Raw genomic sequence first — 127970 nt, forward strand, 5'->3', positions numbered from 1 at the left:
CACCGTCAACCTGCGGAACGGGTGAGTGCGGGGCTTCACCCGAGGTGATCTGCCAGGACGGCTCCATCGCGGGCAGGAGCTGAGCCCGACGCCCCGGGGCTCACACGGGGCTGGACCGCGGCGCAGGGCTGCACGTTGTGCTGCAGGCAGGCTTCGCCCTCCCTCGCCCCCGAGCTGGTTTCCAGCCTGGACACCACCGAGGAGGTGAATTCAGCGAAAACCTCAGGGCAGCACGCAGAGGGCATGGCAGCTCCATCACCCAGCACGCAGAGGGCATGGCAGCTCCATCACCCAGCACGCAGAGGGCATGGCAGCTCCATCACCCAGCCATGAGGAAACCACGGGATTTTCTCATAGAAAAGCCTTTTTTTTCTGTGAGAAACCCATAAGGGGATGGGATGTTGTTGTGTGCATGGGGAAATGGTTCAAATAATGGGCAGGACCAGCCGTGGGTCAGCTCTTTACAAGCTCATGGGGGGGGCAAAATTTCAGTCTCAGGTCTGGGCACGGCTTTACGCTGTAGCGACCAGATTTTGAGAACCAGATAACGAAGCTCTGAGCATCTGTAATTCCTGCTAAAGCCTGGGGGAGCTGTGGGCTTGCAGCATCCTGACAGCAGAGACAGGAGAAGACACCGGGCGCTCCTCCTCGGTGCTGACGGCGCTGCCGAGCTGGGGGTTGTCTCGGTGCTGAGCCCCGGGCGTTGGCACCTTCCCGGGTAATTTTTGTCTGGCTTTTTCCCCTTCCAGCTTCCTCACCAATCTGGTGAGCAAGACGCTGAACTCTTCTCTTCGGTCTCTCGTCCCCGCGGTGGTGAGTGCCTCGCAGTCCTTCGCGGGGTGACGCCGCGCCTCAGCAGACCCCAGTGCTCTTGCCGTCGCGGTGTAGCAGATTTGCACACACACACGTGTGCACACACATTTGTGCACGCACAGACACACGCCCACCTCCCGTCAGGGAATTCTGCAAACTTCCTCGATCTCTCGTACAGTCAGGATTTATTTGTTAGAAGTAATTCAAATTCCATCATGCAACGTTACGGGATAATGCGTAACCAATCGCCTTCTGGAGCGCCTGCCGGCACCGAGGCGTGCGGTAAGCAGAAGTGACAGCCTCACTTAGAGAAAAGGTTCTTGTTAGAAAACCTTTCATTCTGTTAAATAGAATCTGTGCTATTTTGAGAAGAGGGCTGGGCAATCTATATTGCTCTTTTTCCGTGGAGGAAGCTACGCTCTAGGAGCTGATTGTTCCATCTTGGTTTAAAGTCTGTGAAACTCAAACGGTCTTAGGGAAATGCGTCGCTACGCCACGACATCCTCACCAAGGCTGTGCCACTTGTTACCGTTGCAGCTCTGCCCGTTAGTGAACATTTGGGTCAGCATCACCAATATTAAGCTACAATTCCTGAACCGTGAGTTGTTCACTTTTCTTTTCTATATTAATTTTGGAGTGACACCTGAGCTCGGCGTGCCCGGCCATCTCCCGGGCAGTGGGTGTCCTCAGGAGAGCCGGAGTCGCGGGAGCAGGAGCTGTTCTGCTCCGCCGGCAACGCTGCAGCGGGTGCCACAGCCCCGGCTCCCTCCCCGCTGCCGGACGCCCCGACAGCATCACGACCCTGCTGTCCTCGCAGCTTTTCGCTGCCCAGCCCTGTTGGCTCCCAGTCCCGCACAGACGCCATCGCTGCTTCATTGCAAGCAACGCTGTCCCCGTTTACCCAAAACATTGCCCATCCAGTGAGATGGGCACCGGGCAGCTCCAGGAGAGCAGCTCCCCCAGGACCCGCAGAACCCCAGTGGGCTGGAGACCCGCAGGAAAGACGAGGGGTTTTCCTCCTGCGGTGCCGGGGACGTGGCCGGGCAGGGACTCTGCCCGATGCTCCGCTTGCCGGCGCGGCAGCAGGCAGAGCCCTCCGACCGGCTCCTGGCCAGGCAGCGGGCTCTGCCCGGCCCTGACGGCCTCTCCCTCTCCGCAGGTGTCCTCTCCTTCGGGCTCCTGGGGAAAATCCACTCTGCCCTCTCCCATTTGCCGGTGACGTCCGAGCAGTCCGTGGAGCTGGATCTGCAGGTACGGCCGAGTCCCTCCCCGGTCCCCCCCGCGCTGCCTGCCCTGCCGCCCGCCGCAGCGGCCGCAGTCGCACCCGCGAACACCTCCTCGTCTGTTGCAGAATTCCCCGTTCCCAAGCGCCTTCATCGACTGGCTCCTTCAGAGTAAGTCTGGCCCCGCCGCCGTGACGGGAATCCCCACTGGTGTCCGTGAGCCAGGAAGGGCAGCAGCCGCGGCAACGGGAACGCACAGCGGGAACGCAGCCCTGGCATGGGGCAGTGGCCAAGAGCGGGGAGCGGGTCCCCATGGCCAGGGGGTACAGCTGAGACCGTGGGGTGCTGATGCAGCTCAGGGTGGTCCCACAAAGCACTTCCACCCCACAGGGCACAGGGGTGCTGCGGGGCGATGGAGGTCCCTCCCTCGGGCAGGCTTGCCCCTGAGCGGTGGCTCTGGGCGTACAGTTGTGAGACAAAGCCTGTGCGCTCCTACTTACGCCCTGCACAGCCCCGGAAAAGTCACTTCACCTCTCATAAAAGGATTTAATAATATTTACTTAGTAGAAGTGAATAATGGTCCTCAGGATGCTGTGAGGATTAATTAATATTTGCAGAGGTGATTGGAATAGCGTTCAGCTTCATATGCATGCAAAGTTAATATAGAGAGGAGGGAAGGAAGAGTTGGAAGCCGTCCCAGCTTCCCCAGAGGCATATTCCTCAGGGCACTAAATCATCCCTGCCCGTAAAGCCGGGGGCACTGAGGCCACCAGCACATCGGGCTCCAGGGAGCCCAGCCCTGCCGGTGGGGCTGCCGGGGCTCGGGGGGCCGGGGCTGGCCGCGCTGACCCGCGTCCCTCTCCCCCAGCCGCAGGCGTCGATCCTGGGAGCGTTCCGTAGCCGTGGGGCCAGCGGCGCCGGGGGGTAAGGACCATTCGGTGGCCGGGGACCTGGCTCACGGCTCTGCCGCCGGACGTGCCGGTGCCGGTGCCGGTGCCGGTGCCGGTGCTGGTGCTGGTGCCGGGGCTGGGCGAGACGAGCCCACCGGGGCTGACCCTGCTGCCTGTCAGCAGGAGGTGATGGGGGACCACGGGGCTGCCGCTCCGAGCTCCCGCGCTGCCCGAAACCTCAGCTGCGGCATCCCCCCAGGTGCCCCCATGGGCGATTCCCACCGCTGCGCCCCGAGGAGGAGGAGGGAAAGGAGGAAGATGACACGATGCCTGTAGCATAGACGTGAAAATGGAGAAACACTACCAAGAAAATACACTATTTCTTCTGCATTACATTTCAGCCTCACCAGACTTTGGTGTCTCTGTCCAGTCCAGGGTTAGGTGTGTCGATGGTTAGCCCTGCCAGTGGTTAGCCATGCCAGTGGTTAGCCATGCCATAGGTTAACCATGCCATTGGTTAGCCATGCCAGTGGTTAGCCCTGCCGATGGTTAACCATGCCAGTGGTTAGCCCTGCCAGTGGTTAGCCCTGCCAGTGGTTAGCCATGCCATAGGTTAGCCCTGCCAGTGGTTAGCCCTGCCAGTGGTTAGCCATGCCAGTGGTTAGCCATGCCAGTGGTTAGCCCTGCCAATGGTTAGCCCTGCCAGTGGTTAACCATGCCATTGGTTAGCCCTGCCAATGGTTAGCCCTGCCGATGGTTAGCCATGCCAACGGCACTGCTGGCTGCACAGCCAGTGGCAGGAGCCCCGGGTCACGCCCACGTGCCCTCCCGGCTGTCCTGGCAACGCCACTCGTTACGGCCACCACTGACCAAGGCACTGCCATGACCCCCCAGCCCTCCCCCACGCACACCCGGGTTTCGCCTGGACCGGGGCCGTGCTTCGGGTCAGGCAATTGCTCAGCCCAGGGGAGACTTTCCTGGTGCTGGACCCAGAGCTGGGTGTCCGTTTGTCCCCCGTGCAGCCGCCCCATGGGGATTTGGAGAGTTTGCACCAACCGCACCAAATTCCCGTGAAGAGAAGAGAGAAAAGGGACAAATGCTGATGAAATGTAAGCGCTGTGTCTTTGCTCTCCTTCTGCTTCTCCATTAGTTGGCCACTTCAAAAGGAAATTTTTCTGTTTCCAGTCATTTCATACTGTTAAAAAGAAGACAAAAAAACCCCTACAATCTAATCCAGACTTGTGCTTGGCTGGTTTGTTCCCAAACAGTTGTGCTTTGAACTGATCAGAGTGAATGCTATCCTGCCTTGTAATCTCCGCGTGGATTTGGATGCGTTGGGTCGTGGGGGAGGCAGGCTCACATCCCTTCTGCTGCTCCTCGCAATAAAAAGGATTTTCCTTCATCTGCATTCAGCACGTGATTTGGTTTCTTTCCAAACTGCCGAAGGATTTTTGCATTTGCAAGGGTTTTGTTATTTATCTCTCCTATCAGCCACAGGAGTAACTCACATGCAAAGAATATTTAATAGCTAAGTCTGCTGGAAAGGTGGGGAACCACGGCCCCCTGCAGCCCCCGAGCCGAGCCGGAGCCCTGCCAGCCCTGCCGGACCCGAGCCTCTCTCGCAGTTGAGAGTTGCTGCAGAAATGTGGTCAGTGTGAGAAATAAATACTCCTTTCGTTTGTATTTATGCAGATTTATTCTGCCCTTGTGCCTGAGCTGCTGGTTCTTTTATCCTCTGTTCCTGCTCCCTGCTTGTTGCCAGCGAGCTGGGAGCTGTTTGACACGAACAAACACATCCCGGGTGCCCCGCCGGGCGGGGGCCGGGACCCCCGGGACCCCGGGGCTGAGCGGGTAGCGACGGCCGGCGAGCTCTCGGGCACAGGAGAGCTCGCTCCTGGCTGTGGCAGCTTGATGGCTGCTCCCGCATCGACACACGTCCTGGGGTCGGCTGTGCCGCATTCCCTGTGCACAACGGCTGCACGGCGAGAGCTGCTGGCGCCGGGGCCAGACCCCAGATCCCCGGGCCCTGCAGCCTCCCGAGCTGCCGTCACGGCACCGTGTGCCGCCAGCCACTTCCCAGCGCCCGCGTCGGCTCTGCCGGGCATCGCTGATGGGATGCAGCAACACCTTCCTCTGCCTCTGCCATCACAGGTCCTGCTGCTCCTGCCCAGGTTCCCAGAGCCCCGTCCCCTGGCAGACCCAGGCCCGCGAGCCGCAGGTCTGCAGGCAGCGTCTTCCCCAGGGCCCCCGCTCCCAGGGCCGGGGCTCCTGCCCACCTCGCGGTGCCGCGGCCAGGGGACGGCACCTGCTTCTCGCCCGACATCGACCCTCGGCTTTGCAGTTTGCCTTTCCAGCCGGTGAGCAGCGGTCTGCAGCGTGGGGTCCTGCGCCAGCCCCGGCTCCCGGCATCGCCTGTTCCTGACGGAGCGCGTCCAGAAGAGACGCAGAGCGGCTGGCGGTGCTGGGACGTGGAAAATGCTGGATGCGGGCCCGGCAGCCAGAAAGAGCAGCACGTGCAGCCCGGAGCCGTGGTGCCAGCTCAGGGTGAGCATTTCCAGTGCAGACCCCAGCCCACACCACTGCTCCTCGGCTGTGGCTCGTCCCCCATCCCCCCACCCCCCCCGACCCTCTGCCAGCTCCCTGTCCCCAGAGCACCGATCTGATCCCATCTGAGCCAGGGCTGCCCCCAGCCAGCACAACCCCAGCCCCTGTCGCCGGCACTGGTGCTGTTCCGAAACTTCACACCTGAACCAGTTTTGACAGAAAGTGGGGGTTTTTTGTACTAAATTGGCTTTGTGCAGAAACCACAGCTCTGCCAAGCAGCAGCGGCTCTGCGGGGGAAAGGGTCAGCCGGAGGAGCGAAGAGCTCCTGTGCAGCTCAGCCAAAAATCAAGTATTTCAGCTCACGTTCCCCATAGAATTATTTGTGACCAAAAGCTTTCTGGTTTCTTTCTGCTTCATGAAAGAACAGAATTTTCACTGGGGAGAGACCACTTTCCTGTAGCCTAACCTGCAGGTCCTGCACGCCGCGGCTGAGCGTTCGGGAGCCTGACTGTTCCTCCAAGCACCTCGGAGTTTCCGTCGCCCTTCTCAGGAGTCGATGGGGCGACCGAGGTGCCCCCGATGCCCCCAGACTCCAACCCCACCTCTCCTGCAGGTGTGAAGGTGTCCCTGGTAATCCTACAACCACGGTGCCGCACAGTGAATCCTTCCAGGTGGCATGGGGCCATCGGGGAGGTTCCCCCCTCGCTCCCGCAGAGCACGGGGCCGGCGGCCATCGGTTTGATGCACCACTACCAATGTAAATGGTGCCCGAAGGGACATCCCTGCTGCTGGCACGGCCTGGCCCCGGCGTGCGAGAGTGGGTGACTCCGGGACAGCTCAGACCCCCGCAAGCCCCATTTGCACGGGCACCAACGCGGTTTGTGCAGGATCTCCCCAGCCGGTGCCCAGGGGCGTCACGGGGGGGTGGGGGGCTCCCAGAGGCTCCTCTCGCCCCGCTGGTTGCCCTGCGGTGGCCGGGACACGTGGCCGGTCCTTTGTGGTGGCGGCTGGCAGGACGGGACACTGCATGGACCCCCGGCAGAGCCCCTCGGCCAGAGCCTGGCCCGGGTCGGCGGTGCCCAGCCGAGCACTGCTCCGCGCAGTGCCAGCTCCTCCCGAGCTGGGTTTGCCCCGCGGGGTTTGCTCTGCCCTCACGGCATCCTGCTCCCATCCGGCTGCTGCTGGCCTGGCAGGAAAACTCGAGCTCCAGGGCTCTGGGCAGGGTTTACTTTGGCCCACGCCAATGCCAACCCAAAGCCCCGAAGGCAGACAGCAGCCTGGGCTTTTCCTGCGGCTCTGTTTTTCGTAAGCTGCCTCGTACGGGAGCACCAGCACACGGCAGCCGGCGGCGGGTGGGACAGCAGCACCCGCACGCCTGAGCCTCCCCGGGCTCTGCCACCCAGAGGGGCAGGGGACAGCCCGGCAGCCCGGCGAGGGGCAGCGGCTGGGGAGGACGAGCCCGCGGATGCCAGCTGTGCTGCCGGAGGGTGGCCCGTCCCCCGAGCCCCCCGGCCCCCTCCTGCTGCCCAGGGGACCCCCGGTCCCTGCCGGTGGGCACCGTCGCTCCCGGCAGCGCCGTGCTGTCTGCCGAGCACGGGATGGGGAAAGTTTTCCCACCGACAGCAAAAGGGCTTTTCAAAATGGAGTTTTGATAAGAAATCAAGGGGGGAATCCTTTTTTAAAACGTCAGAACGTTTCCCTTTTGTAAAGAGAAACTGTTTTTTAAAATGCCTACTCTTTTGTTCTGACAGCTTCAAAGAAAACCTCCCACCGTTCTTTTTAAACTTCCTATAGTTAAATAAGAGAAAGATGACACTAAAAAAAAAAAAAGAAGGAAGAAACAGGTTAAAAGGTGAGTCTAAACAACCCAACGAGAACGGAGCCTCTTGCTCAGGCTCAAACCCCTGTATCGGCTCGACCGAAAGCGAATCCTGTTTTTGTTGCTGTGTTCAGCCATTACCCTTGGCATCTTCACGGATGCAGAAAGGGGAGGAGGACAATTCTGTCTGGCTTTTCATTTGCACAGCAGTGTGCTGAATATTAATGAGCCCAAACCCAGCGCTGTGGCACTGCTGCAAATCACCCGTTCTGCAGTGGCTCGTAGTTTGCTGGGGAATTTTTGCATGCGAGCCAACAGCAGGGGCCGGGCAAGCTAATTCTCCTCTGTGACCCGACTTTGCAGACAGCAGCCACGCCATGAGCAGGAGCATCCCCGAAGCACCCTGACAGCTCTGCTGGACACGCCACTGCACATCAGGCTGTTGTCATACCAGGGTTTCCTTTATCAAGAGTCAGGCACCTTTCTCCTCCTTGTTAATGTGAGAAGTGCACGTAGGGAAGCGAGGTTCACTCTTGCACAAATCCTCTTGCCTTGCCTTTTTGCCTTGCCTTTGCCTTGCCTTTCACACCGAGGAGGGTTGAGACTGCTGTGTCTGGCCCAAGCCATCCCTACAACAAACCACCACCTAACACCCCGGCCATAGTGTTTCACCCCTGAGGAACATCTCCCTGCACCCAGAAGCCAGTGGAGCCCAGCACAGGGTGACAGCACCTCTTTTCCAAATAGAACAAGAGTAGGATCCAGCTTTCAAAGGTCTCCCGGGGCCCCTCAGGGACACACCAAACCTTGTTCCCAGAGTTTGGGACCCTGGAGGCGAGGACTGAGCTTCATTACAAAAGGTGTCTTATCAGCACCCTTCCTTAGTTGCTGAAATTAAGGCTTTTAAACACTGTGCTCTGAATAATAAAAACCCAGCAGGCTGCTCTGTTGGTAACAAATCCCACCAGGCCTGCGTACTGCCTCCCGGCCCCGTGTTTCTCTGCAGCACAGTGTTCACGTCCACCAGCGCCTTGGTTTGGAGCTGCCGCTGTCTCGCCGCAGCAGCCCCAGCAAAGCCCCCCTTGCACCCCGACGTGTGCCGAAACACCGCAACACTCCAGCTTCCATTGCCGGAGGCACAGGTATGAATCAGCACGGGGGATTTAAAATCCTGAGCGGTTCAGGACTCTCATCCCTGCTCAGAGTGGGAAAAGAAACGTGCAAGAACGAGCAGGAGGCAGAGGTTCAGCCTTCCCAAGAGGCAGATTCAGGAGCAAATCATCTGACAAATGATACAGAAACCGCATCCCACCTCTGGCCCCTGACAAAACGCCACTCCTGCTTTCAGGCAGTGCCAGATGACTACCTCAGCCTCCAAGGTCACTGTAAGCGCTTCTTAATGGATGCTTCGCTGCCTCAAAACCTCAGCCTTCATTCCTGACGCCTATAAAAACTAAGGAGGCGAGGCAAACGGTAAGTGCTACGGCTCCTCGGGGAGTCTGTGCAGCCAGCATTATCACCTTCTCATCAAAATGTAAAACCCAGCTCTCCTCCTCATTAGTCTCCTGCTCTTAAAATAATGATTGTAAAACGACCGCAGCTGGCCCGAGAGCTGGATGGAGCGGGGAGGGCACAGGGCGCGCTGTGTCTCGCGTGGAGTAGGTGCTCGTGGGGAGAAGGCCAACAGCAGCGGTGAAAGGGGGGGTCAGCCCTTTTCGGGGGGTGCTGGCTTGGGCCAGTTTCAGGACACATGGGAAAAAGAGCTGCAAGAGCTGCTGCCGGGCAGCTCCAGCTGCACCCCTGATCCGGTTGTTTTAATTAACAAGCACACGTTGGCCTCGGTGCCTGTCACTTTTGAGGAATGACACACATCCTGCTCCTTCCTTCAGCATTTCAAACCTAACAGCTTCTCACTGCCTCCTCCTTAAAACCCCACCGCTCCCAGGCTTTCGCTCGCCAGGCAGCAGAGCCCCAAGACCTGCTCTGTGAACTTGGGCCCAAGGTGCTTCCCCCCCGAGAGCGGAACGGAGCCCTCGGAACCCTCACTGAGCGCTGCTGATCACACACATTCACTTCCATGAGAAGGGAATCGGCTCTGAGACAATCAGCAAAATGTACTTTTCTCAACCTAAGGCCTAATGAATATTCAGCAAACCATGCTGTTTTCAAAGAGATACAATTATATCCCAGAAAGAGCTGAGCTGGAGAGCAGACTTTCTAACAAATCCCTTTCATGCTTATTTAAAAATTCTGCAAATTCATGTAGTGACTGCTCTATTAAGAATTCATCAGCTGTTCCTTCAAAGTTTGTCACTGGATAGAGCCTTTTACAATGATTTCTTTTAATAACATGATTATCTGTACTAAAAGGGATGATTCTTTCTCACCCCTCCGAACAGAGCTCACTTGCAAGTGCAGGTTACAGGCGTTGGTCCGAATTTCGCAGACGAGGCTGGAACGTGGCACAGCGTGGCCAGGGTCAGCTGCAGGCCGGAGGAAGCGTGAGAGGCACTTGGAGCAGTTCCTGGCCATTTAGATCGGTACGACCGTTTCTCTCCTCCAGCGAGCAAGGCGAAGGACATCCACCGACGTCTGGATCCCGAAGCTGCACCTGAAGTTTTAACAGGCCAGAGACAACCGCTGGCTGGCAGCCGGTCCCTGCCAGGCACCCTCTGACCTAGACCCACGTACCCCAGCGCAGGGGTAAGGCTGCATCCCCTCAGCCTCACATCCACCAGATGAAGCATCACTCATGCACATTAACATCGCTTTATATTCCAGTTTGGTGCCACGCTCCATCCCAGAGGCACAGTGCGGGCTCTTACTCACCCTTCCCAAGCATTCTGAAAGCAGGGAAGTTACCAATATTTGGAAAGAACTCGTCAGAGTCTTCTCCAGTTCTTCGAGCTCTCCATCCCCTTTGGCAGCATTCCCACCACTCTCCAGCACTCACTGCAGCTGTATTTCTTACGCACTACCAGTTTTTGCAGCTCCTAAATTCAGCTGAGCTAGCAGGAAGGACCTGCTCTGCAGCCTTACATTTCTCGGGCTGGGCTGCACTGGAGGACGTGCTCAGAGAGAGGGGACAGACCTGCCGCGCCGCGAGGGTGGGCCAAGCCTGAGCGCAAGGGAAAATACAAGATCACACAGCGCTTGGGGTTGGCAAGTCCATACACAGCTTCCATCCCTCTTGCCTACAGACTTGCACAGATCTACAGGTGGTAGGTTGTTTCCAAAACAGAAATGTGTATATTTTTTATTATTTTTTTTTAATATATATATTTTAACATACATGTATCTCCCTGTTTCTGCCCCTTCTCCACCTGACCAAGCTTCCTTGTTTCTTCCTGGAGAAAAGGCACTGCTTTTGTGCACTGGCAGCAGGGACAACTCAACGACAAGCTGCAGAGCGGGAGAGGGTCGTACGGCAGAGCAGAGCTCCCTTCAAGGTCTGAGAGCTGGCAGAGGTTACCTGAAAGAAACAGCACAACAGTCCTCAGGAACAGCAAGGCTGAGCAGGATCCTTTCTAATTTTAGACTCTCCTGGCAGCAGCTGCTCTGGAGAACAGCACTGTGCAAGAAAAAGAGCCCCAGGAAACAAGTACTGTAGACAGGTCACCTTCACCAACACATAGTCCCCTGGCTGGGCTCTGACCAGAGCCTTGCAGCCCGCAGCATCCTCGGTCTCGGCATCAGGGAAGATCACCTTGATGTTGCCGTCATTCCTCCCACACAACTCCAAGGCAGAGCGCTTGCTGGGCTGAAAGGAGGGCAGGGAACATTACCTGCATGGCAACAGCTCCGATTCACTGCTGGGCTTTATTGCCTCAGGAATTCATTGAGCACTACCGCCAGTATTACAGTCCACACTCCACACTTCAGCACGCCACGTGACAAAGCCCTGTGGCCAGAACCGCCGTGCTGACACCCACACACCAAAGCCAACGTTTCAACGCCTGCACTAATTCAGTGCTTGGGCTAGAGACATGTCTCTAGCCCGTCCCACCCCCCTGAGCTCAGCTCAGTGCTCTGGAGAAAACACGCTGTCTGCCTAAGGTCTTGGAGCCCTAGGACTGTGTGGGGAAAGCAGGCAGGGAAGGCAGAGGCCATGATTGCTGTGTACAGCCCAAGAGCCTCTTGGCCAGCAAGAGGGGAGCAGGACAGCTCTGCTCCAGGCACACTCACCCCCTCCACCAGCACCAGCTGAGACTGGCCCACCATCGCCTCGTTTGCCCTCGCAGCCTCCTCTCGAAAGACAGTAATGAGCTCCTCCAGCCGCCTCTGTTTTACGTCTGCAGGCACATCATCTCGCAGTCGGTGATACGCCCGGGTTTTCTGTAAACAGACAAAGCAAGTGTGGCTCCTCAGCAACCAGGCAGTCCAAGATCAGAAACTGGTCTGACCCCAGCCACCTTGGCTGCTCTTCAGGCAACAGTTTCCACACATTTCAGTCTGTATTCACACTCTCCAGGAAGTCTCCAGGTGCTAAGAACCAGCAACATCCTCGATTTCCTCACATTCTTCCTGCATCACCTTTTTGTAGGAGGTTTGATGTAGGGCACTGAGTATCGGTGCCTGTGTGAAACAGCAGCTCTGCATCTCCTGTGTGAGACGTGCCTATTGCCTGTCTGCCCGCAGGGACAGCCAATGGAGTCTACTCCTTCTGGTCCCATGTGCTAAAAGGTGATCCATATTCCTCTGCTTCCTTGTTTCCTAACCTCCTGTCCTCTTCCCTGTCAGCATCTTACACCATGGGGAGCATTGCAAAGGAGACTTGTCAACTATCCACTCTTCTCATGGAAACACCTTCTGAAAATTCACCAGTTCTCTCCAGATCCGACTGACAGAGTCGCCATAGCTGGGCTGGAGCCCAGCTACATCAGCACAATTTCTTATCGACAGAGAAAAATGTAGCTGCAGCCAGGTCTCTGCAGATATGGCTGCTTCACTGCAATCACTCTGCAGCACCTGCAGAACCAGGTCACCCCAGCACTGATCAACCCTGACGCTCACAGAAAGGAGCTGGGAGCCCTTCAGACGTCAAGGCGGCTCCGGCAGGAACACACACCCGTGAAGGACTGCACACCAGCAAAAAAACCTACCAATATAACGAGTCTTTATTCTTTTCAATAGGTTTTTTTTTGTGTATGTCTTATTATGAGAAGCAGCACTCAGGAGTTAGGCGAGATGCACCGAGATAACAGTCCTCTCCTCAGGTCCCGCACTCACCTGTCTCATGCTGTAGGCAAACAGGAAGCCTACGTTGTAGCGGACCTCCCGCAGCAAGGACACGGTCTGCTGGTGATCTTCTTCTGTCTCTCCACAGAACCCAGCAATGAAGTCACTGCTTAAGCTCACTCCTGCAAGACAGACACAGCTTTACACTTCCCTCGCAGAGGAGAGGAACGCTTCACTCCGGAAAGGACAGGAAGATGCAGCTGTGCTGAGCTCAGACCAAGGCACAGGGAGCCCCTACCTGGAATGGACTCGCGCACGTGGTGTACAAGCTCCAGATATGCCTCTCGTGTGTATCTGCAATTAACAACACACGGATTCGCTAATCAGAAAACCATGACGTCAGTGAGGAGAAAGCAGCACCCTAAAGCAGAGAGCAGGGCACAGGGCTGCCCACGGTGATCGCTCACCCTCGTCGCATGGCCTCCAGCACTCGTGTGCTTCCACTCTGGGCTGGGAGGTGAAGCTGTTTGCAGATGTTGTGTCGCTCCTGGATAAGCTGCAGGACCTGTGATGGGCAATCAGGAGACAACGTCACAGACAGCTCAGCTCCACCAGGATGCCAAGGGGGAGAGTCTTCCCCGGGTAAAAGCCAGCAAATTGCAAACCTGCTGGCTTTAGTGCAAACAGTCCCCCTCCCAGGAGCTGCTGTTCCCATTCTGTGACTCTGCGTCCCCTTTGGGAAGGAAGCACAGCCTGCATCCAGCAGTTCAGAGCTGCCTGCCTGCCCTCAACCAGAGGTCCAGGTGTTTATTTTACACTTGCCTCATCGGGAAAATCCTTGGGGTGTGGCGAGGTGAAACGGATCCTCATTTCTGGATCAATTCTAGAAACCTGGTCTAGCAGATGTGCAAAGCGCAAGCCTCCTGGTTTAGCTTTGTAGACTGTGCTAAAGCCACGACTGAGGACTGGGGCAGCAGCCGACTGAAACTGCACCTCGGACATATCTCGAAAGCTGTTGACGTTCTGACCCAAAAGGGTCACTTCTTTCACTCCCTACAAAGGTAAACACAGAGGAAAAAATATAACCTGGCCAGGATGGCGAAGCTGCACGGGCAGCCACGGTTCTACTCCAAGGAGGAGTCTCCAGGGGAAGCCCTCCCTCCCCTGTCTGCCTCGGAGTATTACACGGGGAATCAAAAAGCCGCTGGTGGAACCCTAAGGTAACCTCATCTCCATAGATAAAGGGCATCAGTCAAACATATCACTGACAACACCTTCCCCGAGGACCACCCTTCCGCCCACGGCCTGGGGCAGGTGGGAAGCAGGCTCTGCCTCACCTGATCCGAGAGCATCCTCACTTCCTGCAGGATGGACGCGATGGGGCGGCTCCTTTCACGGCCACGGGTGAAGGGCACGATGCAGTAGCTACACATGTTGTCACAGCCCCGCATGACAGATCTGCCGAGAGGCAAAGCGTACAGGTCATACCACAATCGCTCCAGCAGAATCATCTGTGTTGCACCCTGCCCTGCTGTGACCTGGCCCAGCACTGCTGCCGTCAGCCAACGCCCCCAGCCTGCAGCACACACAGCACCAGCTCTGAACACAGCCCTGCAGCTTCCCCTTACACTCCAGTCCGGTCCGAGCTGGCTTCTGCTCGCCCCTAGCTAACACCCCCTCATTTTCCATACACATTTCCAAGAAACCTGGAAAGCAACTAATGAGGCACAGGCTTGCACTGCAATCTGGCAGTGGTGACAGGCCCTTCTGCGTCCCCTTCAGAGGGTGACGCTGCCTCTCCATACTCTATGGCCACATGGAACAGAGTCTGATTTCATGTTTGGGAACCTTATTATCAAAACTAGACAAATGGAACCAACCTAAAAGAAGTTACAATGCATGGAGGATTAGAAGAATCAAACAGGAGAACCTGGGGCAGGACATGTCAGGAGAGAGACACAGACATTGCAAAGGCACAGACATCAGTGGGACAGAAATCATTCGGTGCAGCATCAGGCTTAGACAAAGGTCTCAAAGGAGAGTAAGAGAAGCCTGCAGACAGCCAGAGCGCGGGGCAGTCTCTCCAGGGCTCAGTCCAACAGCGAAGCAGCAGCAAACGCACAGTCTGGCAGACTGACGCCTCGGGGCTGCCGGGAGCGAGCGCAGCCAGGCCTGCATCTCTTGGGCAGCGCTGTCACTGACACGCCTGCACTTCCCGCACGGCAGTATCTCCAAACCAGCACTACAGAAACATGTACAGGAAAAAACCAGTACTTACACAAACGCCGTCGTGCCACCTGCGCTAGTCTGGACAGGCAGAATATCCGCATAAGTCTCATCTAGCGACAGCAGGACGTTAGCAGCTTGCTGGCCAGACCCTGCCACGGCCAGCAGCCGGGGAAGGTCACGATACGCGTCGGGGCCTGCCACAACATCGACTAGCTTCTCCCTGTGCAGAATCTCCTCCTTGAGCCTCTCCGCCATGCAGCCTGCCGCCAAAGGAGATGGGTCCTTGTGAGGAAGTGCCCACCCTCCGTCACAGCTGGCACCCCTTCGCCAGCAGCTTTCACCCTGCAGAAGAGGCTTGGCGTCGCCAGCAGGGAAGAGCAGACGCAGCAGGATGGGACGTGGTGCACGCAAAGTGTGTGCTGCCCGCTGCTGCCCACCGCCAGGTACCTAGAATCCCGACGCGGAGAGGTAAGCGACCCTGCTGCCGCCGGGCTTTCAGCGCCTTGAGGTGCCGCAGGCGGTTCCAGATAGCCTGCTCTGCCTTCTCCCTGGGAAGCCAGGAGAACAGTGGTTACTCCGACTGCTGCACTTCAACAGTCCCCCAGCGTGAAGCGGTCCAAGTGCTCTGAGAGGAGAATTCAGCTGAGGACAGGGACTCGTCATCTACCCGATGGATCTGATGGCACACGCAATGCCGTCCGTGGTGTGCAGCTTACGTCTTGACTCCATCTCATCTACCATCATTTCACTCACTTGGGAGCGTCTACACTGCAGAAACAACTCAGGGACTAAGCTCTTGCGGAGAAAAAGCCTGCCTTAGCCAGCCACTATGAGCTGCCTTGCAAGCGACAACGAGCATTTGGTATCATCTGCATTCAGAAAACACTCGCAAAGTTCCCCGTATATTTATATCCCAAATTGCCCCTAAATGTATTTCCCACATTTCTGAAGTACAGTCCCTGCGCCACAGAGACAGTCACTTCAAGAGAAGACAGAAGAATATTAAAAAAAAAAATATATCACTGAAGCACAAATCTTTGCAGGTCTTTAAATGCCCGTGTACACAGAGCTTACACTACCAAAGAACTTCCCACCATACAGAAAAGCAACTCATTGCACAATTAATGTTACACACCGCAGCACCAGCCAGCTCCACCCGCAGCTACACAGGCAGTTCCACATCTGCATGCCCTTTTTCTCACACAGCACACTTATTGCCTTGGTTTTCAAACAGTAAGTCCCCAAAAACTGTCCCGACTCAGCAGTGACAGAAGTTTCCTTACCTCACGGAACAGGTGACAAGGAGAATCACATCTGCCTAAATTGAAAACAACAAAACAGGAAGAAGAATTTGTAAAAGGCAAATTTTTGCCTTAATAATAATTACTCCCGCCCCACACCGGTGACCTGAAGAGGCAGACTAGAAAACTCACTTCATTCTGTGGAAAAGATCTGCCCAACTACATGGTGGGTTTTAACAAAGGTGCAAGAAACTAATGGGAGACAAGCAGAGTCTTCCACTGAACGGCAGAAGTAAACTCAGACAAAGATGAGGCAAAAGCATCCCGCTGTGCCCAATCGCTCTCCAACTGAGAGGAAACTCAGCAGTTTAAAGAAAATAAAAAACCAGCCCACAGCTTTCTAGCACGCTTGGTAAACAGTTTCCTTTACTCCACAAAACTTGGGCTGCAAACATCCCAGCGCCCTGCAGGACTGCACGCCAGACGCAAGCCGGGGCTTGCGGGCCCGGCCCGGCGCGAGGCCCTCGCACCGAGGCACCTCACCTCCTCCAGCCGCTCCGTCCGCGCGTAGCCGCTCTGCTGCAGGATGGCCCAGGCGATCTCCGTGTCGCTGACATTCATCTGGCAGCCGTACGTCTCCAGGTACACTGCAACGAAGGCGGCGTGACGCAGAGCCTGCCTCCGCGCCCTCGTCCACAGCCGCTTTCCACGACCTTTTCCACAGCACGGAGCCTTCAGCCCCACCAATGGAGAGAGTCGGCCAAGCAGCGCGAGAGCTGCCGTCGCTTGCAGCCCGTGCAGAACGGGCAAGCGGAAAATACTGACCGAAACCGGGGTGCCTCAGAGCACGTCACTGCGACTCCACCGGTCCGGGCTGCGGCGTGCACAGACGCAGAAGCCGTGTTGTTTCTCAGATATAACACCTAGCGCAGTGGAAGCCCTGCTCCGCGGGCGTCACAGCCCGAGAGCTCTGCCGTGGCCCCGGCAGACGGCCCGACGGCCGGTACCGACGGCCCCGGCAGACGGCCCAACGGCCGGTACCGACAGTGCCAGCAGACGGCCCAACGGCCGGTACCGACGGCCGCGGCAGACGGCCCAACGGCCGGTACCGACAGTGCCGGCAGACGGCCCAATGGCCGGTACCGACGGCCGCGGCAGACGGCACCAACCGGCCTTCACGGTGCGGGGACACGCCGCGGGCACGGGGCCGATGGCCGCCACTTCTCCCAGCACCACCCCAACCCCCTGGACCCCCACAGCCCCCACTGACCGCCTGCCCCACGCACACCGCAGCCACCCTGCGTGCCGGCTGCGGGGACGGCAAGGCCGCACCGGCCCTCGCACCGGCCCTCGCATGGCCGCGGGGCCTGCCCAGCCCCGACCCCGGGCCCAGCCCCGGCCACGGCCCCGGGCCGGCACCACCGACCTTTCCCGGTCCCGGGGACAGAGCCCGGCGGCGGCTCGGGCCGCGGCTCCCGGGCGGCGGCCGCTCTCAGGAAGTGCCGCAGGTCCGGCCCGGCGGGCAGCGCGGCCCCGCGCCGCTCCGGCCGCCCGCCCGGCCCGCAGCGCGCTCGGCGGGAGGCGCCGGCAGCCGCCCGGAGGGGCCCCCCCGCCGCCCGCAGCGCTCGCCCACAGGGCAGCATGGCCGCGTCCCGCCGGGAGGCCGCGCCGGGCCCCGGGGCCGCGCTGCCACGGCGACTGCCGGCGGGGCGCGTGGCGGGACGGACGGTGCGGCCCCGGCCGTGCGTCCCCGAAACCGGCCCCGCCGCCTCCCCGGCCCTCGGCGCTGCGTTCCGCGCCGCCGCCGTTCCGCCCCGCGGCCGGGCGGAGCTGGGCCTCCCGCGGGAAGGCGCGGTGACGGGCGGAACGTGGCGGCCCGCGGTGCTCTGCCTCCGCCGCGGGCCTGAAGATGGCCGAGACGGCCGCTCCCCTGCGCCCGCCCTCCCCGGGGGCTCCCGGCGGCCCCAGCAGGCCCCGGCGCGAAGTACCCAGGGCAAGGCCCAGGGCAGGGCCCGCAGGCTCAGACGGCGACAGCGCGGCCACGGCCGCCTTTATTGCCGGCAGCGGCCCGGGCACAGGGGAAGCGGGAGGGGAGGGGGCCGGGGAGCGGGTGAGGCCCCGGGGGTGCTTCTGCCCCGGCCGCGGCGGGCGGTGGGGGGCTGCTGCAGCAGAGCCGGGGGTCTTCAGCGCCGTTGGCAAGGCCAGGAGGAGGGGGGGGGTGTGAAGGGGCCGATCTGGGTGCTGGGGGTCCCTCAGGTCGCCTCATCTCCATCCACGGGGCTGGTAGTGAACGTCTGCCCCCAGCAGCAGGAAGTTCTGGGGAGAAGCGAGAGGGCGTGGGGCGGTGAGGGGGCCTGGCAGCCGCTCGGCCTGCGGGCTGCCACGCTCCCGGCACCCCCTGCACCCCGGGGAGGGAGAGCGGACGGGCGCGTCTGGTCCCGCCAGCCCCCGTGCTGAATTTTGGCCCTGGAAGGGCTCTGGAGACACCTCACAACCACACCTCGCAGGAAAGATTTCGCATCCCCGTCACAGCCCCGCTCTGGGGCTTCCCCAGGGCCTCACAGAATCACAGAATGTTCGGGGCTGGCAGGGCCCTCTGGGGTCCCCCAGCCCAACCCCCTGCCCAAGCAGGGTCACCCAGAGCAGGGGGCACAGCACCGTGTCCAGGCGGGGCTGGAATATCTCCAGAGAAGGAGACTCCACAGCCTCCCTGGGCAGCCTGGGCCAGGGCTCCGGCACCCTCAGAGGGAAGAAGTTCTTCCTCGGGTTCAGCTGGAGCTTCCTCTGCTCCAGTTTGTGCCCATTGCCCCTTGTCCTGTCGCTGGGCACCACTGGAAAGAGTCTGGCCCCGTCCTCCTGACACCCACCCTGCAGATATTTAGAGGCATTTCTAAGGTCCCCTCTCAGCCTTCTCTTCTTCAGGCTGAACAAGCCCAGCTCCCTCAGCCTCTCCTCATAGGGGAGATGCTCCAGTCCCCTCCTCATCCTCGTAGCCCTGCGCTGGACTCTCTCCAGTAGCTCCTCATCTTTCTTGAACTGGGGAGCCCAGCACTGGACACAGCACTGCAGATGGGGCCTCCCCAGGGCAGAGCAGAGGGGGAGGAGACCCTCCCTTGCCCTGCTGCCCACACTCCTCCTCATGCACCCCAGGATGCCTTTGGCCTTCTTGGCACCCAGGGCACGCTGCTGGCTCCCACAGTGCGGGCTTTCTCAGCTGCCCAGGACCTGGCAGGGCTCCTTGCCCCGAGCCTGTCCCAGCGCAGGCAGCCGCGTCCTGCTCGGCGCTCGCCGGCAGCATCCCGCCCGGCACTGCCGCCCGCCAAGGCAGGGGCTCGGGGCTGACGCAGCTGCAGAGCTCTCTGCGCTATAAAAAGCAGCGTGGGAAATCCAGGCCCCGGGTTTAAGGACTGGAGAGCGGTGCAGAGCCCAGACCCCCACCATGCAGACGGGAACGCGGGGCTCTGGTCTGCAGCTGTGCTGCTGGGATCTGGCAGAGCGTAGCCGCTGCCCGGCACGGGCTGGCGAGCTGGCTCTGCGCGCCGTGCCAGCAGCGGGCAGCCGGCCCCTCCGGCCGGGGGCTTGGCAGCAGCAGGACAGGCTCTGGGTGCTCCCCTCACTCACCTGGTGGAACTGCACGAGGATTTTGGAGAGCTGTATTCTGTCCGGCAGCGGCAGAGGGAAACCCTGATCTAACCTGGCTGGAAGACACAACACACGTGGCCGCGTTGGGGTGGGAAATGGGAGCAAGAGGGAGCACGGGCCCTGCAGAGCAGGCAGCCACCTCCTCCCCCAGCCCTTTCTTGGCCCGCGCTGATCCCGGGGTCGGCAGACGCCAGCCCTGCTCTGGCCCCCTTTGCTGGGAAGTCGTGAGAAGCAGCAAGCGGGAGAGAGGGTCTGGAAAGCATTAGGATGTGCGTCCTGCTCATTTTTTCCATTGTGCTCGCTGCCGGATGCAAGTCGCAGCGCCGAGAGGCTCCCGCACGCTGCTCCCCCAGCCTGCCTCCCCCGGGCCCTTTTTCTGCCATCTCCTGCGCTCGCTGCGGGCTTTACCCACGGATCAGGCTTGGCAACGGGGATTTAATTAACGAGCTGGGCCTGCTCGGATGGAGGGACCTGGCCAGCGATTACTCCAGCAGCCCCATTCCCCCCATCAGGTTCTCACCATTAAGACGCGGGAGCAGGATACTGGAAGCAAAGATGTTCATTATGGACTGCAGCGTTCGCACCTGGGAAGCAGAGACAGGGAAGGAAAAGAGCTTTAGCCTGGGGGAGAGCGGGTGACCAGGCACTGCAGGATAATTAGGAGAAGAAAAAGAGACAAGGAGTGGGATGGGCACACACTCCACCGGAGAACAGCAGCTTTGTCTGGCCACACTGGTGTGGCAGGAAGCGCAGGGGTGAGAGAGGCTCTGCATCCTCCCCCAGTCTCCCAGGCTGAGGCAGGAGGCACCTATGGGGTCAGCATGGGGTCCTGGGTGCACCTCCTGGTCCCGTGTTGGGGGGCGGGGGGCAACGCTGGGGGCTCTGGTCATGGCCAAGGATAGCTTACCTGGAAAGTGCCGACATCCGATTGCTTCAGAGAGAGCTTCATCCTGCGCAGACAGAAGCGGTGCTGCGAAGGCTGTCCCAATGGAGGGAGCGGTTCCCACCCCGGTGCCACGCGTCAATGGCCGTGCAGATCCTGCTCTCTCCAGCCCCAGCACATCCCCTCCGCACCGGGTCCCTGTCCCCAGCACCTCCCCACCTCACCTCTGTCCCCAGCCACCCCCCTGTGCTGCTCCCCTCCGTACCTGCCCACCTTCAGGCTCCCAACTACGTGGCCGGATTTCACGTCGATGACAGCGGACACGTTGCCCGTCTGGGGAGAGAGTGCAGAGCTCTGGCAGTGCCCACCCCAGACCAGACACCCGGGGGAAGGGCTCAGGCCAGCTGAAACGCAGCGGGACCGCTGCCTGTCCAGGGGCTTGTCTGCACGCAGCATTAAACCTGGCATTTGTCAGCTCGGGTGTTTTTCTGCTGGGGACACCCCGGCTGCACCGGCTCAGCACCCGGCACCTCTCCTGGCAGGAGCTCGGCAGCACCGGCTCAGCATCGCTGAGCGCGGCAGGAGGATGGTGCACAGCTCAGACTCCCATCTTTGCCCCGCTGGGCTGCAGGGGAGAGCTCGTCGACTGCACCATGCTGGTTAGAGCTGCGGCTGCACCCCGAGCTGCCCAGCCAGGACCACAGTCACCGCAGCAGGCTGTGCCCGGACTCACCAGGCCGAGGAGGAAGAGAGGAGCCAGGCTGGAGTTGGGAAGGATGGCGTAAGCCTGGACATCCACGACGGGCCGGAGTAAGAGCCCCCCTGGTCCGATGTTCAGGAACGGGGCGGAGGGGGCAGACAGCCTGAGCTTCATCAGCATGTCCGGGTACATCTTCTCGAGCTGCAGAGGAGCGGGGAGAGGGTAGGGACAGCGGCACAAACCCCCGCTCCCGGGGGGAAAAAGCCTTGCACAGAGTAAACCCCGGGCTGTGCACAGCAGGAGCTGGACCCCTCACCTGGGGAACGAAGGCTGAGAAGGTGGAGGTGTTCAAGTGGAAGTCAACGCCCTTCGGGATCTGCACGGGGAGGACAGTCACGCCAGGGCGATGCAGCGCGCAGAGCCCGTGATGAGATCAGCCCTCCCAGCCCCCGCGCTGCCGTGCCCGACAGCCCCCACCCCATCCCGCAGCCCCCAGCTCCCGCTGCGGGCAGCTCGCTGGGGAGGTCCGAGAGCACAGGCTGCCGCCGGAGCTCCTCTGCAAACTGGACCCGCTCCCCAGAGGCACAGGGACAGCCCCGTCCCACCTCCACTGCTCACCATGGCGTCTGTGATCTCGAAGACCAGCGCCCCGGCTGCGTGGTAGGCAAAGCTGGCGGTGTTGAAGAAGTAGCTGGAGGCCCCGAAGTAAACCATGCGGTCGTGATCTGGGGGCAAGGCCAGCGGCAGCGGAGGGAAGGGGGCGGCGGAGCGGTGGGCCAGGGAGAAGAATTCGCCCTGGGAGGAGGGAAGGAGGTGAAGCAGGAGAGCAGAGGGTGCTGGAAGTCACCTGCTGACCAGAGCTGCCAAACAGCATTTGCAGGAGGTGCCTGGCCCTGGCTCCCCACCCGCGTCCCGCGACAGCATCACCCGACTCCAGCTTTCCCAGGGCAGCCTCTCACCTTCAGGTCCACATCCAGGGACTGGGCAGTAGCGGCTGGGGGTGCCACCAAGGAGTAATCGATCCCAGCCATGGCATCTATCCTGGCTGTGACTGTAAAACATGGGACAGAAGGATGAGCGAGAAGGAGGTGGCACGGGAAAGCCGGGAGCAGATTCCTTCCGCTGGCTTCCAGGCAGTGCCACGCCTGGGCTTCCCGGTGCAACAGCCCAGTGCCAGCTTCACGCATGCTTGCTCCTGCGAAGAAGCAAAACCCACATTTCCCTCCTGACTGTTTCTCAGCCGTGCAGACTAACTCCTGGACCCGAGGAACGGTCCGGGTCCCCTGGCTGAGGCAGCCCGTGCCCCCGCCAGCACCGGGGCCGGACAGGGTGCACCGTGACAAGTGTCTGCTGCTGCAGTGTTCCCAGCTCCCAGCATGGGTGCAGAAATACAGCGAAATGGGGAGTGGGCCCAAGGTACAACACTGTCCTGGCTGGGCAATGCGAGGAAAAACTGCCCCTAGGAGCCCGTGCAGCCCCCGCCCGGTACCTGGCAGGGTCCGGAGGTAAGGCTGGAGGTCGCTGCGCACAGAATTAGCCACGGTCTCACAGACCTGCGGGCGAGAAAGGCAGCAAAGCTGAGCACGGGCAGCTCTGCCGGGGGTGGTGTGTTCACATCCCCTGGGCCAAAGCCTCACCGTCCGCTCCGCTTTGCTGCCTGGTGCCAGTTTTACTCCTTGCAAAAGCCTGCTTAAATAAAAGAGCACGCAGTGACGTTTGTCTCTACTCATCGGACAGCACCTGAATTAAGTGTCCAGGATACAAGCCAGGCTTATACCTGCAAATATCTGCTTGCAGCCAGCTCCCCACACACAGCTCAGCTCATCGAGGCCCTTGGAAGGAATCCCCCGTGTGCCCCCAGACTATCCCCACAGCCCGTGCTGGAATGGATTGTGCTGAGCAGCCAAGTCTGAGCTGAAGGGGAGCGACAGAAAGAGTAAACCCAGCCCTGCAGGGGCAGGAGCACCAAATGCTCCCACAAAGCAGAGCCATCCCCAGTTCCTGCAGCTCTGTGCTGCCAGGAAAGAAGAGCAAAGCCCTCCGCCACTGTCATCCTTGGGTGAAGCCTCGACATAAGTTAGGATTTAATTGCAGGCTAAACACTGACCCAGGAAATTTACTGCAGGGCACAGCGCTGCAGATGGCCGAGATAATCTGCACAAGCTCTTCCGATGCTTTCCCCATAATGGCACAGGGACTGCCAGGCAGGATCAGGCCATCATCTGGCTGGCTGGGCATCCAGCCTGCAGCAGCCGACACCGAGATGCAGAGCTCCGGAGGAGCAGCGACCACGCTGACAGCAACGCAGCTGCTGGCTGTGCAGCTCCGGGGAGGAAGAGGAGGGACAGAGCCTTGGGCATGGCCTTATCGACGGGGAAGGGGGGGCTGACTGCTCTTCTGTCTGTCTGAAAACACCCCGCCGCTGCCTGGGAGGATGGAGCTGCAGACGGCCACGCAGCCCTGATCCCAGTGACCGGGATCTCCCGGTGGCCAGGTCCCCCTGGCACTGGGGGCACGAGGACTGCCCTCACATGTGCAGCGAGAGCAGGAGGCAGATGTGGGCTGCCGGGGCTGGCTTGAGACGGGGCTGTGCCCCGGGATCCCGGTGCACTCCAGCCCCTGCCCTCTCCCGCCTGTCGCCCCTCGCACCAGCTCACACGTGGAGAAAGACACTGAGAAACATGCACGGGACAAAGGGGGCTCGGAGGAGAGCACAGGGCGGCAGAGCTCCCCGCGGAGTCCCAGAGCTGCTCTCCTTCCAGGAGGCAAAACAGCAGAAAAGGCCTTTGAGCCCCGGCTTCACCCCGCTGCCAGCCCATCTGCTGCCCTGGCTCCTGGGGGCCTTGGGAACGCCACTGCACGGCATCGGGAACGGCGCCCGGGCAGGGTGGGACCTGCTGCGGGAGCGGGATTCGCCCATTCTCCAACTGCCCCCTTCCCGAGCAAGGTTCACATCCAGGGAGGCTGTAACTCGTGCCAGTTAGCCTTGTAGTAATTACTGCTAACAGCTTGTTTCCATGTCTTGTTGCAGGTCCCCTGCATTTGGCTTTTGTACCAGGCAGCCGGTGCCAGGGCCTTCCTGACGCACCCCGTTAAAACAAGGCGGCAAGCGTCTGAAATCCAGAAATGAGAATTTCTCCCCCCGTGCTCCCCAAAGCGTGCAGGAGTGCGGCCATTTTAAGGCCAGCCCCGGTCAGGTTTCCTCTGTTACAGTGAGCCTGGCCGAGGCAGAAGATCTAATTAACTGACCACATGGAAAGAAAAGTCTTTGTTAATTAGGAACCAGTTATGCTGGGTTTTGGCAAAGGCTGCAAGTTTCAAATTCATCCTGAGCCACAGGACGCTACGGAGACTGCAGTTAGCAACGTCCGTTCCTCCGGTTTGCACCAGACCGGCAGCGCCCGGTCGCTCTGGCTCTGGGTAACTCCTGCGCGTGCTCCGATCCTGCTGGCACATCAGCTACAAGCGAGGGCTGAAGACCACCAGAAACACCCGGAGCTCTGCCCTCCCTCGCTCACGTACCTTGCTCTCCAAGACCTTCCGGAAGGTGGACTCAATAGCGCTGTGGAAGAGGTTGTAAAGCCATCTGCAGAGGAGAACAGAGAGGAGCCCTGCTTCAGCTCAGAGGCTGCAGCAGGAGCACTCGCTCAGGAGAGGGAGACGCTAGAGATGCGGACACGGGGAACGTCGCTCCCACACCAGCCCGGTGCCCAGCTTTGCCTCAGGGTTTGCGTTTGCGAGCAGACCTGGTTGTCAACCACATGGACACAAGTCTAGTGACTGCCTTCATCTCCCTTAAATCGCAGCCACAGCAGGACAAATTCAGACCAGGCTTTCGTTCGTTCAGTTGCACACCTGGATGAGAAGGGTACCACAAGAGTCCGGAGACACCGGACCAGCGGTGTGCCAGCCCGGCAGCCTGCGGGCAGAACGGGCAGCCTCCAAGCGACTGCAGATGCGCCAGCATCTTCTTCCTTGCACCAGGGCCTGGCAGCCGCGTTCCCACGGCAGACGGGGTGACGTGCAGTGTTTCTGGGCCTGCCCGCGGAAGTTACGTACCCAAACTTGCCCGAAAAGCGTACTCGGACTTGGGAGATGCGGGTGCTGCAGTCGGAGGTGTCAATGGTGGGCTTCCCGGAGGCGTCGCTGCCCAGCTTCAGGCTGATTTTGATGTAGACATTCTCCACCTTCAGGTCAAACGAACCGTGGTCCCGGCTGCAGGGAGAGGAGGTCGAGAAAGGGACATTTCCAAGTGCCCGTTCCTGGGGAAGGGACCCCAAGTCAGCGCTGGGATGGATCTATCCGGCTCAGGCTCTCCCTTGCAGTGAACGCCCAGAGGAGGCCGAGGAGGCTTTTAAACGCAGGGAACCAAATTTGACAGGAACGTAAGCTAGGGCAGGTAACCTTTGAATAGAGAGGACTGAGAGCAAGTAGCAGAGGTGGCAGAGAGACAGGAGAGGTGATGCGCAGCTCCTCCATCGTCCACCTTGTTCTTGCCTCCCACCCTGTTTTGTCCATCTCAGTGGCTTCACTGCTGCAGCCCAGCTGCGGGAGAGACACGCCAGCACATCTGGAGAGAGCAAAGCAACAGCTGCCCAGACACGAGGGAGAGGGAAAGGAGAAAAAACCTGTCCAGGCCCAGGGAGGGAGGTGCAGAGCGAAGCAGCTGAGCAGGGAAGCAGGGAGCCAGGCACGCACACGAAGTGTAGCTTCACCCGCCAGTTCCCGTCCACCTCGGCGAAGGCGTTGGAGATGGAGACCTGCAGCCCAACGCTGGGGACCAGGGAGATCCGTGAGTACGGCAAGTGGAAACCTCGAAGGTGCAAGCTAAAAATAAATAAACAAAAAATAAGAGAAAAGGCACTTCAGAGGGGGTGCCTTGCCCCAGGGCACACGGCTGGGGAGGGAGGGAGCCGGGCCACCGCGCTGGCAGCATCCCCAGCTCCCGTCCTGCCGCGGCGAAGTGATGCCTGGCAGCGACGCGCAGAGCGAAGCGGTGCCTTTGGAAGCGTGGTCCCTGCAGCCACCCAGACAGCAGCCTGAAACCCCGCACAGCCGGAGCTCAGAGGTGCAACGGGGCAGCGAGGAGCTGGGATCTCCGCAGGGGCTGGGCTCCTGCTCCGAGTCGGGGATGGGTGCCCTGCTCCTGGGGACAAGGCCACCTCCACCGCCTGGGCTTTGGTTGCGCAAACCCCCCCCCGCACTCAGAGTGCCGTCCCCCCGCTTCCCTTTTCCCCCTTCAGGGGCGAAGCAGGAGCGTCTCTGCGGGCACTGAGGGCAGGGCCAACACCTCGGGGAGCCGTGGAGGGGTCAGGATGGTCCCTGCTGCCCCAGGGGCTCCCCCTTCTCCCCCACCCCTCCTGCCCTCGTGTGGGCTGGGGGGCAGCGAGCTGCTCCGGGGCGCTGGCGGGGCTCACCTGGAGAGCTCATAGTGCACCTTCCCCACGTGCCGGATGCGAAAGTCCCCCGAGATGTCCTGCAGCTTCAGCTGGGCCAGCTCCTTCTCCAGGACCGCGATCCCCTGCTGATGGGCTGCAGGGGCAGAGGGAGAGCATCACCGCCCTGGGCTTCCGCTGCTTCACAGCGAAAGGGTGAAAGGAAACGTCCCGGTGAGGCCCTGGGTGCTCTCTACCTCCCAGGCTCTCTCTGAAGCTGATCTCGGAGTACAGAGCCCTGTGAGTACCCGCCTGGCTCCCCGAAGCCTGCCCACTTGCAAGCCCCAGGGGCAGGTGGTGGCCAGGCGGCACAGGGAAGGGGGACAGGTCCCCGTCCTCGCTCTCTGGGCCGGGCGCTGTGTGAGGCGTGCGGGAGGTCCTGGGCACTGTGCCGCTCCGTGCACCGCACCGGCAGGCAAGGCTGGAGGGAGCCCACGTCCCAGGGAGCCGCACGGCACGGGTGGGTGCCGCATCCCTGCACCCGTCTGGGAAGGGGACTCACGTCCTCCTGTCCCGTGCGGCTGGCAGAGCTGCCGGGTAAGCGAGCTGTTCCTCACACAGCGTATCTCAGCCCACAGCAGCGCTCTGCTGGAGCGGGGCTCTGCCCGTCTCCATAAAACGGGAACAGGGCCCCCCCGTCTCCATCACTGCCCACCCTGCAGCTCCCCACCGCCTCTCTCCTCCGCAGCTCACTCCTCCGGGGCTCACGGCTCCGCTGCCCGAACGCGTGCCGTGACAGCAGGACCCTGCCAGCCCTGTGTCCCCCCCGACACTGCCTGGGCGCAGCCCCCCGAGACCCCCCCAGGGCCGGGCTCCATGGGCGGGGGGCCAGCGGGCGCAGCTGGCACCGCAGCCCAGGCTCCCTCCGCCCTGCCCCAGGACCCCGCGCTCTCGGAGCGAGCGCCCGGCTCCGCAGCTCGGCCCCCACCAGCGCATCTGCTGGAGGCCAGACCCCGAACCCACCATAGTCCAAGCCAGCCTGGGTGATCCTCACCACGAAGCCGGGGTTGGTGGACGCGGCGAGGGCCAGGCACAAAGCCAGCGCCCCGCAAGCCACCGCCGGGCACCGCGCTCCCATCCTGGCTGCTCCACGGTGCCGCGCTGCTGCCGCGCTCTCCCTGCCCACGCTGCCTTTATATCCGTGCCAAAACAGGAACCGCCGGCAAGGGAGGCGTGCGGAGCCGCTGCCGCAGCGCGTCCGGGGCGTCCGCCGCAGCCCCACGGCTTCTCGCTCGGCCACTGCCCCGCTGCTCCGCACCGCTGGCACCCACGCCGACGGCACCGCACCGCACGCCGGCACCCAGCAGCGCACCCAGGGCCGCTCCTCGCAGGCAGGGAAGGGGCAGGGGAAGCCGGGAGGTGACAGCTCAGTTCCCAGCCCTGTGCCAGGTGTGGACCCGCTGCGGTCGCGGGTCCGGCTCTGCGAGCTGCGTCTGACGGGGCTGTGCTTGGCCCGCTCCACTCTGTCTCGGCCGAGCAAGGGCTGGGAGCAGCCCAGGCTGCCCCTGAGCTGTCTGCCAGCCCTGCTGCCCCCCGCCCCTGGCCCGCAGGGCTCCCGCTCCGTCCCTGCTCCCGGGCGTCAGCGGCCGCTGCCGCAGCACAGACCCCCCCAAAGGCACCGAGCAGCCGTGGGCACAGCAAGGGCTAAAGAAAGTGAACGATGGTTTCTCACCCCACACGAGCAGACCCGGAGTGCCCCCACGCCCACCGGGCTGGCGAACGGGCACCTGCCCGGGCTGGGCACGGGGACGACCGGAGCAGCGGGTGCCCTGCGCCTCCGGCCCCAGACACCGACATCCATCATGGGGGAGACGTCCAGCGCACCGGGAACAAGCCCGAAGGCAAAGCCTCTGGGGCCCTGAGACGTCACAGCTCTTGGGCCTAGGAGGGGTGCAGCTGGGTGCGGGGTGCAGCCAAGCAGGGAGGAGGGGGGAGCACCTCCACGGCCCCCAGCCCGGAGAGCGGGGCTGGCCGGACCCTCCCCGCAGGCTGCCGGACAGAGGTGAGGGAAGAAGAAATTATTGAAGTTACTTTCATTTCCCATCGGGGAAGGGGCAGGAGCAGGCGCAGGAAGCTCGCTGCAGCTGATGCAGCAGATCTCAGGCTGGATCCAGGGAGGTCCTGGTTGCCAGAGGCAACATCCCCGACTCGGGCGCTTGTGAAACGCGGGGATTGCTCAAGCACAGCCCGTGGCCGTGCCCTGCGCGCTGCGGCCCCGGGGCGTCCCGAGGGACGGGACGGGGTGAGGGGAGCCTGGGGTGCCCATGCTGCAGGAACCTGGCACGTGGAGCATCGATGCTGGAGAGATCGGGGCTCCCCGATCCACTCTGCCTTTCTTCCCCCGCGTTTCAGGGGGGGTTCTTGCAGGCTGCCTGGCAGACGCACAGCGAACGCCCAGCACACGTGGCTACGGCTTGGGCGAGCGGCACTGCAGTCGGCAGCGGCTCTCGGACCCGGGGCAGGGAAACAGGGACACGGCAGCCCGGCAGGTCTGGTGCTGACGGTGCCTGCCCGAGAGGGGCAAACAGCTTGGGGAACAGCCATGGCTCCTGGGCAGCCAGACAGCATCCAGCGGCTGCGGCCCCCCCGACAGGGCCAGCCCCAGCCACCCCCGGGGGCCAGGAGCCCATGGGCAGGGTGCATCCTGCCCAGAAGGAAGCAGCCAAGAGAAGAGGAGAAGGCTGAAAGGCCAAACCCCACTGGCAGCCTCACGGTGCCGTGACCTTGCTGCCTGTCATCGGCACGTTGCTGGGTCTTGCTTGGTGCGGAGGAAAAGCTCCCCAAAGCCTCCTGTTCATGACACCAAAGCTCAGCAGAGTGGTTTCGACACAATATTTAAGACATTCAGGATGAGCACTGAGGAACCAGAACCTCTTCCATGAGGAGAAATGAAATTTTATGAGGAGCAGCATAGAGAGGAAGCAAAACCAAAACGTTTTCCTTCTCAGTTTGAGCAAACTCTGAAGGTGAACTGAAAAAACCCCTTCAAACAGCACAAACCCTGACCAAACACTCCTGTGCTTGGCGAGGAACAGCTGAAACCACATCAACACCCGGCACCGCGGGCTGTCCCAGTGCTGCTTCGTGCAAGGGGCAACCGCAGGGAACCGAGTACGAAATCCTGACCTGCCCCCCCGCGGGGTCAGAGGCTTCGCGGGTCGGGTGCCTGCGCTGGGGAAGCAGCAGTTCCCCCAGGGCTGCCGGGGCTGGGCCGGGCTCTGCTGGGCTGTACGTGCAGGACGGACAGGAGCCGAGAGGCCGGGGGGGCAGGGAGCTGCAGGAGGTTCCTCTCCTGCGCTGTGGGTCAGGACCCCCTCCCTGCTGTCCCCAGGCCACCCCCTGCTCCTCGGGCCCCACACGCTCCTCAGCACACGCAGGCAGCTCCCCATCCTGCCCACAGCTCCTTCCGCATTTCTCGCGTGATGCAACGGCCCGAACCACCCTGCAACCGCGTGCTGGGGTCCCGGGGGACCTCAGGGGCTGGGCTGTGGCTCTGCCCCGTCCCCGGCAGCCACCAGCCTGGGTGCGCTGGGCTCCCAGCTGCACGGAGCCCCGTCCCGGTGGGCACCCGGCGAGGGCTGGCTGCACCCCAGCTGTCCCCAGGTCGGCCTTCGGCAGACGCAGGGCAGCGCAGGAGGCTTTATTTCTCCTTGGGCTGCGAGCAAGGACACCCGGACACTTTTGCTTTCTACCAGAAAATCCGTCCGCATCCGTTTCCCGCGGTGCCACAACCTCCCCGGGAATTCCCCGGGGCCCTGCGGGACAGAGCTGCGTGCGGGCTGGCAGACGCTGCCGGGGCAGCGCAGGGGAAAACCCGGGGACTCGGCGAGAAGAGCGAGAGCAACCCAGCTGTTTTCCAGGGGAAATCGGAAAAGTCTGGTCCGCAGATAGGAATAAAACCTCCTTCTCCCACTTCCAGCCAGGTCAAGTTCGGTGCCACCAACAGGCCAGGACCCGTGGCCACCACGGCTGTCCCCAGCCCTGCAGGGACTTCACCCGGGCGTCGGTGAAACGCGGTCAGCGTGGAGACGCGGGCGAGCTGCGGCTCCTGCCGCTGCCACGCGTGCGGGACGGCTGCCAGCCGCACCCTGCCCGCTGCCACCTGCCAGTCCCCGGCACCCTTTGATCCTGCAGCATTTGAAGGCAGAGCCGGGGACAGGCGCGGGCTCCTCCGCGGTTGTTTTCCCGGCTGCCGGATCGGCGTGACCTGGCCCCGGCTGCCGCTGGAGCCGGGAGGGCTCCGGGGTCGCTGCTGACGCCAGCCCAGACCGCGGCACCCAACCCAGGCAGCCGGAGCCGCCGGGCACCCGCGCGCTGGCACAGCCCTGCGGGGCGCGGCGAGCAGACCCAGAGACCAGCCCCGATGCCGGGCTCACCCCTCCTCATCCTCCCTCCATCCCAGCACCCCGGCGATGTCCGGGGACCCCGGGGCCAGCGCTGCAGCCAGCGTCCTCCCCGCCCGCCGAGGGCTGCTGTCGCCCGCCGGCGGCCGGGCTCCTCTCGCAGCACCCCAGCTCGTGAGACGAGGCCTGGGAGCCTCGCGGGACACAGAAGGGGATGCAGAGAGCCGAGGGGGAGGATTCTGCAGAAAAGTAAAAATAAAAATGCAGGAATGGTGACCTCGGGCAGAGCCTGGGGGATCTGAATGGTGGCTCTGTGCCGGCGGAGGGGCAGGGCAGGAGGCCACATGCGGCCCGTCCCAGCAGCTGCTGGGGACAAACGGGACATGGAGAAAGGGAGTGACAGCGGAGGGGGAGCTCACGGGGTCGGGGGCCCGGGGGCAGCAGGGGCACCCGGGAGGCCCCCAGGAGCTCTGCCCTTTGCCTGGTCCCCAGCACCCCCAGTCCCACTCCGAGCCCCGCTGTCTCAGGGCAGCAGGAGGGCACAGGGAGCAGCTTTGGGCGCTGCAGGGACGGGGGTCCTGGGTGCGTTGGCAGGGTGGGCTGGTGCCGCAGAGCTGGCAAGAGCACCCCAGGGCGCGGGCTGGGAGCTGCTGCCCTCGGGCACTCCCCGGTGCCAGGGTGGTGGGGTCCCGCTGCGCTCGGCTTCGCACCCTTCCCCTCCCGCTCGCAGAGGGATCCTACCCGCTGGCGTGGGACCCCTCGGCCACGCTGCCTTCCTCCCTGCCCGCAGCCTCCTCGCCCGGGGCCTCGGCGCCTGTCAGCAGGCGCGAGAGCCAAAGCGAGCTCTCGGGCTCATTTCCGAGGTAACCAGGCAATTAGGGAAGGTCAGAGCATGAGCTCATACTGCCCTCGCACTCAGGGAAGCTATAAAAAGGCTGAAGCAGAGTATGGGAACTAACGCAATTAAAGGAGCAATTGGCTGCTGGTGGGGGGGGAGGAGCTGTTCCAGCAGCCCCAGTTTGCACTGGGGGTCCCGGGCAGACGGCTGGGATCAGGTCTGAGCCCAGGGCCAGCCCTGCGCGGGGCTGCGGGTCCTGAGCCACGCCGAGGGCTGCAGCCGGGCGCTCCGGCCCCGCTCCCCGCGGCCGAGCCTCTGCCACCAGGCACGGCCGCCGGCGCCCGAGCCCTTGCAGCTCTCGTGATCTGTGCGGGCGACGACCGGGCTCTCGCAAGCTCCCAGGGAAGTGGGAAGCAAACGCAAAGGCCTCCCCGGCGCCGTCCTCGCTGCGAGGCAGCCAGCAGCCCAGCTGCACCTCCTCCCGTCTCGGCTCTCGCTTTCACGGCGCGTCCTTTGGCTGCTCGCCGACCCCCGACAAATGCTCGTTACCGAGACGGCCCCGGCAGCTTGCGGCCCACGCTGCGGCCGTCCCGGCCGTCCCTGGTCCTGTCCCCTCGCCCCATCCTTGAGCCGTGCTCATAAACACGGCAGCGGAAGCGACTTCAGCCTGGGCAGGGAGCAGAGGGTCCGCGAGCTCTGGCCGCCGGGCCGGGGGTGGGAGGGCTGTGCCGACAGCAGTGCTTTGTGCTCGGACAGGCAGAATCTGCGGCTTTGGCTCTCACACTGATTGTTTTTGTACGACCTCTGGTTGCTAAATCAAACAATTCTGCCTTCAAGTCGGTACTTTCCGTCACGGAGACGGCCCCAAGAGCCGCAGGAGACGCGGTGCTTTGAGGCCGGTTCAGCAACGCGGGCTCCGAGCTGCGCTGGGTGCTCCGGTCTGAGCCCAAACCCGACCCGACGGCTGCACCAGCGCGGGCCGGGGTTTGTTTAGAGGGAAGCGTCCGCAGAGGCTGCAGGCCTGCACGCACGCACACGGACACGCACACGGACACAGACACGCACACGGACATGGACACGCACACGGACACACAGACATGCACACAGACATGGACACACACACGGACACAGACATGGACACAGACACGCACACAGACACGGACACACAGACATGCACACAGACATGGACACGCACACGGACACGGACACGGACACAGACACGCACACAGACACGGACACACAGACATGCACACAGACATGGACACGCACACGGACACGGACGTGGACACAGACACGGACATGGACACACAGACACACGCACACGGACACAGACACGCACACGGACACGCAGACACAGACACACGGACACGGACATGGACACACAGACACACACACATGGACACACACACAGACACGCACACGGACACGCACACGCAGGCGGGACCCCGGCCACGCACACGCTGCCGCAGCCCTGTGCTCCCCTGGGGCTGCCAACGACCCCCGAGCCCGGAGCTGCTGCGGGGCCGGCGGAGTGCGGACCCCCCCCCGCGCTTGCTGCCTCCGGGGGTCTCGCACCCCCCCCCGGACCCCCAGACCCCCCTCCAGCCCCCAGCGCTTGCTGCCTCCGGGGGTCTTGCACCCCCCCGGACCCCCAGACCCCCCTCCAGCCCCCAGCGCTTGCTGCCTCCGGGGGTCTCGCACCCCCCGACCCCCCCCAACCCCCGGGGGACGGAGCCGCGCCGCCCCCGCCCCGCCCGCTCCCCCTTGGGGCGCCCGGGGGAGCCCCCCGGGAGGAGCCGCCGCTGCGGGAGCTGCCCCGGGCGGCCCCGCCACCCCCTCCCCCGCCCGCCCCGCCGCGCTCGCTCTTTCTTCTCCTCCTCTTTCTTTCTTTCTCCTCCTTTTTTTTGGTTCTCCCCCAGCAGCGGCGCGGCGGGCGGGGGGGGGCCGGGCCGGGGGGGGCCGGGGGCGGGGGGCGGGGCGGGGGAGCCGGGCGGGCAGCGCTCGGCCCCGGGAAGGAGCGGGAAGGGACGGTCGGTGCCGCGGGCCCCCCCGGCCCCTCTGCCACCCCCCAGTGAACATGGTAACTCCTTCTGCTTTCCTACCCCCGCCGCTGGCCCCCCCCGCCGGCTGCCGGCCCCCGCCAGACCCGCGGCCCCCAGCTCCCCGGCACGGCGGGGGCGGCGGGGGCGATGGCGAGGTCGGGGGCAATGGCGAGGTTGGGGGCGATGGCGAGGTCGGGGGCGATGGCGAGATCGGGGGCGATGGCGAGGTCGGGGGTGATGGCCAGGTCGGGGGCGATGGCGAGGTTGGGGGCGATGGCGGAGGTCGGGGGTGATGGCCAGGTCGGGGGCGATGGCGAGGTTGGGGGCGATGGCGAGGTGGGGTTTGAAGGTGGAGGTGGGGTGTGAAGATGGAGGTCAGATGCGATGGCGGAGGTGGGGTGCGATGGCGGAGGTCGGATGCGATGGTGGAGGTCAGGTGAGATGGCGGAGGTTGGATGAGAAGGTGGAGGTCAGATGCGATGGTGGAGGTCGGATGCGATGGCGGAGGTCGGATGCGATGGTGGAGGTGGGGTGCAATGGCGGAGGTCGGATGCGATGGCGGAGGTCGGATGCGAAGGTGGAGGAGGCCGTCGGCCGCTCGGGCGGGCGCGTGCAGGGCTGAACCCACAAAGCTTAAACTTCCCTGCACAGTTTGGCAGGGGGACGGGGTGCAGCGAAGCGGGTGCCGCCGCGTGAGCTGTGCCTGCCGTGCTGGTACGGGACGGTCGGCGGATCGTCCCCGGGCCGGCCGTCTCGGGTGTCACCGGGCTGCCGGGCGCTGCCTCCCGCTCCGTTAGCGTCCGCGCCTGCCCTGGCAAACTTGCTGCCAGCAGGAGCTGCCGGGGGGGGAGAGGAATCGTTATTCAGCGCTGGTCCCGGCTCTGCGACCCGGCTCCTTTCGGAGCTGGAGGGAGAAGGGAGCCGGAGCTGAGTCACTCTGTGGCTGTGGGTAGAGTTAAACAACTTTACAGCGCCAAAACACCACAGCCCGGCTCATCCGGTCGGTGCAAACCGCTTCAAAAAGATGGGTATTTGGGGAGAAATATCAATCTCTATTTAACAGCACTTTGGCTTATTAAAATGGAAATAGCTTTGCAAATGTGAATCTCCTTATGCTCCCTGATGCCTTTTGTTCCGGTCCCGCTCCCCGGCAGCTGGCGCAGGGACGGGGGCTCACGGCTCGCTCTTGGCTTCCTGACGGCCGCGCGGCCGGCCTGGCCTCGGCGCCTGCCCCGCACGCCGCGCCGCGGTCGCCCCGAAACCTGCCCAGTGCCACAGGGCTTTGCGACACCCGTGGAAGCCTCTTCCGTCGTTCCAGGCCAAGCCGCTCGGCAGCACGGGGCCGGCTGCGTCTGGTGTTTCCCTCGGTCCGCGCTTCTCCGCGCCGCCGGCTCACGCGGTCCCCGCCGCGGGACGGGTCCCGGGCGGTTTTACTCCGTCGGCAGCGCAGCGGCGTTGTTTGCTCCGTCGGTCCGTCCTCCGGCGCGTCCCCTTGCTGTGGGGTTTTGGTGGTGGATTGGGAGATTTTCCCTTTTGCCCCTGCAGCAGGGCTGTCCCCGCCCAGACGCCCCGAGTTTATCCCAGCCTTTACCCAGGCTCCGGGTGTTTCTCCGCAGCCGCCCAGGTGCGGGACCGGGCAGGGCCAGGAGCCGGGCTGCGTGCTGCGGCCGGGGGGGCTGCTGCGGCCGGGGGGGCTGCTGCGGGGTTTGGGGGGACGGTGTCGCGACAGACGGCGGCTGTGGGAAGAGGCTGCTGGGAGCCTGTGCCTTGGCCCCGTCGGACCACGGGCTGCACCCCCCGCCCCGCAGAGCCCTCCCCGGCGGCACGGCTGGGTTTGGGGACGGCCGGGTCTGGGGCTGCCCATCACCCCACGGCCGCAGCCTGCGCGGAGCGGAGCCCTGGCGTCCCCAGGCTCGGGGGTCCTGGCTGCTCTTTCTGCTTTCGTTTGCTTTTTCATCAGTGCCGCGGGAGCCTGGCCGGGAAGAGCTGAGTCTGGTTTCAGAAGAGCTGGTTTGGGGCCATGCCGGGGCTGCGCAAGGGTGACACTGGGCAGCGGGCTCTGGTGCAGGCAGCAAGGCAGGGCTGGCAGGGCAGGCAGCGCAGGCAGACAGTGCAGGCAGCGCAGGCAGGGCTGGCTCGTCGCTCATGGCAGCTTTCGGAGCAGGACAGATCCCCCTTCGCTGTCGCAGGCGGCAGCTCCGCAGCGCGGTGCCGGGGCGGGGAAGGAGCCGAGCGTGGCGGTGCCGGGCGGGAGGCGGTGGGTGCCCGGCGGAGCGGGGAGCTGGGCTTTGCCCTGCGGTGGGGCTTCTCCAGAGCAAGGCGTCCCGTGTCTCCCGGAGCTGTGCGAAGTGGGGCCAGGCGCGAGACGGCCGGGGCTCCGGCAGCAGAAAGCCTGGCAGGGGAACGCCTGGCGGCTCAGGGCCCTGAGAAGGGACCTGCTCTCCTCCCGCTCTGCCCAGGCCCAAGGGCGGGGGATTCCTGAGCGGAGACACGGAGAAAAAGAAGAATTAATCAAAGCGTGACTGCAAAGTGCTTTAGCTAAAGCGCATTACAGCTAATAAAGCTGAATTAACCAAGGCCACTTTGTCCCTCTAGGGACCCTTGGCCAGGGATTAGCTGCCTGAAACTAACACCCACCTTCAGCTAACCCCACCTTCAGATGATCCCACCTTCAGATAATCCCACCTTCAAATAATCCCACCTGGAGCTAATCCCATCTGATTTCCCTAACCCTAACCCTAACCCGGGACCACGGGGAGGAGGGTGAGCCGTGGCTGCCCGGGGGGCAGGAGCTGGCTGCCGCCCCGGCTGCCGGCAGGACGCTTGTCCCTGCAGCCCCGGGGTCCCTCCGCCATCAGAGCTGGAGCCCAGCCCTGGGTGACGGGCCCGGCTTTGCCGTGGGCTGCAGCCGGTGGCAGGGCTGGGGGCTCCTCGGTAGCTGGCAGCTGGCGGAGGTAGCGCGCACCTTGCTCTGCAGGAGGAGGAGGAGGACGAGGAGGAGGAGGAGGAGAGATGTCGCACCAGAGAGCAGCAGGTCCCTGACCTGACCCTGCGCGGGGCAGAAACCCGCATCTCCCGCAGCAGCAGCACCGCTGCCAGCAGGAACGGTGCCGTTCGCCCAGCCAGCCCCGGCACCAGCCCCAGCCTGATGTGCTCTCCGTCTGAGCAGGAACACACCCCAGGGTGCTGGGGACATCTCCGTCCTTCCCACGAGCCTGCGGGCGCCGTTCGGCAGCCGTGTCTGTAGTCACCCCGTGCTGCCTGTGAGGCAGATGGGATGGGATGGGGTGGGATGGGATGGGATGGGATGGGATGGGATGGACACCATCTGATGGCTTCCCTGCCTGGACCCTGCCTGGACCCTGCCTGGACCCACTGCGCCAGCCGGGGCCGCACGCCCGGCGTCTCCTGCAAAGCTGGAGAGCAACCTCAGAGCCGCTGCCGCTGGACGCGTGGCACGAAACCAGCGTCCTCGCCGCGCTCTGGAAGCAGCGCAGGGCAGGGGGCTGTAACCCGGCAGGGGCTTCCCAGAAAACGCTCCAAGGACTCATTTTGAGTTCGGCGAATTCAGCGCTGAGTCTGCACCAAAGCACCCTATCCATCTTCAGATGTTTGTCCTTCCTCCCGTCCGCTGCATTCCTGCAGCGAGCCGCTGAGCCCGGCACATCCCCACGCTGGCTCGGCTTAACCCCTCGGCTGCTGCAGCTCCTCCGCCTCGGCACGCGGCGCTCCCGGCTCGTCTCGGCTCGTTAATCCACATCCCAGCGCTGGGAACCGGGCCCGGCCGTGCTCGTGCCCCCGGCTGCGCAGTGCTCGGCGTTCTCTACGCCCAGCTCCTCCCCAGTCTCCAGCCCAGGAGGGTCTGGAGCCGCGCGAGCCGTGCCAGCGTGCGCATAGCAGCGGCGCGGTGCGACGCGGGGTGCTGGGCGCAGGCTCTGCGGGGGTGCCGGCGTCCCGCTGCGGGGCCGCGCTCCCCACCAGCCACTTCCCTCCCGCAGGACGCCGGGTCGCTGGACGCGGCCGTGCAGAGTGCCCTCCAGGCCCTCTACCCCCCCTTCGAAGCCACGGCCCCCACCGTCCTGGGCCAGGTGTTCCGGCTGCTGGAGACGCGCTACCAGGGGGATGGGCTCTGCTGCCTGCTCCGCTTCCTCGTCCCGGCCAAGCGCCTCTTCGAGCACGTGCGGCAGGCCGCCTGCGTAAGCCCGCGCGTCCCCACGGGGCCGTTTGCCTGAGCATGCGATGCCTGCACAGCCGTGCCCTGCGCCGGGCTGCAGGCGCCTGCTCTGTCCCCGCCCTGTCCCCATCCCCTCCCCGCAGAGGGGCCCGCGGTCTGCCCGGCTCCCCGGCACGGCGTCGGCACAGAGCCCGGCACGTGTGGCCCCACCATAAGGGCAGGGGACACCCGGGTCACCTTGTCTCGCTTCTGGAGAGGCTCCAGGGGGGGTTTCACAGAATGACAGAACGTTCGGGGCTGGAAGGGCCCTCTGTGGGTCACCCAGCCCAACCCCCTGCCCAAGCAGGGTCACCCAGAGCAGGGGGCACAGCACCGCGGCCAGGCGGGGCTGGAATATCTCCAGAGAAGGAGACTCCACAGCCTCCCTGGGCAGCCTGGCCCAGGGCTCCGGCACCCTCAGACGTCACCCGTTTCCTCTCTGTTAGCACGGGGGGAGCATGCAGCACCCCGGGAACGGCCACGGGCTTGGGGTGGGCGTGCAGGACCCTGCTCTGGCTCAGCCCAGGGACATCCCGTCGAGTCACCAGGCTCTTCAGTCCCCGCTGCGGGAAGCGCAGAGCCGGGCAGCAAGAGCGTGCGGGGCGGCCGGGAGGGTACGGAGCCGGCGGGGGCTCTCGCTCATGCGCTGTGTTCTTCCTCCTCCCAGGCTCCCTACTTCAACCGCATCTTCCTCCACGAAGGCTGGCCCTTGTGTCTGCACGAGAAAGTGGTCGTCCACCTCGCGCCGCTCAACCCCCTCCTGCTGCGCCCCGGGGACTTCTACCTGCAAGCGGAGCCGTGCGAGGAGCGCGCGGCGCGCGTCACCGTCAAGCACCTCTCGGCCGACCTGCGCGCGGTGGAGGAGACGCCGGTCCCCGAGGCCGCCTACGCACTGCTCTTCACCAGCGAGTGGCTGGAGGAGGTCAACGGCGGCCGGGCCGGGGCCCCGCTGCGCACCTGCCTGGTGGCCACCGAGAGCGGCATCGCCGCGCTGCCGTGGAGCAGGATCGCCACGCCGGAGTTCATCGACGAGCCCGGGGCCGGAGCCGACGCCGCGCCCGTGGGTGCCCCACACGGCCCCGCTGCTGAACCCGCGGCCGAGCCGGCAGCGCCCGGCGTGCCCGCGCCCCGCAGCACCGTCCCGGCGCCCTACGGCAACGTCGCAGGCACCGTCCCCGGCTGCACCGTCGCCTCTCGGAAGCTGAGCCGGGGAAGATACCCGGGACTGATCAAGGTGGACCAGGCTGGGCTGCGGCAGAAGCCGGCCGCGCTGGCCATGCCCAGCCTCTGCGGGATCGTCGGCCAGGACGTGGAGGGGGAGTACGTGGACCTGCTGGAGCTCTCCCCGGAGCAGCTGGACCTCCTGGCCGGGTCCCTGCCGCCCGCCCGGGGGGCCGGGGCTGAGGCGACGCTCCCCTGGACGAGCGGGGGGCCCGGGGCAGCTGCCTGGCCCTGCGGGGGGGCTCTGAGCTTGGAGGGGGGTCCCTGCACCCCGTGCCTGGGGAGGAAGCCGAGCCAGGAGCCAGGACCGCATGGCCCACGGTGCCGCCACCGCGAGTCCTACCTGGCCGCGCTGCAGAACCCGGTGAGCTTCGGCCCCGGGCTGATGGCAGCCATCCTGGAGGAGCCGGACGGCCCCAGCCCCGAGCCACCCCCCGCCACCCCCCGGGAGACCCCCACGCAGCACGGGACGGGGGCTGGCAGCCCCACGCTCCTCGCCCGCCGTCCCCGCCGAGCGGGTCCTGGGGCGCAGGCGGAGGCGTTGGGGCGGCAGGGCAGCCCCCCGCTCCCCCCGGGCTCCAGCCACAAGTTCTCCTTCCTGAAGGGCCCGCGGCTCGCAGCGGCCCCCGGGGACGAAAGAGCCACCGGCCAGCACGAAGGGGCCTGGAAGAAGATGGCTGCCATCTACTCGCCCAGGCTGGGCAGAGCCAAGGCGGCCGGGAAAGGTACGGTCGGAGCGGGGCTGCCGCGCCTGCTGGGCTCTGCGGGGTTTTTGCGTTTCTGTGCCCGGGCGCACGCCGCCAGCGTCTCTCTCCTCTGTCCCCACGGCAGGAACGGATGCGGCAGCCGCCGCCGCCGCAGAGGAACGCGCCCTGGAAAGCAGCGGCTGCAAGCACGGCCCCTCCGTGCCTGGCACCCGCATGCCTGGCCGGGAGCCGCCAGCCTGGCAGGACCTGCACCCCGGGCTGCTGCGCGCGGGCATCGTGTGCCTGCCAGGTACCCCGGCCCGCGAGACCCTCGGGGGGATGTCGGGGAGGCTCCGGAGGGGAAACGCCGTGCTGCTGGCGGGGGTTTTCTGGAGGAAGGTTTCAGAGCTTTGCTGGAGGCCAGAAAGCCCCCAAGCAGAAAATTTCCTTTCAGCTGGGTGAAAAAAATGAAAACCATAAGAAGGAGCAGTCTGCGGCGAGCAGCTGCCCCGGCTCCCAGCTGCACCAAGCCCTCCCACTCCATTCCTCACCAGTGAAGCCGTTCAGCTTTTCGCTGCCAAACACGAAACATTTGGCTTCTTCCTTTTCCCAAGAGCTGAAAAACAGCGACAAAACCCATCTTTTTTTCAGGAAAAAAACGTCCCCAGCAGCTCTGCCCTGGCATTTCCAGGGCCAGCGTTGGTGCCGAGAGCCCTCGTGGGCTGGCGCTGCCCCTCCGGAGGGGTCGGGGGGCTGCGTCGGGTGGCACCGGGTGGCACTGGGTGGACACTGGCCACCCCAGCTGCCCAGTGCTCACCCAGGCTGAGCCCCCACGCCGGGCTGGGGCAGAGCCTGTGCCCCGGCAGCCGTCCCTTCTGGCCAGCGCGGCCAGGCTGGTGGGGACCCCAGCCCCGCAGGGTTTCCCCGCGGTGGGCTCCGCAGCCGGCGGGTGCGTGGCCGGGCGGCTGCCGGAGGGTTCGTTCTCCCCTTCCCGCAGGGAGCTCGGACCGGCTGGGCAGGGCCCTGCTCCAGGTGAGGACCGGCGGCAGCGCCTGGGGGGCTGCGTGGTGCTCGGCCGCCGAGCTGGCGAGGCTCATCCTCTACCTCTGCTCCCTCCCCAGGTGAGTGCCAGGAGGACCTGCCAGGGACCCCCCTCGGCTAATTCCCAGCTCAGGGGTCCCGGGGGGGCCCTGGGCCAAGCCGGGATGGGTGCCCAGCATCCCGCGCACGCTGCTTTGGGTGGGTCCCACACGGTCCCCACCGTGTCCCCAGTCCTGCGCCGTGCCTCTGCCGGCGGCGCGTGTTTCCGAAGGGCTCGTGCTGCCCTCGGCCGGGGTCCCACCGACACGAGCCCCTCGCCGGCGGCTGCCGGTTCCTGGCTGCCCTCACCCTGCTGCCAGGCACGGAGCCACGGGAGGGGGCTTCGAGGGGGGCTTCGAGGGGGTCTGCCCAAGGGGAGGGACCCCCGCGCCGTGGGTTGCGTCTCGCCGTGCCGTCCGCCTGCTGCTCACTGCGTTCCCCCGGCCAGGCGCGAAGCGGAGCACGGCGGGCTGACGGTCGTGGTGGACGCCAGGAAGCAGCCCCCCGCTCCCGTCCTCTTCTCGGCCCTCCGCTCTGTCCAGGTACGCCGGGCGCCGCGTGCCTGCGCCACGGAGGTGCCGGGGGGGCCCTGCCCAGCAGCAGGTGCTGCCGCCCGCGGGGGTCCCGCAGAGCCTCCCCTGCACCCGCCGCGCGGTGCCATCCCCTGCCCGGCAGCAGCTCCTCTGGCAGCCCCGGCACTGCTCTGCCTGGGGCCGCGGCTTTTACCCGGCTCGCAGAGTTTACGCGTGAGCGTGACGGTGCGGCTTCGCCCAGGCAGCCCTCGGCTGCGCTGCATCGCACTGATCTGGAACCCCCCGTCCCCTCGCGGCTTCCTGCGCGGGGCCAGTCCTGGCTCCTGGCTCCCTGCAGGGCTGGCAGTGCTCACACTGCCACGCTGCGCCCCAAGCTGCTGGCGAATCTCGGGTTTCTGAGCGCGTCTGCAGCGGCGCAGACTGTCCCCCAGCACGGCGCAAACACCCCCTTTCCCCCAGCCCCCAGCCCCCAGCCCGCGCTCGCAGCCGGCGCTTGGGTCTCTCCAGCTCCTCGAGTGCCGGCCATGAGCCACCGGCACTTTGGGACCGAAGGTCCCTTCCCAGCCCCGCAGGAGCTGTCCTTGTCCCCGCTATCGCCCGGCACCGCCGCGTGGCCCCAGCCCCTGCAGCATCCCGCCAGCCAGCCCACCTGGAAACCAGCTCCGCAGTGTCCATGTGTCCTGCTGGCAGGGTGTCCGTGCCCACGCCGAGGCAGTGCCACTGACGTGCCCCGCGCTGTCCTGGGGGGCTGTGGGTCCTCCCCACCGCAGCGCCCTGCAGCCACCCCGATAACTCCGGTGCCGAGCCCAGTGCTTCCCATGCGGAGAGGCGTCGCTGGTGCGAGCGAAGGGGTTTGCTCACCAGGCTCTGTCCGTGGGTCCTTCTGCCAGGGAGCTGGAGGATGGGGACGGGGTTATGGCCTCAGCGACCCAGCTCCGCTTCCCGTGCCGGCGAGCCCTGGCTTTGCAGTGAGCCTGGGACAACCGAGCCCGGGCACCGCCGGGTCAGCCGGGGCTGCGCCGTGGGCTGCGCCGTGCTGACTCCCCTGCTTCCCGCAGAGCGTCTCGCCGGGCTGCATCCACACCGTGCTGCTGCTGGCCGAGAAGGAGCTGGTCACCCACCGCGAGAGGCTGCCCGGGCTGCAGGTGAGCCTGTCCTTGTCCCTGTCCCCACGTTGTCTCCCGTGGGAAGAGCAGAGCCAGGGTGAAAGGAGCCTCCCGCCCTGGGGACCCTCCATCCCCTCACCGGGACCCCCCAGCTCCCCTGCTCGGGGACCCCGGGCAGGGCAGCACCTCGCCGGGGCAGGGCCCCCGCGCCGGTGCAGCGTGAGGCCGCGCTGGGACGGGCCACGCTGGGCTGCGGCGGCGGGCGAGAGCTGCCCCGGGCAGCCAGGCGCTTCCCCCGTCCCCTCCGGCAGCCCGGCACAGGCACCGGGGTAATAAATCCAGACTTCAGAGGGTCTGTTGTTCTTTCAGCGCTGCTCAGATTAATTAATGTGAAATATTAATGAGCTGGGTCCCCTAGCTTGGCTGTCGTGGCAGATCATGGCAGTCCCGGTGATCTCCCGTGCATTCAGACTCCGCGGGGCCGCCGGGAGAAGTTCCGGCTCAGCCTTGCCGGCACGCAGCGCTCCTGGGGCTGCCACGCCACGTGGGTTAACGGGCCGGGGTCCTTCGGGCAGGAGGGGGTTGTGTTTCTGGGGATGTGTCCGGGAGCGCCGGGGCCCGGTCCCGCGGCGCTCGCGAGCCCCGTGCCCCGCAGGTGGAGACCCTGGCGTCGCTGAAGGCCCTGGGCCGCTTCGTCGACAGCTCGCAGCTGACCGAGGAGCTGGACGGTGCCTTCCCCTACTGCCACAGCGAGTGGGTTGAGTTCTTCCAGGTGTCTGTTACCACGCCGTTAGCCATCGCCTCACCTCCCCGCGGTGCCCCCCGTCCCCACCACACCTTCTGTGTCTCAGACATCCCTGGAAAAGCGACGGGAAAGCCCAGGAGAGGGGAAGGGAAAGGAAAGCTCAGAGCCCAGCAGGGCAACCCCCTCCTGCCTGCTGCTGAGTGCCCCCGCCTCGAACCACCCATCCACCTCCACGCTCCCTTCCTCCTCGGCTTGAACCCGGTGCCCCACGGTCCTCCCTGCTCTGGCCTGGCACCGCTCCTCCTCCTCATCCTCCTCATCCTCCTCCTCCTCGCGGGCCCCGCTGCCTGCCCGGCCCCGCTGACCCGCTGCGTCTCCCACCCGCAGAGGCTGCACCCCTTCACGGCCGGCCTCAGGCGGGCGTCGGAGCTGCTGCAGAGCTGCATCCGGGAGCTGCGGAGCGCCGACGCGCTGGCGGGGACGCAGGTAGCGGGGCCGTGGCACCGCGCGTCGCTGGGCTTTCCGCAGAGCTCGTCTGCACCCTGCGACGTTTCGCCCCGCGTCCCCAGAGCTCGGTGTGGGGTCTCGGGGCTGCCCCCCGCCCCCTTCGCTCATCCCTGGGGTGCAGCCCCCGCTGAGACGCGTGTCTGACCCTCCGTCCGCAGGATGCGGCCGTGTGCATCGGGCGGCACCAGGAGCTGATGCGGAGAGTGCTGAGCGACGCGCAGCTGGTGTGCGTGCAGCGCGAGGCGGGCGCCGTGCTGGCGCGGCTGCGCAGGGAGGCCGCCCGGCTCCGCGCCTCGGCCGACGTCAGGTAGGAAGGGGGGCTTCACAGGGGTGCCAACGCCGGGGACCCCCGGCCTCCTCCAACAGAGCCACCCCCCAGCGACAGCGCGGTCCCCACCAGCTGCTCTCCAGCACGCCCCAGAGCTGGCACCGTGCTCCCTCCCGCCCCGCAAAACCCTCCGAGCCTGGAGCTCGCGTCCCGCCAGCCCTTTGCAGGATCTCCCGGAGGAGGCGCGGGGCCCTGGAGGGTCTCCTGCCCCGCGGCCGCTCGGCCGGGCCTGCAGCGAGCCCTCGGGGCTGGTCGGACGCAAAGCCACTAGATGGGGCCAAGCCGCGGCGGTGCCGCGCTCGTCCGGCGGTGCCGATGGACTCGTCCGGCGATGATGCACTCGTCTGGCAACCCTGCACTCGTCCGGCGGTGCCGCGCTGCTCCGGCGATGATGATGTGACGATGCACTCGTCTGGTGATGCCGTGCTCCTCCGATGATGATGCACTCATCCAGCGATGCCACACTGCTCTGGCGATGCCGATGCACTCATCCGGCGATGCCGCGCTCCTCCAGCGACGTTGCACTCGCCCGGCGATGCGCGCTCGCCCTGCGGTCCATGCCCACACACAGCCCTCATCCCACTGCTCCCTGCTGCTCCCGTCCCTCGGCTGGGCCGGGCCACGCCGACAGCCAGCGCTTTCCAGTCCCGCGTTCCCCGACGTCCCCCTTGCTCCGTGGGACGGGGAGGTGCCGGGGCACGTGCAGGGCCAGGCTGCTCCCCTGCAGCACGCCCGGCGTGTGGGGCCTGGAGCCCGCTGCCCTCATGTCTGGGTGGGCTCTGGGGGTGCACGAGGGAGGTCCATGGTCGGCTCCTGACCCGGGCACGTGCTGGGCTCACGCCAGCCACGCGTGCTGGGTCGTTGCCCATCCGCTCCCTCCGCTCCGGGCTGCCCACGCTGCCAGGGAGCTGCCCCGTCCAGAAGCCCCTGCCCAGCCGGGGGCTGCGGGAGCGGCCGGCAGCTCGCCCGGCGCTGACGCCCCGATGCTTGCCCACCCCAGGAGCAGCATGGAGTCGGCCGAGGGGCTGTACAGCCAGCTGGAGGGAGAGCTGCACGACCTGGTGTCGCAGTCCAACCGCTGCCTGCAGCGCCTGGAGTTCCTCCGAAAGGTCCGGGAGCTCGAGGCCGAGCTGGGCGAGGTGAGTTGGGCGTCCCGGGGGTGCTGCTCGGGGCGCAGCGAGGCGGAATCGTCCTCGGCGGTGTCCCCAAGGCTGAGCATTTTGGGCGCGTTTCCTCGGTTTTTGATGATGAAGGAAGCACGGAGAATCGCAGGATTGCCTGAGCTTTGATTTTCACGACGCGGCGACCGTGCGTAGCCGCGCCCGGGACGGGAAGCCGCACGCGGGAAGGAAAGGGAGGTGCTGCGGAAGCGCGGCCGGTCCCGCTGACCCCCGGCCCCTGGCTGCCAAGAAAGCCAATGGGATCCTGGGGTGCATCAAGAAGAGTGTGGCCAGCAGGATGAGGGAGGTTCTCCTTCCCCTCTACACTGCCCTGGTGAGGCCTCATCTGGAGTACTGTGTCCAGTGCTGGGCTCCCCAGTTCAAGAAAGATGAGGAGCTACTGGAGAGAGTCCAGAGGAGGGCTACGAGGATGAGGAGGGGACTGGAGCATCTCCCCTACGAGGAGAGGTTGAGGGAGCTGGGCTTGTTCAGCCTGAAGAAGAGAAGGCTGCGAGGGAACCTTATAAATGCCTACAAATATCTGCAGGGTGGGTGTCAGGAGGATGGGGCCAAACTCTTTTCAGTGGTGCCCAGTGACAGGACAAGGGGCAATGGGCACAAACTGAGGCAAAGGAAGTTCCATCTGAACATGAGGAAGAACTTCTTCCCTCTGAGGGTGACGGAGCCCTGGCCCAGGCTGCCCAGGGAGGTTGTGGAGTCTCCTTCTCTGGAGATATTCAAGACCCGCCTGGACAAGGTCCTGTGCAGCCTGCTCTGGGTGACCCTGCTTCGGCAGGGGGGTTGGACTAGATGACCCACAGAGGTCCCTTCCAACCCCTACTATTCTGTGATTCTGTGATTCTCTTGCAGCTCGGGCGCTGGCTGGACGGGGAGGCAGCGGCACGGCTGCGGGAGCTGGGCGCCGAGGAGTGGAGCCCCGACGACGCCCCGGGCTCCGACGAGCAGTTCAGCGAGTTCCTCGTGCAGGCAGCAGTATGTTCGGAGGGGGCTTTGCTGTAACACGCGTCCCGGGGGGGGCATTGCCAGCAGCGCTGCTCGGGGGCTCCGGCCCCTGCCTGGCGCGGCAGAGGCTGAAAACACCGAGTTAGGAAAGTTCGAGCATCCTTACAAAGCTGGATACAATCAGCCCAAATCTCCTGGGTTTGGAACGAGGCTTCTGTGCCAAACTTGGTGTCCCCGGGCTGGCTGCTCGCAGCCCTGCTCCGCTGAGGGGACGGCTGTGCCGCTCCCTGCGGCGCGTTGGGCTGGGGCGGCCGTTCCCGGCCCCTCCTGCACCCCATCCTTCGCAGCCCTGTCCTCCCGCATGGCCTGGACGTCCGTCAGACAACGAACAGTGGGGGACGAGGGCTTGTTCCTCCTGTTCCCCGGACGTGGAGGTCCTTCATTCAGTGCAGGCGCGGAGGGCAAGGTGGCCGAGGTGCGGAGCATCCCCGCTCTGGTCCTTCCGCCTTGCCCAGCAGCGTTTCCCGTGTGGCCCTGACGGCGATGCCGATGCCGAGCGCTGCCCCGCGGCGAGGCTCTCCGTGCCCACGCGTCCCAGCGCGGTGGCTCAGCGCCGTTCCCCCAGCACGGAGCCTGTTCCTCGCTGCCGTCCCTGCAGGCTCAGCACCAGCGCGGCCTGGCCCTGTGCCGGGAGGCGGCGGAGCTCCGCGACGCGGCGTTCCCCGAGGCAGACCCCTTCCACGCCGCTGCGGCCCTTTTCCGGACGAAGCTGCGGAGCTTCTGCAGGGAGGTGCAGCGGCGGCAGGCGGAGCGGGAGCTGCGGTGGGAGCTCGGCCGGTTCTGCAGCAAGGTGGGTGCGCGGGCTCTGCTCCCGCCGGACCCGGCGCCTCTGGGCAGCCATGAAAGCAGCCGCTTTCTCTTCCAGATCGCAGGGCTGGAGCGGGACTGCGGGCAGTGCCCAGCCCGGGCGAGGCACGGCGAGGGCCGGGCGCTGCAGTGCCTGCAGAGCTCCTTCCAGAAGCTGTCGGTGGAGCTGGCCCTGGAGAAGCTGCAGGAGATGAAGGCTCAGGTGCACAGGATGCAGAGCAGCCAGGGGCCGGCAGCCTGGACCGAGGCACGGGACAGGTACCGGGAGACCCGGCAGATCCTGGAGGAGATGCTGGCAGAGCTGCAGGAGGCCTGGGGAGCACAAGCCGACGGGCAGGGAGACGCCGTCGGCTCCCCCGGCTCGGGCTCTGCAGCCCCTCGCAAGGAAGCCCCAGCCTGCGAAGCAACCACCAGCCCCGAGCCAGTGGTGTCGGGGGGCCGGGGGGCGGCGGAGCAGCCGGAGCCCAGCGCCCGGGGGCTGGGACAGCCCCGCGCCGGCAGCGTTCCTGGCCCCGCGCTGGGTGTGGAGCCGTGCTCCCCGCAGCCCCGCTGCCGGCCGGGGCCGGAGGGCGACCGTGCCTTTCCCCCCCACGTCTCTGCAGACGCCTCCCCCCCAGACCCCGAGAGCGGATGCTGCCTGGGAGCCGCAGGACACCTCGCCCAGGCGCGCAGCCAGCCCCTTCGCCGCCGTGCCTTCACCCTGCCTGCCCAGGCGCGTTGGCCGGGCGCGGAGCCGTCGTCCCCCACCGCTGTGCCCCACGGGACTGTCTCACCCCCCAGCACAGCAGATCCGCCTGCGGAAAGGCAGGCAGAAGCCACCCAGTACTTCCAGGTTTCCAGCCAGAGCAGCTTCTCCTCTGAAGACTCGGACTCGCAGAACTCCACTGAAGAAGCCCCAGCAGCGAGCCTGGCTTTGCCCTGGGACCTCCAGAGTCCCAGAGCACCTTGCCCCTCCAAAAAGCCCCCCCACATTGTTTACCTGGAGAACCACCACACCGACAGTCCAGCTAATGCAAATGCTGAGTAAAACCAGTCCCTTCCAGCTGGGACTGTTTCTGTCCGGTCGTGGAGGTCTCCGTCACCACCTGGATGGGGCGTCCTGTGCTCGGAGCTGGGATGCTGGGGCCATTGCCCAGCCCTCGGTCCCGAGTCCTGCAGTCCCCTGTACTTAGCCCCCACCGGCTGTGGAGCAGCAGTAACCCCCTCACCAGCCTCACAAAGCTTGTTAATAATCTGCTAGGTGTGTAGCAGCCCTCGCGTGAAGTGCCTTTGCCCCTCCAAGCGCCAGGTTTGCCTCGGGACAGCGGTCAGGGTTCCCTGCAGCCGGCAGCCGTGCTCCGAGCATCCCATGGGAGCGCAAACCCGTGCCGAGGCGTTGCTGCCCGACAGCCCCACGGTGCAGCCCCTCTGTGGGGGAATTTACCGTCCCCTGCGCTGCTGCGGCAGCCCTGGCCGAGGGCAGGGATGGGCGTTCTGTTTGCATCATGCGCTCGTTAACATGGAACTAACGTTATTAATGTTAATAAACCTGAAGGGAAGTGCCCGGCGTGGTCCTCGTGGAAGGAAAAGCCATGTCCTGCGCAGAGCCCGGCTCCCGGCCGCTGCCCCAGCCTGGTGCCACCCGGCAGCCGGTGCCACCGCGAGAGCCGGCCGTGCCAGCCCGGCTCTCCAGCCCACCGCCAGCGTCTTGGCCGGGCGGCCCGGCTCGGGCGGCTGCTGGCGGGTCCCTGCTGTGCCCTGCCCCGCTGGCCCCGCTGCCCTTGGCAGGAGGAGCCCCTCGCCCTTTGCCAGGGTTCAAAGCGATGCCTCCGCCTCCAGCTCTCGCCCCCCTCCTGTCCCCTGCACGGTGCGTGGGCCGGGGTGCTGTCATCGCGCCCAGCCTCCCCGCTCGCTGGGAACGCGCCGTCCCCAAAGCTCGGGGCTCCGGCTCAGCGGGGTGCGGCCTCGCCGACCGCCGTCCGACACAGCCTGGGGTCCCCGGGGTCCCGACCCCATGGCCACGTCCTGCCGAGCTGCACCACCTGCCCGGGCACCCGGGAGTGGGCGAAGCCGGGGGACGGGCGCGGGGGCCAGGGTGCTGTGCCGCCCACCACCCAGGCAGCCACGTCATGAGCTCATCCCGAGACAGCGCAGAAAAAGCAACATCTCACGTAGGAGCCGTTCCAGAACACTGTCCTCCTCCCAGCCACGGCGCGGTCACGGCCCCGACGCTGCGCCGCAGCAGCGGGCACCTGCCCGTCGCGGGGTGGGTGGGCATCACCCCTACCCCCGCAGCCTGGAGATCCCCAACCCAAGCCCCGCTGAGCTCGGCTCTGGAGGCCGCAGGCTTGGCCGACCCCCGCGGCGCTGCGCTGTGCCTGCCCCAGTCATTAACGTCAGCGTTAACGAAGACGGATCCCAGCCGGCTCCCCGGGACCTCCTGCTCATCACTGCTCCCACTCCTGCCCGCTCTTTAATTCTCCTACAACTCCTTTAAGCTTCAACTCCCCCCGCTCAGACGCGGATTTCCCTCGCAGCGCTTCTGTCAGTGCTTCACCGAAATCCTGACAGCTGAGTCCGTCCCGTTCCTTCGGCTTAAAAGTAATTCTCAGACGCCGGGGGAGGTGTGCACGGCCCACCCCGCGTGCACCCAGCCAGCCCTGCTCCATTCCCCGACCAGCCCCACGTCCTGGATGTCACAGAGGTCACCGCAGCCAGGACGCTCCTCCTGCCTCTGCACGTTACGGAATCTGCCCGTGCCCAACCGCCTGGCCCTGCGCCGAGTTCAAAGGGCTCCAGGGATCCCCTCGCTGCGGAGCTGATGTGGCACGTAAATCCGGAGAAGGAGCAGACGGACGCGCCTCCCCCTGCCCCGACGTCCCCGCGAGCCACCCGGGGCTGGCTGTCCCCGTGCCAGCCAGCCAAGCGTGCCTGCTCCCCGTCCCCGTGCCAGCTCCATGTCCCCGTGCCTGCTCCCCGTCCCCATGCCTGCTCCCCGTCCCCGTGCCTGCTCCCCATCCCCGTGCCAGCTCCATGTCCCCATGCCAGCTCCATGTCCCTGTCCCTGCTCCCCATCCCCGTGCCGTCCAGCCGAGCGCATCTGCTCCCCGGCCACACACTCGTGGCTGCCAAAAGCCGTGCCTGCCTGGACGGTGCCCAGCTCGTTGCGAGAGCCAGAGATCTCTTCTACCTCCAAAAGCATTTAAGTCCGGCCTGACAGGTCCCTCGCTGGGTTTTCTGCTCTGCCAGCGGCTGATTTGTTGTATCACCCCGGTACGCACTCGCTCCGCAGCACCCCCTCCAAATTCCTCTTTGGACACCGAGCTGCCTGCGCCAGCCCAGCCGGCATCGACGCGAGCGCAGGGCCCGCTCCCCGCCGCCCCTGCTTGCTCACCATGCCCAGGAGAGCAGTAAATAGATATTAAAAACAAACTGCTGTGTAAATTGAACAAGAGCAAGGAAGGAGGATGGGAATATTATAACTGAATTAATATTGCGTGGAAGCGCTTGGGTGATGCCATCGTTGCGTGTAAACCCCTCGCTGCTGCGGGGTCACGGGATAAGCATCTCCCGTCTGCAGCTGCGGCCACTTTTTGTCGCTCCGCGACGCTCCCGGAGTCTCAGCACTGCCAGGCTGCCAACAGACAAAGGTGCTCATCAAAGCTTTTGTCATTTTTGGGATTGATTGTTCTAATTAACTCTGGGAGCCGCGCAGCCCGGCTGTGGACAGATAGCTGCTGTGCACGGGGTGCAGACGGACTGGGAGCTCGTTTATCCCATCATAGAATTCAAGAGATGAAATCTCTCTGGCGGCCACGCGTAAAACTCCGTACTGATTCCGAAGAGCTTTGCCTCTTCACAGGAAGATCACCTCCCGTGCCACAGAGATGTTTTATGCTTTGCCGCCGTCCCGCGCCGTCTCCAGTGGTGACACGAGGTCAGAGCTGAAGTGACCCAAATCTGCGAAGGGTGGAAGTGGCAGGGACCAAGCCTTGGGCTTCACCGCCCCACGTTGGGAAGGTCTCTACTCAGCGGGGCAAGCAACGTCTATTTTAGCTTCCACACTGAAATGAAAGAGGTGCTCGCCATTTTTCATCTATTTTACCTGTGCTTAAAAAGCCAGTTTCCTGGGACCCCTTTGAAAAGGCACTCCAACCCGCGCTGCTGCTCTTCATCATCACCACACACGGAGCAAAGCCAGTTTCTGCGTCTCAGCATCCCATAACCTTGCCCGGAGAGGTTTCGGCACCCAGGCTGCGCAGGGGAGCACCCCGATCCCCGCGGGCTGCCGGGCTCTGTGGATCCAGCCCTCGCTCTGACCCCGACGGCGGGGTCTCGGCCCCGGGGCGGGCTGCCCCAGCGGCTGGAGAGCCGGGGGGACATCCAGGAGGACCTGGACGTGGGGTTTAAGAAATGAACTCGGGCACAGCAAACGCCTGGAGGCTGGGAGAGAGAGAGGAGTCGAGAGGAGACCGAGAGGCCCCAACCCCGCCGCGGGGCCACAGCGAGCCCCTCTTTTGCTGCACGTCAAGATGGGGATCCGAGGGCATCAAGCCAGGGCCGGGGCAAACCCAGCGAGCTGGGGGCATTTTCTAAATTGCCATTTTTGAGCAGCAGCAGCAGCAGCACCAGCAGCAGCACCAGCACCAGCACCAGCACCAGCAGCCATGATAGGGATGCCTGCAGCGTGGGTCTGAGCTTCCCCACCTTAACGTCCCAATTCCTCAATAAAAGGCTGGGGAGAATCAGGGAAGAAATTACTGACATGAATAATAAATGCTTCACAGCTGTGACACCATTCCCCGCCCGCTCTGAGCACCCGGCCAGGGGCTCCGGCGGGGGCCGGGGGCTCCCGAGGCCGCAGGGACCTCTGAGCCGGGGGGGTCTGCGTCGCTCGAGCCCGCGCGGCGTGGGAGAGCCGAGGCGGTGGGATGCCCGAGCAGCCGGCAGCCCCGGGCGGGAAGATGCTGCCATCGATCCGCTCGCCTCTGGCCCGGCGGGAAGAGCCTTTTTCTCCCTCCTCCACTGCCTTCCTTGGCTAGGAAAAAGTTGGGACCTCTTAATTTTAGTTTTTAGGTTAGAGGCAATAGCACTTCCGATGGAGAAACAGAACCGTCTTCCAAAAGAGATGGAATCAGATCCTTCTGAATAAAGCAAACAATGGCTTTCCTGTTTTGTTTCGTGTTTTTTCCAAAAGGAAAAAAAAAAGAGATATTTTGCAAACCCTGAGATGAACTGATAAGAGCAGGGAGAACCTCCAGCCCCTCGCTGGAGGGTGAATCGTTTCCTCGGAGGAGATCTGTGCTCCGGGCTGCCCTCAGCCCCCACAGCTGGGTGGGCGCAGCTGGATGCCTCCTGCCAAAAAGTGTTTTTGCAACATTCTGCAAAAATTTTCTTATCTCCGCTGATCCTTCAGTGCGTGATTTATGACTCCGAGTCCGACCAATTAAGCTATAACCTTTCCAGAAAGGCAAGTGCAGGAGTTAATCAACGTCTCTTTCCCACCCATGAAATGGCAAAATCATTTGTCACCGGCGTCCGGCGGGGCCGGGCTGGCGGGGGTCCGGCCGTGCCGGGGCGTGGGGCAGCCCAGCAAGGGGGGGAGCTCCCGCAGGGCCCGGGGAAACACGATTCTCTGAAGGAGAAAAGCTAATAAATGTCAGATGCCGAAGAAGATGAAACCAGCCTGGGGACAGACGTGGGCCATGGGTCAGGCCAGGACGCCAGGGCGGGGGGGGCTGCCCCCCTCTTCCCGGGGCAGCTCTCGGGAGCAGCCGTCCCCCCGCAGCACCTCGCTCCCCGCTCCGGCGCAGCACCCGGCACCCGCGTCGGCACCGAGCAGGGAGCTGCGGCCGAGCTCGACAGCTGCGCTCTTGCTCTTCCTCCTCCTCCTCCTCCTCGCTCCCACCAAGCCTGGCCCAGCAGACCGCGGGGCAGGAGGGACACTGAGTTGTCAGCCACAGCGAGGTGGAGGGAAGGGGGAGGAAGAAACGGGCAGGGCAAGAGGCACCGGGGCTCGGCAGCTCCCAGCCAGAGCCGTGGCCGTGCCCTGGTCCCAGCAAGGAGGGACGCAGGGGCGATGGGGGGACGCAGGGGCGATGGGGGGACGCAGGGGCGATGGGCAGGGCAACGGCGCAGGGACAGCTGCGAGTGGGACAACACCAACCCCCGGACGGGACCCCAGCAGCTCCGGTGCCAGCGGAGCTGCCGTGGGGCTGTTCCCGTCACGGCAGCCCCCGGCGTTCGGCTCAGCCGCCGACAGGTTCGCAGCGTGGGACGGGGACTTGGCCCACGCCGCAGAGCAACGCAGTTGTGCCTGGGTTTGTGCTCTTGGGGGGCAACTGCGGCGCCGGGTCTGGTGTCAGGAGGTGAGCGTGGAGAGAGCCCTCAGGGCCAGGGGAAGCTGCACGGCAGCTCTCAGCCTCGCAGCTCCAGCCCCGGCTTCGCGCGGGCTCTGGGAGCGGCCGCGAGCAGAGGTGCCCCAAAGCGGCTTCGGTGCCGCCGAGCTCCCGCTCCAGCAGAGCGAACTCAGGTCTCGCCTGTCGTCCTGGGGAGCTGCAGGGTGGCCGTAAAAAACACCCAAAAAGCCAAAGAAACGAGCAACACCAAAGGAAACCGGGAAGGGTGAACGGTAACGCCAAAGGGTTGAACCCCGAGACCTGAACACAGCTCCAGCCGGGTCTGAGCCGGCCAGGGCGAGGCCAGCCGGACCGTGCGTTCCAGAACCCAGCCGTGCCCTATACCGTGTGTATATTCATATATACCTATATGTATTTTCCTCCCACAAACCTGCCCGTAGCCCGTCTGCGGTGCGGGTGGCAGAGGATCGCTGGCGTCTCGGAGGGGCCGGCACCTCGGGGGCAGGAGGGCTGGGGGGTTTCCAGCAGACTGCTGGGAAACGACTCTGGGACACAACTCACAAAGGTTCAACCAGTTCAGATTGCAAAACGCCACGTCCCCGCGCGCGGCTGCGCCGGCAGCAGACGCGTGTCCATCCCGCGCAGCACCGCAGCGCACCCCCCCGCGCCATGGGACCCTGCCGGCAGCGGGACCGGCCGCGCGTCCATCCCGGGGTCACCGGCGCGGAAAGGCCCCCACGGCCGGGGAGTCCATCTCCCCCGCACACGTCGCTGCTGCCCACCCACAGCTCCCATCGCCCGTGCCCAGCCCCGGGGAGCCAGGGAAGCCCCCTCCCGGAGGCGGCAGCGAACCCCAGCCCTCCTGCCCCCCGCCCGGCTCGGGGACCAAATGAACCCAGAGACAGGCGAAAGCCTTGCGTTTCTCCTTTCTTTTAGAGAAAACCACAGACTCTGCCTCGGAACGATGATGGTGACATAAATTCCCCCTCACCCCCACCTGCAGGAGCGCGTCGGAGGGCACTTCCCCATGGCTTTCCAGAGAAGCCGCTTATCAGCTGGCTGCTCGCCCCTTCGCAAGCGACGCTGGCTCAGCGTTCTGCACCTCTCGGTAACAGCTTCTGGCTCAGCGTGTGCCGAGAGCAGCGAGCCAGAGTCCAGCACCACGCCAGATGCTGCCGGCACATCCCTCCTCCGGCCTCGCGAGCAGAGGACGCTCCGAGCCCCCGGGGCCGTGTCCGCCGGGACACCCCGTGGCGGTGACGCCGGAGCCAGCCGGGCTCCCCAGACCTGGCTGCGGGGCCAAGTGGAAAAACAAATCTGCTTTTGCTCAGAAAAGCCGCTTCTCCCCAGGGCAAGGCTGCCCGTCCTCTGCCCCCTCCCGCCCCACGGCTGGGAACAGGACCCCCTTTGTGCCGGCTCCCCGAGCCCCGCCGCCGTGGGAGCCCCGGCGCAGCACCGGCCCCGTCTTGCCCAACGCCAGAGCTGCCCACGGCGACCCAAAGCCCCAAAACGGGAGGGACGCCCGCACCAAGCCAGCGGCCGGCCCTGCCCCGAGCAGCAGGGTCTGCCCGTGCCGCAGCCGCCGACCCCAGCGTCCCCCCTCTGCCAGCCCATCCTCCATCGCCCTGGGCTGCGGTGCCCGTGCAGACCCCCAGTCCCTACCCGGAACGGAGCACTGACAGGTTTTTCCCCCCCCAGCTCGCAGACCAGAGCTCCTCTCCAGCTCCGGTGAGCAAGGGCTCAGTGCCGGTGCTACGTGCCAGGGTCCCCATGGTCAGCCAGGAACGCTCCCCGCCAGCCCCGTCACCACGACACGAAACACCCCCTCACCCCGTGACCGCTTCCTGCAGCCGCGTCCCAGCCCTGCTGCCCCTCTCCAGACCCCCCACCCCGGCGCAGGGCCCGGGACCGTGCGGGGCTCCCCGCCGAGGGGCTCCGGCTGCCGAGGGTGGGATGCACAGGGGAGCAGCCGGGGGTCCCGGCTTTGGCGGGCTGCGGGAGGCAGCGCTCGGGGAAAACCCCGGGGTGGGAGGCAGCACAGGCGAACGGGCCGATGAGTTGGAGTCTGTTGACAACTTCAGAGGGCTGTGCCGAGGAGGACACTGCTCCTTTTCACGGCTTGTTTATCTGCCCGCGCAAGAGACGGAGTCAGGATGTGCGGGCGCAGCTGGGGGCTGCCAGCCTCCCCCCCCGGCACACACCCAGGAAAGCAAACAGAGACTTTGCCTGCGCTGCACCGGGAAGGGTGAGGAACCAGCACGCTTTGAAGCCGCTCCAGGCCCTGGGTGGGTGCAAGGGAAGTTACAGTCCTCTGCTGAACACCTTGAGCAAATGAGGAGGTATTTTGGTCATCCAGCAGCGCAAACACCCTCTTAATGCAACCTTGTCTTACTAAGCAGAGTAAAAATAACTCCACCAGTGTTCCATGTGCAGCATTTTCCAGTCTTTGGTCAGACAGATGCCTCACGATACGTGGTTGTGAACAAAGTGGGCACTAAAGTGGGAAACGAGGGAGGTTTCCTCTCGCTGAGGTGCTGGGACCAAGCCTGGGGCTCCTGTGCCCCCCACTCCCTTCCCACAGCAGTGAGCTGCTGGGTAGCTGCTAAAAGCTCTGGGCACGGCGGGCACAGCCCGGTGCTGCTGGGCGAGACGGCCACGGTCTGCCAGCATGGGGACCCTGAACCCCAGTGCTCCCCAAATGCTGACCCCATCCTGGGGAGGATGCCCCGAGCCAGCCTCCAGCGCAGAGCTGGGAACCAGCTCCCTGCTCCGACCCCGATTTCCCGCACGGCCCTGGGCACATCACCTCACCCCCGGCTCAGCGGGGCGCGCTGCCGGCCGGACCCCTGCCCTGTCCCGCCCCAGGGGAGAGCCGGGCTCAGCTCCTGCCGCTGCTGGCAGAGGTGCCAGGGCAGGGACAGACGCTGTCGGTCGTTCCCACTCTGTGCTTGGCTCAAAAACCAGACAGAAATTGTCTCAGTCCCTGCAGCCTGACCAGAGCCGGGCACCCCGGCTTGCTTGGCCCTGCGCACCCCGAACACCCCAACACCCGTCAGGGCGAGGAGCTGCTCCTGCACCAAGCGAGCAGAGCCTGGTTTGGATTGCTCTGCGGCATTCCAGGCTGTCACACGTTACCCAGCACGGGTTAGACACGTCCCGAGCGCAGCACCCAGGCTGCTGGGTGCATCCGAAGTTCACGCCAGGCAAGCGAGGAAGCGCGGGCTTGTTCGGGCAGAGCCAGACCCTGCACCCTCCAGCGTGAGCCCAACCGCACCGGCACGCGTCACCGCCGGCGGCGAAGGCCGCTGTGCCCGGGCAGCGGGGCCAGCTCGGGGCAGGCGAAGCCGACGGCCGGTGGGGCCGTGGGCTCCTGCTGCTGCCAGCCCCCCGTCGGCCCCGGCCCCACAGCCGCATGGAGGGGAGAGGGAGTCCCGCTCCGCCCGTGCCTGGAGAGCCGGGGAGTCCCCTGGACACCCCCTGCCCCCCCAGTGAGTGCTCCCTGCATCCGTGGGAACAGCTCGACCCCGCTCTGCCCACGCGGCGGCACCGGGGGGTCTGGGAGGATGAGGGCAATGTTTTGAGAAGCGGGACCCGGTGGTGGTAGTCAAAGAATCATGGAATCCCAGAATCCCAGCATGGCAGGGTTGGCAGGGCCCTCTGGGGTCCCCCAGCCCAACCCCCTGCCCAAGCAGGGTCACCCACAGCAGGCTGCACAGCACCGCGTCCAGGCGGGGCTGGAATATCTCCAGAGAAGGAGACTCCACAGCCTCCCTGGGCAGCCTGGGCCAGGGCTCCGGCACCCTCAGAGGGAAGAAGTTCTTCCTCGGGTTCAGCTGGAGCTTCCTCTGCTTCAGTTTGTGCCCGTTGCCCCTTGTCCTGTCGCTGGGCACCACTGGAAAGAGTCTGGCCCCGTCCTCCTGACACCCACCCTGCAGATATTTAGAGGCATTTCTAAGGTCCCCTCTCAGCCTTCTCTTCTCCAGGCTGAACAAGCCCAGTTCCCTCAGCCTCTCCTCGTAGGAGAGATGCTCCCATCCCCTCCTCATCCTCGTAGCCCTCCGCTGGACTCTCTCCAGTAGCTCCTCATCTCTCTTGAACTGGGGAGCCCAGCACTGGACCCAGCACTGCAGATGGGGCCTCCCCAGGGCAGAGCAGAGGGGGAGGAGACCCTCCCTCGCCTGCTGCCCACACTCCTCCTCATGCACCCCAACATCAGCACCGCTGCCCGTCCCGAGGGGCCGGAGACCCCCGGGCAGGAGAGGGACGGTGGGTGCGTGGGGCAGGGGGAAAGCGCCTGTCCCGGCTCCGCGCCCACCTCCCGCGGTGCCCTGGAGCAGACAGCGAGGGCTCCCGCACGTTTCCCCTCGGACAGGGCGGTCCCAGCCCGTTCTCCCCCCGGCCCGGAGTCCCCGGGCCAGGGAAGGGGACCGGCGGCCGCAATCCCGAGCAGCCGCGGCCGCCTGCCAGGACGGGCCGGGCACGGCGATAAGGCGCGGGGGAAGGACGCTTTATAAGGAGAAAACATTCCCCGCGTTCTGGCACCTCCGTGTCAGCCCCCTCCTCCCCCCACTCTCTTTTTCCCTGCCCGGGGGGCCCGGAGGGGCGGCGGCGGGGGCGGCCCCGGCGCCTCTGGGCGGGAGCCGAACCCCCGGCCGCTTTTATTTCGGTTTCCCCTCGGGGCGGTTGTTCCGAATAGGTGGGACCGAGCCCGCTGCGTTTCCTGGCAGCCCCGCACTCCGCTCCGCCGTCCGGGCGCGGTGTGCGCGGCGCCGGGCGCTGTCAGCGGGGCGGGCGGGCGCCGAGTTGCGGGACCGGGAGCGGGACCCCGCGCCATGGCCGAAGGTAAGCCCGCAGCACGGCCCCCCCGCACCTGCGCGGGGCCCGTCCCGTCCCGGCTGCGGGGGTCCGCCCGGACCCCCGGCTGCAGCGAAGGGGCGGGTTCGGGGGAGACCAACCCGCGACACGGGCAGCTGCCCCCCGCCCGGCGCGACAGCGGCGACAGCAGCGGGAGCGCGGGCAGCGGGGCCAGCAGCGTGCGCCCGCGTCCCGCCCCGGCTCGGGGGGGCTGTGGGGGCTCAGCCCGCAGTGAGGCTGCCGGCCGTCAGAAACCCCCTGCGCGGGGGGGGGGGGGGGGGGGGGGAAGGCAGCCCCCACCTCCCCCCGCGCCGTCGCCAAAGTCCCGGGACACGGGACCGTGCGGTACCGACGGGCACGCAGCCCTCGGTGAGACGGCACCGCTCTGCCCCGGCTCACCGGGCTCCCGCACCGCGGCACCCGCACCAGCGTGCGGCCCTGGGCTCAGGCGCTGCCGGCTCGCCGCACGACACCGGGCCACTGCGTCCCGCACAGCCCTGGCTCCCGCGCAGCCCTGCCTGGCCCCGCGCTGCCGTCTGCACGCCCGGGCAGCACCGCAGCCCCCTCCCCGCCCGTCCCCCCGCACTGATCGTTTCGGGAAGGGGCACCTGCGCTTTGGAAACCTGCTTTCTGCTCAGTCCCCCGAGGACCGTAACCCTGGGTGGCTGGGGCCAGGAGGAGCCCCCATCCCACTCTCTTCACGTGTGAATTTTCAGCGAGTTTGGCTCGCCGGCAGCGGGGTTCGCGCTCCCACAGTTCATGTGCTGCAGCAGAGCCGCGTTTCCGCTCACAAAGCGGGAGGTGGCGAGGGAAAAGTCCTTGCCGCGCTCTGGCCGCGCTCCAGGGCCCCGACGGCCGGGCTGGAGGGACCTTGCCCTTAGCCACGGGCAGTCCCAGCCGCCTGCAGCAGCTCCCGCGGCGCGGTGGGGGTCGGCGATGGGCCCGATCGCCTCCCCCCGACGCGCGCCGCGATGCGCCCGTGCCCGGAGAGCCGGGAGCGGGGTTTCCGTTCAGCTCTGGGAACGGCGAGCTCGGGGTCAGCGCTTGGCGTCTGGCACCGGTGCGAGGAGGGCTCGGTGACCCCCACTGCTGGCACGCCCGGGAGAGCTGCGGCACGAGGGCGGCAAGCTGAGCGTCGTCCCTCCCGAGCCGCCCCGGTCCCCGGCTGGCACCGAGCTCACCGTGTGCTCTCCTGCGCAAAACACTTCTGCTTATTCTGGCAACCAGCCCGGCCGCCGGCAGAGCATTCAGGGGGCGCCGGCCTTGAGCGGTGACAAGCGGCATCGCCCCAGCGCAGCGCCTGGGGCGGCGGGGAAGGGGCTGACGGCCGCTGCGGCACGCAGCCCTGCCTGCGTCGGCTGGGTGGGAGGCAGAGCCGAGCGCCCGAGGCTGGGGAACCAGACACCCTCTTTGTCACCGGATTTACAGTCCGTCTCCCTGCTTCGTCAGCCGTCACGGGGCAGTGAAGCTGCCTGGAGAGCTGCCCTCGGCCTGCTCGAGGCACAGAACCGTCCCTGGCGTTCCCTGGGCTCAGCAGCGCTCGCGGGGGGTGGGGGCACACAGCAGCAGACCCCAGCCGACGGCCCCACGCCGCCCAGAGAGCGGAGATGAGCCCTGGGCTTCGCTCCAGCGCTGGCTGCCGTGCCCCTCCTCCGTCGTGGTACCGAGAAACGCGGCACCGAGCTCGGGCGGGCGGGCAGCGCTTCGCTGCGAGCTCGGCTGCCGGACCCCCGCCCCGGCCCCTCGCAGCGCGCAGAGAGCCCAGCCTGCGGAGCCCGCCGGGGGGGATGCCCGAAGCCCGGCACGGCCGCAGTGCCCAGGGCCGTGCCGGGCACACCAGGGGAGGACGGGGCAGCTTGGGCAGAGGAGGCTGCTGAGCCCCGGCACCAAGGTCCAAGCACCCAGGGCTCAGGGTGGGGTAACAGCGATGTCCAGCCCGAACGTGGAGACGGCACGTGCGGGGCACGGCTGCGTCCCGGGAGCGCTGAGCACGCTGCTGCCGTTGCAGATCTGGTGCTGGAGAGCTGGGACCTGCAGTGCGAGCGCAACGGCCGGGAGCACCGGACGGCGAAGCTGGGCTGCCGGCAGCTGGTGGTGCGACGCGGCCAGCCCTTTGCCGTCACCCTGCACTTCTCGGGCAGGAGCTACGAGGAGGGGGTGGACAAACTCGCCTTCAACGTCGAGACGGGTGAGTGCCACCGTGCCCTGCGCCGCAGCCAGCGCCGAGCTGCCCGCGCCGCGCTCACACCGGCGCTGTGCCCGGGCGCCCGTCCCATCCCGCCCCGTCAGAGCCTGGTGCTGTGCACAGCTCTGATACCAAGGTGGAGAGAAAAGGTAGAAACGGCTCTGTAACGAGAGCAGAAGGGAAGCGAGAAAGAACCAGAAGGGAAAGCTGCCGCCCGCTTCTCCCCATGGCCAAGGCAGACGCGGGCCCACGCCAGAGCCACCGGCTCCCCGGGAGCTGCCTGGGCTGTGGCCAGGGAACCCGCCCGGGTCTGTCACCTTTCTGAGAAAGGCCAGAAGGGAACCTCCTCAGCCCTCGGGCCGCACAGCGCTTTCGCTGAGCCCCCCTTTACCCAAGCCCCCCAGCCCCCATCGCGCAGACCCCCCCCAGAGCGGGGTTTGCTCAGCTGAGGCGCAGGAAACACAAACGCTGGCGAGAGGAGAGGCTCCCGCTGAGCCTCCCCAGCCCCACGGCGTGTCCCCCCCAGCAGTGCCAGCGCCGGGGCACAGGGGCCGGGCACAGCACCCAGCAGGTCCCCATGGCTCCGTGCCGGGGGCTTCTCCCATGGCTGCTGTAGCCCTGGCACGAGCCCACTGGGAGCCGTGGGGACGGGGACAGGGACGTTGCTCCCGTGGCCACAGCCGGGTGCAGCCGCCGGGCAGGGGCTCGGCCCCCACCGGCTCGGAGGAAAGGGGGAGGAAACTGTTTCTTGGGCAAGAGTTATTTTGGGGCTGCAGCGTCCTGCTGAGTCAGCCAGGGCAGAGCTCAGAGTGAAGCTGCGCCCGGGTTCCCTCGCAGTCTGTGATGCTCCTTTTCTCCTAAATGCTCTGACCCCACCGTGGGGTGACAGACGCCAACCCAGCACCCCCGGCATCCCCCCAAACCGGCAGCTCCCCTATTGCCCCCCGGTCCCAAGGCAGCCATGGTGGGGGTCCCCTGCCCGCTTCACCAGCGGGGAGAAGCCCCCCCGCGCAGCCTCGTGGGGTGAAGGCTGCGTCGGGCTGGAGCACAGCCCCGGAGCTTGCGAAAAAGGGGGCAGAGGTGCTGCAGCTCTCACAGAGGCCCCAGCACGTCCCTCCCCGGGCCAGCAAGGTGCAGCCAGCGCAGGGGCCACCAGAGCTGGGCCCTGGACAGCGAGGCCACCGCGGCCACCGCCTGCGGGGAGAAGGGAGGCGAATGGCTCTGTGCAAAAATAGAGCCCGTATTTTTAAAGCAGGCGTCCCTGAAAGGACAGAGAGGAGAAACTGTGTCACTCCCATGAGCTCATCGGTATTTTTGGTGACTTGCCTGGCATCCTGCCCACGCTGCGGGCGAAGGCTGGCACGGAACCAGCCCAGGGCTGTGCTCCCGGCGGGGGAACGGACCGCGGCGGCGGCAGCACCGGCATCCCCACGGGGCCGGGCTGGGCTGGGCCCGGCGTCGCCGCTGCCCACGGGAGCGATGCTCGGAGCCAGCCCGGCGCAGGTGGCTTGGACGCAGCCCCGCGCGCGCAGGGGCCGGGACGGATCACGCTGTCCTCGGCGCCAGCGCTGCGGCCACTGATGTCATCGCTCACTGGGGGTGTTGGCAGCAGCGCCTGAGGCTGCACACGCGAAGTGGGGTTCCTGCTGAGAGCACCCCGGTGCTGGGGACCCCGCTGAGAGCACCCCGGTGCTGGGGACTCGCAGCCGGGCTCTGCGGGGACGCAGTGCCGCGGGGACTCGGTGGCTCCGCTCGGAGCAGAGGCAGGAGTGGGTGCAGCCGAGGGGAGGACGCACGGCCCCGGGGTGAGCACCCCGTCCGCTCCCCTGGCCCTGGGGCACCCATGGGGCGATTCCCACCCTCCCAGACAGCAGCAGACCTGCCTGAGCTTCCCACGGCTGCGCTGCCCCGTGCCCCCAGCGAACAGCCCTGGGTCGCAGGAGCCGAGGTCGGGGCGGAGGGTGTGGGAGCACCCCGGGCAGGTCCCCTTGGCGCAGCCCCTGCAGCGAGGGGCTCCCAGGGCCCCCCAGCACCGGGAGAGCTGACGCGCTCCTTCTTGGCAGGGCCCTGCCCCATCGAGACGTCGGGAACCAGGTCCCACTTCGCCGTGACCGACTTCCCGGAGGAGTCGGGCTGGAGCGCCGTGGTCCAGCAGCAGGACGGGGGGTCCCTCTCCGTCTCGCTCTGCTCCCCCGCCAGCGCCTGCGTCGGCCGCTACAGCCTGACGCTGGAGACCTCCACAGGCTACCAGGGCACCAGCTGCCACCTCGGGGACTTCGTTCTGCTCTTTAACGCCTGGCACCCAGGTGAGGCTTTCACCTTCCCCAGGCCGGGGGTCCCCAGGTGAGGCAGGCACGAGCCGCACCCCAGCTCTGCCGGGGCAGCGCATCCCCACGGGCCTCGCACCATTACGAACCCCAGGTGCCCTGAGCTCGGGTCTAAGCAGAAACCCCCACTTTGCTGCCACCTCCACACGGTCCCCGCAGCAGGACGGGGCCACGGGCACCATCCCTCCCCCCAGGACCCCCACAGCCCCTTTGCCAGCGCCCCAGACGCCCGGCACCCCGTCCCGGCTGTCCCCACCACGCGGTGCCCTGCAGAGCTCACCTCGGCGGTGCTGGGGGAAGCCCTGGGCAGCAGCTCCCGGCTGGTGGACAAGCAGGGGAAGAGCCCCTCCCTGGCTCTAATTAATTGGCTCTAAGTAATTGCCCCCACCTGGCCCAGCCCTGCCCACCCCGGGGCTGTGGACCCGGCTGCGGGCGCAGGGAGGTCACCGACGCGGGGAAGCCAGGAGGGAGGCTGGGTGCTGCGGGGTTTGCCGGCGCTGGGCAGACGAGAGCCGGGATTTTCCGCTCTCGCCGTCCTTGCTCTGCCCCGCTCGCCGGCCGGCCCCGCGCTGGAACCTCCGATTTCCTGCGTCCCCTCGCTCTGCGCCAGCCCCGCCGAGATAAGGGCGTTAGGAAGCCCTGGGCGAGCTGTGCCGAGCACTGTGGGTGTTGTTGTTGGGTTTTTTCTGAAAACAATTCCAGCAAAGAGTGATTTTTCCAGCAGTAACTGCTGTGAGAGCAAAATGGCTTCAGCTGCGAGCTCAGCCAGCGCTCCCCGTTCCCACTGCTCGCTTCTCCCACCAGGGAGGTTCCCCCCGCTGGGAACAGACCCGGCTCCGTAAAACACCAGGGGGGAAAGAAAGAGAGAAATGAGAAAGGAAAAGAAAACCACCAGCCCGCTGAAATTTTCCCATCAGCTGAAATCCAGCTGAGTGGAGGTTCTCCAGGAGGTTTTTCAGACGGGAGCCGTTCCAGCCCCCGTTGCCTCATTTCCCACCAGAGCGGTCCCCGGCTGCTGCCCGGCGCGTCCCTGGGGATGGGGGCTCTGAGCGGGGCCGGGGTGCGGGGCAGAGCCGCGTCCCTGTCCCCAGCTCCAGCTCTCCCCGCAGAGGACACGGTTTTCCTCCAAGACGAGGACCAGCGTCACGAGTACGTGCTGTCCCAGCAAGGGCTCATCTACCAGGGCACCCGCGACTACATCACCTCCACCCCCTGGAACTTCGGCCAGGTGAGCAGGCACGGCCCCCCGGCACCCCCGGGACCCCCAGCCCAGCACCTCGGGGGGATCCAGCCCCACCACGCAGCCGTGGGACAAGCAAACCGAGACGTCCTTTCTAGGAGGGGACGCGCTGACGTCGAAGCGTGGCAGAGCGAGGGGAGCGCTCCCGGGGGGGCCCCCGAGGCTGCACGCTCCTAATCGGGGCGGCCACGCTGCGCCGAGAGCCGGCACCCGATAACGCGCCGGTGCCGAGCCGGCCGCGCCGATAAGGCAGCCCCCGCAGCCACGCTGCGCCCTGGTCCGGGGGGAGCCCGGCCGCCCTCCCCGAGCTCCGGGCTGTTCCGGGGGGGCTGCGGGGCCGGTGGGAGTGGGGCTCCCTCCGCAGCGTCCACGCCTGGATTCAGGGAAGGGCTGTGACTCAGCCGGTGGTGGGTTTTTCCCGGAGGTCAGGTCTGTGCAGGAAGCAGGATCCATGGAGAGCCAGGGAGCGAGGACGGAGGCGGGAGAGCCCCCGCGCACCCTGGGGACCTCACAGACCTTTTTTCCCCCCCCTCCAGTTTGAGGAAGACGTCTTGTCCATCTGCCTCAAGCTGCTGGACACAAACCCCAAATTCCTGAGGGACCAGAACCGGGATTGCTCCCGCCGCAACGACCCGGTGTACATCGGCAGGGTGGTGAGCGCCATGGTGAGTCCCATGGAGCTCCAGCACCCAACAAGGTGTCCTCAGCACCCCATGGCCGGGATGCAGGCGGACGCGGTGCGAGAGCGCGCCGGGATGCACGCGGACGCGTGCATCCCGGCGCGCTCTCGCACCGCGTCCGCCTGCATCCCGGCGAGATCTTGCATGGCTCCAGGATGGCTAACGGGGGGGTGACAGCACGCAGGGGCTGGAGAAAGGCGCTTTCCCTCCCTCACCAGCCTTCTCCCACCCCTCCATCGCGGCCCCTCTCGTCGTGCCGCAGGTGAACTGTAACGACGAGGACCGCGGGGTGCTGGCGGGGCGGTGGGACAACCGCTACGAGGACGGGATGAGCCCGATGGCCTGGATCGGGAGCGTGGATATTCTCAAGAGGTGGAAGACGTTTGGGTGCCAGCCCGTCAAGTATGGCCAGTGCTGGGTCTTCGCTGCCGTGGCGTGTACCGGTGAGAGCGGAGGTCTCCCGCCTGCCCTTCCCCACCCGTGTCCCCCCCCAAGCCCCCTGCCCTCCACCCGCTCCCTGGGGAGCTGCCGGGGCGGAGAACAATCAGCCCGCGGTGATTACTTCGCGGTGAAGCGCTCTGTTATTCCAATTTGTCAGGAAATGGAGGGAAAAAATGACAGAAGAGGGCCCTGGCTTTGCAATTAGCGCTGCCAGGCAGAGAGGGAGGGGCCGGGCGCGCGGCGCAGGAGGAGGAAAGTGGCTCTAAGGTCAAGTTTGCAATGAAGTCATAAATCCACTGAGCTCGAAATCATTTCGCAGCCACCAAGGCGGTCGAGCTGGGGCAAAAGCGAAGAAAAAAATATTCCAGGCTCGGCGCTGTTGGGAAGCGCGCGCTCCACTTGCCCGCTCGCGCCGGTTTTGCCCCAAGGAAAGCGCCTCGCTCGCTGGGTTGCACGCGCGCGCACCGACAGATCGCAGACAGACGAGGTTCTTTTTAGAGGAGAGGAATGGCGGAAAACTAAAGTGGATTTTTCCTCCACTCTCAGAAGTTTATAGCCTGCCTTTGGAGCGTTGTAACTACCTCCCCGCTCCCCGGGGAGCTCCGCGCGCAGTAAAAGGCAGCTGCGAGATTAAATACGAGGTTGCAGCGCGCTGCTGCCCGTGCACTCCCTCAAAAGCACTCGCAGCCGCCTTTGTGCCTTTTTCTGCTGCGATATCGGAAGCCGGCAGGCTGTCGGTGCCGCGTGCCGCCCGTCTCGCCCACGGCACGCCGAGTCCCGCGGCAGCTGCAGGAACCGGCTCGTCCTGGGGATCGGGCCCCGGGCATCGCTTTTTGGGGGGAGGAAGGGCAGGAGCGGTGCAGACCGGGGGCTCCGTGGGATGGGAGCTGTGCGAATTCGGGGCTCTGTGGGACAGGAGCTGTGCAGACCCAGGGCTCCATGAGCCGAGGGCTGTGTAGACCAGGGCTCGGTGGGATGGGAGCTGTGCAGACCGGGGCTCCATGGGACGGGAGCGGTGCAGACCCAGAGCTCCATGAGCCGAGGGCTGTGTAGACCAGGGCTCCATGGGACGGGAGCTGTGGGAATTCGGGGCTCCGTGGGACGGGAGCTGTGCAGACCTGGGGCTCCGTGGGACGGGAGCTGTGTGAATTCGGGGCTCCGTGGGACGGGAGCTGTGCAGACCGGGGCTCCATGGGCCGAGGGCTGTGCCAACCGGGGCTGTGCCCCCCTGGGACTCCCCGGGGCAGGAGCCGTGCAGACCCCGGCCCCCGTCTCACCCTGCCCGGCCTCCCCGCAGTCCTGCGGTGCCTGGGGATCCCCAGCCGGGTGGTCACCAACTACAACTCAGCCCACGACACCAACGGCAACCTGGTCATTGACCGCTACCTGAGCGAGACCGGGGAGGAGGACCGGCGCTCCAGGGACATGATCTGGTGAGCGGCACGGCGGGACCCCAGCTGCCCACCCCCGGGGCAGCGTTTGCCCCTTCCGGAGCCCGGTGGGCGCAGGGGAGGCTGAGGACCCTACGTCCTGCCCTCCCTTTGCAGGAACTTCCACTGCTGGGTGGAGTCCTGGATGGCCCGTCCGGACCTGGCACCCGGCTACGATGGGTGGCAGGCGCTGGACCCAACGCCCCAGGAGAAGAGCGAAGGTACGGCGTGCACCACGCAGGTGCTCCGTCCCACCCCGTGCCCCCGGCACGGCGGGGTCTCCCCCCACCGCGACCACGTCCTGCCAAGCCCGGGCGGTGACGGCGGCTCCGCTCCCTGCAGGGGTTTTCTGCTGCGGGCCGGCCCCCGTCAGAGCCATCAAGGAGGGCGACCTGCAGCTGAAGTACGACATCCCCTTCGTCTTCGCCGAGGTGAACGCCGACGTGGTGTACTGGGTGACGCAGCGCGATGGGTCGCAGAAGAAGAGCACCCACTCCTCGGTCGTGGGGAAGAACATCAGCACCAAGAGCGTGGGCAAGGACAGCAGGGAGGACATCACCCACACCTACAAGCACCCGGAGGGTACGGGGCGGCAGAGGGGGCAGAGACCCCGGGGGTGGCGGTTGGGAAACAGAGTGGGGGAAGGATTAATTAATGCAGCGACTGCACCGAGAGGGCTCCAGGGACAGGGGCAAAGCCACCAGGACCAGGCCCTTCCCTACCCGCCCGGGAACACGGTTTCCGTGCACCGCAGGGTCTGAAGAGGAGAGAGCAGTGTTTGCGAAGGCAGAGCGCGGGACGAGCTCTCTCAGGGAGGAGGACGAGGGGCTGCACCTCAAGATCAAGCTGTCGGAGGGCGCAAACAACGGCTGCGACTTCGACGTCTTCGCCATCATCCGCAACGGCACCGACGCAGAGCGGGTCTGCAGGCTGATGCTGTGTGCTCGGACCGCCAGCTACAGCGGCACCGTCGGGCCCCAGTGCGGCATGAAGGACCTGCTGAACGTCACCCTCGCACCCCGCGCAGGTAGGACAGCCCAGAGAGGGGGCTTTGGGGACGGCTGGGGCCGGGTCAGTGCTTTTCCCGTGTTCAGCTGCGTCTCCGGGGTGTGCGGGGCGGCCGTGGGGGCCGAGCACACAGCGCAGCCGAGCAGCAGCAAGCGCTGGGCACGTCCCGTCGGGGCTCGGCGCGGGGAGCCGGGGCCAGCGGGGTGGGCTGCGGGCTCACGCAGACCCCCGCAGCCCTGCTCGGGACCTGGGGCCGGCACCAACCTCCCTGAAAACACGGTGTGAGCCGGGGGCCAGGTCTGGCTCTCAGCCTTCCCCGTCCGCGCTCCCCCGGCTCGGCGCTGCCCGGCGTGCGGGGGTGGTTGAACCCCTCCGGCTGCATCACCGCCACCAGGTCGTCGGGTCGGCACGCTCCGGGCTGGCGTCGGGCAGCGGTCGGAGGTTTCTGTTTGATCCTGTGGAAAACCAGCAGCGTTAAACATGGCCTGGGGCTGGGCGGCGGGGACAGCCAGCACCCAGAGCCGGTGCCGGGGCGGTTATCCCTCCGGCAGCCCCGCACGGCCCATGCCGTGCCACCGCTGTCTGCCAGCGCCCGCCTCGGTGGGCAAAGCCCCAGGCTGGCAGGGCTCGTGCGAGCTGCGGCTCGGTCACAAGGCTGCTCGGCGGGCGATGCCTGCTTCGGGGCTTCGTCCGTGTTTCTCTGGATTTAATCTTCGGTGAAAGGATAAGGAGCACTGCTCGGGCAGGGGGCTGGAAACGCCTTCAGAGAGGACGGCGGTTGCTGCCCAGGGCAGAGGCTGTGCCCATCGCAGGGCTCTCGTCCCAGGGCACCCAGTCGTGCTCGTCTGCGTCCCTCTCGCTCTTCCACGCCTCTGCGTCGCCCGCTGGAGCCGGGCGAGGCTGCTGGCTCCGGCAGGGTTTTCCCAGAGGCAGGGAGAGCGGGACTGGCCCCGGGGCAGCTCCGGTGGCCCGGTCCCGGGGTGGTCAGAGCAGCGCTGAAGCTCTCGGCTCCTCTCCTTGGGCAGGTGCGACGTCTCACGGCGCTTTTCGCCACAGGGCTCTCCTGGCGCCGGCCCGCTGAACCTTCCTTTGCCTTTGTTACAGATTAGTATTACCGCCCGGTAATTAAAGAAGAGTTTTGATTTATGTCAGTTTTCCACAGACCCTTCAGGGCTTGGAAACGAATACATCTGCTGTCCTGGAGCAGCCTAATTTTTAATCTACGCCGAGATCTGCGCTCCTAATGGGGCCCGTAACAAATGCGGCAGTCAGCTCGCTGCCATTTGTCGAGCTGCGTTACGGGAATAACCGATGTGCCGGCTCTTGCCGCCCAAGGGAAGCGGGACGCTGCCTCTGCTTGTGCCCGCAGCCGGTGCCAGCCCCGCAGAGCTGCCCGGGGCCGCGCGTTGCCCGGCCCAACGGAGGGGCCCGCTGGGCCGCAGGGTCTCGAGCGCTCCCGTCCATGAGCTCATCCGACGTCGTTTTCTCTGAGACTTTGATTACGAGCTCCCTCCCGAAGCTTCTCCCCGCAGTTCCTGCCCGGGCTCGCAGAGCGCGGGGCTCCCCGGGCTGCAGCCTGGAGGAACCCCCGTGCCGGTGCGGAGCCCGGCGCGCCACGTCCTGCCCCGGGAACGCCGGGCTTTCGTTCCGGGGTCAGGAACGCTCCGAGCTGAGCGAGGGCGGCTGCCGGGAGCTGGGCTGCCTCCCGCCACCAGCACCAGCTCCAAGCGTGGGCGAAGCCCCTCCAGGGCCCCGGTGCAGGCGGTCCCCGGGGTCCTGCCCTGGCACGTGGCTCCTGCCCGTCCCCACGCCCCAAGTGTCCCCTTGGCGCCCGGCGTCGGAACCCTGGCCAGGCTGTGAGGCTCCTCCATGCCGCCCCGAGCCGGGAGCTCGCAGCCCGGGTTCCCCACGTGGGTGGCACCCAGTACCCCACCAGCACCCCGGGGACCCGGCCGGGCGCACGGCGACGGGCTGCAAGGTGTCTGCGGCTCGTCTGGGAGACGCCAGTGATCTGGGGGTGGATGGCAGCTGAACAGAACTCATTTTCTCGGGGAAGCAGTTAGGCAAGGCAGCCGCAGCGCAGGCTTGCTCCCGGGTGCTCCAGCCCGCAGCTCGTGGTGCTGCCCACCCTGCAGTGCCCCTTCCAATGGGGAGTCCCCAGTGTGGGGGGGACCCCAGCTCCCCCAAGGCTTTCCCATCCTTGCAGGGTACCTGGAGAAGCTCCCGGGGAGCCCAGACCCGATGGGTGACAGCACGGCACCGCGGGCGCTGGGCCGGGCAGGGGACGAGCCCTGACCCCACTCTGCTGTCCCCTCCAGAGAAGAGCGTGCCCCTGCGCGTGCTGTACGAGAAGTACGGGGAGAGCCTGACCCAGGACAGCCTCATCAAGGTGGTCGCTCTCCTGACCGAGTACCAGACCGGCGACGTCGTCGTGGCCGTCAGGGATGTCTACATCCAGAATCCAGAGATCAAGATCAGGGTAAGGGCTCAGCACTCTGTCCCAGGTGGGTCGGGGGGGCATCTCCCTGTTCACAGGGGGTTGCTGCAGCCACCCTGGGGGTGACGTGAGCCCTGGGGCTGCCCCTCCACGGCAGGGCTCGGGCTGCAGGTCCTGTGCCGGTGAGCGGGGCTGCATCCCCCAAGGACCTGCATCCCCGAGGACCTGTCCCGTCCCACCAGGCTCAGGGCAGCACCGCAGCCCCCAGGCAGGGCGGTGCTGGGGGTCCAACCCCGCCTGCTTGTAGATTTTAGGGGAGCCGATGCAGAATCGGAAGCTGGTGGCGGAGATCAGCCTGGTGAACCCCCTGCCCGTGCCCCTGAGCAGCTGCGTGTTCGTGGTGGACGGCCCCGGCCTCACCGCCGGGCAGCAGACCAAGGAGCTGTAAGAGCTTTGCTCCCCTCGCCCGGCCGGGCCGTTGGGATCGGGGCGGGGGGGGTTTGGGCCCGGAGCCCCCCAGCGCGGGCAGCCCCGTGGGCCTGGCTCTGCTGCGGGCACGGGGAGCTCGGGCTGCTTGGGGGGCTCAGAGCATCCCTGCCCCACACCTCGCCGGGGAGGGGGCTCGGCCCTGCCGGGGGTCCCTGCCTCCCGGCGCCGTCCTGACGCCCCGCTCCCCGGCAGCGAGGAGCCCGTGGAGCCCCGGGCTGAGGCCAAGCTCCGGCTGGATTTGGTGCCGTGCCAGGCGGGGCTGTGCAAGCTGGTGGTGGACTTCGAGAGCGACAAGCTGACGGGGGTGAAGGGCTACCGCAACGTCATCATCGCGCCCCAGCCCCAGTGAGCGGCCGCGGCCCCCCCAGAGACCCTGCCTCCCCCCGCTCGCTTCAGCCCCCGCCGGTCCCAGCGGCGCGTGGAAGGGCGACCACCGAAGCCCAGCGCGACGCCGACGCAGCGGCCGCGGGGAGCAGGGACCGGAGAGAGGGGCTGGGGGTGTCCGGGGGTCCCTGCGGCCACCGCTCCGGTCACCGCCTTTCCCTCACCGGCCCGGGCGCAGCAGGGACCCCCCGAGCCTGGCACCGCCGGGCAGGGACCAGCCCCCTGCCCTATCCGCAGCGCTGCCAGCCCTGGACCACGGAGATTTCGTAGCCCGAACAGCGGAACGGCCGCCTTCCGCAGCGACCGCGCCGCAGCCGTGCCCACGCGTGCCGTTACAGCTCTCCGAACGCAACTCGGTAGAGAAGAGATCGTAGCCCGTGAGCCCGCTGCTGGCCCCACGTAACAGATCTGGTTCTGGTGATAGAAATAGATGCTGCATAGAACCCTACTGCCTGGGGAAAGCAGGGCATTCGCTTTAATAACTGTTCTGTCGCTCCAAGCACCGTGCAGCCAGGGCTGGGCGTTACCTTGACATGAACTACCCGAATAAAATCTTTGTTTTTCACTTTTAAATCTGTCCCGGCTCTTCCTGAGCACCCAGCAGCTCCCGGTCCAGCACGACGCGGTGGGGTTAGCGCCGTGGCCGGTGCTTTGCTGCACCAAAGCCGCGCTGGCAGCTCTGCCTCCCCCCGTCCCTTGGCCCCGCGCTGCAGGGCCGGCACAGCCCGGCGTTCTCGGGGTGCTCCGCAGCTCAGGGCTTGCGCCCAGAAAGAGTGGGCGCGGGGCCCCGTGTGACGCCCACGGCTCTCCCGGTGCCACGGCAGCACCCACGGCACGGGGTAACCCTGCAGCCCCCGAGTCCCGGCACGTTTCTCCCGTGGCAGGAAGGGCACTGTGCTGCGACAGCACGAAGGACAGGGGGGAAAACCGTGCCGGAAATTAAACGAACGGATTTTGTGCACCCAGGGTCTCGTCGGGGCCGGCAGCTGCCAGCGCGGCCGGAGAAAGCGTGGGCCCGAGCCGAAGCGCGGCTGGGGACCAGAAACCCAGCCTGGGGGCGAGGGAAGGGGGCGGCTGGGGACCAGAAACCCAGCCTGGGGGCGAGGGAAGGGGGCGGCTGAGCGCAGGGACGCGGGAGGACAGCGGGGACTGGTCTCGAGCCCGGAACAGGGGTCAGGGCACTGCTGACAAGCGCTTCCCACGCCGGAGCACGATTTCCCTCACTGCCTCCCCCCAGACATCCCGGCAGCCTCCCTGCCCCTGTTAAACCAACACCAGAACGACCATCACAGAACTGGTGCTCTCCTGCTGCAGCCAAGTTCTCCCCCCCCAGAGCAGCCCAGGCAGAAGGGACGCGCCTGGCCCAGCCACCGCCCGCCCGAGCAGGGGGACAGTCTGTAGCACAAGGGGACCCCGGCCCTGCCCGCGGCTCTGGGGTCTCCGGTCCCGTCCACGGTTCAGGGTGGATGGGGAGACGGGAGCATTCCCTACCCGGGACAACGCGTCCTCCAGCCTCCCTCGCTGTCTTCGAGGGCAGATAAAATCTCTGTGCGCTGTGTTCCAGACGCAGCCGCTCGCCTCCCCCGGGGTCCCAGCGCCCTGGCTCTGCTCCCCGGGAGGGCCGGCGGGAGCTGCCCTGCTCCATCGCAGCCCCGGCCTCGGCTTCTGCTGCAGGTGAGGGGCTGCGGTGGGCTCCGGCCTCCTGCGCGGCAGCGGGTCCTGGGGCTGCCGCAGTCCTCCAGGACGGCCTCACCCCGCGGAGGGTTCACCACCACGTCTCGCCATCCCGCTTTTCTCGAATGCGACCAGAGGCTGGGACCTCCGCCGGGCTGCAGCCCAGACGCCAGCGGGGAGGAAGGCTCCTGCCCGCGGGAGGGACGAGGAGCTGACACGGAGGACACCGGAGAGGACACGGGAGAGCCGAGGAGCTGCCAGCAGCAGCTCTGCTGAGGGACGGAACTGCAGAGGGGCCGACGCTGCGGCGTGGGAACAGGACAGGAGCTCCAGCAGAGCCGGCGATGCGGATTCTCCCCCCCTGCAGCCGGAGGGGAGAGCGGTGGGGACCGCGCCGGCCCCGGCTCCAGCAGCATCGAGCCCCGAGACACGGTCCAGGAGCTCCGGCAGCCCCGAGCGAGCAGCCGTGCCCGAAGGAGTTAACAGCACGAACCCAGCGCTGCCTTCCCCTGTCAGGAACATTCCTCAGAGCCAGCGATGATGCACAGCCTTACTTTAAAGAGCATTTGTTACACACAGCTCTGCTGAGCCAGGCTTCAAGCTGCTCAATGCCTGGTTTAAAAATAACCGGCAGCTCCTCTGGTTCGAAGCTGGGTCCTGATAAAATAAACATTAGCACAGCTATTTCTGAAGGTCACTCCCATCCATCTGAGCCTCCAGAGCAAGGCTGCTTTGATGAGAAACGAGCTCGTAAGCGACTCCAAATGCTCTGTTTATGGCTTGGCTCTGGGGTTTGGCTCTCTTAGCACTGGTTTCTCCCCCCTTAACCCCAGCAGACAGACACCCCCTCCCCGTTCCAGACTGTTTGCAGGGCCTAACGAACCACTCCAGGCCCCCGCGCCAAGCCCGCGGCCGTCTGCCCCGCACACCTTCGAACAGCGTGGCCGGTCCTGCAGCCACCGTGGGCCTTTCCCCGCTGGCTCCATCGCCTGGGGACAGCGTCCCCGCGCACCTCCCCGGGTCCCCGCACGCTGGACTGTGCTGCATCCATGAGACTCTTTGGCACTCTCGCCATGTCAGCGATAAATTATAAATTAAACATTTACATCATCCATTGCACAGGAGTATTTGTAATTCAGCGTTAGCCCAAGTGCCAAAGCAACGTGAAACTGTTTACGTGCAGAGGAGAGGTTATTCACACATCTCAGCTCGCCAGAGATGCTGACTTGCCAAGAAGTGACTGCAAACTCCTTTTGGGCTTGAGGACCTTTAACTTCCCCGCCTTGAGGGACTGAGAGTCGAACAAACTACCATAAATCAGAGCGCGCACAAGTACAATCCTGTGGGATGTCCAAATCCCACCAGCCCTCCAGAGCTCTCCCTCCTTCTCCGCACACACAGATGGGCTTCCACGCTCGCCCAACCAACGGCACACCGCGGAGGAACGCACCTAATAAAACCCAGACGGCCAGAGCTCCCGTGGGAAGCCTTTCCCAAGACGGCGGGAGGTGCAGGAGACACCACGGGGAGAGGCTTCCTTCCGTGCGGCCACCGAGCAGAGTCACCACTCGAACCACCTTCCCGTGCCTGCCTCAGCCCACGGCGCAGCCCCGGAGGGAAGAGCCCCCCAGCCCAGCCCAGCCCCGCAGTTTCGGTGCCAGCTCTCTGCTCCACAGGGCAGGTCCCCGTCCCTGAGCACCGCTCCTGCTGGGCTGGACGCACAGGCAAACCAGTACAGAGACTGGTGAGAGCTGGCCAGGCGCTTGCCGCAGACGGGCGTGCTTTCGGCAGCCACTTGTCTCTTCCCAGAGAGAAAAGACAAGACCCTAAGCCAGCCTGCAACTTACCACCAGTTCTCGCACTGATTCACTCCAGCAGCAGCGCGAAGCTTGGCCCGAGCGAGCCCGCCAGGCTGCAAAAGCAGAGCAGATCGCTGGGCGGAGGAAGACTCAGACACACACACGGACCAGGACCACTCTCCAGGGCCGAGGCTCGACGGGGCTGCACAGCGCCTGCCCCCAGGCTGCTGGGTGCTCGGTGGGTGCTCCTGTGCCCACAGCGCTCGTTTGCCTTCAGCATCTCCCTCCCAGGGCTGCACCGCTGCAACCCACGCCGGCTGCTCGCTGGCTGCCTTCCCACCCACGCGGGGATGGAAGAGAAGCGACCCCAGGGGCTTCCGGGGCAGGGGGACCCCAGCTCACTGCCGGGCTGGGCAGGGGGATCTGCAGGGCATCGCCGCCGGGCTCCTCCGCGAAGCCCAGCACAGCCACAGCAACGCAGCCGAGGGGAAGCCGAGAGGTGAGCTGGGGTTGGCCCCGCGCTGCTGGCAGCGCAGCTGATCAGAACAGACCTGGCTGAAGCCACTCAGCCTCCCAAGAAAAGGATTAAGCTTCCCTCACCCCAGAGCATCAGAAAAACTGTGAGAAGACATTTAGACTGTTTCAGCTGACGAAAAAATATTTCACAGTTAGCTCTGTGCCAGAAAACACACCAGGCAGATGCAGGGAGAGCACAACGGGGTGTCCTACGGCAGCGCACACTCCAGCCTCCGCTCCCGGGACCGCACACAAAACGTCTCATAGCCGCGTCTGCTGACTGCGGCAGAGCAGACGACTGTCGCCTGCTGTGGCAGTTCCACTGGCAGACGTCCCACCAGCTCACGGGCACGGCGGCTTCACCGGGTCACGCAGCAGCAGCTGGGCAGTTTAGCAACATGAAGCACGGGATTCGGGCACGTTCCCAGTGCTGCCACGCTCCTCCTGGGGGAAGCCCACCTCCACGCCGCTGTGCGGCCTCCCACCTCCACGCCGCTGTGCGGCCTCCCTGCGCTGGGCATCCCACAGCCGAGAGCACTGATCCCCCCGGTAAGGGCCTGGGATGTGCCAGCATGGGCAGCTGCCTGCATGATCACCAGCGTAATGGAAGTTTCGTCTGCTCCGGCACGCCTGGAGGCTTGGGAGGGTATCAGCCTTTACTAAACTTCTTGCTACACGGTGCTGTGTGAAGTTCCTACTGAAAATACAAGTAAAGAAACAATTTTCTACCTACTGTTGCCTTCCAGCAGACCTTTCACACGCTTCCTGCAAGCGAAAAAAGAGGGGAAGGAACGAGGAGGGAAAGGCTGCAGCAGCTCTCTGGAAGACACGAAGGCATTTACGTTGTAATTCACACCCATTTCCTTTCAATCCTCTTTCCCCAAGACCTTGCTTTTCACAATATAATCCCTCAAAGCAGCTTACGTGCTTCTCGGACTTCCTCGAGGAGCCCCGAGCCGGACACCTCACCACGGCTGCCGCGGCTCGGCGTGCTGACGGGCACGGAGGCCCTGCCTGCGCGCCCCAGGCCCCCGCGCAGCGCCACGAAGGCCAGGCCCGCGGGTATGCGAAGCCCCACGCTGCCATCCTCCCCGGCCGAGCCCGGTGCCGCTCAGCCGAGCCAGCTCCCCGCTGCCAACCCTCCCCTCCGTCCACCCAGCGCCGCCTGCCCTGGGAATCCACCCCGGTATCTCCTGCACCGCGCAGACTGCGGTCTGAGACTCTTTACTTGCCGTATTTCAACGAGAACGTTTTTATCCTTCTGCAGTGCAGACCACTGATTCAAACCTCACTCTCCTGTTACTTGGCTACGGAGAGAGGAATTCACTTTCTAAGATGGTACAAAACCAACACTCTTAGTGCTAATGCAAAGTCCTTGATCCTTGTACTGCAGCAGTACCAGCCCTCCAGGCTTCCCCGTTCATCTGGCTCCTTTTCCTCGCTTGTTTGCCCAAAATCCTCCAAAACACAACTAGCCCTCAGAAACCTGGTGGGCCCCGGCCTAGCAAACCGTAGCAAAGTTCCAACAGGACAAAGGTGCCAGTGGCACTTCCCTAACACCTTGTGAAATCCCTGGCAAACGCGCGTCCGCCTCGCCCCACTACCCTCTACGGTGACGTTTCCCCCAGACGGTTTAGAGGCTCGGGTTTCTCAGACGGCATGAGGTGCTTTTTATACTTTTTCTGTCTCATCTTAAAGAAAGATAAACGTACATAAAGTCTACAACTGACCAGGGAACGTACCAACACTTGGCCTGAGTGAGTAACTGGCCTAAGCCCCAGCACGCCCTGTCCGGGCAGCAGCCTGCTCGCCCCCAGGGCCGTGCCAGCCTGGCGTTCTCATCGCCACCACAACTGGTGAGCTGGCAGACCCACGCGCTGGGTAACTGGGATCGAGTTCTCGCCTTCTACAGCTGCCTGAGCCAACGTTAGCTCGTTACACAGCGATACCTGGTGAGTGTGCGGGCTGAGGGGAACACACACCGCTGCACCGAGGCAGTTAACGGCATCAGAAAGCTCCGTAACAATCAAGTATTTTTGGAGGTGGCAGTTTCAGTTCTTAACAAAAAGAAAAAAAAGAAAAAGATTCTCAAAGGCAATAAAGGCCATCCAGTACCTCGCCACGTTTTGTGTCTTTGAAAACCCCTCCAGTTCCTGCAGACACGACAGAAAGGTGGCCTTTCACTGGGAGGAATCGCATCAGACAGGCTCCCTCCTGCTCGCAGAAAGCTGCACACCAAACTCCTGCAAGCCTTTCCTGAAAGTGGTACTAAATATAGGCTGTTTAATGCAAGATCTGTAAATTGGTATAAAAACATAAGCAGCTTTACAGATACTCTCCAAGGCACACGAAACAATGACGGAGTTTGCCCAAAGCGAGCACGGCAGAGCAGTTAATGGGAGTGCAGGACCCCTAAGCCCCCACCCCCCGCCAATTAACAGCCAAGGAGACACGAGGACCCCCCCCAACCCCCACCCCCTCCCCCCGCAGCAGGAAGGCTCCGACTGCGCAGCACCACAGATCCGGCAGCGCCTGACGCTTGCGCAGGACAGCCAGGCTCCTGGCTTCCAGGCCTGGCCTTGGTTTCTTTCTCTGTACATTTTTAAGAGTAATTATTTACATATCCTCCATATCACCTCAATTCTACTTGTGTTCCTCGCAGTAATCACCTGAGAAAGCTGCACCTTGGCTCGGCTTACGAGCTGTCAGAACGCGGGACTGCAGCTCGACGCGCTCCAGTGATGCTCTACGTCCCCGAACCCCACGCAGGCGCCGCTCAGCAGCCACTGCCTCCGACGTCCGAGGGAAAAACCCCAAGCACACCCCACGGCGTGCCGGAGCAACACCTGCATTGGGGGAGAAAAGTAAAACCACTACTATTCAACGACACCCTCTTTATTCAAAAATAGATATCTATGAGACATTTCAGAATATACTGCTGTCACAAATGGCAGCCTATATGTCTAAATTAATTCCTAAATCAATTCATATACAGATTTAAGCTTTTGTTAAAAAAAGACACACCTTGGGGAAATCTGTTTAACCTTGAGAGAACGTCACCCAGTTCACCAGATGCCCTTTGCCCAAAAAGTAAAACAAATAAAATTAAAAACCACTAGACTTCATTTAAATTAAGCAAAATAAAACACACACATATATTTGGAAAAAAAAAATCAAAACATTTCAATTAAAAAAAAGACATACAACTCTCTCACAGAAGATCTGCCCAGAACAACAGCGTGAGATGTCAACACATTTGTCTACACAATTTTTTTTTTTTAATGACAGCTTTTTTTGTCCCATAATGGACACATATTCAATCATTGGTCAGAATAATTATTGGTTAAAACAGCCTCAGGGTAACTCTCCGAGCTGAGACGGGGTAGAAAGGAGTCTTTTGGTTTGGGTTCTCGAGGTTTGGTGGGAATTCTTTCGTTTTTCATTTTTGGCAAAAGCAGAGAAAGGGCAGTGCTTTATCTACAGATTGTTTGGACCAGAAAAGGCTGCACAATCGAACCAAGTCATGGAAAGAACAGTTCTGCCACTGGAAAACTTCCTGTAAACTCAGAACACACTTCTCGGCTGGGCAGTAACGGTGCAAGGAGTTTTAAAAAAAAAGGACAAGATGAAGGGTCAGTAAGAAAAGCACATGAGCTTCTTAACAACTTAATGACCAAAAAATGCTGTATTATTTGTTTTAACTGAATGCTGAGTAGGCTCTGAATACTCCGTAAAATAAATTAATGAGGACGCAGAACAAGCTTTGCATTTCTGTAGGTTTCCTCTCATGTCTTTGACAACAGCAGCTTAAGACTACAGGGAGGCACAAACACAGCACATCAACTAATTTCAGCCTCTGTGTTACAAAATCTGTATTATCAGATCAAGTGTTTCCAGAAACTTAAAATGTTTTATAGTGAGAGGTGCTAAATTTAAACAGAATTGTTATCCAAATTGGAATGGTTTTCAGTGATCAGAGTCCAGCTTGGTAGACCTAACACACAAACTGAAAGGTAACTGCATCCATGGCAGCTAAAACGTTAGCTAGCAACCAAATGTATTAAGAGTATTGTAAATTTGCCTCTTTTTCTTTTATACTATTCCTGATTATAAAAATCAACTCACAATAATCTGTGACACAAAATTAAGTACATCCTTCTAATATCTACATGCATGGACATGGTACATGTGCATACAGGATATGTGCATATACATGGGTCTATTTTCTATATAAATAAACATTTATACCACATTTAACTTCTGTTCACCAAGTAACTTCACTACAGCTATGGAGAGAATTTACAGAACAGCATTTCCAACACAGCCATCCTCCGAGTAGGTCAGACAGTGCCTGTCACTGGGATATCACCAGTGGCAATACACCGTGCCAACCTCTCAGTTCGTGAAACCAAAGCTTCTGTGACCATCTGACTCTGCATAATGAAGAGGAAAAATGTGGTATAAATCTAAGGTAGCTAGAACAAAATTTACTTCCACTCTCATTCAGGTAATACCCAGTTCTGCATTGCTCAGCAGAGTGTAAATTACGAAGCTATCTCTAATTCACAAAGAAAAGCTGCTTAGTTTTATTGCCTGTGGTGAGTTTCAATTTCTGTACATGCCCAATAGGAACTATCTCCACGCCAGTCCCACAGCAGAATGAAGAACTGTAGATTTAAGAAAAATATGTCCCTGTACCATTGCTCAGCAGGTGCCGCCTTCCTGCCCAGACGTGGCACGGTACCTGCACCCACACGCGTCCCTGTGGAGCCCCCCAGCCACTCTATGCTCTCAGAGATGAGGTTCAGAAACCCAACTAAAACGGACAAGACTTATACAGAAATAATACAATACTTATACAGAGAAAAATGTTATATGGTCAACCTGTCTTTGAAAACTTTCCAGGTAGGTATGTACATGATTCTCATGACTTTTGTGGGGGTAACAAGTGCTAAGAGCAAACAGCAACTAAAAGAGTATGGAAACATATGAGAAAAGTTTGCTATATGGACTAGCCCCACTCCCTCTAGAGCTCACAACACTCGCTCTTTCCTCCCCCCGACGCGAGCCAGTGTGCAGAGAGAGGGGGACACGAGCAGCCAAGAGGCTGAAAGCGGGGTCTGCAAGTTCCTTGCTACTGTAGATCTCGGAAGACTGGATCTCCAGTCAACACCAGAGTCGTCTTACTTCTGCTGGTAATAATGGAAGCTGGGGGACACCGCTTGCTCTAGTCTGTTGAAAACAGGTCCCCAGCAGATGGCAGAGGTGCCAGACCTCCTGTGACATTGGGCAGCAGGGACAGATCTGGAAGGCTCTGGATGTGGGATTTCAGCTCCTTGCGGACCTGGGTTACCCGAGCAAGCTTCTGTTTGTATTCCTGAGGGAGAGAGACAAGAGAACAAAGATTAAGCACAGGTTAATTAACAGTGCTTTTAGTTAAGCTACAAGTATCTTCCCAGTGAGGATTCTGGGAGACAGTGGCAAGGTACTGGCTCTCTGAGCAACTGCCGCGCCGCTGCAGACCCTGTCACCAGCACCCGAATTCACAGCCCGGTGCCAGCAGGAAGCCCACAGGCTTCCGCATCCCCAAACCACTAATCCTGCCCTGGCTTAGCCACATAAAACGCCCCCAAAGCTGCAGGCACTGGGGCCTGGCAGAGCATTTGAGAGCAGCGCCGTTACACAGCTGGCTCTGTTCTGCCCTTCCCCAGGCCGCTGAGCTGCGCCCACTGCCGAGGAGAGCACGGCGGAGCGGTGCTCCGACACGCTGCTGACGGGGGCAGCGGGCTGAGGGGCACCACCGGGACCGCAGTCACTGCGCTGCTAAAATGCTCTCTTTTCTTTTTTAAGCTTGATCAATTTCACATATTTAGCTAACCCGATTTCCCCTTTCAAGTCATTAAACCAGACCCAAGGGAAACGGGGTCTCTCTACGAGTCCTTCGACAGCCCCGGTCAGCAACCACCGCAGCTGTAGCGCTCGACCGGCTCGCCAGCGACCACCACCACAGAAACGCGTGTGGGATCACGCAGCGTAAACCACGGACTGGAACCAAGCAACACAGACACAAAAACTTTCAGAATTTTATTACAAAGGGAGAAAAACAGTAGGTGAAAAACTCCCGAAGGGGCAACTTGCAAGCAGTTTTTCTACAAATGAGGTCTGGATTGAGCATTAAAACTCCACTAAGAAATAAGTATCCACCTTCAGAAATCTCCACAACCTAAGAGATGCCAGATAACAGTGACAAGTATTTCATAATGAGAAAACAGAGGAAGAGTCTGGGCCCTGAAAACGAAAGAACGAACTGTACCTCATTAAATTATGTTTAGAGGTCATTTAGGAACAGACCAACACACATCCAAGTTATCTAACACAGAAGTTCAATTAAAGATTGATGTCTACATTATTTTCAGAGTTTTGTGACTCTAAACATTTATCTAACAGTCACAGAAGACAGCTATTCAAGTAACAAAAAACCAGCATCCCATCATTTCTTTTGGGACGCACCAGTCTTTACCCAGCTACGCATGGCAGTTTTTTCGTGGCATCTCCAGAATGCAGGAAACAACGAGCTTGAGAAAAACAGTGCACAGAACAGGCTTCCATACAACCAGCTGTAATATTCACTTACTTTTAATTTCTTAATTACTTGGCAAAGAGAACAGTTTACCAGAGAACAGAAGTTTATCTTTGAAGATCAAATAAAACTAGACACACATTTAATCAAAGCATCTTTCTGAAGAGTTTAGGACTCTAATCCAGTCTGTCTAACCTTCTCAGTGACGGAAATCCTCTTCACCTTCTCCAAACATCAAAGCGGAGCAGTTCCTGCGGGGTTACAAGCAATGAATCTACACACTCTCTGTTTCATTACTTTGAATTAGAATAGCGAGAGCAGCAGACGATTGCAACAACTCAGAATATCCCTACGCCTGGAATGGCTATATAAATACATTCCATAAATTTCCTGCCAGCACCAAATAAGAACGTCTTAACAGCCTGCTGCAAACTTAAATCCTTTCAGGAGGCTCAGCGAGCTAACATCCTATCATTACCAAACACTTCTGTTCATGTACATGGGATATATACTGAAATACTCAAGTTCACACAAAGCTCTACCAGCTTCATAAACTAAACTGTACTGTTCACAAGGCTAAAGCAGAACAAAAAAAAATCCAGAGAAGGTGTGCCCGTTCATTTAGGATTGCGAGGATTTGGTTTGTTTTAATGGAAGACAAAGAATTATACTCAAAATAAGGACACACGCCACATCCCTGGTCATACCATTATGGGAAATAAATATGGAAACAAGTCAAGAAAGTCACCTTCTGAAGACGGGGAACAAAAACAGGAAAACACCCCAAATTTTTCAGCATGAATACAGAGCAGAAGCACATGCAGCAGAAAGCCATGGAAGTGCTGCGGGTCGACACTCCGCGTACTTCTCCAAGAGCCGGGGGAGGCCAGCACTGAGGAACGGGCGAGCTGGTAAACGGAGTGCTCTGCCCAGGGCTGGCACGTCACCATCAGCGAGGGGACGGCAGGACACCAGCTCCTGCACATACGGACAGCAAAAGCACTGATTGCATTCCACGTGCTTACAGACACAAGGTGGAAGAAGCTGCATTCAGAGACTGCTTCCCCCCCCAGAAGACTGTCTTAACATTTTTTTTTGTAAGTCCTAATTCAGGACATTGTCAGGGAGTGACGGACACCAAGCCAGGCAAGAAAGGGCAGCGCTTTCTCAAGAATGCCAAACTCTGCCAAGAGTGAACATTGGGAGATTTTTTTTGCTGTAGTAATTCTTACTAAAGACAGGACAGATATCAAGCAGGGGAAGGCAGCTGGCAAGCCCTCCAACTCTGATAAGTAGGGCAGAAGGTGCAAATTCCAAGCATAAACCAAGAAAATATCTCAAATACTGCCCGAAGAGCCAAGATCCACGCACAAAAATTCTGTAGAGCCAGGTACAAGGCGATGTCTGTCTGCACAGGACAACTGATGTCCTGCCACTTTCAGGGCAAAACTGCCAAGAGGACCAGGGTACGCTACTTCTAGTGGACAATTACGACTAGGATACGATGGGGTTTCTAGCTGATGGCAATTTGTATGACTATTATAGTTGTACTAGATCCAAACAACATCCCTTTCCTGATAGGACTATTCAGGGGAGGGAGAATTTTTGCAATGCCTTGCTTGAGAGCCCAGCTCCGCGAAAATATGCCAACAAATGAAGAACCGCCATGATGCACGCAAACCATACTTCTGTTCCAGTGCTTCTGCTCTGGCAAACATACAGAACGAGGAGCGATTCCTCTACACGTTAACAGCTGCAACCCGCTCCCAGATTTGCAGTTAACAGCTTCAAATGTTCAGGAAAATACTGCTCTTAACTTCTTCTCATTTTCAGGAATCTCTACATCAAGAGCTACATAGAGTACTGAGCTATCAGAAATACCTTCTCAATTTGAACAGACTTTTGTATGTATACAACAACAAAAAAAGGTCACCTTGAGAAGCACATCCATTCATTTCTAAGTAATTCTACCTTACCTGTAGGTTAATGCAGGCATCAACTAGTTTACATAAAAGTTTTTGTTAAAGCAGTGAGGTCTAAATCCTATCTGTCAGAAGAAAGAAAGACTCACAAGAAAAAGGTAGCAACAGCCTCAGGACCATTAAAAACTCTGGCTCAGAAAAATGTCACTGAATTCAGGAATGGAAACAATGTTCTGCGGGAGCAATCCAGGAACCAAGATTTCCTAGAAGAGATAAACACTTACCGGACAGAGCTGACACACAGACTACGTTAGAGAACTGTCTCCTGCATGCTTAACGCTTTCCATCTGCTCTGGCACCAAAAGGCTGTGCTGCTCTGCGGCAGAGCGCTAAAGGCCTTGGGCGAGCAGACACCGAGGCCGGGTCGGGGAGAGCTGGCTGCCCGAAGCAGCTGGCAGGCACACCAAGCCCGGAACACGGCAGGGACCTAAGGCCAGGCTATCACAGACACAGCCTGGAGGCGGCCCGGCGCTCCTGGGCTCCTCAAAGCGGGGAATTCTGAAGTCCCTCCGCAACATCGAAGAAACACTGTCGTGGTTTAACCCCAGCCAGCAACAAGGACCACGCAGCCGCTCGCTCACTTCTCCCCCCGCCCCCGGTGGGATAGGAAGGAGAATGAAGAAAAATGAACAAAATGGTAAAAGTACAGCTTATGGGTTGAGACAGAGACAGTTTAATAGGAAAAATAAGGAAAAAAATGATATACAAAAAAACAAGTGACGCACAACGCAATTGCTCACCACCTGATCAACAGTACCCAGCCTGACCCTGAGCCACGGTTGCTGCCCCCTGGCCAACCCCCCCCAACTCACACACCGAGCATGATGCCATACGGCGTGGAACATCCCTTGGGGCAGCTGGGGTCAGCTCTCCTGGCTGCGTCCCCTCCCAGCCTCCCACACACCCAGCAGGCCAGCATGAGAAACCGAAAAGCCCTTGATTTCTTAGCAACAGCTAAAACCATCAGTATGTTATCGACATTATTTTCATCCCAAATCCAAAACAGAGCACCACACCAACCACCAGGAAGAAAATTAACTCTATCCCAGCCAAAACCAGGACAAACACCTACCAGGGAGACATATCCTGCACCTGGTTACCTTTGCACGAGATGCAAGGCGTGTTTATTCAGATACACAGTTTGTACGATTCAGGACTACGCCTCAGCTTCACTCAGGAACATGCATAAGCAGAGACACGCGACCCCCTTCCAGGCTCAGGGGTTTTTCTTCTTCCACAAACCCAGTCGTGGCCATATTCTGCAGCGCAGCACTCTGGAAGCGGGTTTTATGGAAAGTTGTTTTTCATTTAGCCCCTTTACATGACATGTTTTGAAAGTGCGTCTTGCAGGTCCCTCCATTCTATAAAACCGAACAGACACGAAGTGCACTTAAAAGCAACCGCTGCTTTCTGAGGTCTTAGTTTGTACTTCACGTGCCTAGCTAATTGCCTCACCGCATAGTAAGCTTTCATTAAGATTAATAGTGTTTAGATGCTATTTGCTTTTTTTTAGACAAAATAATGAGATCTTTGCTGTAAGCAGGACTTTGAGGACGATACAGAAAAAACTGGCGCTATGCCACATGAATGCTTTTGCTGATCAACATTCCCTTTCAGTATGTGGGATTCTACACCCACAGCAGCCACGTAAATTAAATACTTAGTCCTTGAAACAAACGCAAAACCAGAATTAAACACCAGTGAACCAACCTGACGGAAGCATTTCATTCAAAAGAAGCCTTGCTTGAACATCATAAACCTGACTGTAATCGACGGGACAGGGGACTGCTGCGCCGCGCGGTTCACCCTGCCGCGGCACACAGCACACACTGCCATTTATTTCCGCTTCGAATTCGCACTGGACACTGCCATTCCTGTGCTGGGTCAAGCAGTAACATGCTGTAAGTCATCACAGCAACTGAAAAACATCTGGTTAAGCATTAACGAGAATTTAGAAAGTGAATAGGAAGAGCAGCCAGTCTCAGTTCTGATATGCTGCAGCTTAAGCCAGATGTACGAGAGCAGAAGATCACAGAAGTCAGGGAAAAAACGCACCAGAAGCTCAACAGAAATTTGACAAGAGTATGTAGTGAAGCGAGAGGGCTGACAGCAATGTTTGTATGGTCATGTAAAATCTTTACTTAAAAACGTTAAATATACAACACTAATACAGCAGGCTGATTAGGTACTCCTTAGCTTTTGCTGCTTTTTTTCTCAGCATAGATAATTTGTTAGATAACTTTCCAAAAAGCCTACCATTTGACTTCAGTTCCACGCTCCAGAACAGCTCCCTAGAGACGATGCCCAGTTTGCATGCCACACACGCGTTCCCTCCCCTCCTGCCAGGCCATCCCTTCTGGCCTCTCCAAAAGCAGTTCAAAATTCCCCTTCTCCAAGGCAAAGCGTGTCAAGTGTATCAGCACTCTTCTTCTGCCTTCAAACCCACCTCCTTCCACGTTCTCTCAAGAGCCACGTTTGAACCAGCCCAGTCCTCAACTCTATTCCACCCTGTATTTCACCGTGTAAGCACAGAGCAACCCTCCCCACCTGGCAGTGGAAGGCACTGGTCAGCACACCAAGCAGAACCGCTCGCAGTTCCATCGGTGGGGCAGGGGAACAGCTTTCTCCACATCAGCCACAACCACCCAAACCTCACAGAAAGCAAATTTTAAAGAGTCTGTCTGCAAAACAGACATGAATTTGCCTTGCAAAGAAACCCTACAGTCCTACAAATACCAGTAGTCTTGGTCAAAAGAAGGCAGCTGACAAACGTTCACACAAAAATCAAGAGAGAAAAGAACCAGAAACAAAACACGAATTATCCATAAACTTGCTTACTGCCACGCAAATTCAGCCGAACACAGGTGAGCGATGAGACACGCTGAAGGCCTGACCCAGCGCCCGCCGTCCTCTGCAGCCGTCTGTCTGCACGCTCGCTGGACCAGGGCACACGTGCCACCTCGGAAGCGCCCTGGGCCTGCCCGAGCCTGCAGCACGGCGGCCGTGCCCCTGCTCGGCGCAGGGCTCACCGCCGGGCTCACCGCCGCCAGCGAGCACCGAAAGGGGCTCGAAGCTGCAGAGCCGGCGCGGCACCGCCTGCAGCTGCACAGCACGCCGTCCGCGGCTGCGTCCCGACGGCAGCAGCACGTCTGCCGGTGCCAGGGAGGCAGAGTGTTCTCCAGGACCTGCAGAACTCCCAAGCAGCGGGGCGGTCAGCACGGCAAATGCCTTGAGGGGTTCTGAACAGCCACACGGCCAATTTGCCCCCGCAAGAAGTCAGGTAACAGGGAGCGAAATGCTCAGGACAGCAGAACCCACCCCAAAAGCAAAGTGAAAACAAATGCTACTGGTGAAGCCTCTCTTCCTTATTTTGCAGCAGCACTAAACCAACAAACCCGTGGTTTTTACATAACACATCTGAAAGACGCAGTCCAGGAATCAGAACTTGAACTATGTGTTTCTCTGCGGAGCTTCAGTCCATTTTCATACCTCAAATTTGATCCTGGTGGTGTTCTTCTAAATTTGGCAAGGCCTCCTTCCTTTGCAGCACCGTTCATCTCACTTCACCCGAGATGGTATTTCTGCTCTTGGCACAACGACACGCTCCGACACCACAACTTGTCTCCTTGAGGACAACTTGAAGTTGTCCAACAGAGGCCTCCGCAGATGGTCTCCAGCTGCTGGAGGTGCCTCCTCCTCGCCTCCCGGCCTTCCCAACAGCTCGCTCAGAACTGGCGCGGGCTGCCACTGCACACCGGCAACGAAACCTGGCTTCCTTTGCAACGTGCCCTCCCACCATTGACACTGGCGGCCCGCAAACAGCGTTCACAACGAATGCAACGCTGAGGGCGCAGGCAAACAGCTCATATTCACCTCTCCGGGCATCTCACTGCTTTTGATTGCTACGCAAAAGAGTAAGTATCCACTGGCTCACTTCCGTAATATGCATAAAACCATCATGTATTAATAGTGGATGATTTTTATTTGCTTTTATTTTTTTCAGTATGGTTTCATTTGCAGTATTACTATAATTATGAATGCCTACAAATACTACAAAGTGAAGGAATTCTGTGTTTGCATTGTGCAAAGGAACACCTCTGTCGCCTCGAGCCATGCACCACGCAACAGCGCCAGGTTCCCTGCAATGTCAGTTTATCGGACGGCTATGACACAGCCTTCCTCCTCATCCCACTCCCAAAGGCACGACCGCCCCACAGCTGGAAACACTGAGGTACCCTTAGTCGCTTTCTGCCACGTCCATCAGCAGTGCAGTTTTACAGACCGGAGCGTGACACACTTTGCCCGGGTGCTCCTGTTCAGGAGCTTCTGGCCCTGCCCAGGGCGTGGAGCAGGAGACCTCCCCGTGCTGCCTGCGTCCCACAGCTACCTCCTGCTGCTGGCACGCCTGTAAAATACTGCCATTTTTGTCTCCTGGCTGAAAAACTAAAACTTCACCTCTTGTCCCCTGCCGAGACCACTGCCATGAATGCACCACCACCCCAGAATTCTTGTCTGGGAGGAAAGCAGCAGCCGCAAAGGCGTGCCAACAGTGACATGCAACAAAAACCTAAGCAGTGGAAGCAACACAGTAATAAACTGCGTATTAACCCGCTGAACTAAATCGTATTTCAAGAAAACGTGCGGTGCCCAGCAGTCCAGAACACCTCAAATGAGACTGTGCTTCATCCTGCACAGATGCATTATCAAAGAAAGTTTGCAAATTCGTATGGCCACAGCTTCAACACCTTATTAAAGGTGCCTTGAAGCCATGAATATTAAAAGCCACGAACATCTAAAAACCCCCACAGCTCTCAGCAGGATTTAAAGTCAAAATTTTTCAGGTGCAGTCAGCAATCAGAAAGTTTCCCCTAAACCAGATCTTAAATAGAGTATGTTCTTTATATTTACATATGCATATGCACACAAACAAACACCCACTTGTCTGTCTCGGCACACACAGACTGCGCCACAGATCCGCGCTGGATCTACCACGGCATGCTCCTCGTGCCACCTGCCAGCGCAGGTACGGAAGACACAGAGGGCACGGGGAAGAACTCAGCATCACTGACTGCAAATCACAGCACAAATTCTGAATGCACATTCTCCTCTCTCTTCTCCCAATTAGATTAAAATAACTCACTCTCCACTTACTCCAAATTTGCTACTGTCACCAGTTATTTTAGACACCCATAAAGCTCCCACACGATCTGCCATTTTCTAGCACTACTCACGCCTGATGCTTGCAGTCCCGTCCGTTCAGCTGACTTCACTGGAGCCCCCAGGTACACCAGCTGGGAGTGTTCTCCCGGACATCTCCGCACGACATTTCAGTTTTACACAACTTGATCCCCGGGATTTTTTCTACTTGCCTGCCACGCACGCAGGAAGAGCACACCAGCTTCAAGCGACAACGCTCCCCCTTGACACCCTGCAGACCCGGGCGCTGAAGGACAAAAAGCCTCCCCAGCTGACTGTACCCTAACTGTAACAGGGGCAGTCATGGCCAAAAACAACACAAATCAGAGAAGGTCCATTGGAAGTTCAGTACTCACGTGAGATACAGAGACACCTTATCTCACTCTTACAGAAACACCGGTTCTTGTTTCTATGTCTGTCTGAAAATGGATTTATTTCCTGACACCGATTGTGAAAGTCTAGGCCGACTCTGATCCAGTCCAGGCCAGGGATGATCACACAGCAGCTGCAGTATCAAGCCCACAATTTCTGACTGAGACAAAGCACCGTTTAAAAAGAAATTCAGTGTTCAGATGCTGAACAGCAGGACCCACCATTCTTTTCAGTAACTTAACCTAAGGAATATTTACCCTTAAAAATATATGCCTTGTTCAGCATCAGCTTTGGTTCAGCCGATTTTGCTCTGCAGCTGATTGCCAGAATGAAAGGAATTCTACCTTTTTCTAAGAGCTTTTAGACTACAATCAAATTATCACACCCACCCAATAAAGTAAACCTAATTAATACACTTTCAATTTTTTCCATCGCTACCTTAAAAGCAGAGTTTGTCCACATGTTATGATCTTCAGCCTCTGTGCCAGCTTTCTCCCTCCAAACCACCAGCGCTTCTTAGCACTACGTCGTTTCACTCCCTACTCACGCCAGCCTTTCTCCGTGCTGAAGTGCAATTCATTGTCCAAGACCACCTTTCCAGGATATTGTCCTTTAATTCAACAGCTTTTCCACAGCTGATGACAGGAGCTCTGTGTCCCAGCATTTTGACATTGCAAAGTATTTTGAGCATCAGCCCACTAGACATAAATGCACTGTGTTTGTGTATATGTTTTGAGAATGTGCTGTGTTATTCATGAGGGACAGTATTAATAGGATTAGTAAACAACCACAGCTCTTTCGACTACAAAAGCCGCTTTTCCAAAGATGTAGATTAGCTGCTTTCATTACTATCATAGTGAAAGACTTTGCTTTGCGAGTAAATAAAACGCAAGAAATATCCACAGTGATTTCCAAATCAGACATTTCCATATCTTAAAATAAAGCCCCGACTCATATTACTGACAGAAACCCCTTCCCCAGCTAGCAGCCTTGGCTGGATGAGGACAGCGAAGTAAACAACCCAGCTTCTATCTCAAAACACCATCTCAGCTGAGAGTCAGGAAACTTCGTTCACAAGAGAAAAAACTCACAGTCAATAGTACCAAAGATTCTGGAAAAGATACCTTGAGAGAGCAAAGCATTCAATGAGAAGATAACTAAAATTAGATTGTTTTAAGTTATTTTCCTACTGCGGTCTTTGCTTGAGTAAATGTTTTGTTTTTTAATACATTCTTAATTGCTACAAGAATTTCAGATCCTTCTATTAAAATGCTTATTAGCACTACAAAGCAAAATCCAGGCTTATCAGTGACGTTACTGCGGAACATCACAGACTCCAACAAAACTGATGAGCAGATATGGCCCGCCACATCTGTAACCAGCATCTTCCCCTGTTTATTAACCCTCTACAACTCCACAACAATGGAATGCTTTAATCAGGCAATATATAAGATTTGACATGAATATGAATTGTGCCTTCACGTCAAGCAAGTACTAGCGAGTGGCCCTTCCCGCAACTCGTTTTGAGACTTCTACAGCATTAAGACCACCTTGTTCTGGCAGAATGACAAAGATGCCAACCTGAACAGATATTTAAGAAGCTCATTCCTTAGTAACCAACAGATTAAGGAATGTGTTTACACTTCACGGTGGACCAGCAACCTGCCCTGTTGCCATCAGCAGGATTATTCCTATTAACAAAGCAGCTCAACCAGTGAGCCGCCAAATTTCCAGGATTACATTTCAGCCTCTGCCAGAGTTGCAATTTTCAAGCAACACTCCTGACCAAAAGGAAACAAAACCCAACACAATGATCACAACATTTCAGCTAGTCCATTAGAAATTTTAATTTAATGTTGTCATTGTGAATTTCTTAATTTCACAGTCTCAAACTGACTCAAATTCATGGACTGTCCTGAGCTTTTTAAAACACTGCTTGCAGCATTTTGCTACCTACTTCTTGCTTTTTTCAAAAAAAGTAAACAGCAACTTGTCTCTCATTTACATATTTTTATACACACACAGATACATGTTTCTACTAGACAGGTGTCCTTCCTTCAGCAAGGAAAAAAACCTGATCCAAGACTTCCACTGGTATTCAGCAAACAAATCCGGTGCCAAGCAGGATTTGGTTTTCTGGCATCTTTCATATCCATGTCTGAAAGTGTCTTTTAATGAGTCAGTCGTAAGAAAGATGCTATGCTTGAAGAAATTCAAGCTAAACAAGCTAACAGAATTATTAACTATCCGCACTAATTGTGAATGCAGCATCAGCACTTGTCTGGCTGCTTTGGCATAAACGTTGCTCTGGAAAAGCAACATGTTCACAGTCACAAGACATTGAGAAACTCTAGTATAAACACACATAACAAAGAAAACATTCAAAATTAAATGTACCTCAGAACAATGTTGCCTAGCTATCAGAGGATTAGGTTTGTCATGAGAGTAAACAGAGCCTGCCATCACTACAGCAGTCTCCTTCCAGAAGATTTTGTCCTCTACAGCAACTCACGTCCCACCCAGCAACAGCTGCTCACAACAACCAGCAGCCGACAGCGCGGAGGAAGCCCTTAATGTGCCGCCACGGGGCAGTTTAACAGATGGCAGAGTGACATACAACCACAATCATTAATTAAACTTCCACACTAGTCCCAAGATGCGCTGCTGAAAGAATTTGCTCCGAGAAAGAACATTTCAGACGAACGGCTGGCCGCCGCAGCCCCTGCACTTGCTCTAGGACGTGCAGCTGGGGCTCAGGCCCCGTCAGCGTCGGCTCACTCTACAGCGTCCTGCCCTCCCTGATCGAGGGAGCTTGGGCAGAAGATGCAAGCCAGCGCCTCTCCGTACCAGCCCCGTTTACACTCCATCACAGAAGCTGCAGGTAAGAGTGGCTGTTGAAGGATGGATACCAGAAGATCTCCTTTAAACTGCATCCCCTTATCAAGCAGGGGCTGGGAAGGCAGATGAGGGACACCCAACTATAAGCAAAAGAGTAACAACAAAACCCCAACCAACAAAAAACCCAGCTAATTACGGCAAAGGGAGGTTGACGTCTTGGAAATGGGGATTTCATAAAATGTAGAGTAAATTTGAAGAAACTTTTTTAGGCAAGCCTATTTTTCTTTAAAAAGTATTGAGTTCTGGAGATGTCCAGGTGTATTAAAAACATACTACATGGAACAGCAGAACACATCTGTCTCCTCCAGAGTGTGTACACCGCTTTCAGACCCCCGTTTTACTCCAGAGGTAAAGATAACACCTAGAATCATCTCCCTGGAGAGAAACACATAGATCAGGAGTCAAGTGGGAGCATTTGGTAAGGGAATCGGCTTGCCGGCCCCAGCGTAGTCAGTACTCACTTCTAGCTTCTTCTCCTTCTCTGTCAGTACATCCTTCTGGTTCTGGGTGTACTCGATCAGCATGCGTGCCAGCTGGCGCCGGTCCTCCAGCTCTGCCGCCAGCCGGCCATTGTACTCTGCTAGTAACAGGCATGCTTCGTCCACCGTCTTCGACAGCCGTTCCGCTGCCTCTTTGTCTACATGCAAAAGCGTTGGGAAGTTTAGAGGACAAAGTTTAAAACTTTACCTTTGACAGCAGGGCTACGGCCCACAGCCACATGCACAGTAACACCTCATCCATAAATACCTTCCGGCTTGGCAGGAAAATAAGAGCTCTTCACACAAGGGATATAAAGCACCCAGGCAGGACTAACCACCCAGGAAGGGTGGCTTTTAGACACTGACATGACTGACCGCATTTTATCCTTACAGAGACGTCAGTGACTGGGGAAGGGGGGGGAAATAAATCTATGAAGTTAGCCTCTATCAGCAGGTTAATTAAACTAAAACCTTAGGCTGCACTTTCAAAATTCAGTTAAACAAATCTGGTGGTTTTCATGTTTAAACATGGTGTGCACTTTTTAATTCCTCTTTTCTCTGAATAACTCCTAATGTACAATACAAGCAAACATGAACTGCACGCTAGTTGGACACCTGGAACCAGATGATCCTTGAGGTCCCTTCCAACCCTTACCATTCTATGATTCTATATTATAAAGGACTGAATAAGTGGCAGTCCATAGTGAGTTCTAAATTAAAACTACTTCCAGGACCAAGAGTCAAGTAAGTTCAACCTCTAAATTGCAATTGTAACCAACTGCAAAATTCCATTTAAACAGAGGCTGACAGACTAACTGGGGTAGTGAGTTTCCTTTTCTGTAGCAATCAAGAAGTATGTGTGTACTCAGCACTGCCTGATAAAACTAGAAAATATCTAACAGTCAAAGTGTTCAAAATCAGACACCTCCATTTGAGAACTCTGCCTCTATTTCCCCTACATTCTTGCAAAATGCTGTTGATGCTCTCCAAGTACAAAAGCCTTGGTCCAAGCCAAAAAAATGGAAGAAGCTACACAAGATTCATCTTCAATTTTACTCCACATGATTGTTCTCCATTAATTACCCAAAAGCTACAAAACAAGGACACAAAAGCAGGAATTCTCCAACACACATTGTGATTGTTTAAAGAAAAAAAAACCTTCGACTTCTGAGTTACTGTTTGGACCCATGTTCATTCATCTTCCAGTTTCATACCTGTAATTTTCTCCAGTAATGAAACATCTTGAACTTCCTGAGGCAGGGAGGCAATTTTTTGCCGCACCGTTGCATCTCCTGACGCTGCATTTTCCAGGTCTTGAAGGGCTTTGATCAAATCCTCGGTCTACAAGACAAGTCAGCCAACGTTAGAACCAGGTAACTTTCCTGCGGACATGGCCACTGCATCTGAGGTCACCTACCTCTGACAGCAACAATTTCTGGAATATTTTCTTCAAGTAATTTTAAAACTGTTTCTTCCTAACACAGAGAGTAGTCACTAAGTTTACACTATCCCAGTGTTTAGGAACTTGTGCATAATTACAGTAGCATCATCGTTTTCACGACTCTGCAGCGGAAAACTTCTCATTCCAGTTAAGAGAAGTGTCATTTAAGACAAAGCTGAAAAGCACACGACCGCACCAGTCTGAGAAACAACCATCAGCCCCTTGTGTTGCATCAAACTGGGACTCTGTCTTTCAGCTGAGCATCCCTGACACCTTCTCTTCGACTGGCAGGAACGTACGGGCACCTCTGTTCTATTCCAAAGGTGCGCTCTGCCACAGCAAACAAAACCCAAACAAAACCAAACCTGCATCAGTCCAGACAAAACTCTGTCAGACTTCCGTCTTTATAAGATTCAGAATTTTGTAACTGGTTACCTACCATAAGCTCGGACGACAATGAAAGCCATCCCTGTTACAGCAAACTTTACACTGTCCTGATTTTGCAAGGCCTTTGCTGTCCTCCCTTAGCTCAGCTGGCTCTCTGGAAGCACCCTGCAATCTGCGATTAAACTGGACTCCACTGTACCCCCCAGCCTCAGCTCGGCTGGTCTGAGTGCCTTGAGGAAAGATGTGTCTGTTTAAATGAGTACGCTCCACACGTATCCCAGCTTGAAAAGGACATGGATGAGCACAGCCTTAAGACGACCTCCCCAACACACCACATTTCCTCCCTGCTCAAAAAAATAAAAAGAGGAGAAAGAGAGACTCCCTGAACAGGAAGGAAAAAAGTGTCGTTTCTTTGTTTTAAAAATACGTGAGTTTTAATAGGAGGTTTTTGAAACTGGAACAACTAGCCCTATAAACAATACCACTGATGTTTAAACTACATTTTAATTGTTTGAAAATTAATAAAAACACTGAATAAATATTCACTAAATATTTTTTTAATCTGAAAAATAAAGGTGTCCATTACCTAGTATTTACTGCTTCTTTGCAAACTGCTAATGCTTTCCAACAGTAACAAACACAATGCTTATCATCAAAAGAAACCATAAGCTGCAAGGCATCTGGAGGTAAAAACAACAAAAAAATCTCACTTATTTGCTTGACGACTGTTTATTTTTATTTTTCATGTTTACAGTCTTCCAGATGGATGGTGTAATTTTTTATCCTCTTCAAATAGACAATGGTGTAACATATGTTCATTTTGTAGCCTCAAATGGTCAGAATGATCCTCTATTTCATTCCTACTATTTCCCCACCACTAACATGTCAGCCTCAAAACAAACTCTTCAGAACTGGTTTTCCCAGCCAACACCATACAAATCTACCAAAGGCTGAGCTTTTTAATAGCTCATGGAGAGAGACATCCTACAAAAAAAATAATTAAGTTTTAATTGTGCTACAACTTTGGCTTTGAGAGATTACGCACAGATCTTGGAAAGAATTTTAAAATACGGCCTGTTCTCCTAGCAGCCCTTTGAGATTCTTTACTGGTACCACTACTCCAACTTCGGCTTAGGCTATCTGAAATCACTCAGAAGCAGCACAGTGTTTCAATGGGAAAAAAGAATGGGTTCCACCTCACGTGGACCCCTCAACCCCCAACGGATGGCTCCATCCAAAGGCTTTCACTTGTTGGCAGCTCCACCTCGTGGCTGGACCACACGGGAGGTGGCTTCAGACCTGCTCCCACCCTCAGCCCGTCCCACGTACCAGCAGCGGCCCAGCACTAGGGTCTTGGGGTGAGTAGCTCCCGGGGTAATCATCATCTTCCTCCTCTTGTATTTGCTGAAAAGTCCGCTTTAAAGACTTCTTCTCCTCTGCAACTAAAGACACATATAAGCAACTCATTTGGGTGCCAGATCTGCCCACCTTAACTATCTCTACTTCAAAAAACTGTACCAGATGCTCTGATGATTCAGCTCTCTGAAGAGAAGATGACCACAGCTGGACTCTGCTGTTGGCATCATATTCCAAACACTCAAACGCAAAACAGCAATAAAAGGTTGGGTTTGCCCACACACGTATCTCTGCACATGCAAGCACAAGGATATAGTCTTCACATCAGCAGTGTGCACAGTCTGCATATCCGTGCCTCCTACACTGGAAGCAGGAAAGGCAATCAAACGTCCAAGCTATCAATACAAGGCAGGTCTTCATCCCTGCTCAGACTCTCTGGTTAACACCATGTATGCAGGTAAGGATTTCTACCAGTAGAAATGAAGCATTGATGCTAGGATACACATGGACAGAAGAAATTCAAGTTATCTTTTTGCACCAAGTATACGCTCACTGCAGTCCCACAATCAACTGAACAACTGCTGGTTATTCAACCTTCCACTCTTCCATCAAAATAAAGACTTCAGGACAGCACTAAAACTCTACGATGTGACAGCAACAATAGCAATGGTCAGAGCACAAACCGATCTCCAAGCAGGTAACCTTTAACACTTCAGAAATGAGGATTTCATAAAGCAAGACACTGCTGGTTACATGAACTTCAGTGTAGTGTACCTTAGCTTGAAAGGGAAGAGACAGCTTATTGAATGAGTCAGAAGTCTTAACGCAGCCTTTGAAGCAGTTACAGAACCTTCAGAAGATGGATCATTTTTCAGGCTTGCCACCAATATTTGTAAGAGCCAGGGTAAATTGAAAGCAAGCTCTGGACAGTCTTGAGAACATCTTTTCAATGGAACCAAGTCTTGACAAGATAATCACGGAGTTCAGGGGAAAGAGCCTGCATATACTTTGATTCACAGGAAAAGCCAAGATCACTCTTGATTTAAAATTAAATCAGTCTGCCCAAGTCTAATGAGGAAGCAAAGAGAAAGGTCCGTACTGAAACACAGAATTTTGCCTGCCTTGTCAGGTGGAACATATCTGAAAAAACTTTATTTTAATGGAGAGAAAGTCAGAGGTGCCTCACACCCTGCTTGTGTGGGGAAATAGCAACCTGCACGAGGCAGACACAAACGCCTCTCTGTTAGGGAACAGATGTACTCAATGGAAGGCAAAAAACCCAGAAAACATAGTTACCCTGAATGAAATGAATTATCTGATATATGCTAAAGCTCTAGGCTAGAAAAAGGTACAGCCTAAGTTTCATATGTATACAATGGATGTAATAGAGTGCTTGATAATCTGACTCCACGGAACTACGATATCAGATCAACAAGGAAAATGGCTGCTGACCACCAAGGCCTGCAAAAGACACGAGCCGAGCTGAACAGGAGCTGTGCAGACGACAAAACGGCCAAAGAGAGCATTTAAAGTTACACAGCCCAACAACCCACGCCATCAACATTCAGCACTTGTGTGTACCTATCATAAAGTAATTAACCAACGCAGGATAAACACGAGATAATCTACAGAGCGCGTATGACGGTAGTGTGCACAGAAGTGAAAGCGAAAGTGAGAACGGGGATTCAAATTGCTGAGGAGCTATTCCTGCTGCGTTGCCAAGGGGCCTACCACAAGACACAGTATTACTCTTGCTTACTACTCTAACACAGAGGCTTCAAAATTCATTGCACTTTGTCTGAACAAGCCAAGTGAGTTTGATCGGAATCGCTCTGCAGCGGGTAGGTGCACGACCGCCTGCAGTGCCAGGCGCCAGCCGCAGCTGGCCTACCCGCAGGGAGGCCGCTCCGCGAGCACAGCGCCTGCCCGGAGAAAGCGGCCAGCAGACAGAGGAGCACAGACCAAGCAGCCAGCCTTGAAGGAGCACTTGGGGCAAGAGTCTCACGACATAACGTGGACTGCTGCACTTTTTCATTGGCATTGGTATACAGGGGCAGCAGCAGACCTCACTGAGGAATCCCAGAAATGTCACCCCCATTTCATTAAAACAGAAAAAAACACCTCATGCTTATTTTCAAATTTAAAAGCATGTGGTGCAACAGGACCCCTGAAAGAGAATAGGAAGCAGGGCATAAATAACAACACACCCTGCCTGGGTAGGCTTCAAAACCTGCTACCCAGGGGTAATTTAACCACTGCAGCCTACACTTCTGAAAAAGCCTGTCAAATCCAACAAGGGGAAAGACAGCATTAAGACCATCTAAAACTGATCAGAATTCAACAACGGTATGTACCACACATCTTCTGAAAGGTATCTTTGTAGAATATGGACAGCTTCTTCCAGAAAATCAAGAGCCCATTCTCGACACGGACACAAAGAAGACAGAGAAGCTGCTACTGAGACGAAGTCAGTTTTCCTGCTTCACTGGGGTCGTCTTCACAGCTCAGAAATTGAATTGCTCTCTAAAAGCCCTCGTTTCTCCAAAATGACAGGCAACTGCTGTCATGACAGCTCTGCAGTGAAACTCCAGGTTGTTGATCTTGCGGTTGCAGTGTCCACAGAGACTTGTAAAGGTATTTCTCCACCAACTTTTCAGTCTTCAAACCATCTCCAGGCTTGAGGAAGCTTACAGTGTCAAAGACCTCAGTGACAAAGTGTGAGCTCTTCCTGTACGCTGGCAGTGTGGGAGATCTTCCCACCCAGGGTGTTCACCTTTTTGTTCTCATCTCTCGAGGACTGGTTTTAGAGGTGAACAGGCTTCTTTGATTTGACCCCAGGCTCATATGTACAGTAAATAGAAACCAATTGTGGAATCTGTACAGACATGTTCAAAAAGATAACTAGGAGTTTAAAAATCTGTTCTGTTAAAAACAGTGTTTTTACAGGTTGGTTTTTTTTTAATCTCAAGGCAATATAAAACAAACATTATCTTGTCTCGTGAGGACTTTGTTATGCTCATCTCCTCATTCAAGAAGCAGCCACACCACATGGTAAGGAACTCTCCATGTAGATAATGCTTTTCACTGGAGGGAACTACGCAATGGGTTCAAATTTTTTTTTAAAATAGTCCTTAATTCACATAAGGATGTATCGGTCTTGGCACAGCTACATCATGTGCCTTTTCTGATCATTAAGCACACAGTTAAGATGACAAGTTGCATGAGCAGAAACTTCTGTCCACAGGGAAACATGCAAGGAAACCCCACTTAACAGACACTGTAGCTCTAGAACAACAGGCAACCCTGTAACACAGGGGGTTCTGCCCCCAAAGTTCTACAGGTAACTGTTCACTTGCGAGGCAGGCCAGCTGAATTTAAGTGGTCTTTTATGTGTTGGCAGGGCTTTCATCCTTAATCATCATCATAAAAAAAATAAGCCTCCCAAAATTACAACTACAACTAAACTTTTGTAGGGTTTAGGTTCCAAACACCAGGGTTCAGCAACCTGCACAAACTTAGAGGAAAGGCACTTTCGGAAGTGATTTACGACAAAACACTGCCAGCTTTCCTAGAGAAAACAGAAGACCACGACAGAGCACCAGAAGACAGAGAAGAACAAAATCAGAGAAACCTGAGGGTGCAGTGTACCCTCCAGCTCTCCTAACCCTCTGTTTCCTTGGGGGTACACAAGTCACGACTGCTTAAGTTCTCATTACAACATACATTTGTTGGCAGCCTCTCCTAGGTCCAGCAGAACTGGAGTTGATGTGCTCCAAACTTACACAACGGTCCTGTCCCCAGGTGCCTTTATTTCAGGTACTCCCGGAAGCAGCCCTGCCTGCTCTCCTGCCTGATGTTTTCTCCTTATTTCAATATGGGGGATTTGCAATACAAACACAGTCAGAGCAGCTGGGCAGCAGTTCAGTTCTGTGTTACAGTGTGATGCTCCTACATCACAGCACATTCAAGGACTTCCTTCAACTGCTTATTACAAAGACAACGAACAGAAAACGCCAGCTACGTGGGTTATATTACCTAAAGGATTTTACACCAAATCCCTACAGACCTAGTTTACCAAGGCTTTAGGTAAACGGGTGGTTCTTCTACTCCCTATTGCTTGTAAAAAGAAACCTTCTCATAACAACAAAATTAAAATGAAAAAGCAAATGAAAGCTTAATGAGTACATTCAGAGTTAAACAATATAAATAAGGTATCAATATTCAAAAGCTCATTTCCATGTATATGCATATTTCCTTAAGGAACCTGAAGTACTAAAATATGGCAGTGAGCTGCATCACTGAGGAAGTAAAAACTGGGGAATACAACGCTCAGGAAGGGCCGGTACCCCTCGGCGCTCTGAAGGGAAAGCTTCGTTATTTGCGCAATCGATCCCATCCCCCGGCAGGAACTCAGCACGTGCCACCAGCTGAACTGCTACGCACTCACCCAAGGCTCTGCTGCTAACGAAACAAGAAATAAGCTGTACCACTGAAACACACACCGATCAGCTTTAAAGATGTCCTTCCTCACCGATACAGGGATCGGCTTTATCCTGGCAAGCTTCACAACTCTCAGTGCAACGGGTGCTCTGCAGCCCGAGCAGAGCCGCCCCGTGCAGCAAGCGGCACCCACCAGCCCAGGCATTTCAGACATGCAGTAAGAAAAAGCCGTAGAGAACCACCTGCAAAGACTTGTTGCCATCCCTCAGGCTGAAGAAAAGAATACTCATTATCACAGCACCAGATACCCTGAAGGAGCTCCAAAATTTTGTTTTAATGGCACAGCCTGGCACCAATCTAAAACACTAATGCCACCTACTTCTCAGCTGTGTATACCTGGGGTATTCACAAACCCAGGAGGTCAGAAAGGCTTTGGAGGAGCGGTGCACTATGGTTTTCCACTTTTATGGTAAACGTTTTATCTGCAAAACAAGATACATTATTGTGCATCTTGCTTATGTTCACCTGTTTGAAAACTGAATAGAGTAACTACCACAAAGCCTTCTGCAACATATAGCTGCCCACCAGAAACTGGACAAACACCAGTTTTCTCTTCAAAACCCATAAAATTCCCATGTGAAACTAGCTCTTACCATTATGAAGCTAATTTGAAAACAAGCCAAAACAAGGAGAAAAGCTAAAGAGATCCTCGTTGGGTTTTTCAAATTTCTTTTTCTCTTAGTAAAAAAAAAAAAAAAAAAAAATAAATCTCAATTTCTCTTTTTCCAATGAATTAACAAGGCAGCAACAGTGTTCACACTCATGAAAAGGCTTGAACTGTTCTCCAACAAAAGATACTGCACTAATATCTCCAATCACCCAGACAAAAAACTAAGTTCCTTGCCAAGCGAAGCTGTGCACACAGCAGTTCGTAAAACATTTGTATTTCTTCATTCTGTTTCCCACAGACAAAGATCTGTTACATTTAGGAAGGGTCTGATTTTGTACAAACAGGTTTGAGTTCAGAAGACAGCAGTCAGGACTGATTGCCACCAGCAGCCGAAGGCAGGAGGACACCAAGCACGCGCTGGTTGCCACTTCACCAGCAAATCTCCAGGGTGTTTCCTGGACACACAGCATCGCTTTGCTTAGCTACTCAGATGCTTAAACACTTGTGAAACACTTCCTATGTACCTTAAATTAACAGTTTCAAATCCTCAGTTAATCGGTTCAACAGGAATTCAGGCATGTAAATTCTGTCCTCTCCTGACAAACAGGCGTCCTACCCATTGCACCCCGACAGCGTGAGCTGTCCCACAGGGACCACACACCTCCCACCACCCACAGCAGAGACGCCCCCTGCCCCGACATGAAGAGACAACCCCTTCGGTCAGCCCAGGTGGGGTCCCAGAATTTGGGGAAGAAATGGCAACACCTTCCGAACGTCATACTTCAATTATGGTAGGTAGGACAGTCTCTGTTGTAGGCTGCTAAAGCACCCAGCCAGTAATTTTGCCTGGAGAAGCACATTAAAAACCACAAAACTACAGCCATAAGCTTATGTCTTCACATGCATATTCCATATTAATGCTCATGTCTTCATGTATCAATTCTGTATTAATTACCAGCTCCAGGAGATGTATCTTGCTTATTTTCACCCCCTAAGAAGGGCATAAGAGCACTTTACTAATGACTAAGCCAAATCCCTCACAAAGTATTGCACCTCTGTGGGGAACAGAGCAAAATCTGGTCACAGCAGCAATGTGATTTTAGCTAATCTGAACACACTGACACTTCCTGCAGCTACAAAGTGGACAAATATTCCCCTCACCGGAACCCTCTTCATCTTTCATGACACTCACCTTCCATGTTTTAGGCATCCTACTGCTCCCCCCTTTTCATTACAGCACTACCAGTTCAGTATTTTCAGGTGCTGTAGAAGAGGCAGTGTCTGCCAAAGCAGACTAAAAGCACAGGAAGTGCAGGAAGCTGATGCCCACTTTCTCACATCTGTCTCATGCAAAAATACGGCTACAACCATGATGTTCTGACGATGTTAAATGATGCAAGGTTATTGTTTTCGCACAAATGACACCAGCTAGTGTATGCAAAAAAAGAACCAGACAAGCTTCTGGGCATATATTCCAGCCTTCAATTATTAAAAAGTCCTTGCTGAATCATAATAAAATACACTAACTATGCAAAAGAAAAAAATTAATACGAGAATGAAAGCACTAACAATACCGAATAAGCCATTATGATAACCCAGACCATCACTCTCAGAGGTGCAGAGTGGGACAATTTCAGCTCTCAAGGCAGACACAACAGCTCCCCGCACCCCACTGGTCTGCACACCGACGGGCAGCCCGGCAGTATCCCGTCCGCACCAGCGCACGCTGCCTGCAGTGCAGCTCACCGCCAGCCGCCAGGCAACACGCTCGCAGACTGGAACTGCGGGTTTAACGAAACTGAGCCTTCTCTCGGGACAATCCCAAAGGATCTCCACACCAGCTCTGGCAACAACGCAGCTGCAGAAGCCCAGAGCTCAGTTCCCCACAGCACTTTCAGTGAAACGTGTACCAGTTTAGAAAACAAAGTAAAGCGTGCAACAACAGCAATACACATTTACCTTTCGTTTGGGGGCTATTGGAGTCTTCCATAGAAAGCTTCAGCTGCTGTATGAACTCACTGCCATACACACTCCTTTCTTGCCAGATGTTAAGCAATCGTTCCAAGGGCTTTTTGCAGCCCTCATCTGCTTCTCTGTTCAGAGATTAGAAATAATTATGGTTCAGCTGAAAAAGATTCCTTATGTTTCAAGAGAGCATCTTCCGAACTAGCAGCTGCATCCAGGGCAATATTTGCACGTTTGGAGAGAATCTCTCTCATCTTGTCTCAGACAAACTGTGCAAAACACATCTGGGGCCAATCTTCCCCCTTTATTGGGCCACAGATTGCCTGAAAGTGCCCCACATTCCCACCCCACACTAAGGGCAGGAAAGTATTGAAGGAAGAAACTTGCTATCATCCAGAATTTGCAAGAAGAGTTATAAAACACCCCCAAGTTGACACATTTACAATTCAGAGTATTAACTTTAAAGAGTCGTTTCACTCAGTAACATCCCAATTAAAAAGCAGGCTGTTTGGTTCATTAGGCACTTAAATGTACTCATCTCCGCACTGAACGTCAGACAGCCATCCAGAGCAGCACACCACTAAGCACACAGAGCATCAGAGTTGTTTAGCTGAGATAACAGGAATTATTACGCTACTTAGAGAAAAATCTTGAGTAAATGATAGTCCATTTTTATAGGATGGTAGCTGCATTATTTCTTGTCTTTTACATATAAATTTCTTCCTTCCTCTAGCAAGGAGACTAACGATCAGATAACCATTAAAACAAGCAATACAAGAAGAAACCGTGCTCAAACCAGAAGAGTGATGAGAGTCCAGTGACCCAAAATATCAGCTCTTTGAAGTCTTCTGACAATGGGCAAAAGCCATTCATTACGTGGCCTTAATAAATACATGCAACTATGCAATTTCACTACCCATGAACAGATCTGCAAGGTCTTTTGATAACAATTAAAGTACATAGGAGTTGCACGCAGAGAACAAATGTGTAAAGCTGGGCTGATTTGCATACAAATAAGTTTGCCCAAATATTAACACTAAACAGTTCCCAGCCGCAAAGCAGTCAGAACCTAATCTCTAGCAGAGAGAGTACAAGCATCCCTGAGACTTAAAAAAAAAAACCAACAAAATCCAATTGAATTAAACTTTGTATAACACCAATGCCAATGTCTAGAGAGAAAAGTTGAAGAAATACATAATACAGCAACATACCTGGCAACATGAGAAAAAGCATCCACAAGAACAGATTCAAATTCCCTGGTAAATTCAGGACCTTTCCTCTTACTGTTCTGGATGACATCGTTTGCTAAATATAGGAAAGTAAGTTTCCTACTCGATTTTGCTGGGAAAGGGGAAAAAAAAAAGGAACAAAAAAAAATAAGAAAGTCTGCCTTTATTTCTCACTTCTTTCACCTAAAATCATTAATGTGGTTTTCAAAGTTGCTTATAGCTTTTCAGTCTAAAAACAAAGTTCAAAACATTTCCACATCACCAAGGCAAACCGGAGGCCTTCATGTCAAGCAGTTCTTGATCTCCTTATGTCTGCTTTATTTTTTCCTAATTTATAAAACAAACATAGGCTTCACACTTCCTGTGCACGGTGACACCCCAACTCCAAGGAAAGCTGCCTAAGAAATAAACTGTAAACACAAGCTTAAAATGAGCTGTTCTAACCTACCAACGTATTAATGTAACAATAGACTTCTTTTTCATTAATTGACTTCAGGGAAAAAAACTTGATATAGACCCACTTAGTTCAGAACAGAGTGAAACTGTAGGGGAAAGCGATTGTGGAGACTCCAGTGTGTTCCAGACAGTGCTGTGCCAAAGCCACGTTAGATTCCTTCCATACACCATAACTTCTCCCGTCCTGACACCCTCAGTTGCCATTTCACTACAGGCAGAATGGGTGGGAGATGCTGTTCTCAGAGAGCAACGGCCACAAACACGCACAAGGCAGAAAACACAAGCATTTATTTCCACAGCAGGCCGAGCTCAGATCCTTCAAAAAGTCACACTTAATAGGGTACAAATGGCAACACAGGGCAGAGTCTCCAGGCGGGACCTCGCCGGCCCGCTCCGCTGCCTGGGTCCACGGCTGGCCCTGGGGCCAGGGCAGCGGCACCCGCACTGGCCAGCTCCCTGACCCCGCCACGGAGCAATGCGGGGAGCTGCCAGCGCTTCGGAAGGTAAACTCTGGCTAAGTTAATCAGCCAGGAGGAAAAGCACAAAGCATTTCCGGATGATGCTACCAAACCGCCTTCACAGCTCTCTACAACCGCTTTTACCCTGCTTATCTCCTGACCCCTTCGCGCAGCTCTGCCGCGGGTGAGCAGGACGAACCCAGGCCCCGCACCCCGAGGCTGAGCCGCCCGCAAAGCGCCTCGCAGCTGCCCCGAGGGAAAGGCTCACGGCGTCCCCGGTTCCCGCCGAGCTGCCCGGCCTGGCCTGGCCTGGCATCCCCCCCCCCCCCCCGCCCCAGCAGCCGCGGGGGCTCCCCGCCGGCACGGCTCCACGGCGAGCGGCCGCAGCCCCACCACCGGGAGCCCGCCCCGAGGCGCAGCCGGCCCCGCGGGCCCCGCTACCCGCGCACCTTTGCGGAGCTCCCGGTGCCAGACGGAGACGATGGGCCCTGCGTGCTTGCGGTGGTGGATGAGCCACAGCGAGAGCGTCTGCACGCTCTGCTGCGAGTTGCTCAGCTCCGACAGCTTCTTCTCCAGCGCCGACTCCGAGAAGGAGGACATGGCGGCGGGCCGGCCCGCGCCGGGCCTGCTCCGCCCGCGGGGGAGGGCGCGACGCCGCCTCACCGACAACAACCCGCCGCCACAAGATGGCCGCCCGACCTCTCACCCCGCCGCGGCGGGTCGAAGGGCAGCATCGTACGGATCGCCGGAGGGAGACGGGGGGGAACCGCTGCGCCCTGCACAGACCGCGCACGGCGGGGGAGGGGGGTACAGCGCATGCGCGGCCGCACAGCCGTAGCCAGCCAAGGCGCCGGAGGGGGACGCATGCGCACTGCGCACACCCGGGACTTATCTCACAACGCTCCCCCCGGCGCGTTTCGGTGGGCTCGCTTTATCGCGCTGACGGTCCAGGTTCTCTCACCGTCACTTCCGGCACGTGGCCGCCCCGCTACGGGAGCAGGTAGGCGCGTCGGCCGTCGGGGGCTGCCCCGGCCCCGAGCGCGGCGGGCGCGGCCCCGGCACGGAGCCCCTGAGGCTGCCGCAGGGCGCGGGCTGCAGGCCGCTGCCGCCCGGCCCGGCGCTGCGCCGGCTGCCTACCCCCCCCCCCCCCCCGCCTCCCCGGCATGGTTGTCTTCGACACCCCGCAGGAGGCCTTCGGGGCCCTGCGGCCCGCCTGCGTGCAGCTGACCAGGGCGCAGAGCGTGGAGAACGTGGCGCGGCTGCAGGCCCGCCTGGCAGCGGTGGGGGCCGCGGCCCTCCAGGAGCTGCAGGAGTACGTCCTCTTCCCGCTGCGCTTCGCCCTCAAGGTGCCGGGGCCCAAGCAGGAGCGCCTGGTGCAGAGCGTGCTGCAGTGCATCTCCTCCGTCCTCGCGGCGACGTGCGTGAAGAAGCAGGAGCTCCTGCAGGAGCTTTTCTCTGAGCTCTGCACGTGCCTCGCTCCGCTGTCCGGCTCGAGCAAACCCGCCCCGCTGTCAGAGGAGCTGAAGCTGGCCGTAATCCAGGCCCTCCACACCCTGATGCATTCAGCGTACGGGGATGTCATCTTGTCCCTGTATCAACCTTCCACCCTCCCCCTCTTAGGATTTGCTGTGTCTTTGCTTCTAGGCCTAGCAGAGCAAGAAAAAGCAAAGCAAATTAAGATCTCTGCTTTGAAGTGCCTGCAGGTCCTAGTTCTGCAGTGTGACTGCCAGGAGCATCGGCACCTGGACGAGGACGAGGCACAGCAGTGCGGGGATTTGTTTGCTTCTTTTCTGCCTGGGATTTCCATTACGCTGTCTCGGGTTGTTACTGGAGACATCAAACAAGGTCACAAAACCACCGTTTCTGCCATCAGACTCTTTTATCTGATTGTTGGCTTGGTCATGGCTGATGCGCAGCTAGCCAGAGTCCCGAAGAATAAAGAAAAGCTGCCAGCGGAACGAAGCAGAATAACAGAACTAATGGTCCATAGAGGACCTGATTGGAGTAAAAGTACTGCCGAAAAACTCTCTCTCCTCCTGCATAAAATGGTTGAATTTTCTTCAGTTCACCCACACTGGAAAGTCAGACTGGAGCTGGTGGAGCTGGTCCACCACTTACTGAGGAACTGCAGCCGGTCGCTGGTGGGCTCGTTCAGTCATCTCTTAAAGGCCTTGGTTGGGCTGGTGACCGATGAAAACAGCGAAGTCCAAAGCCGGTGTAACGAGGTTCTGCAGGGCATTGCAGAGCAGAGGATCGTGGCACAGAACAGGGCTCTTGCTGACGTCCTCTCCGAGAACCTCCATTCCCTTGCCACAGCTCTTCCTCGCCTGATGAACTCTGAGGATGACATGGGCAAGTTTTCCACTTTGAGCTTGTTGCTTGGCTATTTGAAGCTGCTGGGCCCCAAGATTAACATCGTCCTCAACTCCGTATCCCACCTCCACCGTCTGTCCAAGGCGCTGATGCAGGTTCTGGAGCTGGACGTGACAGACGTGAAGATAGTGGAAGACAGACGCTGGGGCTGCGAGAGCGCCTGCGGGCCTTCGGGCTCCTTGCAGCACGCTGTGCTGAAGGGCGGATGCCAGAAGAAATACTTCCGCTTCTTCACGGAGGAGAAAGTTTTCCGGCTCCTTCAGCAAGTTTGTCGCGTTCTTGGCTACTACGGGAACCTCTATTTGCTCGTGGACCACTTCATGGGGCTGTACGGAGAATCTGCCCTGTACCGAAAGCAGGCAGCCATGGTCCTCAATGAGCTGATCGCAGGAGCTGCTGGAGTGGGAGTGGATGTCCTTCAGGAAAGGGAAGATTCGCTGAACATGGATGATCTCAAAGCGTCCGTAACGTCCATTCTCGACGAGTACACAGACCAGGCGAACTGGTATTTGATCACCAGCATTGATACAGAAGAAATCAGCCAGGAGCAGTCTGTGCAACGTTCAGGACTCACTGCCCGTCCGGGAGGCGTGTGCAACGGCCTTCTCCTTCCGTCCCCAGAGCCGCAGGTAACGACCCGCACCATGAACAGCAACATCTGGCAGATCTGCATCCAGCTGGAAGGCGTCGGCTGCTTCGCTGCTGCCCTCGGGAAGGAGTTCCGGTTGCTTCTGCTGTCAGCTCTCTACCCTGTGTTGGAAAAGGCTGGTGACAAGACTCTGCTCATCAGCGAGACGGCGCTGGGGACGCTGGTAGACATATGCGAGGCCTGCGGTTATGACTCTGTGCGGTCTTTGATTAATGAGAATTCTGACTATCTGGTGAACGGGATTTCCCTGAATTTGCGCCAGCTGGCACATCAGCCACACGCTTCCCAGGTCCTGGACACCATGCTCCGGCATTCCGATGCCAGCTTGCTGCCTCTGGTAGAAGACGTTATCCAGGACGTCTTGTCGGCACTAGATCAGTCTTACAGTAGCCAGGCTTCCACTTTCCTCCGGGTCCTCCACTCAGTGATGGCAGCTTTAGGTATCTAAGTGATGCTTATTTTACGTGATTCGGTCTTACTGTAATTAAGGGTACTTGTCTTTGACCTTTCGACTTGCCGTGCAAGATTTGAAGTAGCTGAGGTACTGCAGTGTGATGGGCCAGCTCCTGAGCAGAGACCGCCTGTAGCTCCCCCTCTCCACAGCTGATTTCTGCTGCTCTGGCCTGCAGACTGCCAGGATCGTGGCCTGTGGTGGCTGAGGAAGGGTGGGTTTGCCGCTCCGTTAAACGTTCTGTGGAAGCAGGTGGAGTGTGCTCCTGTTTGCGTCAGGGTTTTAGCAGTCTCGTACATCAGGGAGGTCGTGGTGACGTGGCAGCAGGTGCCTGACTCTGTAGTTCCATCCCAAGAGACTTGAGCGCCGTGCTCATCTCTCGAGGAACCTGTGGCACCTTGCTGACTTGCAGGAGGGGGTCATGACTGCTTAGTGACGTATCAGTTGCTCTTTTGCAGTCCAGTGGTTTGGACCGTCCTGCGGTGAGGAACACCAGCAAAGGCCGACTGCCGAGCAGCGGAGCAGGACTTTGTCCCAGGGGCAGCAGGTGGTGACAAAGCAAGAAGTGGAGCAATTCTTCCTCGACTATGTCAGACAGAAGCAGATCGCAGAGGGCAATCTTCCTGACCCAGGGGATGAGGAGGCAGGTCAGTATGTTCAGCTTGGAGAAAGACAGCGACCTCTGAGGTCGCCTTCTGTCAGATGGGACGCGGCACCAGGCTGAGTGCCTCGCACACTGCTGACAGTCCCAGGTCTGCTTTGAGCTGACCGAAGCCCATGTAGGGTGCTGCTGGGTGTTCTTGCTTTGTTCGGTGCGGGGGCGGGGGAGTGAAATGTTTGCACATCGAGGCTTGTCTAGCTCTAAGACACAAGCACACCATGTTTTTCCTTACCTCACAGCGGGCCTTTTGCGTTCGGGACCCAAAGTTCCTCTTTCCAGGATCCTGCTGCATTTTCCTCGCCCTCCCTTGGGAATCCCTGTACCATTTTCTCCTGGCTAACGATGCCACCACTCCCTTCTCCATTGGCCTTGGCAGGGCCTGCAGACATTCACATAGATAACTTTTTAGTCTTTACTGGGCTGTGCTGCAATCCTGACCTCTAAATACTTCGTCTTTAAATATCCAGGCTTTTCATTTTTAGTAAAAATCAATGGGACATGAGTCCCAAATGTCAGACCAGCTGCGTTGTCCGGTAGAGAAAGCAAACCTTCCCTAGTCCCACACTCTTAACTGAATCTGACACTTAACTCTCACAACTGGAGCGCAGATTTGACGATATCTGAATATGTCAAAAAATGCCAAAGGCCTCACTTGGGAATTTGCACAGTAGTTGTGGGTGGGTCTTGTGACCTCCCAGAACGTCCAAGTCGTTTTCATGGCTTCAGTGATGGTTTCATCTTCCAGATGAGGTTCCCCCCCTTGCTAAGATGGAGCCAAACAACCCCGACACAGGAGAAGCACCACTGCCAGCCCATGCTCAGCTGGCCAAAGACGTGATGGAGAGGTGCATCCACTTGCTGTCTGACGGGAACCTCCGAGTGCGGCTGAAGGTTAGTAAACGCCGGCTTTGAGGGGACAGATGGTGCCCACACAGGGGTCTGTAGTTTGTCAACATGTGCAGGATGCACGTGGGGCTTCCCGCTGTGGCGAGGTTGGTGCTGCCATATGCCTGTTCAGGACACAAGCGTTGGCAAGAGAAGGGGAAAGAGTTTTCTGGGAGTAGTCTGGTTTAGGAATGGCAGCCAGGCTGAACAGACTCTTGGGGGTGGCTTCATATCAGGAACCTTCCCTTGGTGCTTGATAGTCAAGTCTGGTGCCTCAGCCTTTGGTGGAGGAAGCAGAAGCATCTTTTGCCCAGCTAGGCCTCCCATCCCCCTTCCTCATACTGTAGTGCACAGACTGATGAACGTTTCTGAAGTTGCTGGAGTGATGATAAGCAGGGCTAAAAGCCTGGGTTTCTGTAATTATGGAAATACTTTAATGTGGCCTCCTTTTAAACTGCAAAACGAGACAGAAAACGCAGCAGTGAGGCCCAACCTGGACTCTTAGCGCAGAGGCCCCAGCCCTGCCCGGTGATCCTGCTGCCGTGCCACGGGAGTGGTGGGGTCCCAGGGCACAGCTCAGCCTGCCAGATCAGGCCAGGAATCACGCCCTCGTTCCAGCCCGGCTCTGCAGGCCAGCACAAGTTATGTCACTGTGCTCCCCGTCCCTCTCTGGACAGGCCTGTGCTCTGTGCCCTGTCCACTCATCCCAGTTCATGCTGAGGTAAAACTGTTCTGTGTCTTATTACAACCCTGCTTTCTCCCGGCTGCCCAGCGTGATGCTGGGGACCCACCTGGATGCCTGGTGGTGCTGGCACTGCAGCGCTCTGGAAGTGTTTCCTGCCCCTCCTGCCCAGGTCCTGGACGTGCTGGAGCTCTGCGTGACTGTGCTGCATCCTCACGGAAACCATCTGCTCCCCATGGCTCATCGTGTCTGGCCAGCTCTCGTCACCCGGCTGATCAGCGATGACCCCCTGGCAGTGCTCAGAGCCTTCAAGGTACAGCAGCAGATCTCTGCCAACAGCCCTCGCGCTGGTGCCCAGCAGGCAGGCGGCCCCGGCGTTGCTGTGACCCGTGAGGGAAGCGCCCAGCTTGTGGAGTGGTTTTTACATGTGGTTCGGAGCACAGGGCCACCACCCTGCAGTGGGTAGGCTTGTGCCACTCCCACTGCAGGTTGGGCACAGGTGAACCCTTGCCGCTGCTCCTGGGAGAAGCAGCAGTATGAGTGGTTATTGCAGGGAAGAGAACAACAGTTCCTTCACAGCCTAAGCAGCTGCCAGAGGCGCTGTGCAGTGCAGCTTGCCCCGCTGGAGCCACAGTCTCTGCACCCACCTTTGGAAGCCACAGACTGAAGAGAAGGGGTTGCTTCGCGGTTGAGGCATTGGTGGGGGAGGGGAGAGGTTAAGCAAAGACTGAGTCTCTTAACAGTGCCATTAACGAGCTCCTGACCATGTCAGCTGGCTGCGTTCTCTTCGTGGCTCACAAGCGGGACAATACAGCATGTTTCCAGAGGCTGCCAGTCCCAGGGCTTCGCAGGGCGTCCTCTGCTGCGCAAAACGAGGTTCATTTTAGAATCCTTCAATGTGAATAAAGGAGAGTTTTGATTCCCCAAATTCAGGAAGCAATACACTAGAATTTCAGAGTAGCCATACCTCACATGTGCCTGCCCTCAAAGAAGGGAGAGATCGCTACACAAAAACCAGTTAACTCTTGAAAAGTTCAAGGAATTGTTGCAGTTAGCACCGAGTTTGGGTTTTGTTGTAAGAAGTCCCCCAGGAGTGTCTTCCTTCCTAGCTCTCAGGGTGGGAAGTGTAGCATCAGTGTAAGCCAAATGCAGCATAACCAGCATCTCAGTCCTGCACGCTAAGGCCACGAGCTTAGTGAAGTTCCAAGAGAGAGCCGTGTTCTGGCCATGCGGGTTGGCCCCATGGATCCCCCCCCCTTCATTTTTGCATGTCTTTAAGGCCGTTCTCTGTGCCAGTTTGGTTTTTATGCCGGGCCCACACCAGTAGTGCTGGGTGCCCTGTGCTGTAGCCAGCTGGCCTCTCTGTTCTCTGGCATGCTGGTGAAGATGGGCTGTTGCCACCACAAAGGTGACGGATATTTTAATGGCCTCTTCCATCAGAGGCTGCCTCAGCAATTCTGAGTAAGACTTCACACCCACTCGTACTGTTCCTGTGCTGGCGAGAGCGGGGCAGGCCCCGGAGGTCGGCGGTGTGACACTGCGGAGCAGGGTGCAGGTCACAGCCTCTCCGCCGAGCATTCGCCTTCTGCTCATTGTGGGAAACTCTGCCCGGTGTGGTCACCTTGCTCTCCACCGCAAAACAATTATCGAGGCAGAATGACTGCCTCATCCCCCGGGCTGGTGAGGGCTGCTGAGCTCCTCCCAGACCTGTACGTGCATGTACCCTCCAGTAACTGATGTTTCTCCACCAGGTGCTGTGTACCCTGGCTGAATGGTGTGGGGACTTTCTGAGGCAGAGGTTCTCCAAGGATGTCCTGCCTAAGCTGACCAGTTCCCTCCTCAGCCAGGCCCCAGCAAGTGCCAGAGCCGGGCCGGTGTACAACCACACGCTTGCCTTCAAGCTGCAGCTGGCTGTGTTGCAGGGACTGGGCTCTCTGTGCGAGAAGTTGGACATGGGTGAGTACCAGGGAAAATACAGGTTGTGTGAGATCTCTGCCGGACTTACCTCTTCTCCTTTCATCTCATCTGACCAGGCCTGCACTTCTTATCCTTCTTCTGCCCCATGGGATTGATTTCCTGATCTTCCCCAGCCTCATCCCGTTCCAGTCCTGCTGGGCCTTAATCTGTCCTCTGTGAGAGCTCTGTATGGAGAGGCTCGTCACTCTTTACTCCCTAAGAGACAAAGGAGAGAGAAGATTCCCAGCACCCTGCAGAATCTGGCTGCTCGTCTCACTTGTGCGTGAGACGTGGGTGTAAAATGGGGTGCCTGGCTTGCTGCAGCTGGGCCTGTTGGGCCATGCTTTGTTCTTAACTGAAGAACTGAAGCCCAGATACGACTTCTGGCTAACTTGACTTGTTCCATTTTGGGACATCTCTCTGGGTGACCCTTTAAATGCAGCACATCACATCTTCTACTGAATGGAACTCTCTGAAATGCTCCTAGGCTGAATTTCTGGAGCTGACTTTGATGAGGGAGAAGCTGTGCTGGCTAGTTACTCTCTTCCCTTCTCAATGCCCTTGATTGCTTTCCTGGCTTTGCAGCAAGATGCTTAAGAGGCGAGGTCAGAAGAGCTGGGGGTCAGACAGTTCAAAGGCTCAGAAGCCTCTTGCTGCCAATTTAGAGCTGATTCTGTTAGGCAGCAGCCGCTGAGTAGGTTGCGTCCTACCCTTCTTTTCTGTTCCACTTCTGCAGGCGAGAGTGACCTGAATAAAGTGGCAGATGCCTGCCTGATTTACCTCAGTGCCAAGCAACCCATGAAGCTGCAAGAAGCTGCCCAGAGGTAATGTCTCTTAACTGCAGGTGTATCAGGTGTACAAATAGTGTGGGACAGAGGGAGCACAGTGACCCCTTTCCTTTTGCACCTTTCCCATTCCTCCCTCCGGCACGTTCGAGTCCTGTACAGCAGGGTCTCTCACGGAAGGTAGCCCCTCTCTCTGGTGGAGTATCAGTTACTGCCCAAAATGAGCTAGAGTGGTTATCTTGCCCACAAGTTACAGCTGACTTGCAGATTACCTGGCAGCGCATTTGGGGACAGAGGGGAAAGATGTGCTACTTGTTTTTTTCTAACCGCCGCCTCTGCTGGAATACGTAGGGCTCGTGGCCCACTGGTGGCATAAAACTGCGGAGGGGAAGACAGCTGTGCGAGAGGATGTGCCAGGCATTCCCATGTATTTTATCACTTAATACCTGCTGCAGGCTGGGGGATTTGCTTCTGTTATCCTTCTGTTTTCCCTGGGCTCCTGGGATCACGTCAGCCAGGCTCTGCCAGGTGGAGCGGAGTTTGTTTGGGAAGCTGTCAGTCTTAACCCTGAGCAGGCTGGGAGAGGTTAAAAGAGCACAAACGCTTCTGGTGAACACACATCAGCTCTGTGAAGTGTTGACAGACATGCTTTGCTGCTTGGTGTACAAGATCCTGCTCAGCATGTTCTGCTGTCAGGATGAGAAATCACTATTGTCACACGTTGTCACCTGGAAACAATGCCAGAGATTTAAGCAGACAAAACGAGTCCGGTTACAGGATATGGAGAGCGAAACGAAAGCCGAGCACCTCTGCCTGCTGAAGGGCAGGCGCGAGAGCCCCGCTCGTTCCGTGGGGCCGTGAAGGGCCGGGGTGAAGGTCCCCCTCCCTCTGGCCGAGCCTCCCCTGCCCTGCGGGAGAGGGAGCCGGGGTGGGCAGGCGCAGCGGGCGCTGCGGATTTCGGAGGACCGGCTGCTGGAAAGGGGAGAGCTGCCAGCTCCCTTCACCTGCGCGCAGGGCTCCCGGGGCTGCAGGGCGAGAAGGGCTTTTGTGTGGCTGGGCAGCGGTTTAGACGGAGCGCGCTCTCAAAGCTGTACCTGTGCCTTTGTTTGCAGTCCTGCGCTGGTGAGAATAGGTTTATTTTTACCTTGGTGGCTTTTACTGCATCGCAGCAGGCTTCAGCAGCATTTGTTCTGCAGAGGGGTTCTTCACTGTGGGCTTGCATACCCTCAATACAATAAAGCATTCATCTGTGTAAGCAATGCTGGAATGGAAAGCAGAACGCCAGGATTTAGCTGGGTATTTGGAATCTTAAGCTTTTAAATCATTAACAAAGCAGTCTGAAAAGCCATGCAATTTCCCCCCACAGCAGGGGTAGGGGGAAAATACTGAATTAGCCCTATGATGTGATAGGGTCATTAGAAGCTGTATTGTGAAGGAGGCTCAATGTTGTTGGAGAAAAAGGGCAGCAAAGTTTAGGGCAAGTAACATTTTTCTCCTGTATATTATTTTTATTCTGTTTTAAGGGCAAAATGCCACATGTTATGCTGCTCCCCCCATGCCTTTGATGCACCGTGCATTACATATTTCACTGAACAAAGCAAGGTCTTCTGTGAACAGCTCTCTCACGTATAGCTCTGTTGGCCAGACACGTGTGTGCACTGAGGCGTGCATCATGTCTGGCCTGGTACTAGCCATGCATATGGCAGTACTTGTACTTTTCGCTCTCCTTTTGGTTTAGCCCTGTCTGATCTCTGCTCTTAGAACCTGGATGGATCAGAGTTAAACATATCACAGTCACTTTTAACTGTAGTGCACGTGATACGAGGTTTCAGCTTGGAAAAGTCAAGATTAGTTTGCCCCATAACAATCAGCTCACACACCAGGAGAAGAATCACTTCTGAGCCGTTCTTCGGCTGCCTTTCTCCAGCTGCTTCACCGCCAGACGCCTGTAACCTCCCGTCCTTTTCCGTGCGCTCCCTCCGTGTGCCGGAAAGTCACCCTGCAAACTGACACAGATTGTCACACGTAAGGCCCTTTCCGTTTAGGCAAGAGCAACGTTATCAGCCCCGTACATGAAAAATTCTGCATTTTAAATGCTGCTAAAAACAGATAGACCAGAACTAATCTTAGCCACAGCACGAGAGCCAACATACGTCACATAACTCAGCTTTATCACTGCAGAAATCATACAAGGTAAAAAGGGTGTTTGGAATCAGCTTGCCATGTTGATTTATACTAACTGGCCTTTGCTCAGCTTTCTGGATTCTTGCTCAGCTATGAGTTGTGACCTGCCAAGAACAAGGTCAGCTCTTACAAAGTCAGTCGCAGCTCCAATAACTCCCCACACTGACGAAGTGAGGATTCTGTAGGTATGCGAAGGGCTGAGCAGGAATTTTTGGCCAAGGTGCTGCAGCTGGGGAGAAAAAAAAAAAAAAGGGCATTTTGGCTGTCTTCCAAGGATGTTACCATGCCCCAAGGAGGCTGCTTAATCCCATTTATGGGACCCTGGAGTTTTATTAGATGAACCAGTGGGAGTAAACGAATTTTGTAACTGCAGCTTCATGCAATGCTCAACAGGAAAAAATAGACGCTGGGAAAAAAATCCTCCAGCCTGTCTGAGGAGCAGAAAATGGGACAATAAGCTTTATTATAAGATGACTGCTGGGAGTATTCCAGCAAAGGAATATTATCCAGAGCTTGAAGAAAAAAAAGAATACTGGAGAGGTGTTTGGGAAGGCTAGGGAACGCTAGCTACACCTTGGCTGCCATTGGAAGTAAGCCAGGGCAGCTGTGGGTGAAGTGACCAGAAACAGCTGAGCAGCAAAGGGTGGGTGGTGTGGGGGGAAGGTGGTGTAAACAGGCAGTCACAAGATGTAAATCTGAGCTTCTCAGCAATTTGTTAAGTTGCATCATCCCTGACAAGCTTTTCACTTTGGGGGAAAAAAAAAAAAACACACCACACAACAAACTTAAAAGGAAAAGAGACTAAGAAATTGTCAGAGGCCTATGTCAACACAAATACTGCATTTTTTTGATTTTGAAATTTACAGTTAACTCCTAAGAAATGTTTACAGCCTGTGAAGTTTAGCATTTGACCTTTTGGTCAACAGTCTGAATAGGAATGGGTTTTTTTCCAGGATGCAGAAGTAGCTTCCCCCGTGCCTGTGGTGGCCTGTATCTGTGAACCATTCGGAGATGCAGAAGCCGGACAGCCTTGTCCTTCTGCCAGCCTGGTCACTGGGCCGTGGCTTTGCTTAAAGCTTGGGAAAAGACAAGGCAAAAGAATAGCCAAACTCTGCTCTGTGCTAGCAGAAGTAGTTATTTAGCACAACTGGAACAAATATGAGCTATTTTTGGACCTTTTTAGATACCCACGTTGATCATGCAGCGTACCCCTTTTGGTTTGATTATGTAGTTATTGGATACTTATTGACAGCTGTCATTTGCAAGCTGGGCTGAAGTAAACTAAAGCAGCCACCTGCACAAAGCAAAATTCAATAAAATGATATTTAAGTGAAAAACAACAGAAAACAAACCTGGATTAACCCCAGGATTCTTTGCCATGGAAACAGGTTGCTTAGAAACTACCCCAGAGTTAGTTTGAACATGTAAAAGTCAAGTTGTTCTTTAAGCTGCGCAGCACTCCGGGTTATCAGGAGATAATCACAGGCCTCGGGCCATCGTGGGCTCAAGAGGCAGAGGAGTTCTCCAGGGACCAGCTAATCTCCTGGGGCTTGCTCTCTCCAGAGCAGCCGACTGGGAAGAGGTTGGGGAGCAGAGCATCTTGCTGTCAGTGTAAGAGGCAAAGCTGTGCACGTGTTGGAGAAGCAGGAGCCAGCTGAGCAGGATTCCCTGTTCTCACGTTCACTTCACAGCGACCCATCTTCCTCGCCCGGCCCCGTCCGGCCCAGCCGCAAGGAGCGAGGCTGACCCCTGCGCAGCAGCGCGCCGCGAGCCAGGGCCTGCTGCTGGCTGTCGGCAGGCAGCCGTGCGCTCGCGCTGCCAGGGCCGAGCCAGCACGGGCAGAGCCTGGAGGGCACGGGCAGCCGGCGGGCTCGGAGAGCTGGCGCGGGGACGTTGGCAGGGGCAAGCTCTAGAGCCTGCCCCAGCGACCCTGCCTGCGCTTCGCTCAGCCCGGCGCTCAGCCCGGGCCTGTCCTCCCTTTTCCCGTCAGCAGAGCCGCAGTAACAAAGACAGGGGAGCCCCACGAGCTCACCTGCCTCTGGCCGTCCCCCAGACAGAAGGCGCAGTGGCTGCCGAGCCCGGCTGTCGCTCTGGAGCACGTTCCCGCTGGGTTCCTCTGGAGCAGGCAGATAGGCACGGCGAGCGCCTCGGGGGGGGACGCTGCCGACAGCTTGCAGGGACAACGTCATCCCTCATCGCTCTTCGGAGACCCGCGCGGAGAGACAGGCCGGTGGTTAACGGCGGACAGGCGGAAGCAGCAGCGTGGGCTGCTCGTGGAGTAATGAGTCGTACGGCCAGAAGGTTATTGTGAAGAGAGGGAGCTTTCTAGTGCCTGCATCTCCTTGCTGCGCTTTTTCAGGTTACCCGTGGCACTGCCCTCCCTTTCAGCGGGGAGCTGCCTGCTCTGCATAGGGAGCAAGCTCGCTGTAGGATGAAAGTTCTTCAGGGAGAAGTTTTGACAGTAATCAGGTCCGGATTTTGTGTGGCTTTTGTAGCAGGTGAGCTTTGATTTTTGGAGGGGGGAGTTGTCCTGTGCGTCCTGCAGGAACAGAGACAGCCTTACCCTCTGATTCCGCTTCGCATTACCTCGCCCAGCTCACGGCCCCACGATTCCAGTAGAAACTGGAGACTGGAGGATGCATGGCTAGGCATTTACCGGTGGTCCTGGAAGGCTGACCCCCGAGTTTGCTGCGTACCCTTGGTGCTCATCGGCTCCGTGGGAGAGCGGAGCACTCAGCACCACGCAGGAAGAGGCCTCGCGGTGCTGTCAGGCGACTGCGATTTCTGGCTTAATTTTGAGCATGGCACAGCCAGAGAGCTCAACACCAGTTAAGCCCAAGATGCCTTCTGTGCGTTAAACCCTGACGCAGGCCTGGCAAAGCCCAAAGGGGACCAACAGGGAGAGCTGGCAGAAGGAGGGAGTGGGTGTAGGGCGTGCAGATCAGCCGTTTGCTCCAGCAGGACTCTCCCCAGAATCTGCGGTAGCAGCGGGGGTCGGAAGCGTGAAGTGGGTCCTCAGGAGTCAAATCCGCCCTCTTAACCTGGGGTATTGAAATGCGGGGTGTGAGCCATCAGCAGGCAGAGAGCTTTAGAGGCAGCTGCGTGCCTCCCTTCCTCCATTCTGTTGTTAATGAAGGTTGGGGTTTTTTTAAAAAAAACGGAAATTGGGCTTTGTGGAAGGTGCTGTGCAGAAGGCAGGAAGTTCGGAGGCAGCTAAGAGGGAGGTGGGATGAGAGGAGACCCCCTCAGCAAAAAGCCCTCTGCGGAGCGTTCAGGTTTACTGGTGGCCCAGCCTGGGCAGCTCTCCAGGAAGGCCCCTGGTGCTGCCAGCTCTGGAAGGGGACAGAAGCCCCTCTGGGTTGGCCCCTCGCCCCCACCACCCAGGGAGGGTGGGGAACAACGTGGTCACCTTCTTTCGGGAGCGACTGTCCCCTACACAGCGGAGGTAGGTGGCACCTCTCCAGCGCCTGGGACAGGCCTAGGAGGGCGTTTGCCAGCAGCAGCCGTGAAGCTGAGACCAAAGCCTGGGTCGGTTCTTCGCCAGCTGCCTGGCTGGTGCCAGGAGCTCACTGCCCAGCGTGGCGACTGCTCTTCTCCAGCTTGCCAGTGGATGCGCAGCCACTGAGCCGTCTTCTCTGGGGCACGGGAGCCATTTTAATGGCTCTAACAAGCCTCCGAGCCTGTGCAGCTGTCGGAGGTGCAGACAGCATCAGAGCTCTCTGTTAACGGCCCTGCCGGGTGCCAGCCCAAAGGCCTGCTCCTTACTCTTCTCTCCTTTCTTCCCGCTGTTTTCCAAAGCGTTTTCCTCCACTTAATGCACGTGGACCCTGACAGCACCTGGCTCCTGCTGAACGAGCTCTGCTGCCCTGGCCGGTACGAGCCCCCCCACGCCAGCCTGCGGCCGGTGGAGCTGCCCGGGGCGGGCAGGCAGCGCGGCGAGTGCCGCGGCAACGCGCTGCGGCTGCTGGCACTGCTGCGGCAGCGGGAGCGCGCAGCGTCGCGGGCTGGCACGCGGGAAGAGGAGCCACCGGGATAGCGCTCGCCCGGGAGATCCCGTCGTGTGGCCCCGAGCCGTCCCGGGGCAGCGGAAGGATCGCCCCGGCTGGGGCACCCTCCCCACGGGCAGAAGTTTGGGTCTTAGCAGTGTTTGGGGAGGAGGTGGGTGCATGCCCCCGATTCCGCCTGCCTTGTCCTTCTCTGCACGTGGCGCCGGAGGGAAATCCGAGGGTCGTAGCACGCCTGCTTCAAGGTCCCCAGCACCAAGAGAATCGTCCAGAAATGACTTCCCAGCACAATCTTCGGGTGGTGCCCCCGCCCCCGCCTCCGCACGGCTGCGACGCTCCCTCCCGCTCCAGCTGGACAACGGCTGCCAACTCAAAACAAAAGCGTTTGCTGGCCTCAGCCTTTCCCAGGGAGAGAATCCAGTTTGGGGTGCATTAAAAACCTCTTTTTTTAAAACCAGTTAAGATCAGAAAAAAGTTAAAATGCATTTCCAATAAATTCCTCACCGGTATTACTGGCAAGAACACCATGTCCTGTTGGAAGCGTCCAGGCTGTTCCTGAGAGCTTGCAGCTTGCTCAGAGCAGCTGCGAGACCGGCCGACGGCGCTGTGCTCCCTGGGTCTCACCATGGAGCCGCGAGCGATGCCGCAGACACGCGGCAGCCCTGCTCTGCGCCCTGCGAGTGCTCCAGGACTCCTCCGCGCTCCCTGACGCCGGCCGTTCCTGCCGGCCGTTCCTCAGACCTCTCGGGCTCGCCGCGAAGCTGCTGCAGCGTGCTCCAGCTCCCGCGTCCTCCGGCTCCGTCCCCGAGACGCTGCAGGCGCTGCCGCCCTCGGCTGCTCTCCGGCCACGCCGTCTCCTGGGCTTGTCGGCTTCCCCCGGCGCGACTCCTGGCAGCACGCGTGGAAGCTTCATGCTCGTGAAGCCAAGGGACGGATCTTGGCTGTAAATTTGGAAGCAAGAGCAGAAACGCAAAAACCAGAGCAATAAACTGATTCTTACGTGGAACAGGCTTTGTGCGTCGCTGTTGGGGGTCTGGGTGAGCGTCCAAAGCACGTCTCGGCCGTGGGGACCACGGGCACCGCTGCTGGTGCCCGCACCCGCAGCTGAGTGCCTCCCCTTGCCGCCCTGCCTGTGTGCAGGCTTTACTTCTGGTTGCTTCTCCAGGAAAAATGGAAGTCGGTGGCTTGCTGCCAGCTAGGACAGGGCTGCAGCTCAGCTTTTACCCTCTTTGGCTTTTGTAAATACATATTCAGTGCTTAATGGTGGGTTGGATTTTGTACGGAGGAGCCCTTCAGCGTTGATCTGACGGGAAGACAGGAGAGGCAGAAGGGTGAAGGATTACCTTTGGTCTCCGAAGCACCCTAGGGGTTGGTGCAGAATCTTCTGGGTTGTTGTAGCGCTTGATAAAACCCATCCATCAGGTGCAGTGGCAGCGTCCCGCCCGTCTCGGCCGTGCCGGCGCCGCTGGCTGGGGCTTGCACGTGGCAAATGGGCAGCGCCGTGATGGTGTTTGCTGCTCCGGTCTCTCCCCCCGTGAAAGTTCTCTGAATTACCACCCTCCCCCGCGTAATGGGGCCGGTGGGGGGGAGCAACTGGAATGAGCTGCATCCATCGGGAAGGGGGCCTTGGGCTGCCGCTGCAGCATGGGCTTCCCAGTGAGCCCAGACCGCGGCCGTCGGGCTGCCGGGCTCTGGAGGCTGAGCCTGCCGGGCTCCCTGCGGGACGACGGTGGGGCTCGGGGCGGCTGTCACCGCACGGCACCCCACGGCTGGCAGGGCACGTCACCCCATGGCTGCCACCGCACGGCACCCCACGGCTGGCGGGGCACGGCACCCCACGGCTGGCGGGGCACGGCACCCCACGGCTGGCAGGGCACGTCGCACCGAGACAGCGGGCTGCTGCCCTGGCACCACGGTGCTCAAGTCCCCGCCACAGCCGGGGCACAGGGCAGGGCCCACCGCTCACCCCCCGTGACACCCCTCCCCAGCACAAATGCAGCCCCCCACGCAGCCCCTCTCCTGCCGGGAGGGCTGGTGCCCGCGGGTCGCCCTCCCGCCTTGCCCACGGAGCGGGCCCCTGCGTTGGGCACGGTGCCGGTGCCCGGAACCGGCCACATCCCCGCAGCCGGGCCCCCGGCCGCCTGCCGCGACCCCGCACCGGCGTCTCCCGGGGCTCTCCCGGAGATTTTCCCCGTGGCTGCTGGGCCGGCGGCACGGGGCGAGGCTGGCCTGGCTCAGTCGCCCGGCCGCCTGTCATGGCTCTGCTCAGCTTCGTTATCAGCCCTGCTTTATTACCGGCAGAGTAAATTGCTTTTGTCTGAAGCAGGGTAATGGCCAGAAGAGCGACTGCGGGGAAATGGCATTTTCATGAGGCTGGTTCCTCCCCAGCGGTGACTTGCATATTAAGCTCAGCCCGCTTGCGAGCGAGCCCAGGGGCCCTGCTGGCACCCTCCTCCCCGGGCAGACCCCCGAGCAGCCCCCAGACCCATGGGGCCCAGGACGGAGCCAGGGGCAGCACCCCAGGGAGCGGAGGGGTGCCCAGCTCCAGCCCATCGGGCACCCTCGCCATCCCGGAGGAGACGCGGCCCCCGCGGGCAGCTGCCCCCGCTCCGCAGAGCCGGAGGGGCTGGGCGGGGGGCTCGGCCCTTCCCGGGCGCAGCGAGGGGCTGCCAGCCGCCCATCCTGCTCCAGCCCCACGCCAGCCGCCCTCCCCGGGGACGGGGAGCCGAGACCTGCCTCCAGCCACCGCCTCCGGGCACAAACCCAGCCGTGAGCGTGGCGAGACCCTCGCACCGAGGTTGGGGCATGGCCCCCGGGGTCGGGCGCTGCTGGGTCCGCACGCAGATCCAGCAGGATCCTCTTCTCCAGCGCCCACTCCCAAGATTTCACATAACCTCTATAAAATTAATCTCTTCTAATAAAACCTGTTATTTTTAAAGCTCGCCTCTAGGTTTTGCAAATTACTGCACCGCACAGCAATTTGTTTCGTCTCCACTCGAGGTGATTTGCAGCCTTTTGCTCTCCCCAGAGCAGCTCCGGCTCGTCGCTTCCCTGCTCTGGGGGCTGGCTGTTCCCGCACCGATGGCCGATGCCTGCGGCTCCCTCTCCCCCCGGCCGCGACGCGGAGCAGCCGGGTGCAGCCCAAACCCCACGGCGCTGCCGGGGACGGCTGCGGCGCGGCGGCTGCTCCTGCTCCCGGCCAGGCAGCGCGTCCAGCGCCAGCCCCTCGCCCCGCAGCTGCTCGGAGTTTCCCTCCCGACGGAGCACCCCGGGTGTCTGCAGCCTCCTGGGCCGCTCGCTGCCCTGGGACCGTGGTCCTGCGGGCGAGACCCAGCGCGGGCGGCAGAGCAGAGCGTGGCTCCCGCCGCGTCCCGCCGGCAGCCAGCCACGCCGGGCCCTTCCCCTGCCGCCGGCGCTGGCTGACACCGGGCCGGTGGCTTTCACGTTTGCTGCTCCAACACATGACAAATCGCTTCGTATCAGCGAGGCGAGAGGCGAGCGCCGCGGAGCTCCGGGGTTCAATAAGCTGCAAAGCAGCAGGGGGACCCGCGGCAGCAGGGGCCGAGCCGGGCGCTGGCAGTGCTGGGAGCTCGTGTCCCACGGGTGGATCGGTGCCAGCCCCGGGGAGCAGACCCCCGCACTGGGGACCCCAGCCTCCCGCCCGGCCAGGGACAGGGCTCTGCTCCATGGCCCGGGGCTGGTGCCCAGCAGCACGGAGAGGGGCCAGACCCCTGCAGCCCGCCCAACGTCCCCACCGCTCCCAGCGCCCCACGGCCACGGTGCAGAGCAGCCCCCGCTCACCTGGAACCCAGCCGTATCCTGCACCCACCAGCAGCATCACCCAGCTCACAGGCAGGGTGGGAGCTCCCCAGCTGCAGCTTTTAAATGCTCTGAGCCCTCAGCTGCAGGTGATGATGCTGATGCCCAGCCCCATCCCATCCCAGCCCCAACCCCATCCCCATCCCATCCCATCCCCATCCCCATCCCCATCCCCATCCCCATCCCCGTCCCATCCCCATCCCATCCCCATCCCCATCCCCATCCCCATCCCCGTCCCATCCCCATCCCCATCCCATCCCCATCCCCATCCCCATCCCCATCCCCATCCCCATCCCATCCCATCCCCATCCCCATCCCATCCCCACCCCCACCAGCCCCAGCCCCAGCCCCATCCCAGCAGCCCCCGGGGGCAGCCCCAGCCGGGCCCCTTTTCAGCCATGACAGTGCCAAAGCCGCGTCCCGTTGCCGTGCCAGGGACAGAGGCCGCAGACCCGCAGAGGCTTCGTTTAAAGAGCTTTATTAGCTGCAGCAGGTCTGGTGGCGGCAGGCTGGGCGGCGGGGGTGAGCGGCGGCAGGGGAGCAGCGCCCGGCACCCCGGCGGGGAGATCAGGGACCCCCGTCCGTCCCCACGGCTCCGTGCCCAGTGATGGTGTTACCCGCAGGGGCTTCGGGGCTGGGCTCTGCCGGTCACACCGCGACGTGGGAGCCCGTGAGCCGGACCCTGCCCAGATGGCGCGGTGCTGCGGCACGGGAGGAAGGGGAGCTCAGCCGGGAGCGGGGGGCTGAGCGCCGCGCTGGCGCAGGCAACGGGGACGGAGCGAGGGCAGCCGGGGCTGGTGGCTGAGCCCCTGCTTCCTCCGTGAAATGCAGCGGGCTGGGAGGAGCGGTGGGTGAAAGCGGGCCGGCTCCGGCGGCACGGCTCCCCGGGCACGCACGGACCGCAGGCAGCTGCCTGGGCGGGCGACGCCGCGGCACAGCCCGCAGCACCGTGTGCCGGGAGCGCGCCGGGAGCGCGCCACGCCATCCTTCCTCCGCTTCCTCGACGTGCTGGGGCGGCCTTGGGGCAGGCAGGGGCAGGGAGAGGCGATACACACGGCGGAGGAGATGGGTGCTGGGACTTCTACACGCACTGCGGGGCTGGAACAGAGCAACTAAACTGGGGCTCCTACGGGAGCGGGCGGGGGGTTCTGCAAAGCACGAGGGAGGGCGGGGAGGGTCCCACGGGTGGGGGACGTCCCACCGGGCACGCGAAGCTGGGGCGCGACACGGCCCGTGGCACCGCGGGCAGCAGCAAGCAGCGGGACACCCACCCACACGGCGCCCGCGGAGATGGGGACCCCCGTGCGCGGGGGTACACCCCGGCCCGGGCATGGTCCCAGCGATGCCCCCCGAGCGCGGGTACGGTCCCGCTCCCACGCCGAGCCCTGGCACCGCCGCACCGCAGGGCTGGGGAAGAAACCGAGCCGGCGGTGCCCGGCGGGAGGAGGAGGTGGGGGGTTCGACGGGCAACACGGGGCGGTGGGGCCAGTCTCTGGCGGGGGGCACGGGACCCTCGACGGCTCCGCTGAGTCCGGGGCGGCGGGGGGCTCCGGCGTCCCCCCGGCACCGCCCGCCTACAGCACGCAGGAGGCGTCCGCCGAGCGCTTCTTCAGCTCCTTCCCAGCTTTGTGGTGGTGGTGGTGGTGGTGTGGGTGGGCTGCGCCCGGCGCGGCGGGGTCCGGCAGCGGGGCGCCCCGCAGCTGGGTGTCCTGGGGGTGCCCCGCGCCCCCCGCCGCCTCCACCCGCAGGTACGCCTTCACCTTGTGGTGCCGCGCCTTGCCGTCGCTGGAGTCGATCACCCGGCACTCGTACGTCCCCTCGTCCGCTGGCTTCACCCGCGACAGCCGCAGCTTGTGGGAGATGTTGCTGCCGACCACCTTCACCACCTGCGGCGGGGAAGACGGGGTCAGGCGGCCCCCCGGGACCCCTACGGCCCCCAGACCCCCGTGCCCGTGCCACCCCCGATCGTGTGCCGCCACGCCGTGCCCCCGCCACGTGCCGGGGAGGGCACGGCAAGGGTGGGCGAAGCCAGGCGGTTGGCACAGGGGGACCCAGCCCTGGGCCGCGGGGTGACGGAGTCCCGGGCACGCACCCGGCCGTGCGGGCGCGGAGATCGATGCGGAACCACGCTGGCTAATTAGCTTTTCTACCAAATTGATTCGCTCTCAGTATTTATCACCCAATGAAATTTAAGACTTACTCGGTAGCCAGAGCTGCAGCTGCTGTTGGGCTGGGTCAATAAATCAGATTTACGACCCGCCCCGAGGCCCCTGGCTCTGTTCCCTATAATCACACTGGATGGCAAAGGCCATTTTTCCACTTGCCGCTGCATTTGTTAGCTGAGGATTTTATGGTGTTTAGAAATGGGGCTGGGAGCCACAGCCTGCGAGACGCAAACCCCCGGCCCAAAGGCGAAGGAGGCAGCGCCGCAGCGCGGGGGCAGGGACCCCCTCGCCAGCCCCGCCGAGGGGCACACGCGTGCACGTCCCAGCACACGCCAGCACATGTGAGCACACACGAGCCATGAGCGCTGACCCCCCGGCGCTGGGGCGGGGGGTCCGTGGGGACGGTCCCATGGCAGGGCTGTTCCTCCATGGGGGGCTCCGAGCGGCCCCCGAGACGGGCGGGGGGCAGGCGGGGCTGCGGGGCAGGAGGGCGGCGAGCAGCCGGCCCCGGTGCGAGCGTGCCGGGGTGCCGAGGCCGTCACGGGAGGGGAGCTTCAAAAAACCCCTTTGTGTCAGAAGAGCAAGGAGCCACTTAGCGAAATTAATGGCTGGGAAATTTAGAACTAATACGGGAAAAATCCCAATTTGCTGGTGCCACCGTGGAGCTGCTGCCCAGGAGCCAGCAGTGTGCCCTGGGTGCCAAGATGCCAATGGGATCCTGGGGTGCATGAGGAGGAGTGTGGGCAGCAGGCGAGGGAGGGTCTCCTCCCCCTCTGCTCTGCCCTGGGGAGGCCCCATCTGGAGTCCCGTGTCCAGTTCTGGGCTCCCCGGTTCAAGAAAGATGAGGAGCTACTGGAGAGAGTCCAGCGCAGGGCTGCGAGGATGAGGAGGGGACGGGAGCATCTCTGCTACGAGGAGAGGCTGAGGGAGCTGGGCTTGTTCAGCCTGGAGAAGAGAAGGCTGAGAGGGGACCTTAGAAATGCCTCTAAATATCTGCAGGGTGGGGGTCAGGAGGACGGGGCCAGACTCTTTCCAGTGGTGCCCAGCGCCAGGACAAGGGGCAACGGGCACAAACTGAAGCCGAGGAAGCTCCAGCTGAACCCGAGGAAGAACTTCTTCCCTCTGAGGGTGCCGGAGCCCTGGCCCAGGCTGCCCAGGGAGGCTGTGGAGTCTCCTTCTCTGGAGATATTCCAGCCCCCCTGGACGCGGTCGTGACGTTTCCCGGCCTCTCGCCCCTCGCAGGCGATCCGTCGTCGGGCAGAGGGCCCGATCCTGGGCGCGGGGGCACCCGGCCCCGGGTGCTGTGGGTTCATGGCGAGCCCTGGCCCCCCCGCTCACCCACCCCGGGAAAACAGCAGAGCCAGAAGAGGCTGCCGGGGCAGGGCAGTGGTGGGAAGCACTTTCCATTATTGCTCCATTTCCGTGGCACCCCCAAACGCGGAGCCCCAAGAGTCAGGAGGGCCAGTGGCGGGGGAGGGGCACGCGCCTGACAGCGGGAGGCTGAGCGTGGTTATTTTATTGAACTGATTAGTGTCTCCTCATTCTGTTCACGTGAGCCTAAATGGCTTTGGGATGCTAAGCCGGTGAGTAAATCAGATTATTTTCTCCTTAGCGCAAACTTGTCCCTCAGACGCCGACCGGAGCCGGACGGGGCTCACGGCCTGGGCTGCGACCCTCGGCGCTGGGGGGGGGGGGGAAGCTGCCCCTCGACCCCGGGCAGGTCCAGCCCACCCACCCCAGTGTCACGGTCAGAGCCAGTGCACACCCCCCCGCCTCCGGGACGCCTCGCCAGGGGCACCCACCCGGCACCCACCGAGACGCCAACCCCAGGAGACCCTCCTGCCCCCCCCAGCTCCGTGCAACACCGAGGGCCGGCGTCGCGGGGAAATGTCCCAGCCGAGCCCTCGACCGTGGCCGCTGCAAGAACCGTTCGCCAAACTCACGCTGATTTTGGTCGCGTCCTTGCCAGGCTCCTCCTGCGGCGAAGCTTTCAGCTGCTGGGGAGAGCGGGGTGGGGAGGGAAGAGAAACCATCAGCTCGGCTGGGAGGAGGCGGGAGCCCACCAGACCCCTGCCCACCCCGCGAGGAGGAGGAGGGAGCAGGGTGCTGCTCAGCGCCAGCAAACCGGGTACCCAGGGCAGCCGGGAGCCACGTGGGGCAGCCGGCAGTGGCAGCACCGGAGCACGACAGCGGCCAAGGGGTCGGGGTCCTCGCCCACGGGTCCCCAGGGCCATCAGCGGGGGCTCCCCGTGACTGGGGATGGAGCCCCGCTCACTGTGGCATCACCACGGCATCACCGCAGCATCACCACGGCATCACCACAGCATCACCGCGCCATCACCGTGGCATCACCACGGCATCACCGTGGCATCACCGCGGCATCACCGTGGCATCACCGTGGCATCACCGCAGCATC

General features: G+C 60.0%; 7 protein-coding genes across 13 annotated transcripts in view; 3 read left to right on the top strand and 4 right to left on the bottom strand.

The window, feature by feature from the left end:
* Positions 1 to 9614: 9614 nt before the first annotated feature.
* On the bottom strand, positions 9615 to 17580 carry CDK5RAP1 (CDK5RAP1 mitochondrial tRNA methylthiotransferase). Of its 4 annotated transcripts, none has more exons than XR_012765773.1 (14): positions 17364 to 17580; positions 16481 to 16584; positions 15980 to 16014; positions 15144 to 15244; positions 14746 to 14956; positions 13805 to 13925; positions 13290 to 13520; positions 12935 to 13032; positions 12766 to 12821; positions 12519 to 12649; positions 11475 to 11624; positions 10909 to 11049; positions 10582 to 10761; positions 9615 to 9900 (listed from the first exon to the last, which is right to left on the bottom strand). XR_012765773.1 is itself a non-coding variant. In XM_075438351.1 (13 exons), exons 1-13 carry the CDS (start codon positions 17578 to 17580, stop codon positions 10681 to 10683), a joined length of 1677 nt encoding a protein of 558 aa, XP_075294466.1. In that variant the 3' UTR covers positions 9615 to 10680. The 4 variants fall into 4 exon arrangements, 2 of the variants coding, with proteins under 2 accessions (XP_075294466.1, XP_075294467.1); XR_012765774.1 differs by having other exon boundaries at positions 9615 to 10132; XM_075438351.1 differs by having other exon boundaries at positions 9615 to 10761.
* A 377-nt stretch (positions 17581 to 17957) lies between these two features.
* On the bottom strand, positions 17958 to 27696 carry LOC104330570 (CDK5RAP1 mitochondrial tRNA methylthiotransferase). Of its 2 annotated transcripts, XM_075438356.1 has the most exons (15): positions 27561 to 27696; positions 26580 to 26694; positions 25861 to 25989; positions 25222 to 25377; positions 24685 to 24748; positions 22652 to 22715; positions 22122 to 22213; positions 21781 to 21957; positions 21479 to 21538; positions 21196 to 21363; positions 20728 to 20795; positions 20487 to 20529; positions 20100 to 20163; positions 19559 to 19635; positions 17958 to 18253 (listed from the first exon to the last, which is right to left on the bottom strand). In XM_075438356.1, exons 1-15 carry the CDS (start codon positions 27673 to 27675, stop codon positions 18200 to 18202), a joined length of 1446 nt encoding a protein of 481 aa, XP_075294471.1. In that variant the 5' UTR covers positions 27676 to 27696; the 3' UTR covers positions 17958 to 18199. The 2 variants fall into 2 exon arrangements, with proteins under 2 accessions (XP_075294471.1, XP_075294472.1); XM_075438357.1 differs by lacking the exon at positions 25861 to 25989.
* A 6082-nt stretch (positions 27697 to 33778) lies between these two features.
* Positions 33779 to 48766, top strand: KIAA1755 (KIAA1755 ortholog). Its single transcript, XM_075438336.1, has 14 exons — positions 33779 to 33858; positions 37819 to 38016; positions 38701 to 39979; positions 40086 to 40250; positions 40938 to 41061; positions 41469 to 41562; positions 42612 to 42698; positions 43315 to 43431; positions 43792 to 43890; positions 44070 to 44218; positions 45240 to 45378; positions 46270 to 46392; positions 47021 to 47212; positions 47288 to 48766. Exons 1-14 carry the CDS (start codon positions 33856 to 33858, stop codon positions 48254 to 48256), a joined length of 3738 nt encoding a protein of 1245 aa, XP_075294451.1. The 5' UTR covers positions 33779 to 33855; the 3' UTR covers positions 48257 to 48766.
* A 9346-nt stretch (positions 48767 to 58112) lies between these two features.
* On the top strand, positions 58113 to 71615 carry TGM2 (transglutaminase 2). Its single transcript, XM_075438346.1, has 13 exons — positions 58113 to 58409; positions 60430 to 60609; positions 62670 to 62912; positions 64043 to 64161; positions 64710 to 64838; positions 65116 to 65296; positions 66592 to 66727; positions 66842 to 66945; positions 67067 to 67306; positions 67479 to 67751; positions 70051 to 70211; positions 70477 to 70613; positions 70851 to 71615. The coding sequence occupies exons 1-13, from the start codon at positions 58400 to 58402 to the stop codon at positions 71005 to 71007; spliced, it is 2070 nt and encodes a 689-aa protein (XP_075294461.1). The 5' UTR covers positions 58113 to 58399; the 3' UTR covers positions 71008 to 71615.
* Positions 71616 to 77910: 6295 nt separating this feature from the next.
* RPRD1B (regulation of nuclear pre-mRNA domain containing 1B) lies at positions 77911 to 105742 on the bottom strand. Of its 2 annotated transcripts, none has more exons than XM_075438382.1 (7): positions 105390 to 105742; positions 104009 to 104138; positions 102792 to 102925; positions 95696 to 95808; positions 93753 to 93879; positions 92521 to 92696; positions 77911 to 80408 (listed from the first exon to the last, which is right to left on the bottom strand). In XM_075438382.1, the coding sequence occupies exons 1-7, from the start codon at positions 105538 to 105540 to the stop codon at positions 80259 to 80261; spliced, it is 981 nt and encodes a 326-aa protein (XP_075294497.1). In that variant the 5' UTR covers positions 105541 to 105742; the 3' UTR covers positions 77911 to 80258. The 2 variants fall into 2 exon arrangements, with proteins under 2 accessions (XP_075294497.1, XP_075294498.1); XM_075438383.1 differs by lacking the exon at positions 77911 to 80408 and adding an exon at positions 81532 to 81862.
* Positions 105743 to 106092: 350 nt separating this feature from the next.
* TTI1 (TELO2 interacting protein 1) lies at positions 106093 to 120596 on the top strand. Its single transcript, XM_075438337.1, has 7 exons — positions 106093 to 108402; positions 108872 to 109060; positions 109820 to 109965; positions 110814 to 110954; positions 112393 to 112597; positions 113334 to 113421; positions 119365 to 120596. The coding sequence occupies exons 1-7, from the start codon at positions 106104 to 106106 to the stop codon at positions 119600 to 119602; spliced, it is 3306 nt and encodes a 1101-aa protein (XP_075294452.1). The 5' UTR covers positions 106093 to 106103; the 3' UTR covers positions 119603 to 120596.
* A 3255-nt stretch (positions 120597 to 123851) lies between these two features.
* The window catches only part of VSTM2L (V-set and transmembrane domain containing 2 like), a 14558-nt gene continuing 10439 nt past the window's right edge, over positions 123852 to 127970 (bottom strand). The window contains exons 3-4 of one of the 2 annotated variants that reach the window (XM_075438399.1): positions 127498 to 127548; positions 123852 to 125275 (exon numbers count right to left, since the gene is read on the bottom strand). In XM_075438399.1, the coding sequence (XP_075294514.1) occupies positions 124964 to 125275; positions 127498 to 127548 (363 nt within the window). In that variant the 3' untranslated portion in view covers positions 123852 to 124963. Of the gene's footprint in view, positions 125276 to 127497; positions 127552 to 127970 lie in introns of both variants that reach the window. The other variant, XM_075438398.1, reaches the window with a different exon arrangement.

The sequence above is a fragment of the Opisthocomus hoazin genome, chromosome 18, assembly GCF_030867145.1.
Source record: "Opisthocomus hoazin isolate bOpiHoa1 chromosome 18, bOpiHoa1.hap1, whole genome shotgun sequence".
NCBI lineage: Eukaryota > Metazoa > Chordata > Aves > Opisthocomiformes > Opisthocomidae > Opisthocomus > Opisthocomus hoazin.

Excerpts from the sequence above, each read along its gene's own strand:
- KIAA1755 (XM_075438336.1), top strand. Across the intron at positions 41,563-42,611 it reads CGGCCCTCCGCTCTGTCCAG|AGCGTCTCGCCGGGCTGCAT; the intron begins GTACGCCGGGCG and ends TGCTTCCCGCAG. Across the intron at positions 42,699-43,314 it reads AGAGGCTGCCCGGGCTGCAG|GTGGAGACCCTGGCGTCGCT; the intron begins GTGAGCCTGTCC and ends CGTGCCCCGCAG.
- LOC104330570 (XM_075438356.1), bottom strand. The coding sequence starts at position 27,675 with ATGGGAGCGCGGTGCCCGGCGGTGGCTTGCGGGGCGCTGGCTTTGTGC. Across the intron at positions 20,796-21,195 it reads CTCTCTTCCTCCTCGGCCTG|ACGGGCAACGTGTCCGCTGT; the intron begins GTGAGTCCGGGC and ends CTCTCTCCCCAG. Across the intron at positions 19,636-20,099 it reads CCTGCTCCCGCGTCTTAATG|CCAGGTTAGATCAGGGTTTC; the intron begins GTGAGAACCTGA and ends TGTGTCTTCCAG.
- CDK5RAP1 (XM_075438351.1), bottom strand. The coding sequence starts at position 17,580 with ATGCTGCCCTGTGGGCGAGCGCTGCGGGCGGCGGGGGGGCCCCTCCGG. Across the intron at positions 15,245-15,979 it reads CTTGTCACCTGTTCCGTGAG|GGAGAAGGCAGAGCAGGCTA; the intron begins GTAAGGAAACTT and ends CTGGCTTCCCAG. Across the intron at positions 13,033-13,289 it reads CCAAGGATTTTCCCGATGAG|GTCCTGCAGCTTATCCAGGA; the intron begins GCAAGTGTAAAA and ends TGCCCATCACAG.
- TGM2 (XM_075438346.1), top strand. Across the intron at positions 66,946-67,066 it reads GCCCCAGGAGAAGAGCGAAG|GGGTTTTCTGCTGCGGGCCG; the intron begins GTACGGCGTGCA and ends CGCTCCCTGCAG. Across the intron at positions 67,307-67,478 it reads CACCTACAAGCACCCGGAGG|GGTCTGAAGAGGAGAGAGCA; the intron begins GTACGGGGCGGC and ends CGTGCACCGCAG.
- RPRD1B (XM_075438382.1), bottom strand. The coding sequence starts at position 105,540 with ATGTCCTCCTTCTCGGAGTCGGCGCTGGAGAAGAAGCTGTCGGAGCTG. Across the intron at positions 92,697-93,752 it reads ATTACTGGAGAAAATTACAG|ACAAAGAGGCAGCGGAACGG; the intron begins GTATGAAACTGG and ends TTTTGCATGTAG. Across the intron at positions 80,409-92,520 it reads AGAAGGAGAAGAAGCTAGAA|GAATACAAACAGAAGCTTGC; the intron begins GTGAGTACTGAC and ends TCTCTCCCTCAG.
- TTI1 (XM_075438337.1), top strand. The coding sequence starts at position 106,104 with ATGGTTGTCTTCGACACCCCGCAGGAGGCCTTCGGGGCCCTGCGGCCC. Across the intron at positions 109,061-109,819 it reads CCCAGGGGATGAGGAGGCAG|ATGAGGTTCCCCCCCTTGCT; the intron begins GTCAGTATGTTC and ends TTCATCTTCCAG. Across the intron at positions 112,598-113,333 it reads GTGCGAGAAGTTGGACATGG|GCGAGAGTGACCTGAATAAA; the intron begins GTGAGTACCAGG and ends CCACTTCTGCAG.